We start from the raw sequence: 144,179 nt of genomic DNA, 5'->3' as shown, positions 1-144,179 counted from the left end.
GTGGCATGGACCGTATAATTGTAAGCTTTCATTTGGGAGATGATGGGTTCGAACCCTAACATCGGCAGTCCTCAGGATAGTTTCTCTTTCTATTTTCAGACCAAGTAAATGCTCAAGCTGTACTTTTTACGGCAAGCTCCTTCCGAATCCTAGCCCTCTCCCTCTCGCTGCCGAAATATATCTTAGTGCGAAGGAAAACCGATAGAAAAAAATCGCATAGGCTGTGTATACGAACGACACGGCCGCTTGACAACGTCTGCGTGCCGAGTCTCGTGAAATGAAATGCATCTATCGAATGTAACAACTTTATTCGTAAGTCACAGAATAAATTGAATGAAACAGAATGAATGCTCTGTATCGCCGCATCAGCGCAGCCGCACTGGAACGCGGGGTGTGTCACAAGGTCGTGGCGCTAGTGATATGTCAGCGTCGGGCGTACTATGATCATATTGTTGGGTGCATATCTCTGGAACAGATGTAGATATCTCGATGAGTCTGCCATCATCATTTTTGCTTGATGCGCTATATCTATATTCGACATCTCAGTGAAATATATACAATAGAAACGGAGACAAAGGCCTCGATGATCCCTTTTTGCCTCAACATTCAAGCTTTACGCGGAATTGCAATTGTACCCGTTCTTCGCACGGGAATTTGCAATGGATTACATGTTTCCTTCGTGAATTTATGCGAAGTACATGCCTGTATTCACACGTTTAATGGATGTTAAACTGATATTTTTCTACGAAAGAACTTGGCAGAAACGAAAAGTACGATAAAGATGAACAAAGTAGAGACAGAATGAGGACGATTAGAGAGTTTATTATACGGTACAGTTCCTGGTCGGAAGTTGTGCGAAATTCTCTGATACATATTGTTATTCCTCCGACCACTAAAGTGGCACTGTGGCTGAAGGCTCCTGAAACTGATCCTTCATGACAAACTCCTTATTGTCTGTTCTATCAAAACAAAAACAAAAGTAAAATGGCTCTTGAGTTCTTCCCGTTAACCTCTCTTGAAGTGGCATGCACCGAGTATTCCACGGGACTTGAACTAAACATCCGATTTGTCGTAAATATATCCGTTCTTTACAGTCGTACGATAAATATGTATACGACATATAATAACATGAATAACACATACTTAAACGTTTGTTATATACAGATAGAACTAATTTAACAAATATATATTTAGGTTGGTAATGTATATTTTGTGAGAGTGTAAAACCACTGTTTCGATCATCCTATAAACCCCCAGTTTTATCTGGGATTTAGAAATGAATTTAGCTCTGAAACCTACCCAAGGACAAGTAGAATATAAATATGAAGTTTGGTAGAAATATATCCAGTAGTTTTCGACTTATAAGAATTCAGACAGACAAACCGACAAACAGACACCAAAGCAAAAACATATACATATGGTCATTATTAGACCTAAAATACATAATTCCGAAAATTACACCAAAATATTCAATGTACAGACACACGGTCGTTACGATTTTCTTCTTCTTTCTGTGCCGTTTCACAGTTCTTTTTAAGAGCTGTAATAACAAAGATGGAGTCTCTGCGATCAAAATGTCAAATAAAATGCATTTAACGTCAGTACGGGCCGAAATGTAAGTCTTTTCGTCGGTCGGTTACGGAAATGACCGCGTATAGAAGGCGCAGAAAAAAATGACAAATGGACATTATTTAAAACCATTATTCAAGGAAAAAAATGCTCATCACTTATTATATAATCTGACTTCGATGTGTTAAGAAGACGCAAGACTAGATTTGAAAGGGATTATCCAGCGGAGCTAAATACTATAAATTGGAAACGAAAGATAATTTGCGACTACACGCCAATCTGCTGATATCAAGATTTAAACGCTGCGCGGGAGATTAAATACGCAAAAAGAAGAGATAAATAGACTACAGTAGAACTACGTCACGAAGTGGCGCAGGTCCTGAATAAAATTTTCCCGATACTGTTTAATGTTGAAGGACACCTACTGACCAGTTGTTGAGTGCATTTACGCCAATAAAAAGATAGCGGAAAGAAATTTATTTTCAAATTGAAATATATACAGAACATCTGTCTTAGTCGATTTTGAACTAGTTTATTGGATCAACTGTACCCCAACGAAATCTATGCAATCTGAGCAACGCAAGAGATATATTAATTGGAAGATGTCAGCAATGAATCAAATATTCTATTATTGTTCTGTTTCATACGCACGAGTCTTCACCATGGGTCTGTAAGGGAGCAAGGCGATGCTGCTTGGATCCTGACGAGGCGATACGATGTTGGCTGTCCCGGATGACCTGTGATCAGTGTTGAGAAGCTACGATGTACCCGACCACTTCTGGAGGAACCAGATGACGAGATCCTAATCTCAGATGACCGGAGATGAGGAAACATCGAGACCATCTTGAGCAAAGCTAAGTCCATTACTTAAGTCGTTTTCGTAAGTAAGAGTATATTATTTCTTTTATTGCATGTTGATGTTTGTTTTGTGCTAAGACTGTGCGTGGATAAACGTATTGCTGATGTGATTGGAAGTAGGTATTCATCCATATGGTATGTTAATTCCACTTGTAGGCGTGGTCACCAAGTGATTGTGCGATCGTAATGTTTTCCAGTGATATGTGAGGAGAGACAGCGAGAGTTATTATTATTACCAGTGTTGAGTAGTGCGTGAAGTTGGCATTAATACCTGTGTGTCCTAATTTAAGCAATGTCAATCAGTTCGAGATCGTATATAGGATGTGTTTTATGAAGGAATATGGCAGTAGACTACTCCAAGTTCATGTTAAATTTGGCACTATGACAGTAGTAAGTAAAGTAGGCATTTTATGAATGTCACGGCACGTTGATGTGTAAGTTAAGGTTGTGATTTACATATGATGAAGTGAAAGAGTTGTTATATATGAAATATGTGTATATTAACGCGTCATAGATATGATATATGGATGTTAATGATTTATGATGGTGGTAGTTATTGTTTTCTTCGAGAGAGAAATAGTCATAGTGGTGCGAAGTGAGATCTAGTCATTTCAAATGATGTTTCGGAGGGTGTCACAGAATTCTCGCCAATTCCATGTAATAATTCTGGATCTTACGCATTGTACATAGCTTAGGATATGATCTCGAGACGAGTAGTGCAATGTTTCTTTTCATCCATGTTAGGATTACCTAGAGAATCATATATGTACTCAAGATACGATTTGAGCTTTCACTGATTTACTTAGGATGATCTTGAAAATTCTCACGGTGTATAACTTTATTTCTGGATAAATTTCAACCTATAGGCTGATCACTGGTGACCTAGATTTTCAAAGAGAATTATTTTTTTTAGTCGGAGATAGTGTCATCTGACCATGTAGATTTTCCGTTGATAGTATGTGTTATGATAGCTACATATGATATGTGTGGTGACGTTTTTTTGTTTGTTTTTTTTTGCAACCATGTACGCACGTAGTCTGATAATCAATAAGCTAAGGTCATATTACCTTAAGTTCATAAATTAAATCTTGCGATAATGTTACTTGTAGGGTGATTACGACTTACAATGGACGTAGCTTGGCTCATGATATGTGACACAAGGAAATATGAGCGTCTAAGAGGCAACTAAGTAGGCAGAAGTGAATGTTTAAAATGTAAAACATACAAGAGAGTACTTGTCAAATCAAATCTGAAGAAGAGCTTGGTGATAGCCTCATTGAGAGTCCTAAACCTGCATCTAGACAAACAGTCAGTGAAAATTTAGGAATGTGACAGTTTATAGAGTAAGGATTAGGTGGTAACTAACAGAATCCCAAGAATAATTGATTCAGACAACTTGAACTCCATTTCTTGACTGAACATTAAAAATCGGCAATTCTACTAGCGTTTCTTTATTTTCTCAAGAGAGTGTCACTAGAAATACTGTAAATAGTAGTTAATACAATTTTTATTTTCTTCTTTGAGGATGCATCCTATATTCTTAGTATACTTGATTTTAATGTTTATTTTCTTGCCAGTATGGCACATGTAAATACCATTATCTGTATTCACATTAATTTATTTTGTTATCACCCAGCTTTGTAGGTGAGTTGTATACGAAGGAAAACATAGCTTTTTCAAAAATTTCCCAGATGTTACATGGAATTTATGCTAATAAATTATGATTTTGGAGATTAATGGGCTTATGAAAGGAAATAATATGATCCGAGAAGACATTTATTTAGGATGAATTCGGAAGATGTAATTTTTCTGAAAGTTGTTGACGGATATAGACTATAGGGTTGACAATGAGTCACTCATTTCAAGAACGACTTCATTGGTAAAAATTTGCGATAATTTTCTTGAATATTTGACTTAATATTTAAAATAAATATGGAATAGTGAAACCTAAACACTCTTTCTCTGTGTTCTTAGAATAAGAATTAGTTGTAAGACTGTAGTAGTTTCAAGCGACGACAATTTCTATAAGAGTTAATAAGAATATGGTACCTAACTAGATACGAGTAAGAGACGTCTTTCTGCGTTAGTTAGAAACTACCATTAATCGACCTGGACGTTTTTCTATTACGGAACTCACACCCGTAGAACTTAGTCACCAGATTAATTGAATTTAGAGCTAGTCAGGATCTCTTGAGTCCATGCCTGGACGCGGGAACGGCGCAAGTAGAAAATGGCGCCTCAACGTGATGCGAATGGAGAAAAACGCCACGGGAACTGTTGGTCGCAAACCAAGTAGAATTTTTGGGATACTCATGTATGTGGAAATTCAAGAGAAAGTCGTCGTGGGAATTCCAAGAGAAAGAATACGACACAGAACGGTGAAGAGGTTGATTCCCATATGTAGCGATAAGAATGAGGAAAACATCGGGAAACCTGTTAAGAAGATGACAGAGATGATAGTCGAATGACGGATCTTTGGTGCAATATTAGAGTAAAATGGGAGAATTTACTCAAAAGAAGTGGGTAAGATAAAGAAGATATTTTAGGAATTAATGGATGAGGAATTATTGATTGTAACAGCAAGATGATTGCATGGAGATGGAGATGTCGTACGGTAATTTCTTTACTGGACTGTTATGCATTATTATTTTATGGGATCGAAGTGGACACAGCAAGATATTAGGCTGTGAGAACGAGTAGATGCCCAGTATAGATAATGGAATAGGAGAAAGAAGAAATGGATGATTGCTCTGAAGAGAATAACAGAAAATAGCTGGTAGCAGTCAGAACTCGGAAAGAAGGAAAGATGACCGCTAATATGTTAATTTATTTAGATGTAACTTAGATATAAGAGATAGATTATAAGAGGTTATTTGAGTTAATTTCAGTTAAGAATTGGAGTCATATGTACATGAACAAGTACCTCATATTTCCTAGTGTGATTGGGTCAACATCGTGAGCTGAGTCAGATCCAAGTAGTGAAGCCTGCCTGTTTATTTACTGAATATATATTGTTGGTTGAAGTAGTGGGAGAGACATTGCTGGAGAACTTGAGTTGTGGAGAACTTAGGGAAAATATAGAGTTTATTAGGATTTTTAGAATTTAGAATACTAATTGAATATCGATATGACGACGTTAAGCCATTTGAAAGCTCAATTTGAGGAGTATCAAAGGGAACAACGAGAAGAACAAGAACAGTATCGGAAAGGCCAAGAAGAGAAACAAGAGAAATATCAAAAAGAACAGGAAGAGAAAGAAAGAAGACAGAAAGAAGAGCATCGGGGATTGTTGCAGGCTATAAAAGAAATGATGGAAGAAGCTAGAAAGGAGAGGTTGGAAGAGAACAGAAAGCGCGATGTAGAAGCTAGAAGACGCGACGAGGAAGCTAAGAAAGAGAGGCAGGAAGAAATGAGAAAGCAGGAAGAGACGTTGAAGAAGATGATGGAAGAAATGAATAAGAAACAGGTGGAAGAAATGGCTAAGAAGCAGGAAGAAGAGAAGAATAAAGAGAGACAAGAACGAGAGGAGAAGGAGAAGAGGCAGGAAGAAGAGAGGAAGAGAGAGAAGCAAGAACAAGAGGAACGATATCAGAGATTCATGGAAGATTTGGAGAGAAAAATGGGGGAGATTCAGGAAGCAAAACATAGAGAAATGATGGAGGAAATAAGGAGAGGTCAGCAAGAACAAAGGGAAGAAATGAATAAATATCAGGAGAAGATGGAAGAGGTGACTAGGGAACAAGAAGAAAGACATAAGATAATGATGGAGGAGATGAAAGAAGAGATCAAGAACAATATAGATGAATGGAAAGCTGAAATTAGTGGAAGTATAGAGGAGAAGAACCGAGAGATACGAGAAGAAATAAACGAAGTTAGGAAAGAAATGACAGGGAACAATAACTATCTCCAGTCTTTAAAGGAGAATGTAATAAAGGATTTATCAGACAACATGGAAAGGTTAAGCCTAGATTCCCAAGAAAAGTGGAGATTATGTGAGGAAAGTATAGGAAAACTAGGTGAGGACGTGCAAACCACGAGTACAAGTCTGGAAAAGAAGTACGACCAGGCTGCAAACCAAATTGGGAGCAGAATAACGGAGATAAGGGACGAAATAGAACAACATAAGGATGAATTAAACCAAAGAATATCGAAATCTGAAGAAGGGCTTAGACGAATGCAAGCTCAGTTACGAAAAATTCGGGAGGAAGGACCAGGAAAGACTGTTATGATGTCTGGTAGCGAGCGGAACAGAGGAGTTGAGTTTCAAATAAATGAAAGAGAAGGGACACCCATACCAGTCACACGTTCTAACCACAGTATGGGGGAGACAAATGTGGATAACGGAAACAGTGGTTATCCTACGATTATTAACGTCATAAAAACTTTCGATGATAGACCGAAGCACTTTAATAATTCCACCAGTATTTCGCCCAAACGTTTCCTTAGGGAAATGGAGGATTACTTTAAGGAACATGGCATAGCTGAGGAGAAGAAATTGAAAATAGTGGAAAAGCATTTAGATGCTAATCCAAGCTTATGGTTCCAAGCATTTAAGTATACTTTCCATGAGTATAGCGACTTTAAAACGGCGTTCTTACAAAAATTTTGGAGTCCAGAGGTGCAGCAGAGTTTACGTCTAGAGTTGTATTCTCGCAAGTATGCTACTAATGGTCAAACAGGGTTTAGTGATTACTTCGCTTACCAGTTTCACCGTTTTCAAGATCTTGATTCGCCACCCAGTGAACTTGAAGCGATCAAGACGATACAACGACAATTTCCCTCAGATGTACAACGACTGCTGGCTACTGCTAACCCAACTACGGCAGTGCAAATGGAAACGACACTTAGACAGATCGATATGACTACAGCACCACACCCTCAAAGAATGATTAGGAATACTTACGGTGAAGAAACGGTTAATGTGCTCACACAGGAAAACATCGATAGGAATACCCCTGAAGAAAGAGGAAAAATGAATAGGAAGAGACAATGGGGAAACCAGGAGAGTGGAAGGAGAGATGAAGAAAAATGCTATTGCAGGAAAGGGTCCTACAACCAAGAAGCATATATGGGAAATAGAGCATATAGACCCAACATGCGATACAGGAACCCGTATAGAGAAAACAGAGGAAGAAGTAATTTCAGAGGAAGACATGGTTACGGAAAAAGAAATGTGAGAGACAACCAAGGAAGGGAAACTTATAATCGGAGACCTATACGCGAAGTAAATGAGGACCGAAACGAGAAGGTCAAGTGGGAGAAAGCAATTAGAGAACAAGACGTTAATGCTGATGTAGAGGGAGCGGAGAGTCTTGAGTTACAGAGATATAAAAAGAGGAAACAGGAAGAACAAATCCTCGATCCAAATTCGAGAGAATTCGAATGTAGAAGAGAAAATGAGAAGATAACAAGCAAAAAAAACGCCGATTTTGAATTAGAAGGTGAGGTTGAGAATATAAAGAACGCATTGGATTCCAAAATTCACAGTTATTTCATAACGCAGGTTGATTCATGGGAAATCGATTCGGAAGAACTGATAAAGGATTTGACAGTACGTCACATGAAAAGAAAATATGAATTGCCTATTATCGTAGCAAGAGTTGGAGAGCTGAAGGTACGTTGCCTAGTTGATACTGGGGCTAGCATCAGTGTGCTTTCGAAGGAATTATTCCAAGATATGAGTAGAAGAATGAAATTATTAACCATCCCAGTTTCGAAAATTAAAATAAGAGGTATAATTCCGGATAAAACGGTGGAATGCAATATACAAACATATTTGGAAATCAATATTGGAAACAGACACTTTGAACATCCATTCATCGTCATGAACAAAATTAAATATAATATTATACTAGGAATAGACTTCATGACGGTAACTGGAATGACGATCGATATGGAGAAACAAGAAATAAGATTCCCTATATCTGACGAACACACCAGGGAAAACCAAGAACGGATTAAGATCAATGACGACATTATGATCATAGATAACAAGGAGGTACCGGAAGAAGAAAACTTACCGTCGGAAGAGCATCCAAACTTTCAATCAGAGGAAGGAGAGATATCTCTGGCAGATGAAAACATTGTAGAAAGCATAGAAAAGGTAATGGCTATGGAGGAGGAAGAAGACATGCCGAACATTGCAGAAGCAGTGGCGAATGCTAAGATTTCCTCGGTCGGAAAGTCAAAACTTCATGAAATCTTACAGGAATACTCGGATTTATTTAAGAATAAACCAGGACAGATTCCAAATTTTAAATATAAACTAATAGTGAACGATTGGACACCCTATAAAGGCAAACTCTATGGAATTCCGGAGAAACACTTCCCAGAAGTGAAAAAGATCATAAAGGAAATGGAAGACGATGGCATTATAATGAAGACATCTAGTCCTTATTTGAATCCCTTAGTAATTGTGGTGAAAAGCAACGGGAAACTCCGTCTGTGCCTTGACGCGCGTTTTTTGAACGGTCGGTTGGTTCCAAAGTATAATCAAACTCCAAAGATAAAAGATATTATTCAGAGATTCCGTGACATGAGGTATTTTTCAACCATGGATTTTACGTCCTCATACCATCACATCGTTCTGGAGGAAAAATCCCGATTGTTAACCGGATTTATGTTTGATAATCAGACATATATCTATTGTCGTCTCCCATTCGGTTTGAGGAATAGTTGTGCAGTTTTGGTGAGAGCTTTAGACAGAAATTTAACGCCGGAAGTAAAGGAGTTTTTAACTTACTACGTGGACGATCTAATTCTGGCAACTAAAACATTTACAGAACATTGTGACAAGCTTGAAAGGTTGTTTCGAAACCTAAGAGCCACTGGATTTAAGATCAACCTTACAAAATCAAAATTCTGTCAAGAAGAGGTCCTATTCGTCGGTCACATGATAGACGGTACAGGAGTACGGCCAAACCCAGTTAAGATCCAGGCCATATGCGATTTTCCCCGACCGAAGCGTATAAAGCACGTCAGACAATTTCTTGGTATGGCGCAGTTTTTCTCTAACCATTGTCAAGGATATACCCAGACCGCCGCACCTTTACAGGATTTGTTAAAGATCAACAACAGGTGGAAATGGGATGAAAAGGCAGAGAGAGCATTCCAAGAATTAAAGACCTTGTTAACCAAAAGCATCAAATTAGGCTATCCGAACTATGAAAAAGAATTTATAATACAGTCAGACGCATCTAATGTTGGCATCGGAGCTTGTTTGTACCAAGAAGAAGAAGGAACACCTCCCAAAAGAATATATCTAGCATTCACTAGCCGAAAATTGAGGAGCCACGAGGTTAACTATACCACGACAGAACAGGAGCTGTTAGCAATCATTTACGCCTTACAGCAATGGAGAAAAACTATTTACGGATACCCAATAACGGTCAGATCAGACCATAAGGCATTAACGTTTGGATTGAAAGCTGCAATGACTAATGAGCGGATAACAAGGTGGATGTTGTTCACGCAGCAATTCCAGATAAAAATCGAGTATTGTAAGGGAAAGGAAAACATCCTTGCTGACGCCTTAAGTCGTAACCCTGTGGAGAAAGAGGAAGTAATTCATAAAATAGAATTGGTCCCGGAAGATGAAGAAACATTAGAAAAACTACTGAACCTAGTACACTTGCAGCGTCAAGACGAAAGGTTGAAACAAATTATAGATAAATTGGAAGACGGAAACCGTGAAAGTGAAACAAGGTCGAGGATTGCGAAAATCTACAGCTTAGAGCAAGGAATACTAATGGCTAGAACAGGTAAAGGTCATAAAAGGATACGTATAGTACTACCTTCGATGTTATACAAGGAAGTAATCTGGCACATACATAGGATTACAGGTCACGGTGGCGTAGAAAAGGTAACCCAAGTCATACTCGAGAAATTTACTTGGAAAGGCATTCGAAGGACTGTGAGGAATACAGTAAGAACATGCGACATATGCCAGAAGGTCAAACATGGCAGTGGTACAGTAAGACACGAACCCAGAGCTATACTACCGCATAAAGCTCGAGAATTATATGCTATAGATATCTTTGGCAGACTCCCAACTGCCAGAAAGGGACATAAGTACATAGTTGTAGTGATGGATGTGTTCTCTAAATATGTGTCGTTACAACCAATTCAACGCGCCAACACAAAACAGGTATTACAACGTCTAATCAAAAACACCTTACCTAGTATGGGAAAGCCTGAGAAATTACTGTCAGACAGAGGGACACAATTTACGTCGCTTCAATTCAGAGAAACCATGGAAGAGTTAGGAATTAAACACATTCTTTGCTCGGTGAGACATCCAGCGTCCAATCCTGTTGAAAGATGCATGAAAGAAATAGCGAAGTTCTGTCGAATCTATTGTCCAAACCAACACTGGAGGTGGTTAGAGGTAATTGGAATAATAGAAGACAGCATGAATAACACAATACATGAATCCAGCGGACAAATACCTAAAATTATTCACCATAGTATTAAACCTACGAGACCTTGGGACACAGTTATTCACCTACCTGCTGAACCTAACTTAGATATCAACGAAATTAACAAACTGGTTCGAGAGAGAATGTACAGACAAGCACAGAGAAGGTTAAGGAGAGTACAGCATAAGAAATTCAAACCTGAGTTGAAGAAAGGCGACCTTGTATTAATAAAGAAACCCGCAATTTCCAGTGTAACGAACAAAATCTTCGCGAAATTCTTGCATTTATTCGAAGGACCATTTATGATCAACCGTTCATTCAGAAATAATGCATACGAAATTCACGACTTAAATGGAAACAGTAAAGGAGTACATAACAGTGCAAACATCAAGTTATATTTCAAGGAATAGAGAAGTGGCAGACCATCTCATGTGATGACGAAGCAAAGAAGTATAGATTGAAGCCACTTACATCATGAATGAACAGATTGTTCCGAAGAAAGGAGTAATAATATAAGTGAGAACTTATAAAGAACAGTGAAAAGTCCCATTATAAGAAGGAAGGCGAATATAATAAATATATAGCAAGCCATATATTTCTTTCAACGCAGGGGAAGTTAATGTGCCGTTTCACAGTTCTTTTTAAGAGCTGTAGTAACAAAGATGGAGTCTCTGCGATCAAAATGTCAAATAAAATGCATTTAACGTCAGTACGGGCCGAAATGTAAGTCTTTTCGTCGGTCGGTTACGGAAATGACCGCGTATAGAAGGCGCAGAAAAAAATGACAAATGGACATTATTTAAAACCATTATTCAAGAAAAAAAATGCTCATCACTTATTATATAATCTGACTTCGATGTGTTAAGAAGACGCAAGACTAGATTTGAAAGGGATTATCCAGCGGAGCTAAATACTATAAATTGGAAACGAAAGATAATTTGCGACTACACGCCAATCTGCTGATATCAAGATTTAAACGCTGCGCGGGAGATTAAATACGCAAAAAGAAGAGATAAATAGACTACAGTAGAACTACGTCACGAAGTGGCGCAGGTCCTGAATAAAATTTTCCCGATACTGTTTAATGTTGAAGGACACCTACTGACCAGTTGTTGAGTGCATTTACGCCAATAAAAAGATAGCGGAAAGAAATTTATTTTCAAATTGAAATATATACAGAACATCTGTCTTAGTCGATTTTGAACTAGTTTATTGGATCAACTGTACCCCAACGAAATCTATGCAATCTGAGCAACGCAAGAGATATATTAATTGGAAGATGTCAGCAATGAATCAAATATTCTATTATTGTTCTGTTTCATACGCACGAGTCTTCACCATGGGTCTGTAAGGGAGCAAGGCGATGCTGCTTGGATCCTGACGAGGCGATACGATGTTGGCTGTCCCGGATGACCTGTGATCAGTGTTGAGAAGCTACGATGTACCCGACCACTTCTGGAGGAACCAGATGACGAGATCCTAATCTCAGATGACCGGAGATGAGGAAACATCGAGACCATCTTGAGCAAAGCTAAGTCCATTACTTAAGTCGTTTTCGTAAGTAAGAGTATATTATTTCTTTTATTGCATGTTGATGTTTGTTTTGTGCTAAGACTGTGCGTGGATAAACGTATTGCTGATGTGATTGGAAGTAGGTATTCATCCATATGGTATGTTAATTCCACTTGTAGGCGTGGTCACCAAGTGATTGTGCGATCGTAATGTTTTCCAGTGATATGTGAGGAGAGACAGCGAGAGTTATTATTATTACCAGTGTTGAGTAGTGCGTGAAGTTGGCATTAATACCTGTGTGTCCTAATTTAAGCAATGTCAATCAGTTCGAGATCGTATATAGGATGTGTTTTATGAAGGAATATGGCAGTAGACTACTCCAAGTTCATGTTAAATTTGGCACTATGACAGTAGTAAGTAAAGTAGGCATTTTATGAATGTCACGGCACGTTGATGTGTAAGTTAAGGTTGTGATTTACATATGATGAAGTGAAAGAGTTGTTATATATGAAATATGTGTATATTAACGCGTCATAGATATGATATATGGATGTTAATGATTTATGATGGTGGTAGTTATTGTTTTCTTCGAGAGAGAAATAGTCATAGTGGTGCGAAGTGAGATCTAGTCATTTCAAATGATGTTTCGGAGGGTGTCACAGAATTCTCGCCAATTCCATGTAATAATTCTGGATCTTACGCATTGTACATAGCTTAGGATATGATCTCGAGACGAGTAGTGCAATGTTTCTTTTCATCCATGTTAGGATTACCTAGAGAATCATATATGTACTCAAGATACGATTTGAGCTTTCACTGATTTACTTAGGATGATCTTGAAAATTCTCACGGTGTATAACTTTATTTCTGGATAAATTTCAACCTATAGGCTGATCACTGGTGACCTAGATTTTCAAAGAGAATTAATTTTTTTAGTCGGAGATAGTGTCATCTGACCATGTAGATTTTCCGTTGATAGTATATGTTATGATAGCTACATATGATATGTGTGGTGACGTTTTTTTTTGTTGTTTTTTTTTTGCAACCATGTACGCACGTAGTCTGATAATCAATAAGCTAAGGTCATATTACCTTAAGTTCATAAATTAAATCTTGCGATAATGTTACTTGTAGGGTGATTACGACTTACAATGGACGTAGCTTGGCTCATGATATGTGACACAAGGAAATATGAGCGTCTAAGAGGCAACTAAGTAGGCAGAAGTGAATGTTTAAAATGTAAAACATACAAGAGAGTACTTGTCAAATCAAATCTGAAGAAGAGCTTGGTGATAGCCTCATTGAGAGTCCTAAACCTGCATCTAGACAAACAGTCAGTGAAAATTTAGGAATGTGACAGTTTATAGAGTAAGGATTAGGTGGTAACTAACAGAATCCCAAGAATAATTGATTCAGACAACTTGAACTCCATTTCTTGACTGAACATTAAAAATCGGCAATTCTACTAGCGTTTCTTTATTTTCTCAAGAGAGTGTCACTAGAAATACTGTAAATAGTAGTTAATACAATTTTTATTTTCTTCTTTGAGGATGCATCCTATATTCTTAGTATACTTGATTTTAATGTTTATTTTCTTGCCAGTATGGCACATGTAAATACCATTATCTGTATTCACATTAATTTATTTTGTTATCACCCAGCTTTGTAGGTGAGTTGTATACGAAGGAAAACATAGCTTTTTCAAAAATTTCCCAGATGTTACATGGAATTTATGCTAATAAGTTATGATTTTGGAGATTAATGGGCTTATGAAAGGAAATAATATGATCCGAGAAGACATTTATTTAGGATGAATTCGGAAGATGTAATTTTTCTGAAAGTTGTTGACGAATATAGACTATAGGGTTGACAATGAGTCACTCATTTCAAGAACGACTTCATTGGTAAAAATTTGCGATAATTTTCTTGAATATTTGACTTAATATTTAAAATAAGTATGGAATAGTGAAACCTAAACACTCTTTCTCTGTGTTCTTAGAATAAGAATTAGTTGTAAGACTGTAGTAGTTTCAAGCGACGACAATTTCTATAAGAGTTAATAAGAATATGGTACCTAACTAGATACGAGTAAGAGACGTCTTTCTGCGTTAGTTAGAAACTACCATTAATCGACCTGGACGTTTTTCTATTACGGAACTCACACCCGTAGAACTCAGTCACCAGATTAATTGAATTTAGAGCTAGTCAGGATCTCTTGAGTCCATGCCTGGACGCGGGAACGGCGCATTTCTGATAAGACCTGCTAAGAAGCACGTGTCAATTTCAATTCAGTTCTTCATGCTTTGTTGTTTTCTCTTCCGTTCCTTCCAATATTCTTTCATCCTTTCACTATGCTGTTTCTTTCTGTCCTCGGACCACTTCGCACCAGGTTTCTTGTTCAATCTTCCTTCGAATCCTTCCATACTTACTACCCTCTTTCTAAAATCTCTCTGTCAATAGTTTCTTCTCATATTATTTCTTTCTAAATATTTCTTTACTCCTTTAATTCAGCTAGTTGTTGCCTTTTTGTCTCAAAAGTACTTGAAAATCCTTTTTGTTGATCTGGAATCATCCATTCTGTAAATATGTCCAAAATATTGCAGTCTTCTTTTTCTTATGTTTTCTGTTACGTTTTCTATGTTCCTCTATATTTCACCATTAGATCTTACTTTCCATACTTCTGTTGTTTTCACAGGGCCTAAGATTTTTCTCATGATTCTCCTTTCCAGTACCTCAAGTTTATCTAATCTGTAGTTTAGTACCAGGCATTCACTTGCAAATAGGCATTCCTGTTTCACCACTCTAGTGTAGTGCCTTATTTTAAGATTTTTTTTATTTGCTTGACGTCGCACCGACACAAATAGGTCTTACGGCGACGATGGAACAGGAAAGGCCTAGGAATGGGAAGGAAGCGGCCGTGGCCTTAATTAAGGTACAGCCCCAGCATTTGCCTGGTGTGAAAATGGGAAACCACGGAAAACCAATTTCAGGGCTGCCAACAGTGGGGTTCGAACCCACTGTCTCCCGGATGCGAGCTCACAGCTGTGTGCTCCTAACCGCATGGCCAACTCGCCCGGTTTTAAGATTTTTAGATAGACACTTTTTGTTATAAAAGTTATTTGTGATACAATATGTTCCTTGCATCTTGTGTAGATTTATCTAAACCATTTTTTTGAATTATTTCTCCCAGATAATTGAATTTCGTTACTCTTTCCACTGGACCAATATCTGTCGCCAAAAAGTTTGGAGCATTCTTGATGTTTGTAATAATTTGTTTTTCTACGGAGATTCTCAAACCTGTCTTGGCTGTTGGCTGTTTCTTCCAAGAGATTGAATTGTGCTGTTGTACTTATTAGGTTTTCTGACGATATAGCAAAATCGTCTACAAATGCTAGACAATTTATTTTAATGCCTTTGTTTTTTCTCCCCAAAATTTTCTCGGCAAAATGTTATGTTCTTTAAGCTCTACGTTCCAAATTCTTACGATTTCCTTTAGAAAATAGTTGAATAGAAGTGGTGACAATCCGTTACCTTGCCGTACCCCTGTATTTATCTTAATAGGTTTTGATATCTCACCCATAAATTTCACCTTTGAAATTGTGTCATTTAGTGCTTCACGTATTAGGTTTGCCAATTGTGTTTCCACTCCAAATTCACGAACTATTTTATCTACTGTATAGTTTCTGTATCAACCGAGTCAAAGTCTCTTTACATCTACAAAAGTCACAACAATGGCCCTTGAATTCAACATCCTATGGCGAATTATGGATTTTATGTTAAATATTTGTTCTGAACAAGATCTGCCTTTTCAAAATCCAGCTTTATACTCACTCAGTTGCTTGTCAAGTGATGTTTCTACTCTATTCAGTAATATTTTTGAAAATAACTTGTTTGCAATTTGCAGAAGAGAGATGCCTCTATAGTTATCAACCTTTTGTTTGTCCGCTATTTTATGCATTCGGTGTAATAGATCCACTTTCCATTCTTCTGGAATCCTCTCTGTTCTCCAAATATCTTCAAAGATTAACTGCAGCTCTTGATTGAGACCATTTTAAAAGTTCAGCTTTCACACAGTCTTCTCCACTAACTTTATTAGTTTTCAGATTGTCAATTATTTGTTTAATTTCTTCAGCAGTGGGTAGTATATCTTCTTCCAGATTTTCAGTTGTTTGAGAGAAAACTTATGGTCGGGTTCAGGGCAGTTTAAAAGTTGATCAAAGTGCTTCGCAAGTATTTCGCAATTCTCAGCATTGCTTAGGCCAAGTCTACCATTTTCATCTTTGAAGCATATGCTAGGCGCTTGATACCCCTTTAATTGACTCTTACAAGTCTGTTAGAAGTTTCGAGAGTTTTTATTAACAAAGCTGTATTGCAGGTCAATAAGTTGTGATTTTTCGAAAGATCGTTTACCCTCCCCCCCCCCACACACACCCACCCTTATTATTCGAGCAGTGTCTTTCCTTTGCTGTTTGAATTGGTCATAGTACTCGGTCTTTTAAGAGGATTTCCACTTTTTCCATTGTTTTATTCTCTCTTGTAACGCATCTTCATATACTTGATTCCACCAAGGTTTCTTTTTAGGTTTGCGTAGCCCAAATGTTTTCTGGGCTACATTTTATATATACAGAATAAAAAGGGTGAGCTTCAAGATCTCGAAAAAAAAGGAGAGGAGAATCTTAAGGAAAATTTTAGGACCACAGAAAAATGCTGATGGGGAGTGGAGGAATAGAAAAAATGATGACCTCTATAAATACACCGAAAAAATCACTGTCACCATGCGAAAGCAAAGGCTAAAATTCTATGGGCATCTAGAAATAATGGATGAGAAACGGCTAACTACGAAAATATTCAAGTACATCACTGGACTAAAAGCTTCGACGAAGTGGGTGGAAGAGGTAAAAAGTGATGCAATATAAAGTGGACTTACAGTGGATATGGTTCACAACAGAAGAGAATTTAGAAGCCGAGTGGACAGCATCAAAACATTCCAGGAGAAACCACCAAAATGTAGGCCCAAACTGGTCATATCTGAGAAAGAAAGGAAGATCAGAAGTGAAAGAATGAAGAGGTTCTGGGAGGAGAAGAAGAAGAAGAAGAAGAGAAAGCCTTAAGTTCAATGCGGTCCATAGGCGGCCAAATTCTGAAACAAGAAGAAAGTCTTCCTCTATCTAGAGGTTGCCCGAAGACAAATAATGTACAATACAGTGATTATTGATTTAAAAATAGTTTGTAAAGAACTCAGAAAAATTAGAAACAATTGTGAAGTTAGATCTACAAATCTAAACAAATCTAAGAAACAAATAGTGGAGTTAAAAGCTACAGAAACATTTAATAAGTTACAAGAACAACTTGAGAAATAATTCCTACAAAACTTAAAATGTAACTATCATTCGGACTTGATGCCAGTCAATATTATTCCGATGAGTACATATGATTTCTCAAAATGAGGATTGACCCCCTGAGAGCGTTTGGCCCCCAGTCTCCGAGTTCATCGGTGCTGATCCCGAAGACTCTCATCATTTCCACCTTCTTTTGGGGATCGTCCCCCCTGGCACCAATCCTAAGACCCATCACCTGAATATCCTCTGGAGGGTATTTTTCTGTGTGCTATAACTGTTCAGTGTAGGCAAATATAAAGGGTGAAGCCCAACTCCCCCGACAATCTTTCGGAGGTTGTTTAGGGATACCTTCTGAGTATATTGGTATAAGTGACCCGTGGTCTCCGGCGGTTCGTTACAGACTAATTGCATTTCGTTTGGTTTGTTGTCCCAATTAGTTTTTATGTGTATTGTATTGAAAGTAATAATAATAATAAAATATATAAAAAATATAGAAATTATTATTATTATTATTATTATTATTATTATTATTATTATTATTATTATTATTATTATTATTATTATAACCGTGATTCCGTGGTACAGAGAGGAATAGGAAGCGCTTAAGTTAAATGGCTGGACAGGGGATTACTTAGAGCAACTTTAACAAATTTGGAAATGTTATTACTTTCCTTTGTTGAAATCCACAGAGAGAAATGTAATATACAAGGAACAGTTGAAATGTGACTTGAGGATATTTACATTAACAACAAACTCGTCAACTCTAACAAGGAATTGGACTTAGAAGTCCTTAATCAGATACAAAATTAATTGGGAGAACTACCAGTCGTTAACTTACATATGAAAAGTGCATAGTTGCTCCGGACAGGTACAATAATATAGGAGTCTCAGCTCCCAGATACAATAGAGGCTAGCCTCAATCAATCAATTTAATGCTATTTACAATCTCAATTATGCTCAATAACCCCTAGGGTGATCATAGTGTTCACACACCGATTGCCCCATGGTGGGTTTATCTATTAAAAGGTTTCACAATCAGTTTAAGTACTGTTCCCAAAGGGAACCAAAAAGTAGACACGGTTATCCTAAGAACTATAAAGAATATACAGGGGCATAATTACCCATATTACAAGGCCTTAAGAATAAAAAGAGATTACACACAAAAGGTCATTAACAAAAGACAAGGAGGCGAAACACTACCACTCTTTAATGAAACTTCTGGAACAGACAAGAACGTAAGTGGACTTAAGGCCCGATGGTACAGAGGCTAATCCCATACTAAAAAGGGTGACTAAAGGGGGGATGTAAAAACCGAGACAAGATTTCCAAAATTTAGAGGTTGAAAATTTTAGTCACCCAGCTCAAAAGATGGAGGGGAGAGATCCGAGGGTCACCACTCGTGCACCCTTACATTCAATGTTTTCCCAGTAGGGAATATAAAGAGAGTCCGAAGACTGCGCAGCAGGTCCTACATTTCAGCCCAAAAAGAAAAGATTACATACTAGATATTAAGAAAACTGCTGAAAACTTCCCATTGAATTACGCACTGGTACAATCACATGTTTAGGTAAATTCTGCCATTACCTTATAGCACTGGATATTCAAGTCGACCTCACTCTGCCTCCTAGCCCCCTCTAACCTCCGTCAAGTCGCACTCTTAATAACTGGAGCAAATCGGACAAGACCGCCCAAAAGTGCTCTCCTTAAATAGCTCCATAGGGGAAAGTTCCAGATTAAATTAAAATACAAAGCACTAATAGGTTGAACTTTCCGTGCACACCCCTCGGATTTGATTCGCTAGAGTACAGAGTTACAGGGATGTAATAGGCAGACTACATTAGAGGAGGAACCAGGTGAAGTGTTGACAGCTTCGGTACATTAAAAAGGACAATCATCAGAAAAAGGTTTACCAAGTACAAGAACGAAAATTTCTTCAGCAATTAGTTTGTGTTTATCCATTAGAGGTCGCTAAAATACCGTCGGGGAAGAAAGTTTTAGAAGTTTTTTTTTTAAATTTCGTGTTCACTGACATACTGTAGATGGCCATAGAGAAGGCGCGCAGTTTAAATAGCCGGCGAAGGTGTACCCCTGGTATAATAATAATAATAATAATAATAATAATAATAATAATAATAATAATAATAATAATAATAATAATAATAATAATAATAATGGGAAATGGGAGTGAAGTGCGTTGTTCGTAGTCATCTGCAACATGAAAATATTGTATTCAGCAAAAGAATCGAACTAGTCTCTTTCACTTTCACTCCAACTCCAGCACATAACCTGCAAGAGTTGCCCCTGCTTAGCCGAGCAACCTAGTGGAAGGCTGGGTAACCAATCCCAGCGGGAATTTGGGTCGGTGAACCGATTAGTTCTGGGGGCTTCAAGGCTTACAAACTTGATAGTTAACGATTCGTTACCTCCGGGTGACAAAACCCTACACACTTGTGTGAAAGACTGTGTCCAACATGAAGTGCAAACTTAATAAAGATAGAACCCAGCTGGTAACAAATCCATCCCCGCTCATAACGATCAATATAAACTCCTTTATCAAACTGGAAAACTGAAACACACATTTGAAGTCCTGAACGACAAGAACATCAGTGTAGCAGCCCGACAAGAGACAAGGTTCCAGGATGAAGATGCCATAGAGTCTCAAGGATACAGGATTTATGAAGGAAAACATGGTAAGAGAGTCATGGAGAACATACCCTTCCTGGGGACAGTACACCATGGACTGGTTACAAGCATACTTGACTTCTCCTCACCCAACAAAAAACCTCAATAGTATCCTTCGGATGCAATATTAAAGGATACTCTCTGGTTAACTTCCATGCTCCTAACAATGACTTCAACAGAAAAATCTAGAGACCACAGACCAGTACTGGAACACCCTCTAGGAAATACTAGATAAAGTCCCACATCACCACACGACTATACTGCTAGGAGATTTCAACACCCAGATCGGGAGAGAAAGGAAATACCAAAGGATTGTAGAAAGATACCCTACCCATAAGAGAACCAACAAGAACGGGGAACGCTTAATCAGCCTATGCACTAAGTATGGACTACTCTTGATGTCCACATCCTTCAAACGCCTACCCAGGAAAGCCATAACCTGGCACAGTCCATATAGCATGATGGGCGAGTTCCAGATCGACCATGTAGCAATAGACAGGCAGCACCGCTGCGACATTATGAACGTCAAGGTGCTAAGAGGAGCCAACATCGACTCTGAGCATTACCTGTCCCTGGTGAAAACGAACTTTAAGCCACTAAAGAAAAGGCCAATGGTATGCTAGTGACAAGCAAGAAGATCCCTAGATTTGATATCACCAAACTTGAAAATGACAGCACAAGCTACCAAGAGAGACTGAACCATAATAACAGCAGGATTAACACCACTTTAAAGTGGGGTCCGCTTAGGGATGCCATAATAGCAGCGGATGAGGAGACTATCCCCTATAGACCTAACCGAAATAAGCATCCATGGTGGTCCAGCGAATGCTATGAGGCTATAGGTCCAGACGAATAGCATGGGTCAAATGGAACAACATAAGAACGAAGCCAACTTACAAGTCTTTGTTACACAAAGGAAGACTGCTTTCAGTATCATAAGAGGGCCAGAGATGAAGCACAACAAGGAACTGATCAAGCAAGCAGAGGAAGACTTTAGAAAGAACAGCTACAGAGACCTATACAAGGGCCTCAAACAACAGACGACGCAGTTCGTTCCTCCTACCTTACATCTCCACAGAGCAGATGGATCATTGTGCCTCAACGACAGTGAATGCACTAAGACTCTAGCTGACTACTTCTAAACACTCTTAAATGACGAATAACCTGCCCAACGACTCCCAGTTAGAGATCCCACTAATCCTAATACCGAGCACATCCCACCTCCAGCATACGAGTAAGTAAAAGAAAGTATAACACTCCTCAAGAACAACAAAATCTCTGGGGAAGACGGGATAGTAGCATAAATGTTGAAACAAGCCGGAGAACACACCTTCAGGGACATACAAGAAGTGATCCTTGATATATGGGCTAGTAAGAGCCTTCCAGATGAGTGGACCTCAGTCGTTATCGACCCGGTCCATAAGAAAGGGAACAAAACAGATCCCGGCAACTAAGAGGAATATTACTCCTTGCGGTCACATATAAAATATTTTCCAAGATCCTAGAATGGCATGTAAAGCGGCAGCATCGAGATCCTGTATTGAACAGATACAAAATCACAAGTCCATTCTCCAATACAGCAAAAATCAGACAGTGAGTAGTTAACTTCGTTGACTTCCAGAAATCACACGACTCTGTGGATAGAACAACTCTCTTCGAAACCCTAAGGGAACAAGGACTCAACGAGAAAATAAATAGGTTAGTGCAAGCCACCCTACGAAACACAACTTCCAAAGTAAAGTTTAGAGGACAGTTCCCGGAGAGCTTCCAATTCAAGACAGGGGTGAGGCAAAGAGATGGGATCTCAAGCATAATTTGTAATTGCGTTCTGGAAAAGATCATCCAGGGAATGGACCAGATCCCTACCAGTGAACACCGGATTAAGAATGGGGGTCAAAGCAGACAACCTAAATATTCCATCCCCGGCCTTTGCTGATGACCTGACCTTACTAGCAAAAGACGTGCAAGAGGCTACTATGCAACTCCAAACACTATACTCAATAGCGGCTAAACCAGGTCTCCTGATTAACATGGGTAAGGCCGAGTTCATTACCAATATAACATTTGCCCCTAGAACAATGAGTGTCAGTGACATCAAGCATATCAAGAGAGCAAAAACGGTGAAGGAGAGTGGATTTCAGAAGACCTTAGCGAAAGGGTTGCTCTCGAGCAGGGGAGAATCAAACTAAACAAGGCATACCATATCTGCAGAAAACTGTACGCCTCGGAACACTTACCAACGAACGTCAAACTAAGACACTATAATGTAACAGTCAGACCATCAGTCCTCTACGCAGCAGAATGCCTATCTGTAACTAAGAAGAGCGCTCTAAGAACCCTCGAAGTACAAGAAAGGAAGTTCCTGAGAAAGATAGTAGGACCAAGGATCCTATCATATGGAAGGCGTTGATACATACCAAACCGTGAACTCTACCAACACCAAAAAACCCTCACAGATCCCATCAGAAGAAAATGGCTTGCTTTGTACGGACATCTGTATAGAATGGATTCACACAGGATGTCTTATAAGATCTTCAAAGAAGCCAGCAAGGGTAAAGCCACTGGATCGATGTGGATCCAGCAGGTAGAGAAGGATGTGGAAGAACTTAATAATGCAATAATAATTCACAGAAGCAACTACCGTTCAGCTATCAAAACCAGACCCTTCCTAACATCCCTTGCAGAAGCTAAGCATAGTGAGACCAGGAAATGGTCCTAGGACCGCAAATTAGAGTTCAGCCAGAGAATGAAGGATTACTGGGCCAACAGAAAAGGTCAAGGTACCAAAAAGAAAGTAGCAGCCAGACCTACCATTAAGAACACCACAAGCAACAATCATCAAAAACAGCTAAAGCATAAGCACCATGGTCCTTAGGTGCCCCAAAATAACTTAATATATGTTTATATATTTCTTTCACGTCTGTACTAAATGCTACAACTTGAATTACAAACGAATATCAAACGCATGTGAAAATGAGTTGCAGATGCAGAAAAGGATACTCTAAGGCAGCCATTCCAAAACTGTGGCCCGCAGACCCCTGGGGGGGGGGCAGCGACGATAATCCAAGGGGACTCAGTAGCGGCGATTGGGAATTAAAAGTGTGGGGGCAAATAATATAGACAACAAACAGTACCCGGGTTTGTGGGACATAGCAGATGGGGGGGGGGGGGGTAGGGATACACATCAAAACTCAAAAAGAAAAGCTACGAAAGAGTAAGGTTTCTTATGCTCTCTGAGCGAATTTCGACAGAGGTAGGCTAAAGGTTTTTTTTTTTTTATTTTTTTTTTCCATACTACACAATAACACTTTCATCAAAGGAACACTATTACAGGTTGATTACAATTAAAAAGTATGGTGTGATTATGCAGTTAAAATCATTTAGTATTTGACTACAAACTGAGAAATTAACAGACACTAAAAAGACTACCAGACTGAAGAATGCGCGCGGCAAGCGGTTGAACCACAGTGCAAAAATATATACCCCTGCTACCCTTCCTCACAGCACATGCAATGTCTCCACTACTTGCTGTGACGCTATACAAATCGGTTAGCCGGGACAAACGATATTTTGTGCGTATTTCCACTAATAATTGTGTTAATTAAAGGAAATAAAGTAAAGAATTAGCTTGTACAAATTGCTGTTTTTAATAATTCCTATAATTTCCAGTTTCAGACGGTCAAAATGAAACAAAAATATAATATTTTCTCCAGAAAGTGGGTGGGGGCGACTTTCCCACCTATGCCCCCTTAATCGCCGCTACTTAAAGGGGTCCGCAACAATAAGTAATTAGTAAGAATTTAAAGAGCGAATTTTTTGTAGGCCTACACAAAAAATTAATAAAACTTTATTCTAAATTTAGCAACTACTAGCTGATGTACCCGTGCTTCGGTAGGCTACGGAATTCTACATTGTATACAGAATTCCAGGTTAGTGGACACGTTGTAAGAAAGACGACGGAGAAGTCACCAAATTCACCAAACGTTTTGTCTTATGTGAAGACTGGTTTAGGGAATTTTCATTGTAATGGTAGGCCCTCTTGCCTACCATCAGTCACAATCAAGCTGGGGAGTTTTCATTGTAATGGCAGACACCCACTCTTCACCGGTCATTGTACGTCCCCACAAAGACTGTCTTAGTGGTTTCCCCAACTGAAATCAACATAGGTCATTACAATGATGCCAGTAGGAATGTTTCGAATATAAGCAATGCTGCCATATGAAATACTCGATCAAATGAAAAAAACACACATTTTCTCACTTTTAACGAACAATACTACACTGCTGATCTAACAGTCCGAAGTTCCAGAACTGGAATGGCCAGACCGCAGACAGCCGTGAGCACTGAACACTCTTTAACGTCGGGGGCAGGGGGGGGGGGCAAATAGTGTAGAGTCCCAGGGCAAAAACTATGCCCTTTTACTCATGTGTTTAATAGGACTACCCGATGAATCGGAAAATCTCAATTCACTTTTTTGGGGGGGGGACTATCTGACTTGGAGGCAAATTTTTCCTTCAAGTCAGAGGAGAAACCCCCTCTTCGCTGCTAATTTGGAGTAAAATGAATGTAGAATGTAATGAAAGTGAAGTGGAAGAAGATTTTCTTAAGAAACGGCTCTTTTCAGGGTTGAATTTTGAGTTATTTAGTGAATTGTGGTGCTATAATTTGGACTAGGCCGAATTTGTAATTCTATTCCAGGTCATAAGTGAGCCTCTGCCATTATTTCGTTAAGTGTGAACACTGATCATTCCAAACAGCACGTCAGAGTAGGGATTGAATAGCTGGAATACTATGATGGACCAGTGTGTTTTGTACCAGCAGTAACAGAAAATGTATGAACCAGAGGAATGGCATGCTAAAGAAGAAAGTTATCTAACTCCCCACCTATTTCCCGCCAATATCCAGGCAGGCTGTTATTCTCGGTACGCAGCAGTAATCGCATCTATCGGAGATGAGTGGCAGCATAAGAGACAAAGAATAGCACAACAAACAATGATCAGTGTAATGTTATTGTTGATCAATTTTATTAGCTTTCCATATTGTTGGCCTTCACATTTAGTTTTCTTCCTACTCTGAAATACCACTCTAATCATAGGCGGTACGGTAAAACTGAATAAAACATAAATGATCGGAAATTGTATTCTCTATAACTTTTGTAATGTAGTACTTTTCGATAGGACCAGTAACATATTCCAGACTTCGTGGAGTTTCATAAAATCCAACAATGCAGCACACACAGCCAATGGGTGGAATACCAACCCTTATTGCTTTTACGAAATTATTTAACAAGTCTAGCCTGATATGTCATAAGGGGCATATCTATTATGTTCATCTTTTCAACTGTGGGAATTTCCCTTCGTGACCACTGTTTCTTAATATAGCGGTTCTTCCTGAGGGCAACTGTCGTATATTCGAAATATTTATGGTTGTCACAAAGGCATAAGAATTATGTTATGATAAATAGTCACTAATTAATCACATTAATTCAGTACGACCCTCTGTGATTAGACATGTTTCTGCGGCGTATTAATAATAAAAATAGCGTGTGGCCTCAGTTGCGGCCTGGTGCAGGTTTTTCTAGTTGATGCCGTCTTTAAGATGGGACCCTACCTAAGATGAATTTTAATGCTGGAGACGGAACAAATATCCATCCCCCAAGCCAGATGAATTAACTTATGAAGGTTAAAATCCACGACCCGGCCAAGAATCGAACCCGGAAATCCTTAGACCATGAAGCCAGAAAGATTGGTGTTCTCGTCTCGATGTGGTGCAGCTCTCTTCAGGCACACCCCTAATAGAGGTGAGCTGCATGTGTGTGTTTGTCTACGAACTAGCCCTCCTGCCAGTCATATTTCTGGTAGTACTGGGAATAGAACCTCGGCCCACGAGAACGGCAGCTAATAGCACTAACCGTTACGTAGGCGGACATGGCGTTTAAAGGCGAGCACAAACACCTAGTCTTCGAATCATCTGAATTAACCAGATGCGGACAGGAATCGAACCAGTAGCGTAGCCAGGATTGGCCGGTAGGGGGGGAAGGTTATAGTTACAAAATTATGATAGAACATAATGAAGGTACTTGTGCATATGTGGTGAGAGCATGCTCGACTGTCATTATAAGGACGTTGATACAAGTGAATTATGTTGACATTGCAGTATTGCTACAGTACAAAGTCATACATTAAAATACACAACAAGAATAATACGGCCGTGCGGTTAGGAGCGCGCAGCTGTGAGCTCGCGTCCGGGAGATAGTGGGTTCGAATCCCACCGTCGGCAGCCCTGAAGATGGTTTTCCGTGATCACCAGGCAAATGCTGGGGCTGTACCTTAATTAAGGCCACGGCCGCTTCCTTCCCATTCCTAGGCCTTTCCAATCCCATCGTCGCCATAAGACCTATCTGTGTCGGTGCGACGTAAAGCAACTAGCAAAAAAAAAAAAAAAGAACAATACGATCAAGGTCAACAGTTTTACAGCGAATTGTATGTTCACTTTACAATATAAACTCCAATTTTCACGGCTTCGGAGAAAATAGAGTCAACAGATCTGTTGATTTTCCAATTATGTCTCTGTGAATGTTTATTGAGTTAGTTGTTTGTTGTCAGTTTCTGGGTTTTTTTTTTAAGTTCCATGGGCAGGGGGAGTTCTAACCCCCAATAACTCCCCCCCCCCCCCACTGGCTATGGCTCTCTGAACAGAAGTCTGGTGTGCTGGTCACTCATGTATCAGATGCATAGCCTACATACCCTAAGGATTTAAAAAATCATATTATTATTTCTTCAGTAATGCTGATTTTCCTTCCGTATTAAAATTTAATGTCTTTCAAAGCCCATAAGAAATCGAAATACAATAGGACTTGGTTACCACGACATTCAAGAGTCCTTATAAACGAGTTTCGTTGTAACGGAGGTTTACGTTATCAATTAAGTGAGGTGGAAAATGATATAGAATTCATTTAGGCTGATTTTAGATTGTACATATTTTCTTTTGAGTCTGACATCAAAGTATAAAATGGAAGTACGTGCGACATAGAATACAGCATTACATTTTATAAAAGAATTTTAGCTCGTACAGCTACAGTGCAATTTGTACGGTACTCACAAAACTTCTTCATTTAGGGATAATAATTAGTCATGTTTGCTAGCCTCCGTAACTCAGGTGGCAGCGCGCCGGCCTCTCACCACTGGGTTCCGTGGTTCAAATCCCGGTCATTCCATGTGAGATTTGTGCTGGACAAAGCGGAGGCGAGATAGGTTTCCGTGCGGGTACTCCGGTTTTCCCTGTCATCTTTCATTCCAGCAACAGTCTCCACTATCATGTCATGTCATTTGTCAGTCATTAACAGTGTTGCCAACTTAGCGGATTTTCCGCTAAATTTGGCGGAATTAGAAGGCTGTCGGTGGGGAAATATATCAGTTAGCAGACAGCGGAATTTTGGGCGGAATTCTATATTTATTATAGCGGAATTTAGTGTTTTATCCATTTTACGTTCTTTTTAAATTTGTACTCCACTCTGTCTCGGAGCTATTGCGTATTTCTTGTCAGGAGCTAGCAGTCACATGAGGAAAACATGTTATTTGGATTTGATGTTTTGAGATCATGGTATCATAAATTTCTAATGCGTGGGGAAAGAGTACTTATCTCATATTTAACGAATGACGACCGATAACGAAACTATGAGAGAGTAGCATTTATATTTATGCTATGAAGGAGGACCGTTTAATGAACTGGCCTGTTCTGTGTGTGGCCCTTGAGGTAGAGGATTCACCTAGTTTGCACCCGGCACTAAAACGCCTGCAAGTTTTAGCTCGCTGGCTCGCAGGCAGGGGTTAATTCCACTGAAACTCACAGATCAGGTGAGTGCAGACATTTACTTTTATTATTATTATTATTATTATTATTATTATTATTATTATTATTATTATTATTATTATTATTATTATTATTATTATTATTGCTTATGTTTAATGCTCATTATTTGATATAGGATTTCTTGGCGGAATTTTAGCGGATTTTTAGTAGTATTTAGCGAATCTTGAAAATATAAGTTGGCAACACTGGTCATTAATCATTGCCCTAGAGGAGTGCGACAGGCCTCGGCAGCCGGCACAATTCCTATCCTCGCCGCAAGATGGGGGCTTCATTCATTCCATCCCTGACCCGGTCAATGACTGGAAAACAGGTTGTAGGTTTTCATTCAATCAGTCATGTTTGCCAGTTTTCTCCCATATAAAAATGTACAGAACATTTGTAACTCATATCTTATCAAGCTCGCCCAAATTACATAATTTCAATTTTTTACATTGTTTTCCTTCCTCAAAACATTTGTATTCGTAAAGACGACTCATATGTACATCCAGCAGGTTCTCTGTTTGCAAAAATGGTAAATAATTTCCATCAGTTCTAAATGGTAAAAGGATGATCTTACGACGGTGGGGCTTCCCTATTTTACAGGTCGCTCAAACGGTAAACAGAATCCAGGCGTAAATATGCAGACAATTTCCACACACTCAGCACGTCTGGTAAATCCGTCTGTAGTTGAATTATTTCCTTGTTTCCATAACAGATGGTTTCATGGCCACAAATTGTGTGGTTTCTTCAACTGAAATGCGTGAATCAACTTATGAACTTGCTAGGAAAAATCTGTTTCGCCGGAGGATGATGTAGTACAGAGGTGAACGCTCAGTGGGAGCCGAGTGCCAGTGGTTGGTCATCTGTCTTGTTGACGTCACTCGTACGTTCTAAGTGGCCGTGATCGCCCTTCGGCTTCCAGTCTTCGCAAGTCTACCTGTTTGGTCGTATCTAACCTAACTGCACGCAAGACTGCTTCGCAAGACAACAGGACTTCCACACCATGTGAGTTTCAGCATTCTATTCTACGTAACAGTTCCTGCTGGTTCCAACCAATGATTACAGTATACTGCATTTATACTCTTACCATTTTGTTGGAAGTTTGTAAATAGTGTTATTCATCCAGTTATTGTACGCTTGAATGATCGCAATCCACAAGCTGCCCGCGCTAAAGCATTGATAAATGCTATGAAAGAGTTCTGGATAGTGACATATATTTTTAATTTGTTTACAAAGACGTCTGAAATGAGTTTTATCGGTACGTATAATGTTCATTTTATTATTATTATTATTATTATTATTATTATTATTATTATTATTATTATTATTATTATTATTATTATTAATCGTTTTGCCTCATGGCTCAGGCGCCGTGAAAACTAGAATTCAGCCAGCTGTCATTTTTCTATATCCAAAGTCTTCAGTATGGCTACTCGGAGAGAAACCTGTAAGGGACTATTCACTATGTCGATCCATTATGTTGGTACCCCTCCTCCTTGTCTGGTTTCTTGGATCTTGCCCTCAACAGTCCACTTTTGAAGGCAAGCTACTCGATGCATTGTGTCTAAATTAACGTGTGATCCGCTGAGAGACCCTGCACTGCAGACTTTTCTGTTTGTGAAGTAGTTCCAAAATCGACGTGTTCATACGATGAGCTGTCCAAGTAATTCTAAACAACTCCTCCAGCACCATATTTCAAAGCCTTCTATTCCTGCCCAATCGCCTTGTAAGGTGATCCACGCCTCTGCACCGTACAAACAGACTGGGAAGACGACATATTAATTTGTTCTTGCATATATCTAATTCATGAGCCTCTGTCGTCTACAGTATAATTCAATTATGTCCCAAGTACTATTCGCTAAAGAAAACGACAACATCCGTGATACTGGCGAGACAGAATCCTTGCTTCTTCGACTCTAAAACAAGTAGGCGAACCCCACTGTCGGCAGCCCTGAAGATGGTTTTCCGTGGTTTCCCATTTTCACACCAGGCAAATGCTGGGGCTGTACCTTAACTAAGGCCGCGGCCACTTCCTTCCCACTCCTAGCCCTTTCCTGTCCCATCGTCGCCATAAGACCTGTCTGTGTCGGTGCGACGTAAAGCAACTAGCAAAAAAAAAAAAAACCAAGTAGGTGGATAGGCCTAGATAAATATTAGCATATTTAGAAATTATTTTCGTAGAGAATTTTGCAAATAAAGTTCCAAAATATTGCAACTCCTTTATACTGGCCATCTTAAACTTCTTAATTACAGACTGAAGTAGGGTTGTCTCTACTAACTACAACACACTGTAGAGTAGAAGATATATGGGCGGCCGAGTAACCAGATATAAAAAGTAACTCGGGGAAGGTTGGTACCGTTTTGTTGGATGCTTTTACCACCACTGGGTTTTTTTATTGAACATTAATTTAATATCAACTACATTTTTGACTAACAGTTCAGTTTAAACAGGAAGGATTTTGTGGGCATTTTAAATAGATTTATTGGTGATTAAGAGTTCAAGATTAAAGTATATCATTTGTGATTCAATGGAACCGAGCACTTAAGGCGAGTCGCGACTGATGTGTTGCGATTTTTTACCGACAATTCGAATTTTCAATTTTAACCTTTAAAAATCCCCTATTCCTCCTCTTTTAAATACCGTTATAAATTTTTTCCCTAACGCCATTTTAAAACTCTAAATGACGGACTAAAAAGTGGCTAAATGGTTAGGGTAGGGGTCGCGGGTTCGATTCCCGGCAGGGTCGGGAATTTTTAACCATCATTGGTTAATTTCGCTGGCACGGGGGCTGAGTGCATGTGTCGTCTTCATCATTTCATCCTCATCACGACGCGCAGGTCGCCTACGGGAGTCAAATCAGAAGACTTGCATCTGGTGAGCCTAACTTGTCATCGGACACTCCTGGCACTAAAAGCCGTACGCCATTCCATTTCATTCCACGGATTGAAAAGGTAGCGGTTTGGTGTGTATAAAGCAAGCCCACGCCCCTTTCTCTCATGCTGTTAGACGAAATTATTTTCAAAGTTCTTTCGGACTACCATTTCAATAATACCGCTGGAATATAGGCTATTTACCTTGCAGTAGCTCTACGGTGTGCGTAAGAGGAAAAAGACATCTGAAGGAGTGATTTACAGTCCAGGACAGTGTTAAAGCAAGAATGTTTCTTAAAACTTTCAATTGCTTTTATCTACCTTAAAAAGTTTTCAGCTCTTTGCTATGCACAAAATGTTCCTTGCGGCAGAATTGATGATGATGATGATGATGATGATGATGATGATGATGATGCTTGTTGTTTAAAGGGGCCTAACAACGAGGTCATCGGCCCCTATGCGGCAGAATTCTTATCGAATTCACCTGAAATTTTCTGAGAATGTTTAAATATGTATAGGAATTAGTACTTCTGCATTTTATTATCAGTTGAATATTACTTTCATATCCTTCTTCTTTATCCGTCTACCCTCCAGGTCCCCCTGTGGGTGGGGGCAGAAGAATAACACCCACGGTATCCCCTGCCTGTCGTAGGAGGCGACTAAAAGGGGTCCCAAGGGCTCTGAACTTTGGAGCGTGGGTTGGCGACCACGGGGCCCTTAGCTGAGTCCTGGCATTGCTTCCACTTACTTGTGACAGGCTCCTCACTTTGTTCTATCCTGTCCGACCTCTCTTGGTCAACTCTTGTTCTTTTCCGACCCCGACGCTACTAGGTTTGCGAGGGCTAGGGAGTCTTTCATTTTCACGCCCTTTGTGGCCCTTGCTTTCCTTTGGCCGATATCTTTATTTTCGGATCCCTTCCATTTTTTCCCTCTGATTAGTTTAGTGTGAGCCCCCTGTGGGTGGGGGCGGTAGAATAACACCCACGGTATCCCCTGCCTGTCGTAAGAGGCGACTAAAAGGGGCCTCAGAGGCTCTGAACTTTGGAGCGTGGGCTGGCGACCACGGGGCCCTTAGCTGAGTCCTGGCATTGCTTCCACTTACTTGTACCAGGCTCCTCACTTTTATCTATCCTGTCCGACCTCCCTTGGTCAACTCTTGTTCTTTTCCGACCCCGACGCTATTAGGTTTGCGAGGGCTAGGGAGTCTTTCATTTTCACGCCCTTCGTGGCCCTTGTCTTCCTTTGCCTAGTTGTACTTCCTCTTAAAACAATAATCACCACCACCACCTTACCCTCCAGGGTCGGTTTTTCCCTCGGACTCAGCGAGGGATTCTACCTCTACCGCCTCAAGGGCAGTGTCCTGGAGCTTCAGACTCTGGGTCGGGGGATACAACTGGGGAGGACGACCATTACCTCGCCCAGGCACCCTCACCTGCTATGCTGAACAGGGGCCTTGCGGGGGAATGGAAAGATTAGATGATGATGATGATGATGATGGTGATGATGCTTGTTTAAAGGGGCCTAACATCTAGGTCATCGGCCCCTGGGAAGATTAGAAGGGATAGACAAGGAAGAGGGAAGGAAGCGGCCGTGGCCTTAAGTTAGGTACCATCCCGGCATTTGCCTGGAGGAGAAGTGGGAGACCATGGAAAACCACTCCCAGGATGGCTGAGTTGTCTTCCCGAGGCTGAGTAGACCCCTTTCCAGCCCTCATACCACGTTTCAAGTTTCGTGGCAGAGCCGGGAATCGAACCCGGGCTTCCGGGGGTGGCAGCTAATCACACTAACCACTACATCGCAGAGGCGGACATCATCACATTTTTGCTCCTGAAATAGCACAATAGTAGAATTTTACCTATTGAATGAATAACGAAAAATTGAAAAAGATATCTCCAGTAGTTTATACCTGACTGAAAAAATCGGAGTTATTCTTTGGGTATTCTTGACAAGTTTGTGAAATTATAGCCTAAGAATTGAAAACTGTGTCGCAAAGAGCATTTTCCACGGAAAATATAAAAATAAAAATTAGTTGTCAATAACTTTACAACCAACTTATCAGCTCCAAATTTTGTGTGGAGCCTCATCGTATTAATATGAGCGTGTGTTTTAAATTTAGTTGGATAGGCGGTAAATTATAGGTGTTCAAATTTTTCTGTCATGACTCCTCTTAACAGTTCATAATACTTTGATTCTTAACTGTTAACTCCGGTCTTCCTGGAAAACACTGTATGTTGAAGTCCACACCCATCTTCCGTCAAACCACTTAGGCCTATGCAGAATTAATGGTACGCAGAGACAGAGGATAGGGTGAGGAAGAGGGTGAAACTCTATTAATCTATCGACATCCCTCTTAGTTATTTCTCTTACAAGGAAGACACCCTAAGGGTATCACACGGTATGAACGTTTTATTTTGTTGTAATTTATTTTATTGGCCTTAGCGCATTGCCACATTTGGCCCCCATAATTTGCTTATACAAAATAAATCACAGAGTGAGTTGGCTGTGCAGTTAAGGGTGCGCAGATATGAGCTTGCATATGGCTTCGAACCCCACTGTCAGCATCCCTGAAGATGGTTTTCCGTGGTTTCCTATTTTCACACCAGACAAATGCTTGAGCTGTACCTTAAAGACACGGCCGCTTCGTTTACAATCCTAGTCCTTTCCTATCCCATTGTCGCCATAAGACCTATCTGTGTCGTGCGACGTAAGGCAACTTGTAAAAAAGTGTCTGTCCCTTTCATTGCAATTACTTAGCATCTAGTCTAAGCAAGAATTGTTTGTTTAATACATGTCCTTCAGATGCATATCCATTCCTTGAATAGTATGGGTCGGTGTTACTACGAAATGTTGTTGAACTTCTTGTTGTATAATCTAATTTGATCTTCGATAATACAAACTTAATATTACTAATGGCAACCGCAATTCAGTGTAAAATGTTTTCACTTAATTAAACTAGTTTTTGTGAGGTAAGTTTCTGACCTTGGTATTACTCAACACTACAGGATACTGCTTCCAGATATCAAGGCCTCTGTTCCCAGAACGGTCAACCTGCAACTGGCTGAGTAGCCTATAGGCAGCCTGTAGTACCACAACTACTCGATCCATTAGTACGTGCCTGACAAACAATGATTAGTGGGGTGGAGGAGAGGTTAGGGATTTCGGACTTTCCTTTCTCGCATTCTTCTATTCATCAAAGTGAAATACTCAGGCCAAAAGTTACTGCTCTTCATTCCTCCTCTTTGAACATATGAACTTCTCTTTTTAGTTGAAGAAACAATACATTAGTTTCTTAGTTTCTTAATAGTCTTTTTTTTTACAAATGCTTCAAGATAACTTAGTCCATAACGCACGAAATAGCCCTAAGTATATAAGGGATTCTGTGTACATTGTCCGCTATCTGTACGGTATCATTGTAAAATAAAAGAAAGCCCGTCATCCGTGAAGAAACTACCTTTGGATTTCTCATTTACAACCAACCAATCTATGAGTGTTTTATCTTTGCATTATTGAGTTGTAAGTCGTGGTTGACTGCCTCTGTGGTGTAGTGGTTAGTGTGATTATCTGCCACCCCCCGGATGCCCGGGTTCAATTCCCGGCTCTGCCTCGCAGTTTGAAAAGTGGTACGAGGGCTGAAACGGGATCCACTCAACGTCGGGAGGTCAACTGAGTTGTGGAGGTTGGGGTGGGGTGATGTTCTTGCTTGATGATGCTTGTTGTTTAAAGGGGCCTAACATCGAAGGTAATCGCTGATGTTAGATTCCCACTTCAGCCATCCTCCCGCCCCGCTTCTTTCTCTCTTTCTTGTCTGTCCCTTCCGAGCTTCCCATCCCCACACAAGGCCCCTGTTAAGCATAGCAGGTGAGGCCGCCTGGGCAAGGTACTGGTCGTCTTCCCCTGTTGTATCCCCCCGACCCAAAGTCGCACGCTCCAGGAGACTGTCCATGAGGCGGATCCCTCTGAGCCCGATGAAAAACCAACCCTGAACGGTAAACGGATTAAGAAAGAATCTTTTGGGAAAGTGCAGCTATCGCTAGAGGATTCTCTCTCTAGTAGTAGTAGTAGTATGTATAAATATAATCGTAACAATAGTGTGTCTGTACATTGAACATTTTGGAGAAATTTTCGTAGTTATCCCTTTCAGTTCTAATAATGACTATCTACCTATTTTTTAGCTTTGGTGACTGTCTCTTTGAGTTCTTACAACTAGAAAACTACTGGATATAATTCTACCAAACTTCACATTTAGAATCTACCTGTCCTTGGGAACGTTGTAGAGCCAAAATTATTTATAAATCCCTGAATAGACTGGTGATTAATTGGAGGATATAAACCTTATTGGAAGTCAATTTCTAAAACATTTTTCTCATGTGCACAATTTCGATAGGAGGATTAATAAAGGACGGACGGTTTTACAGGCTGTCATACTACTTCAAGTTAGTAGGTTAACGGGAGTAACTAAAGAGCCATTTTACTATTTTCGGTAGAACGGATAATAAGAGAGGTTATCTTCAACGGTTGGTTTCATAAGTCTTTTGCCGTAACGCCACTCAAGGTTTCAATCAAACAACAATATGTAACCGAGAACGAGGGTGAATTTAGCACACCTTCGGACCAACTATTGTATCGTTCCATAAACTCTGCGATCTTCCTCATTCTGTCTCCACTTTGTTCATCTTTATCGTACCTCACCTTAATGCCACGTGCTTTCATATAAAAATATCAGGTTAACATGCCTCATTAAACTGTGGATGCAGGCATGTAACTTCGCATAAATTCATGAAAGAATCGTGTAATCCCTTACCAATTTTCGTGTCCAGAACGGGTACAATGGCTAGTAAATAATAATAATAATAATAATAATAATAATAATAATAATAATAATAATAATAATAATAATAAACAAACTTCAGCGTTCTAAACACACGTGTCTTTAACTTCTGAAAAGATAAACCTGAAATCAATGAGCATGTGTCTGGTTTACAGATATTGAATAATAAACATGTATTCTTGCTTAGACTAGCTATTAAATAACTTCAATCAAAGGAAGCAAAGACCCTTGATGGTGGTAGTAGTAGTAGTAGTAGTAGTAGTAGTAAACATAATTAAAACATCGGTACAATTACATTTGAATAAATGAACTCAAAAATGATCCCCTCCCCCTTAATAAAACTCTTGACGGAGTAAATTCTGGCACCTCGACGCTTCCATAATCTGTTGAAATAGCAGGACGTAAAACAAGTATTGAAAACCTACAACCTGTTTTCCAGTCATTAACCGGGCCAGGGATGTAATGAATGAAGCATATATAGGCTACCTATTCGAGACACCACGAAATATAATACAATAGCATTTGTACCCGTTTTTTGCACGGAAATTTGCAGTGGATTACATGTTTCCTTCAGGAACTTTTTGCGAAGTAACAGGGCTCAAGTCACACTTTTAATGCGACATGTTAAAATAGTATTTTCCTACGACAGCCCGGGGCAGTAACGAAAATATGATGAAGCTGAGCAAATCCGAGAGAGAATGAGGACGGTTTCCCAATTTCTTATAACGTACAGTTCCTGGTACGAAGTTGTGCGAAATTTTCCGTGGTTCTCAGGTTACATGTTGTATCTCTGACGTTGATGATACCTCTTTTAATATCTGCCCTACATAAAGAGTAAAATGGCTGTTTAGTTTTTCCCGTTACATGCATGACATGACCCACGGGCCTTGGACTAAAAGTACAATTATTTTCTCCGTCATTTGAAGAGTAAGCGAAATTATGTTTCACATTTAGTCCACAGATTTTACATATAATCAATAGCGTAAGAGGAAATTAAAAAGAAACCTCGTCTTGTCTTGCAATACATCCCTAGTCTATTCAGTAATTTTTAAATGATATGCATATCAAAACGTGCTCCTGGACCATTAGACTCTAAACAGGAAGTTTGGTCAAGATATAATCAATAGTAGAAACAAATTGAAAAACTCTTGTTTTATTCTTACAAACCTCCAGTCTGTTCCGTGATTTTTAAATGATATGCATATCTAAACCTGCTCCTGAATGAGTATGCTCTAAACATGTTGGTTGAGGTATAATCAATACTGTAAGAGAAAATTGAAAAAAAACCTCTTCTGGTCCTCCTATAAACCCCCAATGTGTTTTGTGATTTTTAAAAGATATGCATATCGGAACGTGCTCCTGAGTGAGTAGACTGTAAATATGGAGTTTGGTTGAGATCTATTGAGTCGTTTACCCGTAATGGTGGAACAAACGGACAAACAAACAGGCACGAAAGCTAAGAACTACTGGTTTGATATCTGGTTGGCCTTAAACGGTTAATTATATACAAATTTGGCGAAATAAGTAACATTACAGACAGCGGACCCCTAGAATTGTATTTATAAGATTACCTTAATATTTAAATTCTCTAATACAGATACAATCTTAATCTGAAATGATATAGTCTAAATAGGCTAATCTAACTGAAACAAACCATGGACTACTGGAAAAATGACCGAGCTCCATAGCTGCAGTCGCTTAAGTGCGGCCAGTATCAAGTATTCGGGTGATAGCGGGTTCGAACCCTACTGTCGGCAACCCTGAAGGTGGTTTTCCGTGGTTTCCCATTTTCACACCAGGCAAATGCTGGGGCTGTACTTCAGTTAAGGCCACTTCCTCCCTACTCCCAGCACTTTTCTGTCCCATCGTTGCCATAACACGTGCGACGTAAAGTAACTAATAAAAAAAAACTGGAAAAAAGGCCCAGTTAAATCAGTACGAGGCAGAAAATTTTGGTAGCTGCGAAACAATGGCTACAGAAAACAGAGCTGAGTGGCTCAAATGGCAGACCGTTCTTGGTCGTAGATGGCGGATTCATTATTCTAGCTCACTCCAGATGTATTTGAAGGTACCTCTTGTTGGTAGACTTACTGGCACGTAAAACAACTCTTGACGGAGTAAATTCTGGCACCTCGACGCTTCCATAATCTGTTGAAATGGCAAAACGTAAAACAAGTATTGAAAAATTACAACTGTTTTCCAGTTATTGACCGGGTCAGGGATGTAGTGAATGAAGCATATATAGGCTATTAGTACGATGGAATCGCCACTCCCAAAGTGATATATATTAATGACTGATAGATGCTATGAAATGATATTGGAGAGTGTTGCTGGAATGAAAGATCCCAGGGAAAACCGGAGTACCCGGAGAAAAACCTGTCCCGCCTCCGCTTTGTCCAGCACAAATCTCACATGGAGTGACCGGGATTTGAACCACGGTATCCAGCAGTGAGAGGCCGACGCGCTGCCGTCCGAGTCACGGAGGCTTTAAAACATTATTATTATTATTATTATTATTATTATTATTATTATTATTATTATTATTATTATTATTATTACTATTATTATTATTATTATTATTATTATTATTATTATTATTATTATTATTATTATTATTATTATTATTATTATTATTATTCGCTCCATTGTTGAAGATGTTCTAACATTCCAGTCCCGTCACCCTGAACAGACTTATCAAATTTAAAGTAAGTCGTATTAAGTGAAACTTCCTGTCTACGACCCACCGCATAAAGGTGCATAAACATGACCGATTGATATTTCATGCGCAGCACACTTTATTGTACCGAGTGGCCACGTTGTCAGCTTGCTTTCGGGAGATAGTGCGTTCCAACCCCACTATCGGCAGCCCTGAAGGTGTTTTTGCGTGGTATCCAGGAAAATGCTGGGATTGTATCTTAAGGCCACGGTTGTTTCCTTCCTGATCCTAGCCCTTTTCTATCCTATCGTCGCCATGAGATCTATCTGTGTCGGTGCGACGTAAAACAAATTGTAAAAATAAAATTCCACTTCATTGTATTTTCCACATTCTCTTTTGAATTCGAAAGCATCTTCAGACCCCCTTAGCTTCGAAAATATTTTTCAGTAAATAGACTCCACAACTGTCTAGGCCTAAATACAAATGCAAAGAAAAAGAATACATTTAAATTAACCTCCAGTGTGTGGGAGATGCGGAGGAAGAATACACCCACGGTATCCCCTGCCTGTCATAAGAGGCGACTAAAAAAAGGGGCGACGAAGGGATGTTAGACTTGGAAGCACCGGGCGAGTTGGCCGTGCGCGGAGAGGCGTGCGGCTGTGAGCTTGCATCCCGGAGATCGTGGGTTCGAGCCCCACTGTCGGCAGCCCTGAAGATGGTTTTCCGTGGTTTCCCATTTTCACTCCAGCCAAATGCTGGGGCTGTACCTTAATTAAGGCCACGGCCGCTTCTTTCCAACTCCTAGGCCTTTCCCATCCCATCGTCGCCATAAGACCTATCTGTGTCGGTGCGACGTAAAGCCCATAGCAAAAAAAAAACTTCTTGGACCTACACAGCCAGTAAGGAGGTGGCTTTGCTTTTACATTGATAATTCAGCGTGTTTAAGTGCTATTCAGCTTCTTCAAATACTGAAATAATTGGGGAGGGCTCGCCCTTAACATACATGCAAAATCTCATATAAAGATCTACAGGCTCTTCTCGTCTTTTATATTCATTTAAGCCTTTTGGACACATAAGCTCGGAGTGATAGCATCTGAGAATTCACAAATAGCGGGAGAAACGCCTAGTTCAGATTCCTGTCACCATGTTTTATGCGAATTTTGGGGGTTTCCTTTTTGTAAAAGAAATCAAAACTTTGTTGATTTTTACTCACTTTGAGCTAAAACCTGTGGCTGACTGAGCTCTCACCTTGTCAGTAAGCATTATTATATGGTAGAAGTATCAGAACAGGGCGAGTTGGCCGTGCGGTTAGGGGCGCGTGGCTGTGAGCTTGCATCGGCGAGATAGTGGGTTCGAATCCCACTGTCGGCAGCCCTGAAGATGGTTTTCCGTGGTTTCCCATTTTCACTCCAGGCAAATGCTGGGGCTGTACCTTAATTAAGGCCACGGTCGCTTCCTTCCAACTCCTAGACCTTTCCCATCCCACCGTCTTCATAAGACCAATCTGAGTCGGTGCGACCTAAAGCCATTAGCAAAAAAAAAAAAAAAAAGATGTATCAGCTAGGTCGAGCTGAGTACAATATATCCTTTTATGAGTGGCTAGAAATTGATTCGTTTGATTTGGAATTCCGAATCTGATTAACAATACTCGTTTTACAGTTGATAGCAAAGTGCCGTAATACATTCACGGAATCGGACGTAGGACCAAAATATACTATTTTATACGCCACCTCTGATATAGACTTAATTTCAATAAGTACAGTGTCAGATTAAGACAGCATAGCCACAGAGGTTGTAAATAGACACTTCAGTGAGATCATTGGTGGTGGAATCACGAAAGATTATTTCACTGTTGTAATCGTAACACTTTAAATATGATTAAAATTTGAAAATATTTCTATAAAACTGAAGAGGGCTTAAACCGCGTTAGCCACCCCCGCCCCCCCCCCCCCTCCCACTCTGCCCACGGCACTAGCTGAAAAGTTACTTGACAAGGATGTGGATTTTTCGTTCTGAAGGTTAGCGGGTTCTATCGCGGATCGTTCCATTGGTATTTGAAGACTCTAAAATACGCCTACATCGTGTCGGCAGACACATTGGTACGTAAACGAATAACTGAGGGGTAAATTTGTGATACTTTGACCTTTCCAAAAACTGTAGGAGGACGTAAAACCAATAACATTATTATTGCTTGTCATTCTTTGTTTAATAGCAGGTTTTTTACAGGTATGCTATAGTATAATATTTACATTCAGCTTGTGTTTTCGAGAGACTGAAAAGCTTATATTTAAGCTACATTACTGGCTACTTCCCAATTACTTCTTTTTTTAATGCATGAGGTTGGTTGTGTACCCAGGATCCATTCCGAATTCGCCAGGGTTTTAAGGTAGCCGGTAGGCCACTGTATACCTGTATAATTCCTTCCTAATTTTAACCCAGACCAGTGTAGACGCAATAGAAAGATAATTTGTCAAAATGTACACATATATGAAGTACATGGAGCTGCTAACCTCGATGATCCAAGTGCTAAATAAACCAAAATGCAAATATTTAATATTAGTTGTCTAAGTGATGGGTTCCCTTTGATACCGGTGAGAAACGACAGTGTTATCACTTCAATCTGGGCAGTGTATTTACGGCTAATTGGCTGAATGGTCAGTGTAGAGGTCTTAGGTTCAGATTCGAGGTTCGATTAACAAACTGAACGGAGATGTTAGTCTCAATTGATTCATTCATCTTGGTCGGGGATTGAGTGTTCGTGTCTACTGTAATATACACAACACTACCAACCACCACAGACAAAGAGTAGTGAAAAGATCCCTCCACACAAGATTGACGCCAGCAAGGTCATCCGACCGTAAAACTGGACCAAACCTATATACAGAGCAGAACCCGAAGAAATGGAAAGAGGCCAGAAAGGAAAAAAGTGCATTCTCAATACACTTGAAACCCCGAGCTATTTGTGTCTTGTGTTGCTCGGGCAGCGTAGCTGTTAGCTTCCTTTTGGGAGAAGGTGGGTTCGAATCTCAACTATTGGCAGCTCTGAAGGAGGTCTTCAATGGTTTGACATTTTCACACCAGGAATATACTGAGGCTGTACCTTAATTAAGTACACAGTTGTTCCCTTCCCAGTTGTAGGCATTTCCTGTCCTGTCGTCGACAAAAAGCTTGTCTGAGTTGGTGCGACCCACCAGCAAAACATATTTGACAAACATCACTCGTCAAAAGAATCAAAAACTAACTTCACCGTACCGTAAATAAGTCATAGTCTGCCGTGCAACTTGGAAAGCAATGACCTGCTCCTGCTAGTAGAATGGTGGCGTTAATAAGTATTACAAATACTGTTCATCAACATGACTCAGTTTAACAACCTGAAGGGAACTGAACAGACATTTCTGAAGGCTATTCTCCATTATCCCTATTCTCTGTTCACAGAGAGAGTCTATAGTGTGCCAGACACTAATTCTGTCGAGCTTTCGTGAGGTTTTTTAAAAATTATATTTGTTCGGGGGTCGACCCATGTGGATCTTAGGCCTCTACGGCACCATATTGTATGAACCTGCGTGTAATTGGAATGGCGGTAGTGTGGAATGTTGTGTGTGAGGAAAGGCAAATTAAGGACGTCACAAACCCCCAGTCGCCAGGCCAGGGATATTAATAATTACAATTAGAGACCCCTGACCCGGCCGGGAATCAAACCCGCAGCTGCCGGGTGACAGGCGGACGCGTTGCCCCTACACCATGGGGCCGGACTTTCGTGAGGTTGGTGAGTACGAAATCAATACGTATTACGAAAGTCTCTTCAGAAGGTTCCAGTATACAAGATTTTAGTGATTCAATTTTCAAACACCAGGCATAAGCCGGCATATAACCCAGAACACTGATAAGGGTTCTCGTCGTTGGCCATACGGTTACAGGTGTGCATCTGTGAGCTTGCATGTGGGAGATAGTGGGTTCAAACCCCACTGTCGGCAGCCCTGAAGATGTTTTCCGTGGTTTTCCGTTTTTAAACCAAGCAAATTCTGGGGCTGAAACTTAGTTCAGGCCATGGCCGCTTCCTTCCCAGTCCTAGCCCTTTCCTATCCCATCGTCGTTATAAGATCTATCTGTGTCGGTGCGACGTAAAGCAATTTGTAAAAAAATAAATAAAAATAAAATAAGGTTCTCGCAGCATAGTGGACAAGGCCCTAACTGCGTAATGTAAAGTGCACGAGTTCAAATCTCCATCATGTCATTTTTATCTTATGATACCTTCTCCTTCTCCTGTTGCTGTCTTCTGACAGAGTTGCAATATCATGGATGTCGAGCCACTGTCGGAGGTTATGCCTCAAGGATAATCTTCACCCCACTTCTACGTTTCTTTTCTACCTTGCCCTCCGTGATATATAATTGGAAAGAATAAATTATGTACATTATAAATAAAAACCTAAAAATCACACTTTCAAAAAGTGATTTCAAGATGTCCGGTAAACGTTAAAAGAAATTAGGACTATGAATGAAGACATTTTAAGAAAACACAGAGAAGCGAAAGAAATAACGAAATAAAAATGTTCGATGACGACTCTAACCCACGCACCTTACATTACGGAGCCAGCGCCTTTACCATTATAGCACGAAAACTCTTCTTTAAATGCTGGCTTGTCGACTTATAACTAGTGTTACAAAACTGAAACGTGGTGAATACGGTAGAGGAATTATTTGCCCATAGCTGGGAGTCAGAAGAGATGAAATGGCGTGTGGCTTTCAGTGCCGGGAGTGTCTGAGGACATGTTCGGCTCGCCAGGTGCAGATCTTTTGATTTGACTCCTGTAGGCGACCTGCGCGTCGTGATGAGGATGAAATGATGATGAAGACGACACATACACCCAGCCCTCGAGCCAGCGAAATTAACCAATGATGGTTAAAATTCCCGACCCTACCGGGAATCGAACCCGGGACCCCTGTGGCCAAAGGCCAGCACGCTAACCATTTAGGCATGGAGCCGGACGGAGGCAGAAGAAATCTCAAGTGATTGGAAGAATGCACACATCCACCCTTTCCACAAAAAGAAAAAAGGAGACAGAGCCAACGTCAGCAACTACAGAGGTATCTCCCTTCCTCCTGTAGCATACTAAATTTTCTAAAAAGCCTTGCAACGCAGACTTGAAACTCGTTTAGACAGGTTAAAATTAGGCAGGTTTCAGGAAAGGGCGTTCGTATGAAGAGCAAGCATATATCCTAAAATAATTAATCAAAGCACGATTAATGAGATACCAGAAGAGAACAATCTTAAACTTTGTAGATTTCAAGAAGGTCTATAATTCTGTAGATCGTGGAGTGTTCATGAACGTTCTCCGGGAGTTACGAGCTGATGAAAAATCCTTACCTATAATTAGGCAAACCCTCAGACACCTTTCCCCAAGTTAAATGTATGGGTGAACTCCCTAAACCATTTGAGATTAAAACTGGCTTAAGGCAAGGAGATAGCCTTTCTCCACTCCACTTTAATTGCATCCTAGTGTTACTAAACTGTCTGCAGACTAACTCGTGTCACGGGATACAGTTCTGCTATATAGGCCTAACATATATTAATTAAGTACCGGACCACAAACAACATTCCACTAGCATGTCCGGGTACAATGAGTGACTGATGGAAAACCATTGTTCCAGTGACATTTGGTATTGACAGGTGTCAGCCTTGACTACAGAACTGTTAACTGATCCGGAAACAGAAACAAATAAACTTCGAGCTCGATTCTCCAGTATGTTGATTAGCAAAGCCAATAGAGTTAAGTCAGCAAATCATAAAGTAATACCACTACAAAATATATGGAAGCATGATTAATTCACTGGCTTCCCACCCGAAAAGCGAAGGTTCGAATCCAGGTCGAACCTGGGTTGAGATTTTACCTCAAAAATCACGTGGCGCCAGAAAGGGCGCCCAGCTTTAAACCTGTGATCGAAACCAAAATGTGTCTACGATCAAAATCCCTCGACATGACCGTTAAATGAAACCGGGGCTCGAGAACTGAAGACCAAAACGCTAACCACTTAGCTATTGAACGGGACAGCAATAAATAGATGAAGGGGAGACCCACTTTTTATAGTCGTCTGCATCATTTCTCCCCTTTTGTGTCAGATACAGGCCAGAAGTTACATATTTTCTCTACACCTCGATGGGTATTGCAATCAATCAATCAGTCAATCAATCAATCAATCCCTGTCAGTTACTTATCCAATATGTTCTTAAATTTTATCAAAGAAGTTGAAAAACTATCGAACATCTCCCTTGGTTAATTATTCCACCCCAACTTCCCCTTCCTACAAACAGGTATTTGCCCGAATTTGTCCTCTTTAATTCCAAATTTATCTTTATATTATGAGTTTTACTACTTCTAAAAACTCCCTACAAGATCATTTGTCTACTAAAGTCATTCCACGCCATCTCTCCACTGACAGCTCGGCACATACCGATTAATCGAACAGTTCATCTCCTTACTCCCAGGTTTTCCAGCCCGAAGTTTACAGCAGTATCGTAACGCTACGTTTTTATTGGAAATCACCCGGAACAAATCGTTCGTTTTTCTTTAAATCCCCTCCAGTTCTCGAATCGAGTAATCCTGGTGAGGGTCCAATACAGCGGAACGATAGTCTAATTGGGGTCTTAACAGCGACTCATACGCCCCCTCCTTTACAACGGTACTGCGCTGAAGGTGAAAGATGGCCCTGGAGATTAATGGCGCAGGGCAATTTTAGAAGTCCTAACCCCCCCCCCACCACCTTCCTTGGATAGCTCATGGAATACATCAGCCAGTAATCATTCTCTTCCTCACGAATTCAAGTAAAATATACACATGAATCCAGCAGTATCTCCTATAGACAGTTTGTGGATTTCTAAAGGTTAGTTTTGTATCTTCGGCCACGGTACGGTACCGGTATCGTAATTAGGATACGTCTGAAAGTAGTTTAAAAATTACTGTAGTGTACTGTACAGTAGTATACGAGTAATATCCTATTAGAATTTAGTGTGTTTATTTTATTATTGTAAAATATTTGTGTAGTACTGGTGTAGTAGAGGTATCCGTAGAAACTCTTACTAAAATATTGTTGAAATTAGGATAGGCTTAATTGCAGTTTGGAATTGTGTAGTTCGTGTGTATTACTTTCGATATTCAGTAATTAACAGCAGCTTTTATCCTGTTAGGGGTTGTAGGATAAAAAAAAATAGAGCACGACTAAGTAGTATTGTAGTGTAGTCGTATATTAATTACCTTATTGTTGTGTACTATCCCAGACAATATATCCCTCCGTTCATTTATTTTTTTTGCAAATAAGTTATTTTATTTTTTAATTTAAAAATTTTCCCCCGTAAAGAGTGGCTAAGGAGCGCGAGTATACTTATCGTGGGTGTGGTGAGGCATTGAGGGGTATGAGGGAGGAGTTGGAAAGTTTGAGGGAGATAATTAGGATTCTCACAGAAGACAGGAAGGAAGATAGGACTCCCTCAAACAATGTACAGGTTACAGTAGGTGTACAAGAGGGAGGGGAAGGAAAGGGAGGAGTTGTAGAAGACAGGTGGTCTAATGTTCTAAGGGGAAGGAGATTGCAGGCCAAGGGCTCTATTCAGGATCAGAATTCAGGACAGGTGTCTGTGCAAAATCGGTACGAGTCACTCCAGGTAGAACAACAGAGGGAAGATGAGGGACAGGGAACTGTTGCTGAGATGCATGGAAGTAGGAGGAAGGGAAACGGTAGGAAAGGGAAAGGTAGAGTAGAGGATAGGGAAAGACAGGTGGAACAGGGTCATGGGAAGGAGAAAAGGGAGGAGGAAGTAGCTTCTGCAGCTATCAGGAAAGATAGGGCTGACCAGGAGGGGAGGGGATCAAATGAGGTGGGTAGGGTTGAGGCTCTGGTCATGGGGGATTCCATCGTTAGACACGTGGGGAAAGTGTGTGGAGGAAAGGGAACCAGGGTAGAATGTTATCCAGGAATTAGGTTGAGGCAGATGTTGAGGAAAGTAGAAGAGAGGGAGGAGGGGAAGGAGAAGGTGGTAGTGTTTCACGTTGGTACCAACAACGTAAGGCAAGCTGATATAAGTACCAACATAGTTGGAGATGTGTAGGATCTGGTAAATGCAGCACGGGTGAAGTTTAAGAAAGCGGAGATTGTTATTAGTGGAATACTGTGTAGGAGGGATACTGACTGGAGGGTGATTGGGTATTTAAATGAGACTATGGAGTGGGTATGTGGGAAACTGGGAGTGAAATTTCTAGATCCTAATGGGTGGGTAGGAGATAGGGATCTGCGCTCGGATGGCCCTCATTTAAACCGCAGTGGTACGTATAAGTTAGGAAATTTGTTTGGAAGGGTAATAGGGAGGTACATTCAGGGAAACGGGATGGCCTAGGGAGCGGTGATAAGGGAACAGGGAACTGGAAATCAAGTAGGGATGACATAAAATTGTTAGTGTTGAACTGTAGAAGTATTGTAAAGAAAGGAATAGAATTAAGTAATTTAATAGATATATATTTACCAGATATTGTAATAGGAGTTGAATCATGGCTGAGAAATGATATAATGGATGCAGAAATTTTCTCACGGCACTGGAGTGTGTATCGTAGAGATAGGATAGGAAAGGTGGGAGGGGGAGTTTTCATTCTGGTGAAAGAAGAATTTGTAAGCTACGAAAAAGTTAAAGATGAGACACATGAAATTCTAGGTGTAAGGCTCATTTCTAAAGATAATAGGCAACTTGATATATTTGGAGTGTACAGATCGGGAAAGGGTAGCACTGATGCGGATTCGGAATTATTTGATAGGATAGTCAGCTATGTGGGAAACGACATGGAAAGAAATGTGATTGTAGCAGGAGATCTGAATTTGCCAGATGTCAATTGGGAAGGAAATGCGAACGACAGGAAGCATGACCAACAAATGGCAAATAAGTTAATATGGGAAGGACAGCTGATTCAGAAAGTGATGGAACCAACCAGAGGGAAAAATATTTTGGATGTGGTACTGATAAAACCAGATGAGCTCTATAGGGAAACTGAAGTAATAGATGGTATTAGTGATCATGAAGCTGTTTTTGTGGTAGTTAAAAATAAATGTGATAGAAAGGAAGGTCTTAAAAGTAGGACTGTTAGGCAGTACCATATGGCTGATAAAGCAGGTATGAGGCAGTTTCTAAAAAGTAACTATGATCGGTGGAAAACGGTAAATAAAAATGTAAACAGACTCTGGGATGGGTTTAAAGAAATTGTTGAGGAATGCGAAAACAGGTTTGTACCTTTAAGGGTGGTAAGGAATGGTAAAGACCCACCTTATTATAATAGAGAAATAAAGAGACTAAGAAGGAGGTGCAGACTGGAAAGAAATAGAGTTAGAAATGGCTGTGGAAGTAAGGAGAAATTGAAGGAACTTACTAGAAAATTGAATCTAGCAAAGAAGGCAGCTAAGGATAACATGATGGCAAGCATAATTGGCAGTCATACAAATTTTAGTGAAAAATGGAAGGGTATGTATAGGTATTTTAAGGCAGAAACAGGTTCCAAGAAGGACATTCCAGGAATAATTAATGAACAAGGGGAGTGTGTATGTGAGGATCTTCAAAAGGCAGAAGTATTCAGTCAGCAGTATGTAAAGATTGTTGGTTACAAGGATAATGTTGAGATAGAGGAAGAGACTAAGGCCAAAGAAGTAATAAAATTTACTTATGATAACAATGACATTTACAATAAGATACAAAAGTTGAAAACTAGAAAAGCGGCTGGAATTGATCAGATTTCTGGGGATATACTAAAGACAATGGGTTGGGATATAGTACCATATCTGAAGTACCATATCTGAAGTACTTATTTGATTATTGTTTGGCCGAAGGAGCTATACCAGATGAATGGAGAGTTGCTATAGTAGCCCCTGTGTATAAAGGAAAGGGTGATAGACATAAAGCTGAAAATTACAGGCCAGTAAGTTTGACATGCATTGTATGTAAGCTTTGGGAAGGCATTCTTTCTGATTATATTAGACATGTTTGTGAAATTAATAACTGGTTCGATAGAAGGCAATTCGGTTTTAGGAAAGGTTATTCCACTGAAGCTCAACTTGTAGGATTCCAGCAAGATATAGCAGATATCTTGGATTCTGGAGGTCAAATGGACTGTATCGCGATTGACATGTCTAAAGCATTTGATAGGGTGAATCATGGGAGACTACTGGCAAAAATGAGTGCAATTGGACTAGACAAAAGAGTGACTGAATGGGTTGCTATATTTCTAGAAAATAGATCTCAGAGAGTTAGAGTAGGTGAAGCTTTGTCTGACCCTGTAATAGTTGAGAGGGGAGTTCCTCAGGGCAGTGTTATCGGACCTTTATGTTTTCTTATATATATAAATGATATGAGTAAAGGAGTGGAATCGGAGGTAAGGCTTTTTGCGGATGATGTTATTCTCTATAGAGTGATAAATACGTTACAAGATTGTGAGCAATTGCAACGTGACCTCGAAAATATTGTGAGATGGACAGCAGACAATGGTATGTTGATAAACGGGGCTAAAAGTCAGGTTGTGAGTTTCACAAATAGGAAAAGTCCTCTCAGTTTTAATTACTGCGTTGATGGGGTGAAAGTTCCTTTCGGGGATCATTGTAAGTATCTAGGTGTTAATATAAGGAAAGATCTTCACTGGGGTAATCACATAAATGGGATTGTAAATAAAGGGTACCGATCTCTGCACATGGTTATGAGGGTGTTTAGGGGTTGTAGTAAGGATGTAAAGGAGAGTGCATATAAGTCTCTGGTAAGACCCCAACTAGAGTATGGTTCCAGTGTATGGGACCCTCACCAGGATTACCTGATTCAAGAACTGGAAAAAATCCAAAGAAAAGCAGCTCGATTTGTTCTGGGTGATTTCCGACAAAAGAGTAGCGTTACAAAAATGTTGCAATGTTTGGGTTGGGAAGAATTGAGAGAAAGAAGACGAGCTGCTCGACTAAGTGGTATGTTCCGAGCTGTCAGCGGAGAGATGGCGTGGAATGACATTAGTAGACGAATAGGTTTGAATGGCGTCTATAAAAGTAGGAAAGATCACAATATGAAGATAAAGTTGGAATTCAAGAGGACAAACTGGGGCAAATATTCATTTATAGGAAGGGGAGTTAGGGATTGGAATAACTTACCAAGGGAGATGTTCAATAAATTTCCAATTTCTTTGAAATCATTTCGGAAAAGGCTAGGAAAGCAACAGATAGGGAATCTGCCACCTGGGCGACTGCCCTAAATGCAGATCAGTATTGATTGATTGACCGCTTCCTTCCCAGTCCTAGCCCTTTCCTGTCCCATCGTCGCCATAAGGCATATCTGTGTCGGTGCGACGTAAAGCCAATAGCAAAAAAAAAAAGTTTTGTATCTTCGGCCAATAGCAAAAAAAATGTTTTGTATCTTCGGTCTGGTTACTCCAGGTTCGATTTTCTGACGCTGGGTTCAGTGGCTCTGATGGTAGAAGCGCCGGCCTTCTGATCACAAGTTGGCGGCTTCCATCCCAGATCAGTTTGGATGTGTTTGAAGGTACTATAATACGTCAGTCTCGTATCGGTAGATTTACTGGCACGTAAAAGAACTCCTGCAGGACAAAATTCCGGCAGCTCGGAGTCTCCAAAAATGGTAAAAATATAGTTACTGAGACGTAAAATTATTATTATTATTAGTAGTAGTAGTAGTAGTAGTAGTAGTAGTAGTAGTATTGATTCGTTATGCCTAACTAAGGAGCGCGGTCAAACTTATTAGCATTATTTCGGTTTTTTCTTTACTTCCCAGTATCTCTTCACCCTCCCGCTGTGTTCCTTTTTACGTTGTTCAGTCCATTCTGTATTTAGTTGGGTGGGCTTTACAGAAAATTTGTGTTTGTGAATTAAGATTCTGAATTTTATTCTCTCTTGAATGGTTTCGTTATTAATGCCAATTTCATTTAGGTCTTCATTAGGTTTTCATTGATAAGGCTGTTTAAAATTTTCTTTATGAGCCTGTTATTATCCATTCTATATGCATGTTATTCCGTCAGCGATGTCGCTGGTGGGATCCTCAACAGCTCTGCTATCAGCTGTCATAGATGGCCTAGGCATCACTGAAGAGGCGTACTAGGGAAATGAGGAGTGAGCTAGTTTCCCGTTGCTTTCCTCACAGAGCTAGAAGTTGCTATTACATATCAGTCTGCCAAGATCACTGAAATGCATGCACCAACCGACCCTGTGAGCAACATTTTCACACCATTCATAGCAGGGACTGGCTGCATAAGGATTGACATTACTAGCATCGCCATTCTATATAAGTGACCATAAAATTGTAATCGCTGTTTTCTGGTTGTATCTGTGATTTTTTATGTAACTTGATAGATTTCATGTGATTTCTTTTTCATCCAAATTTTATTTTCGCACTTGGTCCTACAATTTTCCTGAGGTTTTTATTCCGTGTTTTTCCATCCTCTTTATTCGAGATCTGCCACCAATTATAATAGTTCAAGATGCATAAAGTGCTTCTGTTTTGACTACTGTGTTATACTGTCGTAATTTTGCCATTTTCATATAATTCTTTTATTCTATCTGTTCCAAGTAATTTTGTATGCTAGCCTATTTGAAGTTTTATAATTATTTCTTTGTAAGCTTGCTGATGGTTCAATAATTTCACAGATACTTAAATTTGTCCACTTGAGTGATATTCACATACTTGGTTATTAATGGTTAAACCTGATCTACTCCCTTCCATATACTTTGTGTTTTCATAAAAAATTTGGAGTCCTGTTTTGGCTGCTATTTTATGGTGTTTTTTCTACGGACTGGATTGCTTCCTGTCTTTTGTTAGATAGGATAGCAATGTCATTAGAAAGCGCTAGGCAAGTAAGGTGAATATTTATACATTTAGTTTCATTTTGTCATACCCTAATCACTTTTTACAGAACTAAATTAAATAGAAAGGGAGATAATCCATCCCCTTGTCTGACTCCTGCTTTGATTTTAAATGGTTCAAAAATTTCCCCTGAAGATTTTACTTTCGGTGTTGTGTCGATCAGTGTTTGCTTGATCAGTTCTCTTGTTTTCTTGTCAACTAGGTTTAGTAATTACTCTAGCACGTTAAACACTGTATGTCGGTCTACGGAGTCTGGTTTTTCGAATCTGAAAAATGGATTTAAGGTTGAAAATTTGCCCTACACACGATCACCCTTTTCGAAAATCTGCCTGATATTCACCAACTCAGTGCTCAGGGAAACTTCCAATGCCTTGTTTCCCGATTTAATCGAAAGTGAAATCCTTTCGGAAAGTGATGTGAAATTTAGCATGGAATCGGTGATAATTTTTCTGGTCATCGGGACTTTCACAGTTCAGCAACTTCTGAAAATAGTTTGCAAGGAGTTTGCAGTTTTCCTTGTTATTTGTTTCTATTGTTCCACATTGACGTTTAGAGCATAAGCTGGGGGCACTATAGTTGCGAAGTAGTTCTTTAAATTTCTTATAGTAGTTTTTGGTATTATTTTTCTTGGAAGTTTTGAGCAATTTCTACCAGTCTGGCATCGTATTTATGCTTTTCTGTTCTAATGGTTTTGGACGTTTGTTTCTGAATTTTAAGGAAATCCTGCCAATTGATTTCTGATTTGTGAGACTTCCATTGTTGCCATGTCTTCAGTCTTTGATCAGTTGCTTTGTCACAGGTGTCATTCCACCATCTATGTTTTCTTCTTCTTTGTGGCATGCGAATCTTTTGCGATGCCTGGTGTATTTAATATTTGAAGTCATTCCATTTAGCTGGTATGAAAGGGTAAATTTTCAATAAAGATATCTGAATTTAATTTAGGGATTTCAGGATCAGTTCTTGGTGTTCTAAAAGTTCTCATTTTGGCTTTATTTGGTTGAAACCTTATTTTTACTAGTGACAAGTGATGGTCTGAATCTATAATTCTTTTTGACTTTAACGTTCATTATTTCTCTCTGATTCTGCCTGGCGACTGCTGCATGATAAATTTGAAATTGGCCTTGCTGATGATTGGGGGATATCAAAGTTTTCTTTTCGCTGGACAGTGGCCGAAAATGCGTTGACATTATTTTTAAATCGAACGTTTGCCAAAAGCCAATTTATCTTTCTCCATTTTGGTTTGTTCCTTTATGTCCTGGATACAATACTACTGTTCTCTTAAATTTCTTTTCTGTATGAACTTGTTCATTGAAGTCTCACAAATACACTTTGACGTGGTCCTGGAATTTTGTTTATTACTTCCGCCAGTAGTTCCCATAATGCATATACCTTTTGCGGATCTTTTCTATTATAGTTGTTTGTGGGGGCATGTGCATTGATTAATTTATATTCCCTGCTTCCCTATTTAATCGAAAGAAGTGAAATTCTTTCGAAAGATGACGTGAAATTCAGCACGGAATCGGTGAATTCTTTTCTGACTGCGAATGCTGTGCCAAATTGTAGAGGTTTATTGAATGTGGATATTGCTGGCAGTCCTTTGCAGAATCTATAATTTCCTGATTAAAAGTGATCTTGATCTCTATATCGAGTTCCTTGTAATTCTAGAATTTGAATTCCAATTTTGTCCATTACATCGGTTAAATGCTCCAGTTTTCCAATTTTGAGTAATGTTCTGATATTTTAAGTTCCTATGAAGTGCTTGCATTTCGGTTTGAGAGATTTGGGAAGCTCCGACACATTCCCGCATGGTGTTCTCGGTCCCCCAAAATCCTATGACCGAGTATATCCACTAGGGCCTGGGATAGAAGCCTTGTTAGCTGTTTGTTCCATCATACTAATCAGTTGAAGGTCATGGGGAGATAAAACGTAGTCGATCTCCAAATTACAACTAAGGTTTTGAGCCCTAGAGGTTGCCTCAAGATGTATTCTGGCTGTTGTTTGGTTTTTGGCAGTAATTTTTACGACCGGATACCATTCCTGACGTCAACCTTCCTCCTTTATCCGGGATTGGGACCGGAAACAGTTAATGAGCTACTGAATCCACACATTAACTGCTGCAGGCGAAGTTATTATTATTATTATTATTATTAGTGATGCCCGAGTAAGGAGCACGATTGTACTTATTTTTACCTGATATCGTTGTTTTTATTCTCTCCCAAATCTCTTGTGGCTTTTCTTGCCACCTTCTGACCAGGTTTTGTTGGTGGTAGTGCTTGAATGGTTTAAGAGAATTAATAATTATAGTGGGCCGGGCTGAGTGGCTCAAACAGTTGAGGCGCTGGCCTTCTAAATCCAACTTGGCAGGTTCGATCCTGGCTCAGACCGGTGGTATTTGAAGGTGCTCAAATACGTCAGCCTCGTGTCGATAGATTTACTGGCACGCAAAAGATCTCCTGGGGGACTAAATTCCGGCACCCCGTCGTCTCCAAACACCGTAAAAGAGTAGTTGGTGGGGCGTAAATCCAATAACATTATTATTATTTAATAATTATTTCAGTATGCAAAATTGAATACAGATTATAAGAACGCGCTGATATCAAACTATGATTCTTCACACGTTTATTGTACTCTTAACATGAGACAAAATTACACAACACATGCTTCCATTTCACCAGTCCTTTCTCAGAGTTTATATACATCATTTACTGCCCATCACAGTCAGGCCTTCCTAGATTTCTAATCCATAAAAACACAGTCTGTACACATCCTCCCACCTTGCAATTTTAAAAGTAACACAAAATTGCAACCTTTTCTAGTTTCCTCACAAGTTCAGTCGATCAGGTATTTTCACACAACACCCCCATCTTGTAGTTTTAAGTACCTTCCTTCCAACCTCGGGACACCTTGGAGTCTTTTGGCTGGACGTTCAATGGAGAATCTGGTTTCACAAGTAGCTGCTTCATTGTTGCCCACACACCTCAAAAAGATAGACGTTGAAGTGGCCTAATCCTTTCACCACGAGCAGTCCTTAATCTTGCCAATCTCACGTTGCCATCTGCTCCTGGGTAGTTTCTAACGCCAGACCGAGGGGCCAGTCGAATTTCTTCACCCCATCTAACTCGATCAGCAAAATCTCTCCCACCTGTAGTGTTCCCTGCTTCTGCACCCTCTGATGGACCAGCATGGCCATGCGGAAACGCTGACGGAAGTCATCCCGGAGCTTCTGAAGATATCTCAGCCTTCTGTTCAGGCTGCGGGCATCCACTTCATCCAAGTCTACGAAATCATTTCTTGGCAGACCTTGCACAAGCATAGCCGGTGTCAATGGTCTCAGTCTCTCTGCCGTGTCTTCTATAAAAATATATGGTCTAGAGTTTAATGTGGCTTCACAGTCATACAGTATGGTATTCCACTCTTCAAAACTTCTTTTTTGTCTAGGATTATTCGCAGGATTTCTTTTACCATGCGGATCAATCTCTTCCACCGTCCCCCCCACCCCGCCACAACCACCATGGTGCGGCCAGAGGGTGGAAGATTCACTTGATATTCTGTACGCTGGACATAGCAATTATTTCCTGCCAGTTCAATTGTTTAGACTGTCGCTCGCACCTACAATGTTGGTGCCGTTATCAGTGTATTTGACCTGTACTCCCCCCGTCTGGCAATAAATCTCCTCAAGGCCATCATGAAGCATTCTGTGGATAGGGACCTGGTAAGCTCAAGGTGCACTGCTCGGTAGACAGCGCATGTGAATAGTATTACCCATACCTTATCTCCTAAGTGCAGGTATCAGGAGCCTGCCATATCAATGCCAGTCACTTCAAATGTCGCTGCACAGTTTAACACGGTGTTTTGGTAATGGTGAAGAAGGGGGTTCAGCCGGTTTGCTTTGATATCGTCTAAAAATCGCACATTTTCTCACTATGCTTCGTACAAATCTCTTGATACCGATAATCCACAACTTCTCTGTGATGTTGGCGATCATTATCTGGCAGCCAGCATTCTGCATTAGACAGTGCTTCTCAAATACCATTCGATGTATTATGATGTCATGAGTTACAAGTACTGCATGCTTGAATTCGTCTGGTTCATCGCTAAACCCCGCGACTGAATCTTGAGGTGCTGCTGGAAACAGTGCACAACGTGGCCTTATTTCTTTCCTTGTTTACATCCTGTTCTGGAGCACGTATCTCTAATTGCGGCCACTGCCCATTATTTTCCTGAAGCCAGTCAGGGTCTTCCCATCATCGATTGAGAAACAAAACCTTGGCATCCCACCCTCTTCAAGGCAAGTCGGCTGGATTCAGAGTACCTGAAATGTAGTACCATTTATCTGGAGAAGTGTTTTATCTGATCTCTCTGGATCCGTTACTGACAAAAGACATTCCAGTCATCTTCTCTCCTTATCTATGTGAGAACGACCGACGAATCACTCCAACAATATGTCTTACATCATTCTAGCCCTAAGCTCTTCTTCGCTTCACGGCCCAATCTTGACGCAGTAAGGGGCTGCTATCAGTTCAAGTCGACGTATAGACCAATGCTTTAAAGGTGCTACTCTAGCTTTGGCCTGTGTGATACGCATGGTTGTTTTCCCATCATGCTCAGTACGCAAGGAAGCACAAGCAGCGTATGCTTTCTTACTGGCATCACTGAAAACATGTGGGCTAGCTGCTTCTGGTTTAATCGTAGTGTCTGGTTAAAAGAAGACTAGCAGAGATCTACCAATCCAATGCACACTTCTCAGCCATGCCAGATATTTGGGCAAAATCTCTTTCGGTATCTCTCCATCCCAAGTAGTATTTAATCTCCAAGTTTCCTGTAGAAGCAATTTCGGCACTAACATCGTTGGACTAGGAAAACCGAGAGGATCGAATATTTTCTTAGCAATTGACAGCAGCATACGTTTTGTAATGTGGTTACTGGTGAGTCCTGTAGCATAGACATCACAGAAAATCTCATCCACGTTAGTTTCCCATAGTAGTCCCAGCAGTGGTACTGTACTGCTTCCAGATGTTTCTGTATCCTTATGAAGTTGTGTACTAGTCTATCCCCGGAGCTTAAATTTTGCAGTAGACATCAGTTTCTTTGCTTCTTTGATGAATTTTCTCAACTCCTGCTCAGAATCTACACCTGTAACGCAATTATGAACGTAGAACGACTTCCTCAGGTGCCTGTTCCAAATGATGGCGCAGAGTAGTGCTTAGCAAGAAAGGACTTGGCGGAACCCCGAATACCACCCTACAATGTCTTAATGTTATCACTTCTCAGAACTCACAGCTTTTCCACCAGATAAATTTTAAAATCTGTCGATCGTCGCTTGCTAACATGATCTGTAGAAAAGCTTTGGTTATGTCCGCAGTAAACTCCAATTGCATCCTTTCTAAATTGAAGTAGTGGATTCGGAATAAATTCTATTTAATTTGGTCCTGTTTCCAAGCAAGAATTCAGCGAGTTGCGTCGAGTATCTCGAGAAGTGGCATCGAATATGGGGCGTATCCTTGTCGTCTCAATAGATTCCTTTATCACTGGATGACGTGGGAGAAAATATACCGACCTGCTGTCTTCTGGATCTGGAACCATTTCAATGATGCCATCCTTCAACTAATTTTCAAAAACTTAATGATATTCTTTAAGACTATCAATTCTGTAAAGACGTTTTGTCACCGACAGTAGACTTTTCTCAGCCGTTGTCCGATTACCTGTTAGCTCAGGATGTCCTTCCTTCCATAGCAAGCAGACTTCATATATGTTGTCTTCATCTGTTGATAGCTGCAACAATTCTGAAGTCATTTCTTCTTTTCGTGACTTCCATTTCAGCTCTGCTTGGTCTTGAATTCCTATTACGTCTAGTTCCCACAGATCCCGTAAACTGAAATTCAGATGAGTGAGCCCAATCACTTGTCCATCTTTTAAATTCTTCCTGCATCCCTTGATGGTCCAACCTAACAGTGTCTCAATTGCCATAATATCATCGGTTTTCATGGTCTTGCCAGTCTACAGTTTACCGAGGAAATCTGCTCCTAATAGGATTTCAATGTCTGGTGAAATTTGACCTTGATCTGTGAATGTGATGTTCGTTTCGTTCAACTGTGGAAATATTTTCTTTTTTTCAGTCGAGGAACAAAATTACATATTTTACTTTGATCCAACACCGTCACTGAACCTTCAAATTTTCGGTCTAATCTTCGTAATTTGATCTTGTAGACCTTATGTTCCTGCTCCCTCGACTCGCCTCCACCAAAGAGGTTATGACTTAATGTATTTTCCAATAAATATTTTAGGTTGAGTTCTCTAGGTATGTGAACTACATTGCATGATCACTGTGAGACGAATGTAGAACAACATTTGTCAATTTCTACCGTTAACCTCTTGGCATTAAACACTCTACAGAAGTATGTGATCATTTATCACACCAATAACATGCATCCTTAGTAGAACACTTACCCTCACTTGCTAAAATACACTACCTGACAAACAAATCTGCACCCAGAAGAAGTGGTTGAAAGTGAAAAAACTACGTATGCTGAAAGACCATGTGCCTTTATTGAACTGATTACAATATGGAATGAACGAGACAAGGCCGTTGGCAGTTACAGGTGTAATTTGACGCCAGGTCAGTAGGGTGTGACACCCACCACCGCCGGCCACAATGCATGCCCTTATGCGGTTCGGAATGGTGTCAAACAGCCTTTGGATCCTCTCCTGAGGCAAGTTCGTCCACAGTTGTTGCAGCGGTCCCTCCATATCCCTCAGGTTGGTGCTGGGGCGGAGTCCCATTCCAATGTCAACCCACACGTGTTCAAAGATAGAGAGGTCCGGGGATCTTTGCTGGCCACGGGAGGATCTCAACATGCTCTAGGCAGTCCATAGACACACGTGCTGTGTGTGGACGTGTATTATCATATTGGAACACTGTCCCAGGGTGCAGTGCCATAAGGGGCAGGACGTGCGGAATCAGAATATCTGTGACGTACCGCTGTGCCGTCAAAGTCTGCTGAAACACTATTAGAGGTGACCTGAACGCATATCCTATGGCTCCCACACTGTAATGCCAGGGATTACGTCTGTGTGTTTTTCCACAACATGGGCAGGATCTGCCCTCTGCACTCGACGCCGCCAAACCCGCACACAATAGTCATCGGAAGTTGTGGAGAAGCGGGACTCATCACCGAACATGATGCGATGCCAGTCGTCCTCTGGCCATGCCTCACAGGCAAGTCACCACTCCAAACGCAGGCGCTGGTGTTCTGGTGTCAATGGCAACCGACGCATGGGGCGGTAGGACCCCAATCCGGCGGATGCGAGTCATCGAGACACTGTGCGGGAACTCATAGGATGTTGTAGAGTTTCCAGTACATGTTCGCGGATGGCGGGTGCCGAAGTTATGGGATCCGCAATGCTTGGCGTACCATACGACGGTCCTCCCTCGGGGTGGCGCTTCTTGGTCGACCCGAACCTGCACGGCGTGACTGGGTGCCCTCATGTACCCATTGAGTCCAACATCGGGCCACGGTGACATCTGAATGACCCACATGCCTGGCAATTGCACGATACGACCAAGCAGCCTCATGCAGTCCCACATCGCGGCCTCAGTCAAATGCTGTCAGTTGGTGGTTAGGCTGTCTAACGCGTCTGCGAGGCATCGCGCTGCTTCGTACTGTACGTAGTCCTCTCTGCACTGTCTGACTCCCAGCAGTTGACTGGTAACAACTTATCGACAACAGGACGCTGCCATCATGAATGCACTCTGGTGGGGGTCCTACACATTACAGATCCTTGTAAATATAGTCATTTACTCAGACGTCAATGGTATGCATGTATACCGAAATAGGATATTAGACCACTCCTTCTGGACGCTTAACTTTTTGTCAGGCAGTGTACATGCAGCAGTGGGTACTGTATCTACCTTTGACGCAGAACTCTTAGCATCAAAACTTAAGCTGAAACCAGATCTAGCGAATGCAAGGCGTTCTTCACTTTCAACTTCTAACCTAAAAATTGCCAGTAGGCTATCTAGAATATCGTGCTCATCTGCTTCACTCCTGTTGTTTCGTGCTCTTCCCCAGGCTAACATTACATTTTCTGGCAATGAAGATTCCACTGAATGGTATAACATGGCAGCATATTTCTCCCAGGTAACTTCTAAGGTTTCCAAAGCTCGCAGCTGAGTGCCCAGTTCATCATGCAAAGTAATAGTACCTTGATTTAGAACAAGGGAGAAAAGCTCACGTACATACATTTCAACAAGGAGTTCATCCTTTGCAAAGCGGGATATTAACTGTTCAATAGCATGAGAATAATTGACGCTTGATGGAGGTAAACATTCCACCAGCTCCCTAGCTTTCGAACCTGGTACCAGCGATTGCAAAAGATACTGAAATTTATCATCTTCGTCTAAAGACTCGTCGTCATCAATTTTATTAAACTGATCCCGAAATCCAAGCCACTTCTTTGCATTTCCGTCGAATTTCGTAAACTCCAGTTTGAGGAGACTGATATTTCTGTTAGGTGACTGACACTATTTATCTCGTAGACCTGGTCTGCAGATACAGAATGAACTTGAATAACATTTTCATAGCTTGTTTTGATGATAATATACTCATCTCTGTAAGTTTCTGCGTCGTCGTAGTCTTTCTGGTAGGCTTCCGCTTCTTTCAATATGTTAAACGACGATTCTTATTCCACTTTATCTACGGTATTTTCCTGTAGGTTTTGTTTCACTTGGCTGATAGCCCGCGTAAACATGCGTCTCACTTGCGATCTTTCTTTCTTCAATTTTTCCCGTCCTGTCGCGGTCGCCATTATGTAAGAGAGTCAATAATTATTGCAGTACGGAAAATTAACTACACGTTACAAGAACGCACTGATATTAAACTATGATTTTGCACATGTTTATTTTAGTTAATTACAGATTCGAGTTTCGTAACATGAGAAACAATTACATAACACATGCTTTTACCAGTCCTTTCTCGGAGTTTATATACATCATTTACTGTCCATAACAGTCAGGGCTTCCTAGATTTCTAACTTGTAAAAACACGATTTCTACACAGAAATCATAGTAGACAAACTTTTGGGATTTAGATCTGTCTAATACAATGCCATCTGGAATGCCTATTTCCTGAAGAACTTTCCCAACTTCGAGCAGCCAAATATTCTTTTTACTTTCATTATTATTATTATTATTATTATTATTATTATTATTATTATTATTATTATTATTATTATTATTTATTCGCTGGGGACATCGAGGACCACGTTAAGTCTTGTTACATTTGGCAGTGAACTTTGCTTTCTTTGGATCCCAGAATTCCCTGATTCCTTGAGTGGGCCTACTTGCGTTCCTCTGTCGAAGGGACACCGCGTATTCTTTTCGGTTGTTCGTCTCGGTTTAGCCCCTTCGTCACTATCTTTTCTCGGAAACGACCTCTGGCAAAGGCGTCTTCCGGTTCAATCTGTATTACTTGAATGTCTTCTTTGGTGTTTCTAAAACAAGGCATCGTGGCTTTAGGTTTTGAATCAAACAAATGTTTATTATTAATTCGAATTTAGTACTCAACACGAATAGCGGTCTTTTATATTCAAAATATATCGTAAGACTCGTTAGATTAACGAGCGAATATCCTCATTTCGGAATATTTGGCTTAGCAACGAACAGGGACTGATAAGGGGGCCGATGACCTCGATGTTAGGCCCCTTTAAACAACAAGCATCATCGAGGACTGATAAATTTGATTGGCCTCATAAGACGATGGCAGCAACCATTACCACCGCTAACCTGATGATAGCATTAGCAGTTGAGTTAGGGGAAAGGTAATTATACTCGTTGACTTACGAAAGGTCGCCATACAGGTGTGTGTCCACAGGAAGGAGAAAAGGAAGAAAAGGTGCCACTCAAGTACTAAGAGATTCTTATCTCGAGAAGTGGCATTGGTACTGCAATCTACGCATGCAAGTATAAAATGGCGTCACTTACAGGACGTTCTCTTGTTGGAATATCCCAGCTACTTAATTATTAGAGGATAAGTGCAACGTCATCCATGTACATTCGTGTAGTACCTCGGAGAAAGTACGACACATCTCAACACGAAGTAGTTTTGAGATACTTGAGCAGTTCACGTTGAGTGTAATTAACTATTGTCCATGTACATGAAAAAAATATGTTAGAATGACAATAAGATAACAAATATCATACTTACAGACCAGTGATATGAAGAGTACAACGAAATAGTAATTGGACTGAATTTCAGGTGCCTGGAAAATGAAATGAAATGTCGTATGGCTTTTAGTGCCGGGATATCCCAGGACGGGTTCGGCTCGCCAGGTGCAGATCTTTCTATTTGACTCCCATAGGCGACCTGCGAGTCGTGATAAGGATAAAATGATGATGAAGACAACACATACACCCAGCCCCCGTGCCATTGGAATTAACCAATTAAGGTTAAAATCCCCCACCCGGCCGGGAATCGAACCCGGGACCCTCTGAACCGAAGGCCAGTACGCTGACCGTTCAGCCAACGAGTCGGACACCTGGGAAATGATTTTTTATTTACTAACTAACAGTTTCCCGCTGGATCCGCCCGCATTGCTCGAAGTATGGCGTTGTTCGTTACTATCCTCACGGATGTATTTGCAAAGTTTCGAGTTAATGAAATAAAGCACATGATCTGCTGCGGTCATAGAATGTAATATTATGTCAACAAACAACTTGAAAATACATCACACAAAGAACTTGAATTAAACGTTCCTTGGAACAACACTACGCGCCGAAGTGTTACGAAGTCCTTCAAAGATCTTTGTCATGGAGACAAATGTACTCATAACTTTTCTCATAATCTACCAATTTAAATAGTTATTACATCAAAAGAAAGCGCTTGATCCAATGAGTGTTTTTAGACCAAAACGAACTGCGTACTTCAATTAGAAGGAAAGATATGATTGCTTCAATGAGAAGAAATGAGATGTCAAATTGAATGTGTACTCATAACCTTCCTCAGAATCAACCAATTCGAATAGTTACGAGTTCAAATGAAAGATCTTGATCCACTGAGTGTTCTTAGGCCAAAAGGAACCCAGTACCTCAATTAGAACCAAAGATATAATTGCTTTAAAGAGACAAAAAATTGAAAAATCAAATAATTTGAGGAAGGCGGAAGTTAAGTGATTTATAGTGCCTGATGACAAATCTGTGCATGAATACCTTTCAGTTAAAAAATGAAGGAAATCGACCGGAGAGAATGGCCGGACTGACTGACTTTAGTTTTCATAATTTTTTTAATATATAGATTTAAGCCGTTTACGCTACAGAGTTGGTTTCCCCATCGTACTTAGTGAGGGGATCTTATTACCGCCTCAAGGACAGTGTCCTGGAGCATGAGACTTTGGGTCGGGGGATACAACTGGGAAGGAGGACCATTACCTCGCTCAGGCGGCCTCACCAGCTGTGCTGAACAGGGGCCTTATGGTGAATGGGAAGATTGGAAGGGATAGACAAGGAAGAAGGTAGGAAGCCGCTGTGGCGTTAAGTTAGGTACCATCCCGGCATTTGCCTGGAGAAGAAGTGGGAAACCACGGAAAACCTCTCTTCGTGGATGGCTGAGGTGGGAACCGATCCACCCACCTCCCCCTACTCGGTTGACCTCTCGAGGCAGAGTGGACCCCGTTCCAGTCCTCGTATGACGGTTCAAATTTCGTTGCACAGCCGGTAATCGAACTCAGACGTCCGGAGGTGGCAGCTAATAACACTAAAAGAGTACACCACGGAGGCGGATGAGGCATATTTTACTTAATTATAATTACAAATTACTTTTTCAGCAGGTAATCAGTATAATTCAATTACTTTACAGAACGCTAGCCTTAAGGGGAAATTGTACCTTGTAATCTGAAAATATTAAATTTGTCTCATTTAAGTACATTTATATCAAGAACTACGCATGTTAAGAAAGTCAAGTTTTAGTGACTCGTAGAGCATGACTGTATCTTCCAAACGCCATTTTTGTAGCTAGATAGTTTGCATAAAATGTTGTTTAGAAATCATTTCGTAAGTTATTTAAAAAATCCATATTTTTCAACTTAATTGATAATTACCAAACTATTTTAATCGAGTTCTTAAAAAATGCATAAATGATTTTACGCTTATCCTTTGTAATATGTATAATTTTCATTGTCCTAAGATGGTTAGTTTCCGAAAAGATCAGTTAATTAAATTGAAAAATATGGATATTTTTAATAACATTCGAATTGATTTATAAAAACCAAGTTATGAAAATGATCTAGCTACAAAAATGGCCTTTGGAAGAGACAATTATCCTCTATTAGCCACTAAAATTTTACCATGCATAGTTCTTGAGATAAATGTACCTAAATGAGACAGATTTAACATTGTCAGTGTACAAGGTATAATCTCCCCTTATGGAAATTGCCGACGTCTTTTTCTGGTTAAATCGCGCATTCCTATCTACAAAATGTCATTGTAAAATTTGTCACAAATGAAACATAATAATTGCTTTTACTTAAATGAAGTGAAAAATCTGCGATAAATTAAAAAATACCGTCGTTATTAAAGAAATATGAATACATACTTAAGCCCTGTAGACAGGACTCCTTTATGTCGTATTCCGCTGCTGGTGCCGTCTTTTGTTATTTCTTGAGGGCCAGGGCTAGCACCGAGGAATGGGAGTGCTTTGTCTGTGGATTCTCATTATCTTTGTCCATATGACTAGAGCGGCCATTTCAAACAGCAAAATGGAGATCAACAGCATTCACGATGTTATTTCGTTCTTCAATGAGGCAAATGACCATGTTATAGTGATGTGGCTTGAACCCCACGGAAAAACAACTAAAGGACGCATTCAACAACTTGGTGCTGCACATTACAAAGAAAAATCGTAAGTGCCACAAAAATGATTTTTGTTGAAAGAAAAATAGCATGATCCCTGGACCAATAAATATTTTTTATTTTTGTTCAAACGAAAATCACTAGTCCACAGAATTCTTATGTACATTGTCCATAGCTTTTTGTCGCCCATTAAATCTTGCATATCGCGATAAAATTCAGGAAATGATGTCATTGACGACTGAAGCAATGAAACGAAAGCAAAGAACTTCAGTGAACACAGACATGACACACGAAATTGTCGAAAGTGTAAGACAAACAAAAGACATACATGTGTTATTGTGAGCGTAGCACCAAAAGTACTTGTAAAGTAGTAAAGTAGGTATACATAATATTCTCCAAAAATAAAATATTTCTTAATTTACCGCAGATTTTAGACTTCAACTGTGTAAAAGCAATTATTATGTTCCATTTGTGACAAATTTTATAGTGACATTTCGTAGATACGAATGCGCGATAACCCTTTTTCTTTTCGAATGGGACTGGAATAATACAATGATTGCAAGGAAACGATGTTACTTCGTTTTGCGTACTTTTGTTTTATTTTTAAATATGTTTTTAGCATAAAGACATTAAATGGCTATCATTACCTACTAAGTGAGACCAAACGCGATACATCGAAACTTTCGAAATTATATTTTCTATCATTTTTATGTTATTACTTTCAGCGTTTCAAATAATTTGCCACTTACTTTGAAAATAAATAAATTGGTCCTTAAGATTCGCATCGCTTAGCCTCGACGTCTTTGGGGGAAAAGTACGTCTTTGCATTTACTGGAAAGACGCCCTGCAGGGGGCACTTGGAGGAATACCTGTGTTTAATTTTAAGAACATCATTGAGATGAGTGTGATCTATTTGGAACTACTGGAGAAGTAAGAATGTTTCTCATCCAGAACTGAATTTAGTGGTTCTGCTTTTGTAGAAGTGAAAATGTTATGTTCGTCTTTATTTTTCCCGTTTCTGCTTCCGTGCGATGTGTCCGGCTCCATGGCTAAATGGTTAGCGTGCAGGCCTTTAGTTCAAGGGGCCCGGGGTTCCATTCGCGGCTGGGTCGGGGATTTTAACCGTAATTGGTTATTTCCAATGTCTCGGGGGCTGGTGTGTGTGTGTGTGTGTGTGTGTGTGTGTGTGTGTGTGTGTGTGTGTGTGTGTGTGTGTGTGTGTGTGTGTGTGTGTGTGTGTGTGTGTCGTCCTTAAACAGAAAATACAAGAAAAACAAAGAATTAGAATATATCAGTAAAAAGTCTAAAATATGTAAAACATTTTTAAAATGTACATCAGTTACTAGAATGTAACGATTACAGTTTTACGCTGAAAAAGAATGCGGCAGGTGAGATAAGTTGATCGAAACACGAATGAAGAGATACTGAATCGAACTGTTGAGACGAGAACGATTGGGAGAAATTTAACCAGAAGAAGAGATAGAATGATAGGACACACCTTAAGACACCCAGGACTTGTACAGTTAGTATTTGAGGGAAGTATAGACGATAAAACGGCAGGAATAGACAAAGGTATGAATATAACAAACATATAATGGCAGATGTAGGTTGTAATAATTGCGTAGAAATGAAAAGGTTAGCACATGATAGGGTAGAATGGAGAGCTGCATCAAACCAGTAAATGGACTGATGACCCAAACAATAGATTTTTTTGTCTGGCTGAAATGCCAAGAACTTCTTTTTTTCATTTTACTGTTTGCTTTACGTCGCAGCGCCGACACAGACAGCTCTTATGGCGACGATGGGACATGAAAGGCCTAGGAGCAGGAAGGAAGTGTCCGTGGTCTTAATTAAGATACAGCCCTAGCATTTGCCTGGTGTGAAAATGAGAAACCACGGAAAACCATCTTCAGGGCTGCCGACGATGGGGCTCGAACCCACTATCACCCGAATACTAAATACTAGCCGCACTAAGCTACTGCAACTGTCGAACTCGGTACTTTTTCTTTTCAAACTGCAGCCGTTATAAATAGCGTAGCCACTCTTTAAGTTGCAGCTAAATATGAAGGCAATCCATTATAAGCTATTTCTCAGACACATCGTAACATGGCAGGGGCATGCGATTCCACTGTCGATGCTGAAACAGTTTTTGAGTTTGCTGCCAACAGAACACCTTCAGCGGAAAATTCAATTGATATAAAACGACTTTGAGCTTGCTTTCATGAAAACAGTTACTAAGAGTGGGTGTCGTACACATTCATAATAACGGAAATTCTTCATTTATAAACCCAATCTCATGGCGCAACAGCCCTGAAGGACCTTGGCGTATCAAGCGACCGCTGGTCAGCCCGAAGGCCTGTAGATTACGGAGTATCATGTGGTTAGCACGACGAATCCTCTTTCTTCATTTATATTATTATTATTATTATTATTATTATTATTATTATTATTATTATTATTATTATTATTATTATTATTATTACAATTATTATTATTATTATTATTATTATTATTATTATTATTATTATTATTATTATTATTATTATTATTATTATTATTATTACGGAGTTATCCGTGGTAGTTACATGTGAAAGAAGGTGCTGGGATGAATAGGTCTCAATCTACGAAATTAAAGTTAATTTAAAATTTAACAAGGTTATATTTTCTTTTCAAGATCAATAAATAACAAATATAACAGGTACACAGTAGCCTAGCAACCAATCAAGAAAGTACAATTACGGTAGTTACAGGATTTGGGCTCTGAGACCCAGACACACAATTCTTGAGCAATTAGCCCAACTTTACTCGAATATACGATTCAACAAAAGGGGGAGAAAACCCCTATCATGCCCGGGGGCACTTACTCCCAATTACACAGTAAAGCCTCCTCGAGGCACACAGAAACCTTTTTTGAAAGAGCAACCCGCTCTCAAAGTTCCAGCCTATCAAAGGCCACACCAAACTCAACTTTCAAGCTGACCTCCAAACACATGAAAACAGGGGTAAAAATACCCAACCTACTGAGGCCGATTAAGTAAAGAAACAGGACAATTACATGGCCTCCAAAATACCAACTTGAGAGGAGGCGAAACTGCACTCCTAATACACTTTATTAAAACCTACTGGGCACTAGGCCGCATATGCAAGGGCTAATCCCATACTAAAGAGGTGACACGATAGGAAAACTATTACATTACGAAACGAAGAAAAATGGTTGAGAAAACGTAGTCACCTCAAAAACAATATGAAAGGGAGCTCGAGAGGGTTAGTCACTCTCTATCCCAATTTGTAGTTTAAGGAGATAGAATTTATACCAAGAGCCTATTACATTTTAGAGGAACGTTACATGATAAAAGGTATCGAACCTGCCCCGAGAGTTAAACTGCTGAGCTGGCAAGAAAAGAAGTTATTAAAAGGCCATTACCTTATGGATGAACTGCTGCCCGAAGAAAGAGGCGCTTCCCGCCCCCTGCTACATAATTTACACAATGATAGGTGTTACTGAAGTGGCGCAGAGACCCGAAAATCAGCAGTTTATATACCCTCGCGGTACATTCGAGACCTTTCATGAATGAGAACACCCTCCCACAAGCCTTTTATTGGACGACCAAAAGATTACATGTCAGAAGTGAAGAAGAAAACCAGGATTGGTGGAAAATTAATCACAGAAATGTATGATTGGCCAATTTCATAACTGGCAGAAAGAAAGGATTAACGTTGCCAACTTAAACACAAGTAGAAAGAAATTTAATAAGGAACAAACTTATGAACACAAAATTTCTCCAAAAACACAGTTCTTTCACTTCGCACTAGGGTGCATAATTGTAGTCCTTCAGTAGTGCCATCTAGAAGAGAATGTTCACACTTCTTACTACAGGCAAAACAAAAATACATCGAAAACGACACCGTTCAGAACACTTCAAAATTTACAAGTAGGCACATCTTCTGAGAAACTAGAGAATTAACACTGTAGTTAAAGTTCAGGCTTCCTCCAGTAGAGGAGTTTCAAGTGGCGCAAAGTTTGAATAAGCGGCTTGGAGGTGTACCACCCGGTACAATTATTATTATTATTATTATTATTATTATTATTATTATTATTATTATTATTATTATTATTATTATTATTATTATTATTATTATTATTGTTGTTGTTGTTGTTGTAAATTGTTAAGATCGCGTGGTTTTGTGACACCCCCCTAATCCCCCTGTATCTACGATTCGGACGATCTAAATCACATTTAAAATTAGTTTGAGTGAAATCTAAAACCTGTACGAATAATCCCAGGAACAAAATTGTACAGTATATCGCAGTTGCGCATCACTCTTAAACCGTGGCCGGTAGTAGCTATAGAATACAGTCGAGATTGTATAGCATATTAGTGGAAGCTGTAAGAAGTCTGGAGTTGCAAGAAAATCTTTGCTATTAAGTGTAATCTTGTTCACCGTTGAGAAAATGCAATATTATTCATACAAAATTCTCACGAACAAAACCAGTTCTGGTATAATTAATGGACAGTTGCTTGCAGTAAATTTTATTTTATACTTATAAATAAATCTTACCTGTTCGACTGGTTATCGTATATATAAAGTTCAAGGTACGGTAGTTGATGTAATTCATTGTTACTGTAGAAGTAAAAATAACCATTAACACTGTAACTGTTCGCTCTCCTAAGCTTCTCATTAGAGGATACGAAATTAATACCTAGGGACACATGAATATAAATATAAACTATATGTGGCTTGCCCGCAAATTGCCACGCAAATAGAATCAATTATCATTCCACGGTTTCCCATTTCTCTATGTAAAGTTTGGGCGCCAGCAAAATTTATATTTACTAGCATAGAGACTTATAGTTAAATCACAGGGGTAGGATTTTAAATAATTAACCATCAAGTATCGCTTGAGAAAGAAAATTAACGCAATATAAAATAAAATGAATTTATTATACAAAAATGAGATGAATCGGAAAAGTTCCTTATAGCTTGGAGGGATTTTAGAATTTACGTTACGCCGGGCTGAGTGGCTCAGACGGTTAACCTTCTGACCCCAACTTGGCAGGTTCGATCCTAGCTCAGTCCGGTGGTATTTGAAGGTGCTCAAATACGTCAGCCTCGTGTCGGTAGATTTATTGCCACGTAAAGGAACTCCTGCGGGACTAAATTCCGGCACTTCGGCGTCTCCGAAAACCGTAAGAGTAGTTAGTGGGACGTAAAACAAATAACATTAAAAACATTATTAATTAATTTACGTTACTGAAATTAACTGTTGCTGGCTTTATCTAATTGAGGTTCACCAATTACAGCTTCCGTTGAGGTCATCTATCTTCCGTGGTTACTCGTTCCCCTCTTCTCGTTGTAGAATTGGCTACATGGGCATCCTTCCTTCCTTCCTTCCGTCCTTCTGTGACGTGGTTTGGGCTATCTGGACTAGCACTCCCTAATTGCCTAGTCTTTAAATTAGACATTGGCCCTATGCTTCTGAAAATTGATCAGCGTTGATTGTAGGAGGAGAAAATTCAGAGATATGAATTTTTCCATGTTATCAGAAATCTTAATCCAACTTAGCTATTCTACTGATACAATACAGACTTGTACCAAATTCCGTGGACTTGAACTAAACGAAGTTCTTCGTCCAGAATAATTACTGAATATATCACAAGCCGTAAGCTTGTTTCGTCTCACCCTGAACCGACAGCATCACAGCAGCTAAGTACTGTGTCGAAGCGACAACACACTGTACGAAAATAACCATGTCTCGAAGCGACCACTCACTGTCTCAAAAATAATAAAGTAGTTGTGGTTCTGGTAGTGTGAGTCGAGGGTTGTTTTTTCTCGCGGTGGGGAGGGGGGCGAAGCTCGCTCCCCCCGCGTGACCATGGACTCAATCTACATGGCCTTCAACATGCTATTATTTCTAAGAAGAAGAAAGAGATAGCAGGGAGGAGTGGGAGGTGATACAAGGAGTATCTGCCAGTCTCCGAGTCAGACTCGCTACCACGGCAAGAGTTTGTGTTAGGTAAGGTGGTGTTGATGTATGGTATTGAGGGTTCAGGGAAAAACCACATAGGGAGAAAGAAGAAATAGCCTACATGTAAAACCTGACATCTTGTGATAGCACATGCAAGGATGTGGGCTGCAAAAGTCCAGAGGTAGTGTTAGTTAGAAATACGTAACATGCACAAGTCATAAAGCCATTCCTCGCCATTCCGTCTGCCAGGGGATCAGTCCGTCTGGGCACTGCTGTGACTAGCGCGGGCCTTGCCGGCTGCGGAACCATGCGTCGAGTGCCACTAGGGCCCGCCGCACGGCACCACCTCCTTGGGGTCCCTCGTACCCAGTCTCCGATCCCAGAGAATGAGGCCAAGCCTGCCGAGGCGGGGGCCTCCTGGAAGGGGGTGGGTCATGGCGCCGGGCCTCCTTCCTCTCTGCCCGTGCCATGGCCCGGTAGACTGGGCAACTGCGATGGGAGACCGGGTGGCCCCCCGAGCAGTTGGCGCACACCGGCGCCTCCTTAAATGTTGCGCAGGCCGTGTAGTGGTGATCACCACCACAGCGGTTGCACCACACTTGACCTGGCGGTGGCCCCACCTCAGACAGCGGAAACACTGCAAGAGCTGCTGAGGGGGACATTTCATTCTCACCTGACTGCCGCTACACGCTGAGGTCCTCTCCTGATTGGCTCCTCGGTAGACTGCTGTCCTGGGGGCAGTCCTGGGTTGCGGCGGGGCGGCCCTCTACTGATGGGCCTAATTGCCGCCACCCGCTGAGGTCCTCTCCTGATTGACTCCTCGGTAGACTGCTGTCCTGGGAGCAGTCCTGGGTTGCAGCTGGGCGGCCCTCTCCTGATGGGCCGGCGTCGCCTTCTGCTTCCTGGTCCGGCGTCTTCTTCTTCTTCCCAGGGGTTGCTTCTCGGCAGGGGAAGAGGCCTCGTCCTGGTGGCCCTCCTCCCGGCCTGGTGACCCCGGAGTAGCTGGTGGCTCCGCTGTGTCGCCGTCTTCTTCCTTCTCATGGCTGGCGGCGGCGGCGTCGGTCGGTGCTAGCACTCGACTGCGTTCCCTGTCCTGTGCGGCGCACATCGAGGTCTGCAGCTCGACAGACATGCAGGCAGGCTGGGCCTGGGCAGCAGCCTCAGAACGCCAGGGGGCGTCCTTCTCTACTGCTGTGCTGCTCTCCACCATCACGGGCGCTTTCCTGATTTGCGCCCGGGTAACAGGTCCTTCCTGGTAGGCCTGCGTCTGCGTCCACTTCATCTTGGTAGATGGTCGACGATCCTGGTTGGCGGCCTTGTTGGTCTGCGTGTACTTCGTAAAGTACAGCGGTCCAACTGGGGGTGCGCCGTCGCGGCGCTCGGGAGCGCCGCCGTCGTCCTTGGTCCTTGGCTCCGTCTGGGTGGCTGCCTCCTGGTGCCTGAGCCTCTGCCATCCAGCGGCGCCTTGAGTCCTGGTAGCCGGACGACCTGGTGTCGCTGGGACGCCAGCTTCTCGTAGACCCGGAAGCGGTCTGCGTCCTTGGGGTGGATGATCACCGCCCATCCAGTGATCACCTCGCCGATGGTGTCGATGATCGAATCCCCGATGGACTCCGCGATCGCCGTGAGGAGATCGATTATGCGGATTGTCTCGTTGTAGTCGTCCATCCCCCAACAGTCGTACACCAACAGCGTCGGGAGTCAGTAGTCGGGGGGCGTCCACCGTCATAAGCGCCGCTTGTAGTTTCACTATGGCTCCCCTGTAGTCATAGTCGGCCGGTCTCACTGGAACGGATAGCTTCTCCATCCTTTTCCTCCTGAAAAGAAATCCTGAAAGAAAGAGAAAGCGAGCACTGAAAAGTGCTCAGCTCTGACAAAAGCTCTTTCGAAGTCGTACTAACAAGTACAGAAGCCTGGTTAGCACTTACGAAGTACCGAGCGCCTGGCAAGGAGAGAGAAAGCAGAGCGAGAGGCACGTACGTCCTTCCGCTACGACAGTCTACTCGTCCTTGTGAGTCGAGGGTTGCTCCGCGCTAGATAATATATCCCCGGGCTCTCCCCACTCTTGGTAGCAGCTCAATACCAAATTTCAATACAACGAAGCATCTGATTCGTAGATCGCATTATCATCTCCCTTTCTTCATTCTTCACAAGCAACCAGTAGGCGTGGCGATGATGTAGATGCCTGGCTTGTTAGCCTCGCGCGCGGGTTGCTGTATACTACCTTTGCTCATGACTCATGAGTTAAACCCGTGAGTCATCCAACTTCCCCCCTTCAAGAATATTTTTCCGTGTACACAACTATGAGATGAAATGACACCAACTCTGTGTCAACATTGACCATATATACAGTACATAATTAATTCCTATCCTACATAATATAATAATTTAAATAATAAATGATGTTCTCATATATACAATATGATTCCCAAAGCCTTATTTACACATGATTGAAGTTAAATTAATATCTCATTATGAATAATTTCCGATGGTGGATAATAATGATATCGAGTGATATTGCGTAAAAGGACTGTACACTAATTTAATATGACTGGAGAAGCCTGAACGGTTACAACACGTTGCATAAATTCTGGAACAAACTCGTCCTCTGCAACTCTAAAACCCTTGTTTATTACACAAGCTAAAATCATCACCAAATGGTTTAATACATCCGTTAACAAGTTGTATTTATGGAAGACAAATATTCCAACATTTGCAGAAAAAGAAATAACTATCTGTCTCAAAAGTAAAGGCATCTTCGCTAATGAAAAGTACGATCACGTCTTTAAAGATGAAACCTTTTCTTTCTTTCTTTCTTTCTTTCTTTCCTTCCCTGCTGATTTTCATCCACACTGATGAGATCGTATGTGTGTGCGTTTTTTATTGCACACGTGAACTTGGCCCAGTTTAACGCCAACTCTATGTGGCGGGATTTTGAAATGTTGTATTTATATATTTCTGTGATAGTGCTGTCTGGTGTGTTGTAAGTTTAAAAAATGTGGATTGAGGCAACCACAAATACACAATCCCCGAGCCAGAGGAAAACCCCGGACGCGGCTAAAATCGAACTTGAGGGTTTCAGAATCGAAGGCCGCTACGGCATATGACAGGGCTAGGACTACAAAGGAAGCGATCGTTTCCTTTAAGATAGAGCCTCGATATTTGCTTGGTGTGAAAATGGGGAACAACGGAAAACCATCTTCTGGACTGCCGAGAGAGTGGTTCAAACCAGCTATCTCCCACCTGCAAGCTCACAGCTACACGTCGAGAAAGATGGTGCTGGCTTTCAGACCGTGCCAGGAAGCTTTAAGTTACCTTATCAGGATAAATTCAGGCACAGCAGAAGGGAGGTCAAACCGAAATGGTGTCTAGAAAGGGAATACCGTAAGTTTCTAAGGAAGATACTGGGATATTATTATTATTATTATTATTATTATTATTATTATTATTATTATTATTATTATTATTATTATTATTAGTATTAGTATTCTTTTCGTTTCAGCCATCTATGGGCTACGATTACGCAACTTCATTGCTTTCTCAAGTTCTTTCTCCTTCCTCATTCACCAGTATTCCTTCATCCGTTGGCTTGCTCGTGCTCGTTCTGCCGAGAATACTCTATTCTTCCTCGTTTTCTCATCAGCTAGGTCCTTCACCTCCGCAACTCTCTGCCTGAAGATTTTTCTGTTTGTTATATCTTCTGTTTGTTATATCTTCTGCCGTGATCCCAGATTTTTCTAAATCTCGGTGGACTTCTTTTACCCATGGGACTTGTCTTCCTGCTCTCCTGGAAGGTAAGGATCCTGTTGGCGAGTCTCTCCGATCCCATCCTTTCAATATGACCGTAGAACGTCAATCTCCTCTTTGTCATTGTGGTGGTGATGTTTTCAAATTGTTGGTATAGTTCTCGGTTTGGTCTCATCATCATTATTATTATTATTATTATTATTATTATTATTATTATTATTATTATTATTACTACGGAGTATAGTGGATGTGCAGAGGTGAAAGAAGGTGCGGGGGTGAACAGGTCTCAAAATACGAAATTAAAGTTAAGATAAAATTTAACAAGGTTATATTTTCTTTTCAAGATTAAGAAATAACAAATAGAACAGGTACTCAGAAGCCGAAACACAATTCGAAAATGTACAATTACAGTGATTACAGAATTTGGGCTCCGAGAGCCAGACACACAATTCTTGAGCTATAAGCTCAACCTTACGATATATAGAATTGAACAAAGGGGCAGAAGACCCCTATCATGCCCAGGAGCACTTGCTCCCAATTACACAGTAAAGCCTCCTCGAGGCGCGCAGAAAACAAAATTTTAGAAAAAGCAACCTGCTCTTAAGTTCGAGCCTATCAAAGGCCACACCAAACTCCACTTTCAAGTTGTCCTCCAAGGACATGAAAACAGGGGTAAAAATACCCAACCTACTGAGGCCTATTAAGTAAAGAAACAGGACAATTACATGGCCTCTAAAATACCAACTTGAGAGGAGGCGTACTTGTACTCCTAATACACTTTATATAAAACCTACTTGGCACTAGGCCGTTACTGCAAGGGCTAATCCCATACTAGAGAGGTGACTTATAGAAGAAGACAATTTACATTACATTAAGGAAGAAACGGTTGAGAAAATTTCACTTCAACGCAATATGAGTGGGAGCTCGAGAGGGTTAAGCACTCTCTATCCCAATATGTAGTTTAAAAGATAGAATTGATACTAAGTGTCTTTACATTTTAGGGGAAACGTTACATGGTAGAAATGCTTCGGACCTACCCCGAGAGTTAAACTGCTGAGCTAGCAAGAAAAGAAGTTATTAAACGGCCATTACCTGGTGGCTGAACTGCTGCCCGAAGAAAGAGGCGCTTCCCGCCCCCTGCTACGTACTTTACACACTGATAGATGTTACTGAAGTGGCGCGGAGACATGAAAATCAGCAGTTTATATACCCTCGTGGAAGGTTCGAGGCGTTTCAGGAATGAGAACACCCTCCCACAAGAATTTTATTGGCTAACCACGAAAACCCCTACACAAGATGGAGAAGAAACACATAATTGGTGGAAAATTAATTACAGAAATTTCTGATTGGCCAGTTTCAAAACTGGCAGAAAGAAAGGGTTAATATTGCCAACTTAAACAATAACTGAAAGAAATTTAACAAAGAACAAACTTATGAATTCAAAATTTCTCCAAAAAAAAACAGTTCTTTCACTTCGCACTAGGGTGCATAATTGTAGTCCTTCAGTAGTGCCATCTGGAAGAGAATGTCCACACTTCTTACTACAGGCAAAACAAAAATACATCGAAAACGACCCAGTTCAGAAACTTCAAAATTTACAAGTAGGGACATCTTCTGAGAAACTTGAGAATTAACACAGTAGATAAAGTTCAGACTTCCTCCAGTAGAGGAGTTTCAACTGGCGCAAAGTTTGAATTAGCGGCGTGGAGGTGTACCACCCGGTACAATTATTATTATTATTATTATTATTATTATTATTATTATTATTATTATTATTATTATTATTATTATTATTATTATTATTATTATTATTGAAAATGAAAACCTACAACCTGTTTTCCAGTCATTGACAGGGTCAGGGATGTAGTGAATGAAGCAGATATAGGCTGTTAGTACGATGGGGTCGCCACTCCCAAAGTGATTTATTAATGACTGATAGCTATGAAATGAGAATGGAGAGTGTTGCTGGAATGGAAGATGACATGGAAAACCGGAGTACCCGGAGAAAAACCTGTCCCGCCTCCGCTTTGTCCACCACAAATCTCACATGGAGTGACCGGGATTTGAACCACGGTATCCAGCGGTGAGAGGCCGACGCGTTGCCGCCTGAGCCACGGAGGCTCGTTATTATTATTATTATTATTATTATTATTATTATTATTATTATTATTATTATTATTATTATTATTATTATTAACAGATTAGTTCACAATGCACTTGAGAACAAACGAAGAGCTGTACGAAAATTTAGAGTTGATCTCAACTATGTTGAAGGAATGCAGAATCTGCTTCGGCCATACCAATCGCCAGGCTCTACCGTGGCTCTACGGCTCGGCATTCCGGAGAGGGGCTGGTCCGCATCGTCAGCTGTCCTGAGATTGGTTTTCCGTGGTTTTCCTTTCTCCAGCACTAAGGCGAACGCCGGGACAATTCACAGTATAGGCCACGGCCGCCAACGCCATCACCTTCTCAAAACATTACTTTTTTAAATTACTTCTTTTTAAAATTACTGATGTTTTCTTATTTTCTCATTCTTTCCTTTTTCCTTTTATTTTCTATTTAATAACGGCACACTCACACAAACCAAGTCCCCATGCCAATGAAAATAACTAATTAAGGTTAAAATCCCCGACCCGGCCGGGAATCGAACCCCGGGCCATGGGGCCAGACACCTTCGCCGATCCAAATTGCCTTGGCCTGAGAGAAGGTGTCTCGTCTAAAAGGCCCGCCGTGCCCTTTTAGGGTACGGAATGAAAACATTTTGTATTTTTTTTTAATATGCTATTTGTTCGGGGCGTCGACCTATAGAGATCTTTTGCCCCTACTTCCAACATATGATATGAACCTGCGTGTAATTGGAATTGCGAACGTATAGAGTGTTGAATGTGAGGAAAGGAACCTTAAGGACGACACAAGCATCCAGTCCCCAGGCCAGGGATATTAATCACTTACAACTAAAAGACCCTGACCCGGCCGGGAATCGAACCTGGGGCCGCCGGGTGACAGGTGGACGCGTTTCCCCCTACACCGCGGGGCCGGACCACATTCTGTAGTAGTGTTAAGAGTATTAAAGGAAAGAAGACTGACTCTCTATGGACACTTCGTTAAGTATAGACTCAGAAAGATTAGCGGAGAACAAGACAACCCAAGACTTGTGACTGGAAAAGTTCTCACAACTTACAAATGTGGTGACCGGGCGAGTTGGCCGTGCGCGTTGAGGCGCGCGGCTGTGAGCTTGCATCCGGGAGATAGTAGGTTCGAATCCCACTATCGGCAGCCCTGAAGATGGTTTTCCGTGGTTTCCCATTTTCACACCAGGCAAATGCTGGGGCTGTACCTTAATTAAGGCCACGGCCGCTTCCTTCCAATTCCTAGGCCTTTCCTATCCCATCGTCGCCATAAGACCTATCTGTGTCGGTGCGACGTAAAGCCCCTAGCAAAAAAAAACAAAACAAATGTGGTGAGGAGACGTCAAAAACAGAAAAGTGGTCAGAAGGAACATTGTAGAAGCAAAGGATCTGGCAGCAGGCCAGCAACTAACAACTGCGACAATGAGGTCACCCAGTTCCACTTTATACAACACCAGGATGAGGACAGTGCCACAGGTGAATGCTGTCTAGTAATTTGAGACCTATTGGTGATCACAGGAAACTGACCTTCACACTTAAAACATGATCATCCTGCTTCTATTGACTTGACGTTTCCGATGGAGCTCTCACTTGTTTAGAATAAATGTTAACACAGTCGGGATTTCCACTCATGAAGGAGTGTTGGCCATTACATTTACATAACTGCTGTTCAACACAGGTACTTACTTTACAGCTGTTAGCCAATACTATTTGACGTCTTTAACGCCTGCTGCATGTCCATAGCTGAGGTGCTTCATATGGTGTTTAACTTGGTGAGTGACCGAATTGGGACTGATGACCTGTTGTCTCTGGCACCCCTAGTGAGGTGAGTATTTGTGATTAGTTCACTAGGACTTGAAAAGGATCTGTATGTCAGGAAGAGGTTTTCCTTCTTGACGAGGCAAAGGTGTGATCGGTTCGCTCGGAAGGACATGGGTTCGATTTCTCGCCATGACGTCGAAAAATGTAGAGACGACAATACTTCCATGTTTAGAGAGACATATTGCCGTGGTTTTCACTCGCCTTAAGGGCTAAGTACTCTGTCTCACTTAGTGCCGTAGTTAAAATCAATCAGTCACCACTGATCTGCATTTAGGGAAGTCGCCCAGGTGGCAGATTCCCTATCAGTTGTTTACCTACTCTCTTCTTAAATAATTACAAAGAATTTGGAAATTTATTGAACATCTCCCTTGGTAAATAATTCCAATCCCTAACTCCTATTCTTATAAACGAATATTTACCCCAATTTTTCCTCTTGAATTCCAACTTTATCTTCATGTTGTGATCTTTCCTATTTTAAAAACACCTCTCAGACTTATTCGTGTCATTCCAACCCATCTCTCCACTCACAGCTCGGAACATACCTCTTAGTCGAGAAGCTCGTCTCCTTTCTCCCGAGTAGAAGTCTCCAAGGACCTTCATAGCCTTCCATCTCCCACTCTTCATGGCCTGTACAGAGATGACCATGCATTGTACATTACGCACGCTACTGATATGCGTCTTGAGTTGACGGAGAGGGGGAACTGTATGACACTTGCTTTAGTCTGATCGTTTTCTGAAGCTGAGTGGAATCTAGATCGTGGAAGAGCCAGAAACATAACCCAGATTAACCTAGGGGAAAATACTAAGCTAACTAAGCAGACCCTAAACCAACAAGAGAGCGCCTAATTTTTAACAAGAAGGCCTTCTGTACCTTCTGCTGTGTTTTATGTTCTTGATGTTCGGGTTCCTAAGGCGGACAATCCGGGCTGGGTGGCTCAGGCGGAGGAGTGCCGGCTTTGAGCCCAAGTTGGAAGGTTCGATCCTGGCTTATTCCAACGGTTTTCGAAGGTGTTCATATATGGCTGTCTCGTGTCGATAGATTTAACGTCACGTAAAAGAACTCACGTGGGACAAAATTCCGGCGTCTTGGCGTATCCACAAACCATAAAAGTAGTCCGTGGGACGTAAAACCAATAATATTATTGTTATTACATTGGACACGAGATCCGACCCGACAATACTTTGAAGCCGAGGACCGCGACAGTCTGTCCAGCCTGCATCGGGCGAGGTTCTGATACTGGTTGTGGTCATTCAACGCCAGACCAGACCCAGTGAGCCGTAACTTTCCTCTCAACAGTTACTTAATCAGTTCTGATGTTACAGAGCGACTGGCTGCGCGGTTTGAGTCACGCAGCTATCAGCTTGGATTCGGGAGACAGTGGATACGAACCCCATTGTCGGTAGCCCTGAAGATGGTTTTCCGTGGTTGCACATTTTCACACCAGAAAAATGCTGGGGTTATACCTTAATTAAGGGCACGGCCGCTTCCTTCCCTATCTCATCGTCGTCATAAGACGTATCTGCGTTGGTGCGACGTAAAGGAAATTCTAAATAAAGTTGTAATGTAGAATGTTTCAGGAATGTAAAAGCAATTTTATGTTAAAATTTCCACAATAGATATCACACTAAAATATACAAAATTTGGCATTAATGACAAGAAACATGAAGTTACAGATTCAAGAAATTGTTTTGCAACGGAACTAAACCGTCCATGTTGATGTGGTAACTTTTGAGAGGAAAATTACGACTGAGCGAATTTGGTCCAGGGTGCAAAATTGCGGCGGGGAGGGAGGGGCTCCCCCACCCAACCGACAATTTTATTCCAAAGGCCCCCCGCCTCCAACCGACAATTTTATTCCAAAGGCTCCTCCCCATTAAAACTGCCTTGGGAGGAGGTGGAATTCTTTCATTACAAAATGAGGAAAATTTAGAAAACATATATCATTGAAATTGTTGCTTTTTACAGTGCACATTTTCATAAAAACATCAGCAATAATACACATAATATAGAAATAATAGACCTTGAGCAATAGAGCAACGTAGCGGTGTCAACTCTGCATCTGCAGCCTATCGTTCGTGTTTCACCCTGGCAAATCCATCTGAAACCCGGGCAAAAGAGGGAGAGTCGTCAAATTTGGCAGGAATTTTAAAAATTGGGCTAGTTTTACAACTACAAAGTATATTTACGTAATCTTATAAATTAGGTGCGTACATCCGGACATTTTCTCAAACGAAAACAAAATAAACAACACACTCGTTCAAAGTGGCAAGTTACTAGGATAATTTGACAATAGTACTTGTTAAATTTGGCAATAGAATTATTTTAAATTGATCCCTTTTAACCTAACAATCTTCAGATATTCTGTAATACTTATGTTTAGTCGTTTCTCATTGCTTTTAAAATTCCGTCAGTATCGATCCACTCCTTGGCAAATCTCATGATACCAATCCAGACACATGTACAATGAATACAGCATCCACCATCGCGGTCCTCTTCCAATGATTGACCACATGTTTTGCAGACATCTGTACTTGGCAACGTGCTTCGTGTTGTGTCAACGTTGCATCTGCCACCTAGGCTTGTCTTCTTCTGATTCTGTCATTTCATCATCACTTAGGTCAACACTTGTAGAGGTTGAAGCAAAATTGTCAAACACCCGAGCTCTCGACGCTCACTTGGAAACCGCTGTCGAAATCGCATACTGCCTCCTGACTGATGCACTTTGTTGATGCTATGCACTGCTCCAGGATGGTACACGTCCTCGGAAAGGCATTCCTGTTGAAAGGATTAATCCCTCTGGTTCGGAAGCCGCTGCAGATATTCCCCATGGACAGAGTTTCCTGGTAGCACACCTTAAATATTCGGAAGAAATCTTTCCTTGTTGGTTTCCTTTTAGAATTCTTTTTACCTTGGTTGTGGTTACAGCAGCCAATGTAAAAATGCTTATAGTACGCGTTGAGGCCCATTGATGTCAGAAAATAATAGAATTCGTAATCATTGGGAATGAACACACCGGCAGGAAGTGCGTCGTGCCATAAGAAATCACATTTACGTTAAGCTCTTATTCCTTTTAAACACAATGTATGTAGAAACGTTTGATCTTACTTTGTATACAGATAATTAATCTTCAGAATGATGCATAAATAACTTCCAATAGGCTGCTATTAAAACTACAATATTAAAATCAACCCCGGTATTACAATCACCACTTGCTTCCAATGAACATCCAACTGCGAGCAACTAATGCTTCCCCTTAGAGCCGCTAATAGCCCACGGAACTCTCCCTAAAAAATCCGCAACATTTGAGAGATACTGCGCTTTGTTGGTGCACGCTTGAACTTGACAAAAATGACTCGGAGAAGTTGGAAATAATCTATCTATATATATAAAATAAGAGTTTTGTCTGTACATTGCTCAAAATTTGAAAATAATGATATTTCTGTATCAGTCATGTCCATAGTAACAAGGTAATGCATTTTTTAATTTTCCGTAATGTCTGTCTGTCTGTCTGTCTGTCTGTCTGTCTGTCTGTCTGTCTGTCTGTCTGTCTGTCTGTCTGTCTGTCTGTCTGTCTGTCTGTCTGTCTGTCCACGCATCACGAGAAAACGGTTGAAGAGAATTTAATGAAAATCGGTAGAATAAGTCGCTACAATCTGGGCTATAAATAATCTTTTTCACACTGAGAGAAATGGTAGTTTAGGGGAAGGCCTAAAATGTAATTCTCAAATATTTATATTATTAGTGGTCCTATCTTAATGAGAACTGGTGTGTAAAGTTCTACAATAATTTGCTACAATATAAACTATAAATAATTTTACTCATTCTGAAAGAAATGGTAGTTTAGGGGAAGGCCTAAAATGTAATTCTCAAATATTTATTACTTGTCCCATCGTAAATAAAACCGGTACGCAAAGTCGGGGAACAAGTCGCTACAACCTAGGCCGTAAATAACTTTATTCACGCTGAGCGAAATGGTAGTTTCGGGGAAGGCCCTAAAATTTAATTCTTGAATATTTGTGTCATTAGTGGTCTTATGGACAATTACTGTATAAATACAAATGTCTTATACATTTTGACCGTATCGGCTATGATAACGGAGATATTCATGAATATGGGTTTTTGTTGCTAAGATCATATCAGCGCCGTCACGAGAAAATGGGTAAACAGAATTTAATGATAATCGGTATGTAAAGTCGGGGATTAAGGAACTGCAGTCTACGCTATAATTAATTTTATAAGACGGCCTTATATTACAGAGTCGAAAGAAAACTGAATGTGAAGGCCTACAATACAGAAAGCTCATAACATTGATCAACAATAACATTACATTGACCATTGTTTGTTGTGATTTGCTTTGTGTCTCTGTTGCCCATTCATCTCCGATAGATGGGATTACTGCTGTATACCGAGTTTTTTAAAAATGCTCTACGTCGCGCCGACATAGATACGAATCATGGCGACGATGGGCTACGAAAGGGCTAGAAGTGGGAAGGAAGCAGCCCCTACGTTAATTACGTTACAGCCTCAGCATTTTTCTGGTGTGAAAATTGGAGACCACGGAAAACTACCTTCAGGGCTATCGACAGTGGAGTTCGAACCCACTACCTCCCGGATCCAAGCTCACAGCTATGCGCCCCTAACTGCACAGCCAACTCACCCGGTCGTACCGAGTATAACAGCCTGCCTGAAAATTGGTGGGAAGTAGCTGGGGGGTTAGATGAACTTCTGATACTACTGATACGTAACAAACTGGTTCATCATAGCATTCGAGCTATTCAATTCCTACTCTGAGGCACTGATTGGAATGAGCAGTGTGCACATTTAACGGAATAATGGCAGAGAAGTGTTCACGGCTGTCTGCGGGCTGGTCATTGCAGCACTGGAACTTTGGATTGTTAGATCGGTACCGTAGTACTGTTCGTTAAAAGTGAGAAAATGTGTGGCTTATTAATTTGATAGAGTATTTTATATAACATGGCTTTTAATCACTACATTCCTTCTGACGACTTCAGGTAGGAAAACCACAAAGACAGTCTTTCTGAGAATTCCGTAGCGAAGCACGGGTATATCAGCTAGTTACAACATAAAATAGTGCCAAATTAAACGCACTGCCAAACTTGTCGAGTCTCTCCACTAACTTGAAGGAATGTACAAACAGACAAATTTCTGTGGGAGGGGGTAATTTACTTAAAGGGGAATTATATTCCCTTCCCCCGCCGGGAACTGCCCGAAATTAACACGATTCAAGTTAGCCTTATGATCATTCTCCCGCCACCATTTCTTTCCGATTTTGCACCCAGGTCTGGTCTGGTGTTGAATAACCGCGCCCAGTGTCAGAACCTCGCCCAACTCAGGCTAGACAGACTCTTACGGTCCTCGGCTTCAAAGTATGGTGGGGCTGAATCCCGTGTCCGATGTAAATGCAGCCTGAGACTCGCGTAAACTACGTACGGAATGGCATTAGTCATGTTGCTACCATCTCCGCTGTCGACAGCCTTCAAGATAAATATTTCTCGAATTTTCCATTCTCATGCGAGAGCTATATACGAGGGCGAATCAGAAAGTAAGTTACACTAGCTCGCCGCGAGAGCACGCTGTGTGTCGTGACCATGCCCAATATGGAGCAAGCTACAGTTACTCCTGACACACAAGGTTGGTGTGGTATCCCGTCGCGTTGTATATTGCAGAGCGAGCTAGGCTCACTGGCGCGTCAACTGGGAGTTGAGGTGCGTGCAACAATCAGATTTCTGTGGGCTAAACGGCTCAATTGCACGGACATTCATCATTAAATCACTGCTGTGGTTAAATGGTGAGCGTGCAATTTCTCGCCCAGGTACTGTAAAGTGGTGTAAGCAATTTGACGCCGGACGCACGGATCTCACGGATGAATATCGCGAAGGCAGGCCCGCAACTTCCAGTACCGTTGCAAATGTTGGCCGTGTGGATGGAATCATTAGTGAGAATCTGCGCATAACACTGCAGAAAATTGCCAATATTCTGAACTTTTCGTATGGCGGTGTGTTCTCGATTGTTCACGAGCATCTTGGATTTCGTAAACTGTTTCAAAGAAGGGTCACACATCTGCTGTCTGATGTTCACAAGGGATGTTTTCAATCGTCACTGTCTTTTTTTCTTCAACGGTATACTGTGGAGGGCAACGAGTTTCTGCGACGAATCAACACAGGGGATGAAACATGGGGCCACTACTTCACCCCCGAAAAAAAAACCGAGAACATAGATGGAATGGGTGCACACCACATCACTATTACGAGAAAAGACTAAGGTCCAAGCTTCAGCAAGAAAGGTAATGGCGACTGTGTTCTTTGACATGGAGGGTGTGGTGCACGTTGAATTTGTACGGAAAAGCACGACAATCAACTCGGCTTCATATTGCCAAACGTTGAACCAGTTGCGTAAGGCAATTAAGGAAAAACGTTGGGAAAAATTGAGCGAAAGTGTGATTTTGTTGCACGATAATGCAACATCTCAGACGGCCCGCCAAACGTCCGAATTACTGCAGCGATTCAAGTGGGAGGAAAGGCAGCATCCCCCATATAGTCCACACTTAGAGCCATGTGATTATCATCTGTTCGGTAAGCAGAAAAAAATCCTAAACGATGAGGAGGTGAAGGCAGCGGTCTCCAGGTGGTTACATAGCCCTGAAGGTAATTTCTACGCATCCGGAATCGAAAAGTTGATTAACCGTTCCGAGAAATGTTTACAGTCTGATGTGGACTGTGTGGAAAAGTGAACTTACACTGTATGTTGTCATAGCCGTGTTGCCTATGTGTAGGTGGTTTCATAAATAGTTATAACTCAGAAGTGAAACCGACTTTTTAATTCGCCCTAGGCCATGGTCGATACCTTTCCCGTCCTATCCTACTACTACTACTACTACTACTACTACTACTACTACTACTACTACTACTACTCAATATTTTCATTCCTCTCCTGAAGGGGGAAGTGGGTCTCCTAGATGGTGACACCGTCTCTCAGGCCAGGAGACTTTTATCGGAGGATTAGATGTGGGGAGGTGAGAGGGTTGGCGGCCGTGGCATATACTAGAAGCTGTCCCGGCGTTCCCCTTATTGCAGGAGAATGGAAAACCACGGAAAACCATTCTCATTACAGCCGACGGTGGGGACCATCCCCTCTCCCTCTCCCTAACACAGAGGCGTAGAGCCACGGTAGAGCCGTGGCCAGCCCCCGGTTGGTCGGTCGGAGTGCAGAGCTGTCGGACCATGAATCAGCCGTGGCCACTTGGGGGCCGAGACCCACTTTACATCCACTAACCCCGTTCTATTCCACGTCTGTGAAAACATATTGCGAACCTACTGTTAAAATTTTATATTTGCATTCCAGTGAATTTTGCGGGAGAGGATGATGATTGATACGCAGTGACGGAAATAACATTTCTCTGATTTGATAAGTTTTAATCTACCTCCACACAGAATCTCTCTTCGAATACTCTCTAGACAATTCAGATCATTATATTACACTTAAGAGGTTTTGAAACTATAAAATACATTATTATCTCATGTTGCTAAATGGATTTTAGAATGTCCAGAAGGCGTTAGAGGAGTTGGTTTTCCCTATTTGTCAACAGGTGGCAGTGGGCTCGAACTTCATTGTCAAAATCGAATTTCATTTTCAAAAGAAAATGATGAAAAGTGGTTTAAGAATTAGGGTCGCAGTATGCGATGGTCAATCATTAAACCGCTAGCTCAAAGAAGAAGAAGAAGAACATATTTTGAAATTTCATTTTGAACAGTAATATAGCCACGAATTTTAAATCTGAAAACAATAATTAACATTTCACAAATGTTCATGTCCTGCAGACTCTCTCTAGCACTGTTTACTATTATAGTTTTGTTTATCTATTATTTCATAATGTATTAGCTTGTTGAATGTCAGTTTGTTACATAACCTTTTGTTCATGCAGTAAGCAATGACTCACTGCCTTGTCACTTATCAAGGAAAATAGATCCGACAGTGATGCAAGTTAAAGTAAGAAATCGTTATGGCCTATTACCTTTAGTTTCTTGGAATTTGATGGCCGGAGTGGGAGCCAAGAACTATATTAAATGTCTCATGCAATATGTATAAAAGAATGAAATGCATTCAAATATCATGCTATCGCCTAGGTTTGTTAAATTCATCACGAAGACAAGAAACCAGAGTATTCTCGCATTGATAATCCAAGTCTTGTTCTGGTAAAATATTAATTTACAACTTTTTTTCCCCGTAGTTTGTGTGTTGTCAGTTAAGGTGTTGGTAAATATGTTATGGGCCTATTTGAAAGGGTAATAATTATTATTTAATCTATCGCAGTCATCTAAGCTTAGCATCTCGTTGATTATAAATAATGTAGTTGCCTGACAATATCTTCAAACGTTCCAACTCCAATGTCACTAGATCATCATAAGAAGTTATGCAAATACACTTGGTATAGGTTCAGAACGTGCATATATCCCTTCCAAATGGATGACAAACATGTTTACATGAGTTAATGGTCATAAGAAAAAATAATCATTGCCTGCGAAATCCTCATCTCCTTTCACTTTGTTATCCCTCACGTCATTCTTGTTCCTTCAAATAAACAAACAAAAATCAAGCCCCATGGCACTTTAGCCCTGATGGGTCATGGCCTACCAAGTGATCGCTGCCCATCCCGAAGGCCTGCAGATTACGAGGTAGCACGTGGTCAGCCGACGAATCCTCTCGGCCGTTATTCTTGGCTTTCTAGACCGGGGCAGCTATCTCATCGTCGGATAGCACCTCACTTATAATCACATAGGCTGAGTGGACCTTGTTGCAACGACACTGAGTTGCCATGTTTAAGTATGATAAAAATAATACCTACCAATCTCAGCTGGGATCAAACCGACTGTTCTGAGAGCAGAGACCCGACCGTCTGTGACTCTTGAGAGGTCACCATATGGATTTATATCCGTAAGCACGCGTAATCGTTACATAGTCCGACTCGTTGGCTGAACGGTCAGCGTACTGTCCTTCGGTTCAGAGGGTCCCGGGTTCGATTCCAGGCCGGGACGGGGATTTTAACATTAATTGGTTAATTCCAATGGCACGGGGGCTGGATGTATGTGTTGTCTTCGTCATTTCATCCTCATCACGACGCGCAGGTCGCCTACGGGAGTCAAATGGAAAGATCTGCACCTGGCGAGCCGAACCCGTCCGGGGTTATCCCGGCACTAAAAGCCATACGACATTTCATTTCATCGTTACATAGGTTCGTTTTTCAAACATGAGCAATTGTATGTGTGCGCATTTGTTTGTGTTAAGGGAGAGGGTGCAACCTGGTGTCGGCATACAGCCTACTCCTGACGAATAACACCAAAAGGGTCTGGTAAAGGTTTAACGGCCCCGTCAGACGGACGAATCACCATAAAGAATGTCACATGTCCTCACTCCCTATGAATACTGTGGAGAGGTTGGGAATTGAACTCAGACTTTTGGCACGCAATTTAGCGATTAGACATTGTATATCACCACCTCCTCCACCCTGCCGGCCAGCATTCTGCTGATGGTGAAAAGTTTCTCTACTAACGAGACTCGAAAAGAATGTAAAGACTCGGAGCCTTACAATTATGGCCACCAATACATGTTTTATATATTTATAAAATATTATTTTACTTTCTACAGCAGAGGGGCATGGAGATTTTGGGAGCTGGGGGCTGGGGGGGGGGGGGGAGTGGCACGATATCAGAAGTACGAAAACCCATGTTCAAGATGAAGGCAAGGCAAAGAAAAACGTTAAGCAAGTTTTAAGTCATTGGTTGTTTCAAGGTAGATATTAATTAATACAGACACATGCAATAGTAGCGCCAAGAGGCAGTTACTTCATTAGCAACAGCGAGCAGAGGAAACGCCTCCCCATCCAGGTTTTACCTCTTTTGTTAGCGTAATTAGCGCTGAGCAGTTGTAGAACACGATGAGTGGTGCAGGGGAGCAGTACTTCTAACTTAGCTGACAGTTATTGATTTTATTAGTTTCGGAATACGCTAAGAAATATTTTTTATTATTATTATTATTATTATTATTATTATTATTATTATTACTAGCAAATGTATCCGTGCTTCGCTACGGTATTCTACATTGCATTCTAATATCGAAGTAAATACTGTACATGAAGTAAATAAGATTGTTTTAAAATTGCATGTGTCTTAGCGTTATCCGAGAAACAGCATGGAGAGGTCCCCATACATTGTTTCCAATGTAAAGTGTTTGTTACGTACTTGTGATGGTAACGGCAGGCTCACTTGCCTACTGCCATTCACAATCGAGATGGGAAGTTTACATTATAATTGCAGGCCCCATTGCCTACTGCGCGGTCACAATCGATTTCGGAAGTTTTCGTTACAATGACAGCCCCCCTTTCCTACTTCCAGACAGATAACAGTTGAGGAGTTTCTATTATAATGACAGGCAACTACCGTACTATCAGTTGAAATTGAGTTGTACAGTTATCATTATAATGTCAGGCCCCTTTTCCTACTGCCAGCCAGCTTACTGCCAGTCACACCAAGTTGGTGAGTTTCCATCAAAATAGAAGGCCACCATACCTAATGCCAGTCACATTTTAGATGGATACATTTGTTTATAATGGCGAAAACCCTGGCCTACACCCAAACACAATCGGGTAGGGGAGTTTTAAACAGCACTGCATGCTCCCTTGCCTTCTGCAAGTCAAATCGAGAAGTGAACTATTCATTACAATGGTAGGCCTTCCTTACTAATGCCAATTACACAGGAGTTGGAGAAGGACCCCATTCCTACTGCTAGTCAAAGACGGTGTGGGGAGTACTGATTACAATAGCAGACACACACTTTCTCGATCGCTACAAATCGACATCAGTGAATATATATATAGATCGACATACGAAATTATATGCGTGTTTATATATTGCAGACCTTCATTTACAGATTAACTGTTGCTAAACGTACGTCATATCGACAAAGGATTGTACCATAAAACGCCGGATTTAGTGGCCTAAATGACTGGTCCTATGATATCTCATCTATTCTTGGGTCAGACTGAGTTAGAAACGTTGAACAGGGTAAAGTTTTTGTAAGATTATCTCACATTGCATTACTTTTCGGATAATTATGTGACAGCTACATGGCTCACATATGGGTACTGGGTGGGCCAATTTTCGTGAAGAGTTTGATGATTCTATATTTCCTAAAAGTGATTTAAAGTATGGATTATGCATGTCAAAAGTACAAATTCACTTAATATCGATTAATAGAGAAAATCAAACGTAAAAGGGATACAGATACGACAAAAAGTCATAAGACCAAATTGAACGGAGATCGTGCAATGCGTTATGTGATAGGACTTACCAAAGGCCTGCTCCATCGTTAAAATTTCCTCCATATTTCGATATACTTCGGGATAAAAAGTGAAAAATTTAAAGATCTTGTAAGTTTCCCGTCCGTTACAGGCTAAAACGTATAATTTTGTCAAATTTTAATTTTCTTTTTCGTCTGGCAGATTATGCCGCAATCTGGATTTTGGTCGAGGAGGGTAAAAATTAGGACTTTCAGGAAAGTAAACTGAGCCATGTATTTGATATCCTCTCCCCTCTTATACTATTTGTTGTGCCTGTTTTAATGTTTTTCTATTTTGGTGCATTATTGTGTTTTTCGCCTGTTGCTGTCCCTTTGGGCAAATAATAATAATAATAATAAATTATTCCTAAAAGATGGTCCCAGGGTAAAGGAACGCTTTCCGCCCTGGGAACGGCCCGGCCTGTGCTGCCTCCCCTCTGCCTTCCCTCCCGTACCCCTGCTGATGCGCCGAGCTCTTTTACGCAGACTCCCCGTGTCGCCTTGCATCACGTGGTCTCGCGTCACGGCTACTCTTGGCCAGGCAGTGCGGCCTGGCTGGGACTTGTGTCTCGGGAACGCAGGATGAGGAGCCATTCGGAACACTTCGGCTCTCTTCGGTTCCACGAACTATAGCTGGGAGCGGCTCTTTTAGGTTTATGAACTAGGCTGGACTGGCTACTTGTGTCTCGGGAACGCAGGATGAGGAGCCACAATCCTCTTCGTGAGGAGCCATTCGGAACATCTCGGCTCTGTTCGGTTTCACTCGAGATGTGGCGCTTGCAGGCTGCTTAGCGCGGCACGTATTTAAGTATGAGATTCTAATCGCGTATAATTATTTCTTCTGGCTCAGATATTGGCTGTTTGTATTTGTTCCACCATTTTCAATATTCAGACAAGGCACTGCACTTCCAACCACCGCAGAAACATGCAATTGTGATTGCTAGGCCTCTGATCTTTTGGTGTTAAAAGGTTATTTTAGCTGCCTAAAAGACCCAAGTAGGTTCTACAATACTTTTAGGCAGCTTCAATTGTACGTATTTTAATATGTATCAATTAAAATACCATACTTATTTTGCTAATTGATAATAACTCGTTAAGGGGAAATAAACAACTTTACTCACCTCTTTGCTGCAAACGTCACAGGAACAACTCCTGTAACCACTTTTAATTAAAGACGAGTTGGAACCTGACACTTTCGGCATAATTCACGCACTGAACAAACGGGGATACCGAAATGTTTTCACAGAATGAAATGCAGTTCTTTTCTCCAGCAGATCAATGGCTACTGCCTCCTGCCTCTTGGCAAACTATGGGAGTGTTGGAGGTTGTAAGGCATTTCGGGGTGTGTGATTTACAGCTTCCCGATTGTAATTTTGTTTAAGATACCGAAAACGAGTCAGCAAATATTTTATTTTCTCGGAAGATACTGAAATGCATTTTTAACCGATTTAGGGATAAAAATACGACTTATAGATATAGCAAGTATGAAGAATGAGATTTCCACCTAATCAATACTTTATTAAACATTTTGTAATAAAGTAGGCTATTAATTAGGTGGAAATCTCATTCTTCATACTTGTATTCTTAAGTCATCAATACGGACAATGAAGCTGATAGATTATAGTTATAGATATAGGTTTTAACGCCAGTTTGGACATTTTTAGGCACTATAGGACCACAGTTTCTAACCTTACAAATACATGAAATGTGTAAATACAACTTCATTTTAACTCATTCCTTCAAGAACAAAATAGGTCTTTCCCTAAAATCCGAGGGCTGGTGATTACATCCCTCCATATAGAGTTGGCGTCAAGAAGGGCACTCAGTCGTAAATTAGGGCCAAATCCATGTGCGAGCCAGGTCGCACCCCCTACTCCACATATATGAGAAAAGCAGTAGGATGAGAAGAAAAAGAATTTGGTTTGTTTTATGTATTTTATTTTAATTTTTTCATCAAATAATATATTAACACAAATTTCTTAATATTCACAAACAATAGGACAATAAAAATATGTAATCAGTAGCTAACACACAATTTGACCACCTAAAACAAAAAATCAAGGACAACTTACATAAAGGCAATACTACTGTACAGCACTCAAAAATTCTCAGTTTTTGTTACATGAACAGCAGACATTGAAATTAACATGAGCCCCAAACTACTAACTGCAAGAGCACTCCCTAAAATACACAAAATAAACATACTGGTACGTACGAGGCCCATTATCAGTTTTAGGAACAGTCCCACCTACAGAACTGCAATTTATTCAAAAATTTCTAATCATTTTGCAGTTACCTCATTTTTCCATTTATTACCACGATATCACCAACATGCATTTCAACATACTGATAGCTGAATCTCAATAATAATAGCAAACTGATTAAAATCGAAAGAATTCTTATGACTCCTTAAATTTCCTATTGACAACTACTACTTTTCTTTTACGAATACCATTTATGAACAGGATGGTCTTCGCATGGGATCCCTTTTCCAGCATATTAGCTGGTATTTATCTTCATAAATCGTTTTTCTTACAAGTTGCTTTACATTGCGTCAACACAGATAGGTCTAATAGTGACAATGGGGTAGGAAAGCGCTTTGAGTGGGAAGGAAGCGGAAGAGTCCCAGCATTTGCCTGGTGTGAAAATGGGAAACCATGGTAAAACATCTTCAGGGCTGCCGGCAGTGGGGATCGAACCCACTATCTTCCGAATGCAAGCTCACAGCTGAGCGCCCCTAACCACAGGCAAGTCACCCTTGGAAGTATTATTTTAAAAAGTAGTACAAGTAGAAGTGGGCAATCACCCCTTCTTAACACTAATCAGAAGGAAAAGGAAGTAGTGGTTTGATTCTTCAAAAAATGAGCAAAAGAATTAGGATTGATCAAGGGGGTGAGGGTAAAAATATACTCTGCGTATTGCAAGCGTGATAACATTATAAGGAAGTAGAAATTATGCAAATGTTATGTGGAATTCCTTTCAGAGAACAGATGTGATAATTGCGATGTCCAGAAACACATCAATACGCCCCCAGAAGTACATTTACTTTTTATTACATAATAAAGAGCAGCACTCACCATTCTCCATTGCTTTAGAAGCTACTAGCATTGCTACCGGCCAGCGTAAGATGGAGTGTGAAATAATTCCCAGCAATGATAAGAATTACATACCGTCATCAACCAGCGCATAATAAAAGCACAAGTAAATACACCCTGTAAAGGAGTATACTGTCCGCACGCCAAGAAAGAAACGTCATTTAGTAACTGTAACATAGTTTTGCACATCCAGGCCAATCTCTGTATGAGAACAGTGACCCTTTTGGGGCCACACTCCCTTTGAGAGGATTTTTTCCATGGCCGCGGTGGATAATCTCTGTACAGCAAGAAAAAACAAAAACATAATTCTGTGCTTGTCTTAGTTCCCAAGTAGACAAGTTGGCAGTCTTGTGCACCACCCGATCACGCCGTCCATGAGAGGTCCGCCAACCTACACGGATCAGTAAATATGTACTCACTACAACACGAATACTTACCTTGTGGACTCTACAGGAACAGGCTGAAAACTGCCTGGATCTGAACTCGTGCCTCTTAAATTACAGGGAGGAAATGGTAGAGGCAAAACCCCCAATAAAAGAAAAGTGGTCCAATAAAAGGTTTTATTAACATAAAAATGAAATTAAACGAGTCAATGAACAAAAGCTGGGGATACAAATAACAAATAATTTAAATATTCTGTCCAAGGAATAACATGTGCATAGTCAATTTCCTTTCAATTCTGAAAAAGTTATCTTTTACAAACACTAACAGAGTTGTCATGGAAGCGTTGCAATGAGTGAGACTTACATCAATAAAATAAACCTTTTCGCGAAACATGAAGTCAAAATAGGAAGCACCCCCTTTCTCTCTGTGAAAAGTAGAACAGGTGCAAAAGAACACATAACTCAGAAAATTGCATAATGGAGCATACAGCAATGATAGGCCTCAACAGCCACGTCCATTCAAAAGACACAGGCCACTATAACAATAGCTCCATTGAGACTCACATCCCCAGCTATCAGAAAGGCATCGAGAAGCAAAACTCCGGCCGAAAAAAAAAAAAGGAAAAAAAGTAGGAAGATGATAGGTAGCCATAGTTACCGAGATCAATCAATATCTCAAACAATGAAACATGTTAACTGAAAGAAAATATTTTAAAAACAAGCCGAAAAGAAATGCAATAAAGAAAATAAGGAAGGCACAAAAAATATATTCGCGAGATGCGGAAACCAACACAAATCTCATCCATCAATGCACAGTCACACGCACACACAACCTAGAGACCAATATGAGCAAATCCAAATAAGTATAGGGGTCAAGATAGGATACGAGAATGGTCGCACTGCTTGACAAATAAAACCAGAGGCTTGTGAGCTTGAACAAGATACACATATCACAATGTCGGATGGCCGCGCAGCAACCCAGGCTCACCCCAAATACAATAATGATCCACACACATATAACGCATGATACATTCCATACTCATATCACTTCTCTTTTGGTGAACATGAGATGTGTATCATTAGTGTCAAAACATATCAAAATTTATAATGTCCAATAATGGACCATTTATATTGGTATTACAAGCTCAGCCAGTCGTAGACTCGAAGAGAATTAAACAGGGTCTCAAATCAAGGTCACAGGTACACACATAATTTACACAGATCGGTGTCAATCTCCGCTCTCGCACATAGTAAAGATACACACGGAACAAGCAATATGTAAATTAAAACACGAGGTCTGCAGCGACCAAAAAGATAGAGATCTGCAGAATAGAATCTCAGAACGCAAGATCACAATAACTATGACAAACCCAAAAGAAAAATGTAAATAAAAACCTTAAAAGTTTTGTAGAATGAAATCTGCAGATTATGTAATAATCAACATCACCCCAGTGACAGTCATTCTGCGCACAGATGTTTGCGATACAAGTGGTGACCCGGAGCACTAATGTTCAGGTGCGCAAGATATAGTTTCAATGAATTTGGATAGGGAAGGAAACCAGTCGCAAATATCTTTTTCATTTACTTGTTATCTATGGCGATATTAAATGTTACATTATTTTAAAAAAGAAACACCTTTGTACCAATATCTTTGAACATACAGCCACCACGAAAATGTACAGTAAGTGTGATTACTGAAAGTACTTTTAAAGAACTCTGCAAAGTGTGATGTGTTAGTCTCACACATATGTACATTCAGCTGAATAACTCTATATATAAAACAACGTCCTGAATGATTCATTTTCGTCGAGCCAAATATTTTTTATGCAATTATTTACATATGCATGATCTTCTTTGCTTTAATGTTTCTATCTCAATTCCCATTCCTTCTTTCATTTTCTTCATTCAGATAATATTTAATTAAAACATTTAATTCTTTATAAATGAACACATCTCTACAATTTACACATACAAGAGGGAGTGACACTTTTGCCTCGAGAACACGGCGTGTGGAGCCGCTCGGAACGTTTCAGCTCTCTTCGGTACATCACGCAGTGCGTGGAGCCACTTGGATTGTTTCAGCTCTCTTCGGTACAGCACGAACCAGGATAGACTTGGCTAGCATAAGGCGCCACTGCGAAGTAATGCGCAGGAGAAGGTTCACGCACAGTTGTGATGTGTCTGTGTTCATGTTTTCTAGGCTTTATTAAAGTTTTCCTGTGATTAAGAGTGCCGGGGGCCTATGACCTCGATGTTAGGCTCCTTTAAACAACAAGCATCGTCATCATCTAAGAGTGCCGTAGTGAGTTGAAGGTATTAATACTGAAGGGGTGGATAGGCGTAATTATCTTGTGTTTGTCTTCAGGTCCTCTAGGCATTTTAAAGTTTTCCTGTAATTTATAAGAGTGTCGTAGTCAGTTGAAGATATTATTACTGAACGGGTGGATAGTCGTAATCAAAATGGATAGGTATAATTGTAATTTCTGCAGTGAGTCATTTAGTGTACATAAAAACTTACTGAGGCACATCAGTACCAAACACCGTGGCAACCAAAATGAGAGTTTCAAGTGCAACTTGTGTGATTTCTCCACTGCAAGACGTGACAATCTTAACTGGCATACATTCAGCATGCATGAAAAGGTTTCCGCAAAATTTGAGTCAAAAATACTTTCCCCATTATGTAAATATGACTGTGCATCACGAAGCGAGATGCTTCGGCATTACTCGTCGCAACATGATATAGATGTAGTTAATGAAACTGTGGAATTTTCTTGTGAGAGTGATTTCTATAACTGGAAATCTGAGGTCGAAAAAGATCTATGCGAGTTTGTATGAAGCAGGGGACATTGGGTTAGAACTGCAGATAATTGTTCAAAATTGTCATTCCACTGTCATCGTAATGGTGTTCATAAATCAAGAGGGCAAAACGAGCGCTACCAGAAAATATTGGGAAGTATCAAAATTGATGGATACTGCCCAGCCAGCATGGATGTCACATGTCATCCTTCTGGCAAAGTTGAGGTTTCATTCTGCAAAACGCATGTAGGTCATCAGGCTGAGCTAGGCCGGTTAAGACTTTCAAAATCAGAACGGGACGAAATTGCAAGGAAAATATCACTGCAGATTCCCTTTGACTCCATTTTAGACTCTGTTAGGTCTTCAATTAAAAGCAGCGAATTAGAGCGCAGCGATTTAATATCAAATAATGATCTTCACAACATAGCGAGAGATTATAACTTTAAAGCCGAGGCAGTTAGACATGCGAATGACAGCACGAGTGTGTGGACTCTTGGGTGAAAGAAATGCAAGAAATAGATTCTGTAGTTCGGTTCTACAAACCTCAGGGAGTTAGTTTGGAGGCCCATCCTCAGCTGCGCGAAGAAGACTTTGTCTTAATTGTAATGAATGAGGTGCAGATTGAAATGTTACGTGATTATGGAAATAATTGTATTTTCATGGACAGCACACATGGGCTTAATTCTTACGGATTTGAATTGACAACTCTTCTTTTGTTGGACGAGTTATTTCAAGGATTTCCTCGCTCGTTCATGTTTTCGAACAGAGGAGATCTTCCGATTATGGACATCTTCTTAACAGTTGTTCTGGATACTCTCCGTGCTCCACTTCAACCAAATGTACTAATGTCTGATATGGCAGAAGTATTTCATAATGCCTGGTTGAAAGTTATGAAACCACCTCAACATCGACTGTTCTACTCATGGCATGTAGATCGAGCGTGGAGGAAAAATCTTTGCAAGATTAAAGGACGTGAAAAACAAGCCGAAATCTATAAAATCATTAGAACGCTAATGCAGGAGAGAGATGAAGAGGCCTTTCGAAAGATGTTTGACGAGGCTCTACGGCTTCTGAAATAAGACCCAGACACCTTAGAATTTGGTATATATTTTGAAAATAATTATCGGGCATCTGCTCCAAGCTGGGCGTATTGTTATCGTCAACACTCAGGTCTCAATACAGACATGCACTTGGAGAGAATGCATGGAGTGATCAAACATATATATCTAAAGGGAAACAAGCCCAAACGGTTAGGTATTGCCATCCATGCTCTAATGAGGTATCTAAGGGACAAACTCTATGATAGACTTATTCATCTCAATAAAGGTAAAGTGACCTCAAAGCTTTCGGCAATAAGGCAACGCCACAAATCGTCATTTCAGCTAGACCCTGAAGATGCAATATATGACAATAATGTGTGGATAGTGCAGTCAAAACATTCCAACAAACTCTACGAAATAAGGCGAATGAGTGAAAGCTTGTGCAAGTGCGAATTGCTTTGTACCGAGTGCGAGACATGCCTCCACGCATTCACTTGCAGCTGTCCAGATTCATCAATCAAGTTCAACATGTGTAAACACATTCATATGATATGCTGAATAGCAAGAAGAGAGCCTTCGAGTGCAGCTGAATCTACAGACAATAATTTAATCATCCACGAGGCATCCACTACAGATCGAAAACAACGTGCAATAATCCAAGAACTACAATGCCCTGGAGCAGCAAAGGCATGTGACAGTAAAGCGAAGAGGCGAGAAATGTTACTGGATAAATTCAGGCACATCCTAGACGAGGCTGAACCCGATGAAGAGTTCAACATTAGTGATAAATGTCTGCAAAATTTATTGCCAAACATTCGGGCCCACAAATCTGCACCTTCGCTACCTCCAGTTTCACCAGCAAAAAAATCTAAATTTGAACCTCAGAAAGATTTAAGCCAACCAAGAAACCTCATAAAAAGATGCCGTTATCCATTGCAAAGCCCACAGCCACAGAAGAGCAAGACATTGCAATAAAATTAGTTACCTAAATCTGAACGGCAGTGATTAATCATGGGTCTTCTAAAGACAGTAGAAGGTGATAAATAGCAATATTTATATTATAATTATTGGCAGGATTGTACTCCAAAAATAGTTCTCAATTAGCTACTAATAGACCGGTAATTAAGTTAGTGAAGTGTGTGATTTGTGAATTTAAAAACTCAAATTCATACATAGAGTATAAACTTGAAGTATGTCATCTGGAATCATTTTTCTTCAGTGGGGTTTTTCGAACTGACAACTGGAACTCAAGTCCATGATAAATATGTGCAGTTTCTGGGGTGGGGGACAGATTTTATTTGTGCTATTCCTTAAGAATGAAGGAAATTCATACTTAAACGTGGCGTGCTAAGCAGCCCTCAAGTGCCACACCCACCGCAACAACTGACGTACGCAGTGTATACTTCGTGGAATCAAAGAGAGCAGAAACGTTCCGGGTGGTTATACACGATGCGCTCCCGAGACAAGGGTGAACTGGTATGCTTTAGAAGAACAATATATATTGCAACAGCAACAGTTTTATCGCTGTCAATGAATCGCCTTCCTTTGCTCTTACGAACAAAGTTTTTCACCTGACCCTTAAAAAAATCCTTTCAGTATGAGCTGCAATTAAGGCTTTACTTTTCTCTAACCTGCACACCTCACCCTTCAATTTGTATAACATCATTATTAACACTTTTAGGACACCTTGCAGAAGTCTGTCTGTTGGCTGCACCTGAGCAGTACTGGTGGATGGAGATGTTTCATTTATTCTTCTTCTCCTCCTCTCTTCCTCTTGCGTGAACTCCCTCCTTTTCTTGATCTCAAAATGCCCTTCACGCTGCTGCCGGCAAGATTTTGTGTTGGCACACAGTTGGGTTTTAGCCTTTAAAAAAAAGTTCATTGAAACAAAGTTCATATTCATATTAATTATACACATTGCTTTTTGAATAATTCCATGTTCTAGTACTAGGAAATGCAAAACGGGCAGGCTATAATAAAACAGCATATAAATTACAAGAACATAATGAACTGTTGTGAAATACCATTCAATTTCATACTAGATGTGAAACAGCCCCAGATGTATAATTATATTATTAATTTTTGTGGTTCATGGTGTGGGTTACTGCTGTCACCTCATACTTCAAGAACCACAGGTAACGGCTGAGTGGCCTATAACCTGGTCCTCAGACTCAAGATACCCTAACATTTTCAGTGTCATGGTCTGCTTTGCGCTCAGGTGGCTATGACCCATTAAGGGAGAGGTCCTCACTAGGACTAGAAGCAAGGTAGCATCCTGCTTCACAGAGTGGTAGTAAATAGAAATGGCATATGGCTTTTAGTGCCGGCAGTGCCCAGGGACATCTTTGGCTCGCCAGGCACAGGTCTTTTAATTTGACACCCATAGACGGCCCATGCGTCGTGATGAGGATGAAATGATGATGAAGACGACGCATACACCCAGCCCCAGTGCAAACTGAATTAACCAATGATGGTTTAAATTCCTGACCCTGCTGGAAATTGAACCCAGGACCCCTGTAACCAGAGGCCATCACGCTAACCATTTAGCCATGGAGCCGGACACAGTGGTGGTGGTGGTAGTGATTATTGTTTTAAGAGGAAGTACAAGTGGGTAACCATCCTCTATTTAAGACTAATCAGAGAGAAAAAATGGAAGGGGTCCAACACTTCAAAAAATGAAGGTATCAGCCAAATGAAGACAAGGGCCATGAAGAACATAAACGTGAAAAATGTCCTAAGCCTCCATACATAGAGCCTATTGCCGCTGGGGTCGGAAAAGAACAAGAGTTGATCAAGGGAGGTCAGATAGGATAGATGAAAGTGAGGAGCCTGGCACAAGTAAGTGGAAGCAATTCCAGGACTCAGCTAAGGGCCCCTTGGTCACGAACCCACGCTCCAAAGTTCAGAGCCCCTGGGGCCCCTTTTAGTCACCTCTTATGACAGGCAGGGGATACCGGGTTTGCTATTCTACCACCCTCAACCACAGGGGAAGTAGACCAAGCTCGGAACACTTCAAGCAAGCCTCGGACCTATGGAAGTAATGCAGTCCAGGAAACAGGCGTACGATATAGAAAGAGAATGGGTGGCACACAGTGATGCGGTAGTAAAAGCAACAAGGGAATGCCTAGGAACAACCCTCTGTAAAGATAGTAAAAAGCAAAATCTTGTCGGAATGACAAAGTGAGGACAGGTTTCAGCATTCAGTTACCACGGGCCAAGTACGCAGTGTATCTGCGCTCCACGCGGTAGAGCTTGTGATAGGTATAGCACTCTTACCTGTCTTAAGAGAAAATAATCGCTGACATGTTTCTGCTGCAAGTAATATTTACTCCTCATTATGAGTAGTGAATTTTTAAGTTTGGTGCATTCATTATATAATATTATTAATAATAATAATTAATTGAAAGAAACCATACTTTAATGTGCAAAATATTCACGTTCAAATTATGTGTATGTTATTCTAGTGTAACTTAAAAGAATTATGAACTGTAATTTAATCTTATGACCATTGACTGCAATGAAATACTAAATTATTTATTATTATTAATAATATTATTATTATTGCTTGACTCACAGAGGCTTGCAGACTGAATGCTGAAGGGCATAACCATCTGTAGCTATGTATGTATGTATGGGTATGTAATATTCATTTTGTCTTCAAGCAGTAATGGGAAGTTAAAAGTTTTATACACAAGAACTATTTATCATCATAAAACATGAATGAAAATCCACAGCCTGTTTCCAGTCGTCCAACTGGGTCAGGAATGGAATGAAGCCCCCATCTAGCGATGAGGATAGGAATTGTGCTGGCTGCCTAAGCCTGTCGCACTCATCTGGGGCAATAATTAATGAATGACAGATGAAATGAAATGATATTGGAGAGTGTTGCTGAAATGAAAGATGACGGGGGAAACTGGAATACCCGGAGAAAAACCTGTCCCGCCTCTGCTTTGAGAGCGTTGAGAGGCCGGCACGCTGCCGCCTGAGCCACGTAGGCTCTCATAAAACTGAAAATTACAGGCCAGTCAGTTTGATATGCACTGAATGTAAGGTTTGGGAAAGCATTATTTCTGATTATATTAGACATGTTTGCAAAATTAATAACTGGTTTGATAGAAGGCAGTTTGGGTTTAGGAAAGGTTATTCCACTGATGCTCAACTTCTAGGATTCCAACAAGATATAGCAGATATCCTGGATTCAGGAGGTCAAATGGACTGTATCGCGATTAATCTATGTAAGGCAGTTGATAGGGTAGATCATGGAAGACTACTGGCAAAAATGAGTGCAACTGGACTACAAAAAAAAAAGGGACTGAATGGGTGGCTATATTTCTAGAACAGAGTATTAGAGTAGGCAAAGCTTTATCTGACCCTGTAATAATTAACAGAGGAATTCCTCAAGGCAGTATTATTGGACCTTTATGTTTTTATGTGTAAAGTCCGACTCGTTGGCTGAACGGTCAGCGTACTGGCCTTCGGTTCAGAGGGTCCCGGGTTCGATTCCCGGCTGGGTTGGGGATTTTAACCTTAATTGGTTAATTCCAATGGCACGGGGGCTGGGTGTATGGGTTGTCTTCATCATCATTTCATCCTCATTACGACACGCAGGTCGCCTACGGGAGTCAAATAGAAAGACCTGCACCTGGCGAGCCAAACCCGTCCTGGGATATCCCGGCACTAAAAGCCATACGACATTTCATTTCATATGTGTAAAAAAGTGGAGTCAGGGGTACGGCTTTCTGCAGACGATGTTATTCTGTACAGACTAATAAACAGTGGCGTATGCTGAGATTAAGACATGGGCTACCACTAGACTTAGGTTACCTCTTTTCGATGGTTGGTTTAGTGAACGTCAAGCCTTCAGCGTTTTGAGCTGCAGCCAGTAGCCAACGAAGAAGCCTGCTGTGTTGTGAAGGCTGCTTTACAGGCTATTGCACCGGACTCTGCTACTGCCAATGCTCAACCCCTGATCAGTGGAGATGGTAGCCTAAGGTTTAGCAAATGAAAGTCCGGCTTTGTGGCTAGGATACAACGTTTGCCTTTGGTCTGCTGGCCCCAGTTCAGTTTCCAGAATCAACCCCCTTATACTGTTAATTCCCCTGGCTTGGGGACTGGGTATGTATGATGTCTTTGCCATTCATTTTATCCCCATTAGGTCAACACCAAGCCTGTATAGTTGCCATGCCCCATTTTTTTTTCTATTTTGCTTTACGTCGCACCGACACAGATAGGTCTTATGGCGACGATGGGATGGGAAAGGCCTAGGAAAGAGAAGGAAGCAGCCCCAGCATTTGCCTGGTGTGAAAATGGGAAACGACGGAAAGCCATCTTCAGGGCTACCAACAGTGGGGTTCGAACCCACTATCTCCCGGATGCAAGCTCACAGCTGCACGCTCCTAACCACACGGCCAACTCTCCCGGTCCCATTATTATTTTTATTATTATTTTACAGCAGCAGTACCCATCGTTCACTGGTTAATTAGTTTCCTCGGGAGATCAGTGGTGGTGTCCGACCCATGAGCATGGGTTGGATTCCAACCAACAAAAGAAAACGCTAAACCTGAAAGGTGGCATTTCATTTTAACAGATCTACCAATGAAAATAAAACGATATTGCTCATCTAACAGCAGCCCTGCAGTCTCTTCCTACAAGGAGTAAACGGGAGTGAGGAATTCCCACACTCTCTTACCTATATCATTCAGAAGTATGAGGTGAGGAAGTATATACGATGAATAACGCATGGTTGATAGTTAGCAGTGGCGAACTGACGGACCGAAGCCTAGCACACCTATCCTCCACCGGTCCTAGCTCCTATCCGATATCCAGCAGCAAGCTGCGTGTGGCGAGTTGAGGGGAAAGGGGCAAGAGCCTGGGCTGCAATATCAGTCTCCGATGCCTTACTCTCAGAAATATATGCGATGTTTTTTCTCACTGCTTTCAAGTTTTGTAAATGGAACAATGTTTCAGATGCATACACTACAATGTGCTTTAGACTTCCATCATTCTCAATGGAGATTTGGGCTTCACTGATAGCCTTGGTAGCCCTCTGTATATGCCAATGGTAATAAATAAGTTACAAGCTTGTGAGCAACTGCAAAATAACCTATATAATGTTGTGAGATGGACCGTAGGCAACGGTATGATGATAAACATGGTTAAAAGTCAGGTTGTGAGTTTCACAAATAGGAAAAGTCCTCTCTGTTTTAATTATTGCATTGATGGGGTCAAAGTTCCTTTGGGGGATCATTGTAAGTACCTAAGTGTTAATATAAGGAAAGATCTTCATTTGGGTAATCACATAAATATATTGTAAATAAAGGGTACAGATCTCTGCACATGGTTATGAGGGGTTTTAGGGGTTGTAGTAAGGATGTAAAGGATAGGGCATAGGTCTCTGGTAAGACACCTACTACAGTATGGATGCAGCGTATGGGACCCTTAACAGGATTACTTGATTCAAGAGCTGGAAAAAATCCAAAGAAAAGCAGCTCGATTTCTTCTGGGTGATTTCCGACAAAAGAGTAGCTTGATAAAAATGTTGCAAAGTTTGAGCTGGGAAAACATGAGAGAAAGGAGACGAGCTGCTCGACTAAGTGGTACGTTCTGAGCTGTCAGCAGAGAGATGGCGTGGAATGACATTAGTAGACAAATAAGTTTGAGTGGTGTCTAACAGTAGGGAAGATCACAAAATGAAGATAAAGCTGGAATGCAAGAGTAAAAATGGGGGCAAATATTTGTTTATGAGAAGAGGAGGTAGGAATTGGAATATCTTACGAAGGGAGATGTTCAATAAATTTCCAATGTTTTTGCAATCATTTAAGAAAAGGCTAGGAAAACAACAAATAGGGAATATGCCACTTGGGCAACTGCCCTAAATGCAGTTCAGTAGTGATTGATTGATTCATAACTTACCCCTGACTATAGAGCCGAGGATTCCTAAAATCTGTGGATTGAAGTGATCTCAACATATCATGTATGTGGTATTGAAGTAGATAGATCCTTCTTTCTTGTAAATGTTATCAAAATCACCCACTGATCACACCTACAACAAACAAAAAACAACAAAATAGAATCTAACGTATGCCTGCAAGTATTACGCCATTGTCAACTTACAAATTATGTAATTCATCCAAGATAAGAAGATTAAGAATACTTGTTGACAACTGAATGTTAAACCTAACGTGATATTTTACAGTATTGGAATTTACTTACACTGTTTTGTCTCGAGCAAAGCAGAAGAATTATGAGTCCAGGTGACATACTTTAAGTTTATACTGTGCGTCACGACTTGCAGTGGAGTAATCACATAAGTAGCACTTAAAACTCTCACTCTGATTGCCACGATGTTTGGTACTGATGTGCCTCAGTAAGTTTTATGTACACTAAATGACTCACTGCAGAAATTGCAATTATACCTATCCATTATTGCACGATAAATTACGACTATCCACCCGTTCAGTAATAATATCTTCAACTGACTACGACACTCTTATAATATAAATCACAGGAAAACTTTAAAATGCCTAGAGAACCCGAACACAAACCAAGATAATTACGCCTATCCACCCCTTCAGTAATAATACCTTCAACTCACTACGGCACTCTTCATCACACGAAAACGTAAGAATGCACCCACTAATCTACAACACACAGGAGTAACAGAAGAACACAAGGTACAAAGCTTCACGCCAGAGCAACCTGTAGACCTGTCAAAGTGGACCTGTAGTTGGCGACTTTCTACCACACGCACGTGAATCAAGTGTTGGTGTCCGAAATGGCGCCTTATGCTAGCTAAGTCCAGTCTAGTTCGTGAACTGAAGACAGCAGTTCACTCAGTTATAGTTCGTGGAACCGAAGAGAGCCGAAGTGTTCCGAGATGTTCCGAATGGCTCCTCATCCTGCGTTCCCGAGACACAAGTCCTGGCTGGGAGCAAGTGTCATCCTTGCCTCGCTCTCTGACTTGAGCATCTCACGCACCGCCTTCGAACCCCGGACCGCTAGGGGGTATGGGAGGTAAGCACCCTGAACTTGCTTAACGATCACAAACGATGGGAGGACATTATTTGATTGTAAACCACTGAATAGGCGCTAGAGTTGTTTCGAGTTGTTATAAAAGCAGAGTTGCCTCTAAATCGTAAGGTATGTGTGAACCTCTTGGGATCGTTTATTGCAGTCTTACTGCAACTTAACTTATTGGGCGCTTGTGCCCTTAGTGGTTGAAAGTATATATATGTATATGGTATCATGGTATGTCATGTTAAGGGAAAATTGCGCTCCTCCTTTGAGCCACCTGAGGTGGCGCTTTATCAATAAGTCTTATCCAGAATTGCCCTTTACACTGTTTTTTGGTGATGAACTGTGAACAGGGGCTGGATCCCTGTAAATTACAATAGGGCACGTGTCGGAGGAACCTGAGTGATGTTGGTGTTTAAATACTTTAATCAATTTTTACTTTTCTTGGTGTTTACCTGTTTGTTTAATAAACTTTGTTAACCTGATTTCCTCGGCTATCTGTGTTCTTGCCCTCTGGGTGGTACTATATTCTCGTAAGGTCCAGATCCTAGGGAGGCCGCACCTTCTGTAGGTTTCGCCGGTGATAATTCACGGTACATAAACCATCAAAATTATGCGGATGGTCATTATTACCCCTTAAACGGGTAGCTGTGCGAAAATTTTGCCAAAATAATCAATGTAGAGGCACACAGTCCTTACGATTTTATTTATATAGATAGAAAAGGAATCTGTTCCACGTACAACGTCTTTTGGACTATGTCCGCTGGACTTAACCCGCAAAACTGGCCATTCGTGATATATCGCTTATTAATCCTCCTGACGAAAAAATGCACATGAAAAAAAGTTTTAGAAATGGAATTCCATCACGTTTGGTGGATTTCCAGTCAGGTTGGTCTTGTACTGTATATATTGTAGAAGATTAAAATCACCATTTCGGTTCCCTATAAACCACCAGTCCATTCGGAGAACATGAAATGTTATTGACCTTTAAAACCTACCTCTGGACAAGTGGATGCTAAATATAAAGTTTGGTTCGAATATCTTCAGTAGTTTTCAAGTTGTAAGAAATACGCTTTACACGCACCTGCTCTTGAGTTAAGTCCGATGGGACTTGAACCAAAAAACGGTCCGTTAATGAAATCTCCCTTATTAACCCTCGTATCGAAATGATGCACATGAGAAAAAAGGGTTAGAAATTAATTTCCATTAAGGCAGGTAGATATCCATTTTGGTTGTGATATTTTGTGGGAGTGCAAAATCACGGCTTCGGTTTCGTATAAACCCCCAGTCAGTTCAGCGATTTAGAAACAATATTTGCCCTAAAACCTACCCAAGGACAGCTGGATTCTAAATTTGAAGTTTGGTGGAAATATATCCAGTAGATTCTAGCACTCGAGTACATACGGAGTAATTAACGAAGAAAATAATACAGTTAAGAAAGTTGAAATTAATTGAAAATGGATTATAACTCAGGACAGCCGGATAACGACAAATATGTAAATGCCAAGTGAATGTATTTGAAAATCAAATGCCCCTCCATAAATTATGCTGGTGTGAGTTATGGATATAAGAAAGCGGTAACAGAAGAGAAATTTAGGCGCAGTGATTCTTAGTTAAACAGATGAGAAGATGACTAATGGTGTTATTACTTAATCTATTCGAGGGCGCAGATAGGCGGATTGACGCCTCTCTTGCCTTCTACCCAAGGAACAACCACGAATTTCAAAGCTTGATGAGGAAAAAGGCAATACGTTACTTCCCTGCTGGCATGCAGTCAGAGACGTTGCCATGGTAACCTATAGGTTCGTTGTCGGTCTGTCGGTCACTCAATGCAGAGCATGATACCAGCAGAAAATAGTAAATTTCTCCGTCATGTGAAGAGTAAGGTAAATTTTTAACATAACGAAAGTTGTTTATAATGAAAATACATTTCACGTACGCTCCACGGAGTTTACAGAAAATCAATAGTATAGGAGATTTGGAGGAAAACCGTTCTGGTTTTCCTATAAACCCCCCATCTGTTCAAAGATTTTAAAACTATATGCATATCGAAACCTTCCCCGGGATGAGTATACTCTAAATATGAAGTTTGGTTGAGATCTATCCAGCCGTTTCGAAGTGATGGTGGAACAGACAAACAGACACGAAAAGTAAAAAACCACCGATTCGGTCTTGGGTTGACCTAAACCGGATAAATATCTGAAAAATTGGCAAAAACAAAAGAAATTACAGACAGCGGACCCGCTACAACTTTATTTATATAGATTATTACTGTTATTATTATTATTATTATTATTATTATTATTATTATTATTATTATTATTATTATTATTATTATTATTATTATTTCGTTTCGGCCAACTAAGGACCACGTCATTTCAACTGTTTCCCTTGAGCTTTAATGTTGGTCCAGTATTCCTTCATTCGTATACGGTGTTGTTCCTTTCGTTCTTCCGTCCATGCCTTTCCAGTTTTCATTTTCATTTATTATTATTATTATTATTATTATTATTATTAATAATAATATTATTATTGTACCGGGAGGTACACCTCTACGCCCCACATTTAAATCTTGTGCCAATTAAAACATCCTCTACAGGAGAAACACTGAACTTGGAACAAGACCTACTTAAACTTTTACTCAGAAGATGTCACTACCTTAATTTTGTGATGGTGAAGTTTCCAGTACTGTGTGTATTTCAACTTGTTTTTGTTTTCCGTTCACCAAGAAATGTGGACATTCTCTCATAGAGGTCACTACAAAAAAGCTATGATCATGCACCCTGGTGCGAAGTGAAGGACCTTTATTTGAAGAAATTTTGTATTCATAAGTTTGTTCCTTACTAAATTTCGTTCATTCATTTGTGGGTTGGCAATATTTATCTTTTCTTTCCGCCAGTTTTGAATTTAGCCAATCCAGAATTTCTGTAATTAATTTCCAACCAATCACCGGCTTCTTCGATTTGATGTGTAACTTTAAGGTAGCCAATAAAAGTGAGAGGGTGTGGCTTGATTATTCATGAAAGGTCTCGAACTTTCCCCGAGGGTTTATAAACTGCGGATTTTCACGTCTCTTGGCCATTTGATCAACATCTGAGTGTGTGTATGTGAAGCAGCAGGTGGGTTGTGCCTCTTTAATCAAGCAGCAATTCTTCAGCAAGGTAATGGCCGTTTAACATCTTTATTTCTGCTAGCTCAGCAGTTTAACCCGCGGGAATGTTCCGAAACTTTTACCATGTAACCTACTTTTCTAAAAATGTAATTTTCTGCCGGCTTATGTAAAAACTTCATAAAATCTGCAACTGTAATTCAGGGATAGAGAGTGATTTACCCTCTCGCGCTCCCCTTCATTTTGGTTTGAAGTGACTACGTTTTGTAACTGGTTTTCTTCCTTTCTGTAATGTCTTAAATTATTCTTATACGAGTCACCTCCGTAGTTTGGGAATAGCCCCTGTTTTATCGGCCTAGTGCCTTTTAGGTTTTAAGAATGCATATTTAGGAGTGCAAGTACACGCCTCCATTTAACTTGGTGTTCCGGGCCATTTACTTAACCTGTTCTTTTCCTGCTAAGGCCCAGTAAGTTGGGTACGAGATACCCCGTTTCATTTGTGTAAGTTGTGCCTTGATGGCAAGTAATTGTAAAGTCTGATATTGCCTTGAATGGGATTGAAAAACTGAGAGTGTGTCAGCTCTTTTCTAGTGTTGTGAGAATGCCTCTGGGAGGCTTGACATTGTAAAGTGGGAGCAAGTGCTCCATGTTATTAGGGAATTTCTGCCCTTGAACAAATTTGTGCGTTGAGCTAGGAGCTCGAAATTGTAAAACTAGGGGATTTTAGCCCAAGAGAGATAAAATTCTTAGATCCTTCTAAGTTTTGTTTTAAGATTGCTACGTCTTTGTAATTTCCCTAAAGTGAAAAGCTATCAAATTTCTATTGTTTTCTGGAAAATATAACCTTTGTTAAAATTTTAAATTAACTTTGTAGTTAGACCCATTCATTCCGGCACCTTCTTTCACCTCAGTTGTTCCGCAGATATCCCGGAACAATTAGTGTTATTATGCATGAATGGTCCGATTCGGAACACACGAAGCTTTATATATGATTTCGTTTGCGGAGGATCCAGGATGATTTCATCTCTTCACTAAAGAGCCTCTTCCTTTCTTCCGTCCACTTGGTACCTGCTCTTTTTGGTACTTCATTCTCTGGAGTAACTTCCCACTTGTCAATTTTCTTTCTATATGTAATTCGATTCAAAATTTCTTCAGGTTGAATTTGTGCTTTCTACATGTCCGCTTTTGTTTGTTGTATCCAAGGGAAATTCTTCAGTTTATCAACTTCACAAAAATTTGGTGGGATAGTCTAGTTTGTTGAAGCCTCTTAACGTGTCCATAAAACTTTAGCCTTCGTTTCCTGAGGTCTGCCGCAATATTAGATAAGTTTCTGTGAATTTTTGGGACTTGAGGCGGTACACTTCTTCGGTGTATCTTAGTCCTAACATTTTCCTCGTGAGTTTTCACTCTTCTTTTAGGATATTTTCGAGCTCGCCCTTGTTATGAAGTGTTAGTTTCCCCTGCATATAAAGCCTCAGATATGATTACAGTATTGTAATGTTTAATCAACGTTGAGAGACATACATTTTTGTTGTATATTTCTCTTGTTCTCCCATATGCTCTTCTGATTTTTGGACACGGATGTTTTGGGCTACTTTTCTTGTCCGGTTGGTTCGAGGATTTCGCCCAGGTATTTGAAGTGAGGGTCTCTGTTGATTTGTTCGTACCGAGCTCGATAGGTGCAGTCGCTTAAGTGCGGCCAGTATCCAGTAATCGGGAGATAATGGGTTCGAATCCCACTGTCGGCAGCGCTGAAGATGGTTTTCCGTTGTTTCCCATTTTCACACCAGGCAAATGCTGGGGCTGTACCTTAAGGCCACGGCCGCTTCCTTCCCATTCCGAGGCCTTCCCTATCCCATCGTCGCCATAAGACCTATCTGTGTCGGTGCGACGTAAAGCAAATAGCAAAAAAAATAGATTTGTCCGTATTTTGTATAGAGACTATGGATGTCTAGTTTTGTACAGAACAGTTTTCTGGAAGGAGATGTGAAGTTCGACCTTTCTGGCACATTCTTGGAGAATTTCAACTTGCTTTATCGCTGTGACTTCATCGCTGGACAAAAGGGCCGGGTCATCCGCGAAGGCTAAGCATGGAATTTGAAGCTTATTTTTCTTTGTCTCAATGTTTACTGGACTCCAGCTATTTTTTTTTCTTTTCCCCATTCCCTTATCGTCTTATCTAGGACTAAGTTGAAGAGGAGGAGTGATTATCTATCTCCTTGCCGGACACCAGTTTTATCAGGAATTCGTCTGAGATTTGTCTCATTAATTTCACTCTTGACTTCGTGTCATTGAGGGTCTGTTTGGTCAAGTGTAACGTTTTAGAGTCTAGTCCCTGTTCTTTCAGGATGCTGAACAGAGATTGAAGATCAATTGAATCATAAGCCTTCTTGAAATCTGCGAAGGTACAGATGATTGGGAGGTTTCTGAGGGCCCAGAATTTTAGAGCGGTTCTGTGGTTGAAGATCTGTTCAGTGCACGATCTGTGAGGGTGGAACCCAGCTTGATATTAACCAAACTTATGCTCGAGTAGTTCTTGTATTCTTTTTAACAGGCATGCAGAGAAAATTGTGTAGCCGACTTCAAGGAGGGATATTACCCTATAGCCTATAGCTGTTGGCATCAGTTTTTTCCCCTTTATTTTGAAGTGGGTGAATCAAGGCACATTTCCAGTATTCGGGGAGGTTTTGGTTTTTCCAGATTTTCTGAATGATTTCTGTATGTTCTTTGAGTGAATTTGGACCAAGATTCTTACGGAATTCTGCAACACTCCCGTCTCTTCCTGAGGTTCTGTTGTTCTTGAGTCGTACAATGTGGCTCTGAATTTCTTCTTGGTTTGGTGGGGGGTGATTCTGGGTGAGTGAAACTGGATGCTTCTTCAAGAAGTCTTTCAATGGGTTCGGGGCAATTAAGAAGTACTGAGAAGTATAATGCAAGTTTTGAGCAGTTTTCAGTATTAGTAAGCGCCAATTTTCCGCCTTGTTTCCTGAAATATAAGTTCTGTGGAATGAATCCTCGGATTTTTCTGTGAATATTCTGTAGAAACCGCTTGTGTCGTGGTTTTTCAAGTTTCCTTCAATTGAGTCCAGGTGTTTTCTTTTTTCTTGCCTGATCGTTATGGATACTTGTTTTCTGGTCTCATAAAATTCTTGTTGAGTTTTCTGGGTTTATCTGCTGTTGTATTTCTGAAATGCAAATTTTCTTATCTCTAGGGCTTGGTCGCATGTTGAGTTCCACCAGGGGTGTTTTGTATTCCTTTTTAAGGGTACCATTTCTCGTGCCTTCTGTATAATTTTGGTGTGGGATTCATCCCATGTTTTCGCTGGTTGATTTTCCCATGCTTCTTTTAGATCGGTCACATTTCTGTTGTTGGATTTTTTCGGGGTGGTATTTTCTTGGAGTAAATTTTAACTCTTGGCAGATAGTGATCAAAGTCGATGGTTGCTCCTCTTCTCACTTGCACAGCGTGTATCTCTTTCTGTAGTGGATATGAGATAGCTACATGATCACTCAGACATTCGCCAATGGATTCAATGAGGGACCTCCAGTTTTTTTGTTTCTCGGGATGTTTCCTGTGGGATGTGGACATGATTTTAAAGTTGCACTGTTTACATACTTCAATGTGTCTTGAACCATTATTGTTGATAAATTTGTGCGCCGGGTAGAGTCCGACAGTTTTCCTATGTTCCTTTTCTCGACCGATTTGTGCATTGAAATCGCCTAAAAGGATTTTGACGTCATCCTTCGGGCTCTATGAATCTGCATCCCAGAGAAACGACCAAGCAAAGCTCACAGAAGGAGGAAGTGAAGGAAACTGCCTACTTGCCTTACATTCACAACACCACAGATCGAATTGCCAAGGTCCTCCGCAAACACAATATAAAAACCGTGTTTGGCACCGCCACTAAAATTGCTCACAGTCTGAGTAAAACCAAGGACAAATTGTCCCCCTTTTACATCCTGTGGTATACGAAATTCCCTGTACGTGTGGTAAGGTATACATCGGCCAAACATGCCGGTCCATTGGTACCCGTATCAAGGAACATGAACGTAATATTCGTCTCAACCAGCCAGACAAATCGGCAATAGCTGAGCACGCTCTACCATCGGGTCATGATGTCATGTTCCAAGATACTCGAGCTCTTACCCACACTAGACACTGGGTCCAGGATTATACGGGAAGCTGTGGAAATACGTAGAAATCCTAACAATTTCAACAGGAACACCAGCTATCAATTAATACCTGGTTGCCAGCCATTAAAAATTTACGTAGGTAGTTCCCTTCCCTGCCTCCTTCACTATTGTTATTTCGTCTCGGGGTTTTTTCAAATTCGTACCTTCCTCGTCGCCAGATGTTTTATTCCAGGCTTATGTCTATATATTACACCTGACTATGTCATATGTTACGCAAAACACGTTATGCGAACCGCTTCGTCTGGTTGTGGGTTCGGTCAGCTTCCGCTTCGAACGCTGGCGTTGTGCCAACGTCCTGGGGGCCATCTGGTGGTGAATGAACGTACCATTTCCACTTCTAGTATATCGTTCAAAATTTCAAAGGGTCGTTGTTTAAGAAGCCTTTCTCGTGGTCAGTCGAGATTTCTTCTGAGGACGCAGAGCACAGTTTCCTGCGAAACGTTAAGAATTTCACCTTATTTTCTTGACACGGCATAAGCCCAAAAGTCTATACAGCATCATGTCTATAAGTACGGGCCTTGAAAGCATTAATGGCGAAATTTATAATGTCCGTTATCTATGAAGGACCCGAACATTACCGCCACAGACCTGGAGGGCCAATTCATGGTCATAACTTCACTGGAGTGCTGCTCCAACCACCTGCATGACACCACAGACTGGTGACATGGCGCATTGTCCTGTTGAAATATGACATCTCCATCAGGGTACTCTGGGGCCAGAAAGGGATGCAGATGTTCTGAAAGAATGTCCACATAACGTGCACCTGTCAGCGCTCCCTGCAGGCGGATAATGGGGCTTAAATGCAACCATGATAACGTCTCCCAGATTAGAAATGAGCCACCTCCCACCTGGACACAACCTTGTTGACACGCAGTATCCATAGCCTCATGGGGCATAGGCCACACTGTCACGCGCCCATCAGCTCTATACAACTGGAACTGGGATTCATCGGACCATACCACACGCCACCACTGTTCCATGGTCCATTGCCGATGTTCGCGGGCCAATGCACGTCGTCGAGCTCTGTGTCGAGGTGTCAGCAAAGGGACACGAGTTGATCATCGGCTGGTGAAATCTATGTTGTGCAGTTGCCTCCATAGAGTCCTGGTAGAAATGGTTTCCTGACTCCCAACATTTAACTGGACGGTTGAACGCCCAGTTCGGTTCAGCGGAGGCGACGTGATGTCCGTTCGTTAAACACTGTGGTCTTCCCGTACGGCGGTTTACGAGGTTGGTAACATTCTCTCTGCGATATTGAAGATCGACCCTCGACACTGTTGACTTCGGAAACTCGAATTCGCGTGTAATCTCCGCAATGCTATGACCGCGCGCCGTGCGCCGATGATCATCCCACCTTCAGAGTCAGTTAACTCGTGGAGTGTTGCCATCTTCGAGATAGTGGTCTCTCTGAAAGACTGCTCAGCTACGCCGCAGCTAGCCGCAGCACTCAGGGATCATAAAAGGCACATGTTCTAACGGGACACCCCTTGCCGGGACTTTTGGCCACTAGGTGTATTTGTCATTATCCTACAGTCCTAATCTAGAGAGCGGAAGATCTGGGTTCCGGTCCTATGGATGATCACGTTTCCAGGTCTTTCGTCTTATAAAACGGGACCTAATGGATTTAATGAAAATCTTGTACTTTGTCTAAATTTAGGAAATGTAACGTTGCGTTGGTTTCTGGTGAATAATAAATGACATTCCTGTACTTTCCAGTCACCATGTGGGGAGTAATACTGCTGGTGGTCATTGGGATTGCCAGCGCTCAAGATGAAGACTGCACCTGTACACCTTACTATCTGTGTAAGAAACCGGAGGAGAATGCGAGTGGAGAAGGTGTTATAGATATCAGGTGAGTTTCGATCCTCAAATACTTGCAAATGCTAGAGAGCTCTCGTCCGATGTTTAGATACCTATCAAATGTCCCCTCTGATCCTGGTCATATGACAGGTGTTGGGACAGCGACTTTCTTATATATGTATTTGTACAATTTTTCTTATTGTATTTCTTGTGGTTTTTGAATGACTGAAGTGGTTTTCGTGTGTCCTCCTCGGCTGTTCTGTTGGACGCCCTTAATGGTAGGCTGGGGAGACTGTTGGACTTATCTTGGCAACAATGGTCGATTGTAAATTTGAACTTGAACGACCATGTTTCGCTTATCGCGCCGTTAGCAATGATCACCGCGCTCTGTTGTGTTTCTGAATTTCTGAGGTATATGATGTAAACAGAGATAGTAAATTAGTATTGTCTTCCGTATATATTTTACATAATGAGCTACCATCGAGATGTTGTTTCACCAGTAAACAAACAAGTTTACTTTAAATACTGAGTTTGTATCAATTAGCATTCGGTAACAAAACGCTGTCCGACTCGTTGGCTGAATGGTCAGCGTACTGGGCTTCGGTTCAGAGGGTCTCGGGTTCGATTCCCGGCCGGGACGGAGATTTTAACCTTCATTGGTTAATTCCAACGGTTGGGGGTGGGTGTTTGTGCCGTCCCCAACATCCCTGAAACTCACACACCACACAACACTATCCTCCACCACAATAACACCCAGTTACCTACACATGGCAGATGCCGCCCACCCTCATCGGAGGGTCTGCCGTACAAGGGCTGCACTCGGCTAGAAATAACCACACGAAATTATTATTTAAAAAACGCTGTCATTTCTCCTCACATCAACAATTGATTTCAAACATAGTTATTTTGTTTGATAGTATTTAAAAATTATTAGAACTCGCATGTTAAAATCAAAACAAGTTTCCTCAATTCTCGCCCTCAATTGTCATTACTTATTTTTTAGTCCAAAAATAATAACACATGTAATATAAGGCTCAAATAGTTGTTTATTAGATAAGTAATATTACAAATATTTCAATTATTTTTCAATTTGTTGTTATGAGGTGTTCATTGAGCGGTTGGGAAAAATTCTTGAAAGAAATATTGACAAGAAATCAAAATAAGAATACAACATGTATTCCATCTAATAATTACACTGTTAGCCTAATTACATTAGTTAGCTGTTTTACGTTTTAGAAACCTATTTCAGGGTTGTTTAAATGAAAAATACTGTCTCCAACTTATGAACACAGCAGTAATGTAGTTACTGACACTTTATTTAATTTTTCAGTTTCGGATAAGGTTTTATAATTTTCATTTTTGTAAAATAATAATATATAAAGGACCCGTACTGTTGCGCTGTATTCGTTATAAATAGATCAGATAACTCGTCTTCATATGGTCCGACTCATTGGCTGAATGGTCAGCGTTGAGGCCTTCGGTTCAGAGGGATCCGGTTCGATTCCCGGTCGGGTCGGGGATTTTAATCACCTCTGATTAATTCTTCTGGCCCGGGGACTGGGTGTTTGTGTTTGTCCCAACACTTTCCTCTTCATAGTCACACAACACACTACCAACCCCCACAGAAACACGCAAAAGTGATTACATCCCTCCATATAGGGTTGGCGCCAGTAAGGGCATCCTGCCGCAAAACAGGGCCAAATCTACATGTACGACAGAGTTCGCACCCGCTACCCCACAGATGTGAGGGGAAAATCTGTAGAAAAAGAACAACTCGTCTTGATATGCCTGTTGTAGTCATATTGTTTTGCCTACCCTTTTCAGTAGCTTTATGAACATGTAATACCGACACGTAATTGATTCATTCGTGAATGTAGTTTATAACACTTCTTTCCATACAATATTCACTATGCTCGACCATTCTGGATCTGAACATTTTCAAATGATATTGCCCGAGATAGTGCAACATACAATTAAGTGGCCGTGGCTGAATAGGCTACTAGAGTAGAACGCAGCCCGAAAGGCGGTTTCGTTGCGCAGAGAGCGACAGACGTATGAGGTATGGTGATGCCAATTTGGCTACCCATAACAGCATGTATGTGTAAACATTTTTTCATCCAGTTATATCTTGAATTCCAAAGCGATGACCTATATTTTTCGTGGGTTTAAACGTTTCCTGAAAGTCCAAATTAATTTTTAACATCAAACCCCTCGAATGTGTTGAGGAAAATTTTCGAGATAATAAGGAAGGTAAATGGACGGTCCAGTTTTAATGCCGTAGGATATTCGCCGTTTCTATACATATCAAATATTGTTGTACGCAGAACATTTTTATTGAAATCATCGAGGTCACTGGCTTCTTCCTCTAACGGTTCTTCTCTGACTACCTGAATACCGCATTATTTTTATTTCCGAAGCTTGTTTTATCCTCTGTACTGTTTGCAGGCCGACACCACACGCGAGTGCTGTCTTCTTTTGAAGCGTGGCAACATAGCGTTTCTCACCTTCTCCGCCTATGAACGCCTGCTGCTGCATGCTTACAAAATACAAATACACCTTAAATATTATTTCCCTCGCTTGTCGACAGAATACTTGTCTTTTTGCTCTTCCTGGATCTACCGTGCACACGCAAATAGTTCCCTAAATTCGTTGATTATGATATTTACAAATAAAACTCGAAACATTCACTCGTGACCCGCACAAACAGGCACCTCTTACTGAAAGGATTCTATTGGCTCAGCGGAAAACACGTCATACTACAAAGCGCGCGAATGTTACTGCGCAACCCCCTTCAAACCGCCTTCCGGGCTGCGTTCTACTCTAGTGCGGGTAGGTAGGCACCCACTTTTTCAAGAATTTTCCCCTGTGTTTTAGTAATGGCCATACATAAGGGTAGTAGACTTGATATCTTCCCGTCTGAGCGTAGTCGATGTTTTCTCCTAGGAGCAAGTACGTTATTACGAACATTCTGCCATATGTTGAGTACAATTATTTAGAAACTGGGGAAGATCAGAGAATCAAAGAGTATCTAGCAGAGAATAGTATTCTTCCATCAAGATCGGCGGAAGTGTATACTCTCTGGTTTGAGAGGTAGTGATCAACCGTGCCTGCATGTAATCACATTAATAAGGATAAAAATCACGCAGACACGCACACAATATACATATACAGTATATCTCAGAATATTAATGAAAGTGTCCATCTTTTAGCAGTCCGGTAAGTACAGAATGTATTGCGGGATAGGGCAATCCTTCTTCTGCAATTACTAGAGTGGTCATTTAGTGACTGGATTTTAGGATTACTCAAAGTTGAATGATGTTTCGCCGGCAGGTGATTCCGGAGAGAATAAAAAAATAACGAAGCAAATCGGTCCAGTAGAACGGCCAGAAAGATTGGACAAAGCTGTTTTAACAATAATTTTTAATATATATAAAATATATAATATGAGGATGAAGTGTGGTGACATCAAAAGAGCTACAAAATTCAAGTACCTAGGAGAGACTTTGACTCCAAACATGAATGAGAAAGCAGCAATTCAAGAACGTGCAAGAAAGATGGAAACTGCATTTAGATTATGTCAGAACACCTACAAATCTAAGTCACTCTCCTAACAGGCCAAATTCAAGCACTGCAGCACGATAGTCAAACCTGAATTTTTATACGCAGCTGAGACATTTGCCACGGAAGGGACTCGCAGATTTGGAAAACAAAGAAAGGAGGTTCCTTAGAAAGATTCTTGGACCAAGAAAGTCATCAGACAAGTTTACGTTTCGCATGAGACCAAACCAAGAACTATACCAACAATTTGAAAATATCACCACCACAATGAAAAAGAGGAGATTGACGTTCTACGGACATATTAAAAGGATGGGATCAGAGAGACTCGCCAACAGGATCCTCACCTTCCAGGAGAACAGGAAGACACAAGTCCCATGGGTAAAAGTAGTCCTAGAAAAAATGTGTTAGCACGGCAGAAGATATAACAAACAGAAAAATCTTCGGGCAAAGAGTTGCTGAGGTGAAGGACCTAGCTTATGAGAAAACGAGAAAGAATAGAGTATTCTCGGCAGAAGAACGAGCAAGAGCAAGCCAACGGATGAAGGAATACTGGCGAAAGAGGAAGGAGAAAGAACTTGAAAAAGCAATGGAAGACGCGTAATCGCAGCCCATAGATGGCTGAAACGAAAATAATAATAATAATAATAATAATAATAATAATAATAATAATAATAATAATAATAATAATAATAAATATTTATTTAATTTAATGTATTTATTATTATTATTATTATTATTATTATTATTATTATTATTATTATCATCATCATTATTTAGAGCTGTCCACCACGGTGAACAAATTCCTGAAACTCAAATTATGCTAATATAAATTTACAGCATTTTAGCGCATATTAAAGCATAAAATTACAAAACAAAGTATGTCAGAGTTTTACAATTTTTTTTTTACCGTACTGAAAAAGATTTTCCATAACGCAAAATACACAATATGAAGTATTTTATTTCTCAATAGTACACCCTCTACGCACAAACATTTCTGAAGGACTATTTCAGCCAGATATCCTTCCTTTGTTTGAAATGTGATTTTACTAAAAGGCACCTTTCATTAAAGAAAATGAGTGATGTTAGTCATAAAATAATGGCAACATTAACCAAGGCTGTACGGAACGACTTTTATAAGCCTTTTATCCCTTTTAAGTATTGTGTGTCAAATTGTTGTCCTTCGAGTTGTATTCTTCACCAACAAAAAAATATTGTGACTGAATTTTATTTCTGCATGTTCTGTGTGAAAAATCATGAGCACAAAGTGGTATAGTGAATGTTCCTACCAACTGCCCAATCTCTAGAGTGCAAGGCCCGTGCGAGAGCTACCTAGACACCTGCTGCCCGAGGTCGATCATTGGTACGCCTACGACGCCAAGGCCCGCATTTAAATCCTCTGGTTGCGGCCACAGAAATACTAATGGGTTTGAGTTCCGCATCACTGGCGCCCTGGACAACGAGGCTCAGTTTGCAGAATTCCCGTGGATGGTGGCATTGCTGAAGGAAGAAACTCTGGAGGGGAGCACGAAGATCACGTACCAGTGCGGAGGTGCTCTTATCCATCCTCGGATGGTGCTGACTGCAGCACACTGTGTCAACAAGTAAGTCCTATCAAAACATATATATATAATCAGGAATGCCATTTGATAAACAGTAGCTTAGATCTGTAGACTAAATATGTTGTTATTGTTGTTATATTCTTTCTCCGATGGGGTTTTCTAGGGACCAAGTGACAATTTCAGTGCTTCGTCCTTTGTTGCTCCTTCTTCTTCCTCCTATATTCCTTCATTGCTCAGTAAGTCTCGTTTTCCCCTCCTCGGATCATTTTGATCTTGTTTTCTTCCCGTCCCGACCTTGCAATCCTTCCATTTTTAACACTTTATTTTTAAAAATTTCTCTTGCTAGTTCTCTCTCTCTCTCTCTCTCTCTCTCTCTCTCTCTCTCTCTCTCTCTCTCTCTCTCTCATATTTTCGACAGAACCTTATCCTGGTCTGAACATACGTCAAATGTAATCCGAAAACTTGTGTCATCCATGTATATTTTGAAACGTAACGTGTCATGTACACCATCTTTCATGTGAAAACTACTTGTTCAAAGTCTCATATTCCCAATAATTGACTATGATTCAGTCGTATACAACGACTTATCTGAAACATTGAACATAAAATTACAGAGGGTACAAAACGCATGTGTTCGTTACGTGACAAATGCCAGGCGTGATGAACACATAACACCCTATTATATACAGCTGCAATGGTTGAAACTCCATGAACGACGGGAAATCTCAGGAGCTGTTCCTACGCACAAAATTCTCGAACTGAAGACACCATCCTACCTTTATAATCCATTTAAACCTATGGAGTCGGTACATAACAGGGATAATAGGTTTACAAAAACTACCCTTCAAGTTCCCTTTCATCGTACCACTAAATTTAACAACTCCTTTGTTTGCACTGCATCACGTATCTTTAACGTCTTTAATCTTCACCGTTTCGCAAATAACCCTAACTGTACACTACTAAAGCAGTTCTTAACATCTATCTCTCTGGAGGAGTACGCAAGAGGCTGAGATCAGTCATTCTTGTGTATAATAATCAGAAATATCTATATTTCGAAGAAAATTGTTTCTCTGATTTAACTTTATATTCTTTAGATCCATGTAGTCTAAAATAAGAAATGGGCTTAATGACTTACTCTCTTAATTATTATACAATGTATGTTTTAATTTTACTGGATTTGGTATCTGTATTTTCTTTTTAAGTTTGTTTAGTTTAATATTTTAATATTATAAAAATGTAGTTAGTGTGCTCATAAACCTGTATTGTATTATACGAAGACGCTAAATAAAGGGGCTTTTTCAGCGTCAGTGGCCAGTAAATCATCAATAAATTCAAATTCAATTCAATTCTCTCCCCTCTCCCCTCTCTCTCTCTCTCTCTCTCTCTCTCTCTCTCTCTCTCTCTCTCTCTGCTTCTCTTACATTGCTTCTTTCAAAATATTTCTTGACTTCAAGAATCTAGGTTGTTGTTGACTTCTTGTTCCAAAAGTATTTGAAGATCTGTTTGATTAACCTCTTGTCATCCATTCTCTATAAATATCCAGAAAATATCAATCACCTCTTCCGCATTGTATCTGTTCCGTTTTCTATCTTCTAATGTATTTCTTCATTACTTCTTCATTTCCAGAGCTCTGTAGTTCTTATCGGACAGAGTAATTTCCGTATAACTTTTCTTTCCAGTACTTCTAATTTATTCAGCCATTAATTCAGTACATACCGAGCTCGATAGCTGCAGTCGCTTAATTGCGGCCAGTATCCAGTATTCGGGAGATAGTAGGTTCGAACCCCACTGTCGGCAGCCCTGAAGATGGTTTTCCGTGGTTTCCCATTTTCACACCAGGCAAATGCTGGGGTTGTACCTTAATTAAGGCCACGGCCGCTTCCTTCCCAGTCCTAGCCCTTTCCTGTCCCATCGTCGCCATAAGACCTATCTATGTCGGTGCGACGTAAAGCCAATAGCAAAAAAAAAAAATTCAGTACAAGACATTCACTCGCGTATAGGCATTGCGGTTCGACTACTGTGTTGTGGTGTTATATTTTGAGGATTTTAGATAAACACTTTTTGTTGTAGATATTATTATTATTATTATTATTATTATTATTATTATTATTATTATTATTATTATTATTATTATTATTATCGAGCTCGATGGCTGCAGACGCTTTAGAGCGGCCAGTATCCAATATTTGGAAGACAGTGGAGATAGTGAGTTCGAACACCACTGTCGGCAGACCTGAAGGAGGTTTTCCGCGGTTTCCCATTTGCGCACCAGCTAAATGCTAGGTCTGTACCTTAATTAAGGCCACAGCCGATTCTTTCCCAATCCTAGCTCTTTCCTGATCCATCGTCGCGATAAGACCTATCTGTGTTGGTGCGACGTAAAGCAATTTCTAAAAAAAATATTATCATATGCTATTGTTTGATACATCAAACCATTGACTGATTTGATATGTTCTCCATACCTCTCTACGCTGTGCTAACATGTCCATTTCTGCATAGCTACTACTGTACATCCCACAATCACTATAATCTGTTTGTCATATCCTTGCCTTGGGCTTCCCTTTTCACTCCTACTTGCTAAAGTTTCTTTTTAAAACCAGCTACACTAACTTAATGGTTGCGAAAATTGTACCTTCTCCCTCCCCCTTCTCCTTTAGTCTATATCTCTTGGCTTCTTCTTCCTCTGCTTCTTATTCTGTGAATCTGTTTTTGAGACAGGCATCAACTGGACAGCCTCCATGATTCTCTGTCCTGAGCATCTTGCTACAGTTGTTCATACCTTCTCCCTTGTTTGACATCTGTTAGCATTCCAAACCTTCTTCTTCCTATTCCTTTTCCATCTATTTTTCCCTCCATGACCCTCTGTTGAAGACAATTTCTACGTAGTATGTGACCCAACCGGGATATTTTCCTCTTCCTTATCGTTTTCATCAGGTGTCTCTTCTCTCATACTTTTCTTAGCACTTCATCATTTCTCACTTTATCTGTCCACTTCACTTTTTCCATTTTTCTCCACAACCACATTTCAAAACTTTCCAAATACTTTGTTTCTTTCCTTCTTAATGTCCATGTTTCGGCTCTATACGACACTACACTCCACACAAAACACTTTGCGAACCTCTTTCTTAAATCAATAGGGATTGCCTTAGATGTCAAAAGCCCTCTCAACTTTCCTAAGGCTTATCTTGGCTTATCTTCCCTGTATTGTGTGGTGTTTCCCTCACATGGTTCTCCTAAGGTTAGGGGTACTAATATTTTCAGTAGCGTAGCCAGGATCCACCAATGGGGGGAGGGAAGGGGGTGCTTGTAGTTACAACAGATAGAAAAACATAATGAAGGTGCATGAATGACTTGTCTTTATAAAGACTCTGATAGAAGTGAATTACAGGTCTGTTGATTCTATAATTATGTCTATGAATGTTTATTTAGTTTATTGTTTACTGTCAGTTACTGTTTATTTTATTTTTGTTAAAACTCCATGGGGGAGGGAGTTTCACACCAGGGGTACGCCCCTGAATATTTTATTTAAAGTTCTCCGATTAGGCTTAATCATTAAGGGCAGGTAGGCATGAAATTAGATCACGTAAAATTACAACGATATGGTAATGTTGCAGCTTGTCACCGACTGTCCTGTGGGCCCAGGCTGGCGAGTGGGACACGCAAACCAAGAGTGAGCCACTCCCAACTCAGGAAAAGAGAGTTGGTAAGGTCATCGTACATAGAGACTTCGCGCCAGACTCTCTCTACAACGACGTCGCCCTCTTGTTACTGGAGAGCCCTTTCACACTGGATGGCAACGTCGACGTGGTGTGTCTCCCACCAAAAGAACAGGTGTTTGATGGATCGCGTTGCTTCGCCACTGGCTGGGGCAAGGATGTCTTTGGTTCGTAGTCGCATGACAGTCATATAAAGTGTGTCACAGAAGGTATGGTCAATATTTCGGGATATAACAGGAATGATCATTTGAAGCAAAAGGCTTCATATGGACATATGCCCTATTCCGAATTGTTTCCGAGATAGAACATTTAATGTACATTTGTTTTGAGGCTAGTGACGCGCACGTAATGGGTCTCTCCCACCCAACCTCTTAGACATTTCATTCTGCCCCTACCTACCTCGTTGCTTTCAATCTGTTTGCTGGGGATGTCTTTCTGCCATTACACTAGCCCGTTGAATGCGCGGTTGTGCATGGTGTGTTGTGAGTGAAGTAGTGCGAGGGATTGAGAGAGTATCAGAAGCATCGTTTAACTGTGTTAGTACACGCGCTGGCTAAAATGCCACACATCTACACTAATGAAGAATATGCAGACATGGTGTGTGTTTACGGCTTCTGCGATGATAGTGCTCCTGCTGCTGTCGAGAAATACCGTCGGCGCTTTCCGACACGTCGAATTCCTGATCGTAGAGTGTTTACCAGAGTTTTCAGCACATTGCGTGAAACAGGTGTTCTTCCTAGTTCCCATTTTTCTTCTGAACGTGTAGTTGAACAACCTGTGCAGGAAAAGCAACACATTGTTCTAATATTGTGCAGCGTAGTCCTACTACCAGCACACGGCGACTTTCTGCACGTATCAATGTCCCACGAACACGTGTATGGGGAACATTTACATGAGAACTTGTACCCATTTCAAAACGTCACAGAGGTTGGGTGGGTAAGACACATACCAGCGCGCCGCTAGCCTAAAAACAAATGTACATAAACTGTGTTATATTTCAGAAACCATTCGGCATAGGGCATATGACCATGCGAAGGTTTTTGCTTCAAATGATTCTTCCTGTCATATCCCAGAAACCGGGCGAGTTTGCCATGCGGTTAGGGGAACGCAGCTGTGAGCTTGCATCCGGGAGATAGTGGATTTGAATCCCACTGTCAGCAGCCCTGAAGATGGTTTTCCGTGGTTTCCCATTTTCACACCAGGCAAATGTTGGGGCTGTACCTTAATTAAGGCCACGGCCGCTTCCTTCCCACTCCTAGGCCTTTCTTATCCCATCGTCGCCATAAGACCTATCTGTGTCGGTGTGACGTACAGCAAAATTGCATATCCCAGAATATTGACCATTCCTCCTGGGACACCCTGTAGATACTTCTACCAACAGTATTCATAAGAAAGAAAGTGTCGGGTCTTCCTTCTCCTTGTAACGACCCAAGTGAGAGGTACACTCTCATGATCTCTGAACTGTCTATATAATTTCTGTACTTTCTTGTGTCCTTCAGTCTCCAGCTGCCACATTGTCTCAGCATCATCATCATCATCATCATCATCATCATCATCATCATTGACCGAGTGAGTTGGCCGCGCTGTTAGAGCCGCGTATCTGAGAGTTTGAATTCCTGAGATTGTTGGTTCCAATCCCATCGTCGGCCACCCTAAATATGTTTTTTCACGGCTTCCGCGTATCACTCCATACAAATGCTGGTTCCATGCCTCAATTAAAGCCATGGCTGCTATCTTCCCAAACCCAACCGTTTGGTCACCGACATTAAACCAAACAAAAACAATTCGTTGACGTCTCGTTAGCATGGGTCTCGATAAGGTGGTGTCGGTTTTCGGACTATGTGCAGTCTTATAACGTCCTGTTGAGTTTGTCGCAAGAAACAGCATTCATAGTGTCGAGCCACCTTAATTTATGTCATCCTTTTTGCCTCTAACATTCTGAGCTGCTTTCAGAACCAGGCGATGTTCGTAAGACGTGCCCTTACCAACCAAGAGTCAATTTCAGTTTTGAGTACGGTAATCAATTTGGAACAACAATACCCAGAAGTAGTGTAAATATGAGTATTAGAGGGTATTTCTCGGAAAGCCATTAAGTATTTGCTTGTTCTCATTTCAGTAATCAAAGTGTCGTTCAGTTGTACAAATAGACTTTACATACGATTTATTGCATCAAAGCTCTCAAGAATTTAGGGAAACATTTTATTACGTCAGTGTATTCAACGGCCGCCAACTTGAAACAGACGGATCATAAATAAGAAGGTAAAGAGGAGGAAGAAGAAGAAGAAGAAGAAGAAGAAGAAGAAGAAAGTAGAATAAGAAGAATAATAAGAAGGAAAAAGTCTATTTAAATAAACTAGACTCTTGTCTTCCCTTGCAGGTTTGCGATTCATGTCTCTCCAACCGCAACTCACTCGTTACTCGCCTATTCCACCGAACTACCTAACTGTGAGATAGCGGCCCCGGTCTAGAAAGCCAAGAATAACGGCAGAAACGATTCGTCGTGCTGACCACATGATACCTTCTAATCTGCAGGCCTTCTAACTGTACAGCGCTCGCTTGTTAGGCCATAGCACGTCGGAGCTGTTGTGCCACGCGGTTTGCTTTTTAATTACCTCTGACCCATACATTTCAGGTTTAGAACCATCCATCACCAAAACAAGGTAACGTGCATCTGGAGGTACTCGGTGTATTGATAGACCTAAAGATGTGTAGCCTATGTAGAGAAATATGTGCTGTGACTAATCGCAACCAGTGGCAGAAAAAATACCAAAACCAAACCAAACCCCATAGCTCAACAGCCCCGAAGGGCTTTCGTTACCAAGCGACCGCTTTTCAGCCCGAAGGCCTGCACATTATGAGGTGTCGTGTGGACAGCATGACGAATCCTCTCGGCCGCTTTTCTTGGCTTCCTAGACCGGCATCATCATCTCGCCATCATACAGCTCTTTAATATCGTAATCACGTGGGCTGAGTGGACATCGAACCGGCCCTCAGGTCCTGGAAAAGATCCCTCACCTGGCCGGGAGTCGAACCCGGGGCCTCCGGGTAAGGGGCAGGCACGCTGCCCCTATATAAGGGACTGGTCGCCAAAAAAAACTATTTAATTTAATTCGTACGAGTTTAGTTACCTTCTAATTCTTTCGGGATGTAATTTTAACGTATTAATGTACCTAAACAAATTATATTCAGGAAAATGAAAACCTACGACCTGTTTTCCAGTCTTTGACCGGGTCAGGGATGAAATGAATGAAGCACATATAGGCTATTATTACGATGGGGTCGCCACTCCCAAAGTGATTTATGAATGACTGATAGATGTTATGAAATGATAAGGGAGAGTGTTGCTGGAATCAATGATGACAGGGAAAACCGGAGTACCCGGAGAAAAACCTGTCCCGCCTCCGCTTTGTCCAGCAAAAATCTCGCATGGAGTGACCAGGATTTGAACCACGGTATCCAGCAGTGAGAGGCCTACGCGCTGCCTTCTGAGCCACGGAGGCTACTATTATATTCAGAAAACAGCAGTAAAATCATGGCCATATTTGCCCCATTTTCAATTATACCACACCACTTTCTTTAGCGTAAGGTACTGTATATGGGCAAACAGATCACTTTTATTGACATTTGTTTACAAAATGTAGATCGAGTAGTATTTATGTAACAAGGCGGGCCCTGTATGATGGCATGAACTTCAAGGGAGAAATCACTCGTATTATTTTAATTTTATTAGGTTCCTGAAAATTATTAAGGCTGCCACAAGCACAAAGCACAACAAAGACACAAAATATAGTTATACAATTGCTGACAAAAGATTGGCAAATGGTGGCATATAGGTGATTCCGTAAAATCGTGACAGATCCCTTATCTGCCGAGATTACAATATAGTTTACGGGATTATTAGGGATGCCTAGTATTTTGCAGTTCTTTACAAAAAGGCTCGAAATCGTTCCACGAGCACTCACCATCAGTCTAATCACCTCAATACGTTCAAAGTTGTACTTTTTTATAGTAGGGCACGGTAGGTTCGTCGATACCCTTCTTCTCGTGTCAACCTTCTGTGGTTGGTTTGAATTCAGTTCGAGCCTCACGGTTGGATCCAGTGTGTAGCCAGTTCTTGAGTAGGCTTTAAAGGTTATGATGTCTTTTAGCCACGTGCTCCTTTGTATAGCTATTCCAGAAACTTCCTCACGAGTGGTATATCCTCATATTTCTTGAGAAACGTTCCAATGTCAGAAGAATCGAACTTCTGTCCTACGAAGGAAATGCCACGAACCTACTACGCTGGCGTAGCAGGGGGAGAGGTATACTCACATGTGGCGCGTCCGAGGTGCCAGATAGGGGGTCCCAACTGGCTTGCCGGCGGACTTGGGCGAAATAAAATAGCTCTCGCGGACGAAAGACACATCCCCCTGTGGGTGAGGGACGTGGGCGAAGAACGCATCCACGGTATCCCCTGCCTGTCGTAAGAGGCGACAAGAGGGGCGACCAAGGGTGATTGAATTAGAACCATGAGACTACTTGTAATTAGTACTACCACGCCGGAAACACCATGGGTCGCTTTTACTTGCGCGTAGCACTGTTACGTACATAATAGGTTTGTGATTAGTAGCGACAGTGTGTAAATCAGGGTGAGTTTTACTATCTATGATTATCACTCTGTGAGCTACACCATGGGTCTGCCCTGCGTATGATTAGCACCCACTATGTGAGGAACACCGCGGGATAGTAGGATTCTTTATGATTAGTACACCTATGTGAGGAACACCATAGGTTTGCGTTGCCTGTAAATGGCGCCGCAATGTGAGAAACACCATAGGTCTGTGTCATGTGCGTATTAAGTTACCTGTGAGTAGTACCATACTGGATGGAATACCGCGAGTCTACGCTACTTTTGATTAGTACCGCAGCATGACAAATACCATGGTTCGACTTTCCTGCCGATAAGTACTATTATGAGGGGCCTTTGACCTAGATGTTGGACCCCTTTAGACGAAAAGCATCATCGATTCAGGATTGTGCTTTAGAAGAAATACCTTGGTCAGCAATACTATTGTGTTATGCTAGTTTCTGGGAATGTGGGGCATTATGGGTCGGATCCACCGATTGTTTTTAATTCATATCCATCCATCATGTTTTGAATTCTAATCAGTGGATGATTTTGGACTTTTAAATTATCATTACATTTCGTCTCATTTAGTACTATTAGGGGCCGATGACCTGGATGTTAGGCCCTTTAAACAACAAGCATCATCATCATCGACGCGAAGGAAATGATCGCACTTGGTGCTGTCTTCATTTTCAAACAGAAATGGGCGGTTTTAATCGAATGGCGGAACGATTCCTTCAAAACAAAACGAAGTGGCGGGCTACTTCTATAGGTTTCCCACACTGTTTGGCTGCCAGTTGTATGAAAGTGGCTTTCCTAAGAACGATATATTTGGAAAACGTTGGTGGAAGGTGTAAACATCATAAAACTGTATTTCTGAGACGCCAATGCTCTTCTAGAGAGCTATCATTTGCTGCCCAAATGAATCTGTGTTCAGACGATCATGTAGTAGTTTCAAAAGGTATTAAAAGTCGGAACAGCGTTTTCACCAAAGCGAGCGTCCTGTTACAGAACTCCATTCAAACTAACATGCTCTAGACAAAGAACTTACAGCACACGAAGCTTTATGTTTGTTTATTGAAGCGAACATTACAAGAGACAAGTACAACGAAATTAGGGGAAATGATCAATCGAGATTTCCGTCGCACAAGAAACATCAGTTGACCAAGAAAGTGTTACCCCGAAGAGGAACCAGTTATCATCACTTAACTGTCAGAGTATAACTACGACCTCTGCTGGAGTGCTCGCACAAAAGTATATTTTATTGAATGAAGTACTGGAAAATAAGAGGAAATTGTACTTGACTGGTAAATGGCGATTCGACGGATCTTCTCAGTGTGAACATTAGCAGAGTTTTACGAGCCCTGAAGCAATGCAAATATATTCATTGTGTCCTTAAGGTCTTTGCGATCAACTGTATAACAAGATAGAACGAATGAAGAAATTGTAGTCTGGTAAAATACAAGATGCTCATCGACGATATTTTACAGACCTGTTGGATTCCAATATGCCTATGAGACTGTCGATCCTACCAAACACTTATGATGGCAACTACAACAAGTTTCTTTCAGGATCCAGAAACGACCGCAGCCATGACTAGAGTTCGCGTTGAAATAACCAGAAAAAAAAATGTTCTCACTAAACAATCGCCAGTAAACACACAATAGACTGCAACATTTACGACATGTACTGTATATTGGATACCGCAGAATTTTCCTGATCCATAGATATATGGTTAACGTGCTGGCCTTTGGTCACAGGGGCCTGGGTTTGATTCCCGTCAGCGTCGGGAATTTTAACCATAACTGGATAATTCCGCTGGCACGGGGCTGGGTGTATGTGTCGTCTTCATTATTTCATGCTCATCACGAGTTGCAGGTCACCTGCGGGTGTCAATTCAAAAGATTTGCACTTGGCAAGCCGAACTTATCCTCTGATACTCCCTGCACTAAAAGCCAGACGCCATTTCATTACCACAGAATTATTTGTCGCAGAGTATCTGTGGTATCCTATTTATTCCCTACTGGACAAGAAGTTGGTAACAGTTTTTGGAAGATACAGAGGAAGTGTATCCAGGAAAACGACCCGCGAGAACACTAACAACGATGTTCTACAGAAGTGTATTGTCTTTGACCCACACATGTCGTGTTTAGAACCATCCATCACCTAAAAAGCATTTGATACGCAGGTGATTTATATGCTGTTGCCTCCAAAGGCTAGTGGGTATTCGGAATGTGAGTTAAATAAGGAGAGATGAGATTTCAGCTACAACAATCAACTACGTTAAATGAATGTGTTCCTTGAAATAATTCCGTATTCTAGAATACATAAGCATTATTTTATTTTCTTCCTAGGGCAGCTAAAATACTTATTGCCAACTCCGCTCTCTCTTGAACCCACTGTGTGTCTTACTAAGTATTGATCTTCTCTGTCCCACTGACTTTACTGAATAGCTTGTCTGATGATGCCGTCAGGTCGTCGCTGCCCTGTGTATAGTATGTTAATGGCTTGTCATTTCCGTCTCTTGATGTGCTAGTCGATCGGTAATTGGTGTGATTTTTTTCCGAAGTTCCTCATAGGACAACACGTCTGGTCAGTGTATGCGTAATACACTTCTAAGACATTTGTTGATGATTCTCTGGATTTTTCCTGTCAGCTGTGTCGTTGATCAAAGGTTTACAGCTATAAACAGATTGCCAATGATCCCAAGTGTGGTAGTAATACCGTGTTCATTTTCCCTCCGTATGGTACCAGTACTCTAACAAACTATGCTTCACCACGTAAATCAGGCGCAAGGCGACCCTCCACTGCGGTTATCATCATGGCAGTCCTCAGCCAGTTTCCAATCATTCGACCGGGTCAGGAATGTAATGAATGAAGCCCCATCTAGCGGCGAGGTTAGGAATTGTGCCGGCTGCCGAAACCTGTCGCACTCCTCTGGGGTAATAATTTATGACTGACAGATGAAATGAAATCGAGTGTGTTGCTGGAATGAAAGATGACAGAGAAAACCGGAGTGCCGGAGGAAAGCCTGCCGCGCCTCCACCTTTGAACCCATAAATCTACGATGAGAAAATTATTTTTTATTTTTCCAATATTTATTTCAGATACACACTACTTTTCTTGAGAGCAGCCATGTTTGCATTTCAAGAGCCTCTCTGTTTCGTGGGAGCGAGATCCCCGCGTCAGGCGAGCTGCGAACTCGTGAAACGCCGGGACACTTCGGTGGACTTCGAATATTCAACAATTTTTCAAATTCAAGGAATTCTTCGTAACGAGAGATTTTGGCAACACAGTAAATCCAGAAATAAAGAATCTAAATTATTCTTAAACCCTATGGAAAGACAGAACCCCCAGGGTAAAAATAAATGCAGTTAAGCCTAGAGAAGAATTTGCGCCCGGCTCCCGAACTAGCGACACGTGCCAAGGTCGATGGATGAAGAAAACCCGCGAAACGCCCGGGCAGAAATAATTTATTTCGCCTGTTGCGAGTATGGTAAAAATATGAAATTAACACCGTAGTATATCATAAGTCTGTCCGAAGTTATGGAACAAATTTCAGGAAAATTGGTCTATTGGATGCGGAATTAGCATATTACACAATCAAGCTTCATGGTGTGAGTAGCGTCACCCCATAGGGTATAAAAGAAATCTTTCTCTGTAGATTTGACAGTCTCTGTCTGGTTGTTGGAGCAGCGTATCCCACGTCACTCGTCAGCAGAAAGGTGTGGAGATTTGTTCTCCCAGTAACTTATTACATGTCCGTATCTATGATTCAAATATACTGTTAAAGTGGAAGATGATAGAAATTTTCTGAGCTGCCGTTAAAGGGAACTTTGAAGGTTTAGATATGTGGGTGAAAAGTAATTGAATTTCTTTCGGTATTCAGTGTGTGTTTGTTAAAGAGGAGTCTTGAAGTAGCTGCGGCGTCTGGTTTCTTATCTGTTGGAACACCTGGCCCGTAGTAGGACGAGAAGGGGACAGTCTTGCGAACGCAATGGACGTGGTCATTTGAGAATGCTCGTCGCATAGTAAACGTTTTGAAAGTGCGTTGTAAAGTGTTGTGTAATTTAAGTTATATGTGTAAATATAAGAAGAAATGCCAGATAGCCATGGAAGGCTAAATAAACGAGGTCTACTGCCTAGATGCAGCCAGAATCCAGGACGATGGCTACGATCACAGGCCTGTGAATATTTTGTATCAATATTGTAGTTAGATTATTGTTTGACCCTACCAATTTTCATTGCGTGCGTCGGGTTGATATTTTGTAATGATCAGGCGAAGGTATTATATTTCTGGTCAGCGTGTGAAACTCTTCAGTGTTGTAAAATTCATATCAAAAAACTATAAAATGCGAAGTTTAAATATTGTGTTAATATTCTTTGAGATATTGTCCGAATTGAGGAAAAATTAGGAAGGTGATAACGATAACGTAGTCGTGGCGAATGTCTTAATTTCGAATATCGTTGAAGTCAGAAATTTTTTGTCGAAATAATAATAATAATAATAATAATAATAATGTTTACCGCGGGATAAAATTTTCTATGTGAAAAGTGGATTTAACAGGTATGTTCTACAAGGTTTGTGGGTGTCTAGAAAATTCCAGTGAAATCCGATGAAGTTATGTTATTCGTGGGAAGTAAAATTTTGTGACATCGTGTATATCGGTGATATGGAAAATCACGGTGTGTTGTTGTATTCTTGGGGTCCAAAAGTTGTAGTAACAATAAAATAAAAAGGTATATTTTTATAAAAGTGGTTTGTCACGAGAGGATTGAGGTTTGAAAAGTCTTGAAATATAAGAAAATGGATTGAGTGCGAAGAATTTATATATGTGGTGATAAGAGTTGTAGAAATGTTGAAGGCAGAGGAAGCCTGTATATTTCATATAATACCGCCATGAGAAGGCGATGAGAATGAATTTTTGAGACAGGCTATATTTGCCGAGAGCGAAGAATTTTTGAGACAGTCTGTATATTAAATGTGAGATTTTTGTGACAGGTTGTAGTATATTCCGCTAATAATCCGAAAGCTGGGACCTGGAGAAGGTTGGTTCGAGATGATTATTGTGTGAGGCATAGTAAATTTCAAGTAAGATCCCAAGTGAAAAACGATTTATGGTGGAGATTGTAAATCATGGTAGTAAAAGAAAAAAAATCAAGTGACTAGTTGCGTAAAGTCAGTATAATGAATATTAGAATAATATGACCTCAAGGATAGAAAAAGCATTTTGAATACACGGTTGGTGTTATTTGACTGTAATGACAAGTTTCCAATAAGTAAAGTTCATAAATTACAAGGCGGTAATTTATCATTAAATCGGAAACATTGTGGGATGAGATATTGGACGTTTTAAAGCGATATGTTTGGCTGTGTAGATTCCTTGGGTTTCGTTTCACTGGATAGTCATGGATATGAATATTTGGAAAAATGACGGTAGGCGGTTTGAGGGCTTCACCCTAAAACTGCAGTGTGGATGTTTGCGGTGGTGATGATTATTCTTGGGCGATAGTCAAGTAGTGTCAGACGTGTGTTGGAAGTCATTATTCTTTTTCTAAACTTCATTGTGCATGCTGAGATCGTGTTTGAGTTGTGGATTGTTCGCCACGCGTTATTTATTTTCAAGTTCACGTTTTAGTAACAGGTTAGAGACTTTATTGCATTTCCCGACTTGCGTTCATTCTGTGGCAAGATTCGTTTTATTGTGTGCTATTATTTTCGACCAGGTTTACAGCCGAAATATACTCAAGAGTTTGTTTGAAGTTACGGTTTCGCCTGATATGCTAGAGGAAGCGAATACGACCCAATTTCCGCTCGACAGTAGATTCAGGACGTCACATGTTATGCTAGGAATATACTGATGACGAGACGTCCTAGTTTACGCTCAACGATAGAATTAGGAAGATATGTGTGCATAGAGGTTAGTGTTAGGGTGTACAGACGTTAAGTAGACCCGACGATAGGTCTGGGATGTCAGTTGTACATACTCAAGTCTCAGATTAGATGTTTTTGCGAAGTGACTTGATCGACGGTTGTGTCTGCAGTAGTATACGCAATGCGAAGAGTGTTAGCTCGGTAATAACGAGGCCAGTCTGCGCGCATCCCTTTACCAGCCGGAAGGTGTTTACCTAAGATTATGGAAGCACTATCGGCATATGAGGGCTGTCCAATATTGGGTACTGAGCTAGCGGTGATTGAATATTTACTGGAGTTTGCCATGCGTGTTTGAGTTCAATGAACTTCAGTTTTTATTTTATTTTACGGACCTAATTGTTTTGTCGTTCTTACGTCCGGTTTTGCTTTGGCAGTTTGCGTGCTGACACTCAGCGTATGTGTGTCAGACTTGAGTTACGAATGCGGATTCGATTCGTCAGCCGGTAATATATTTTATTTTCAATCTTTGTCGGGTTTTTTTTTCATTTTTATACGTAGTTGAGTTTGGTCAATTGATAACTTTGTAGGTGAAATGAAATGAAATGGCGTATGGCTTTTAGTGCCGGGAGTTTCCTAGGACATGTTCGGCTCGCCAGATGCAGGTCTTTCGATTTGACACCTGTAGGTGACCTGCGCGTCGTGATGAAGATGAAATGATGATGAAGACAACACATACACCCAGCCCCGTGCCAGAGAAATTAACCAACGATGGTTAAAATTCCCGACCCTGCCGGGAATCGAACCCGGGACCCTTGTGGCCAAAGGCCAGCACGCTAACCATTTAGCCATGAAGCGGGACACTTTGTAGGTAGTGTGTTGGGACAAACAATAAGTAGATGGATCTGTGATGGTAGTCATTGTTAAATAGGAAATAATTCTATAATGTTGTTTTATTTTACTATGTGGACTTGTAATTTTATTAAACGTAACGTAACCATTCATAACCTGAAAGTCGGTTTTATAATAATATTTTTCAAGTGATTTACCACTCTTTAATTAACTTCAGTGTTTGGCATTTCTTCTAAATGCGTGATGAATAAGTTTTTCCTGCATTTCGCAGTTTTGTTCCTTCAGAACGACGTAACGTAAGGTCCTCTCGGATCGTGTTGTTGTTGGTTCCTTCTGAACAGCTGTTTGGGTGATGCACGTTCAGCATCGGGATTATTTTATCACTTAAGGGTGTCATGAAATGACAAATACATGGTGGAATTTTGTTTCAATTGTGAATGCTGCTATGAACTTGTAGTGAACACTATGCTTTCCAATAATATTTCGCTATCTATCCAAAGCAACTGATAGTCAATTTGGTTCGATTAAGGGTCTATTCGGCGGGTGTTCCGTATCCGAAAGGGTATTCGACTGGTGGATAACCTTAATTAAGTAAATCAGTCGTTCTACTTGTTGAAGATCAGATTTTCCACGGATCGTGTGGATTAATTCTCAGTTATCGTTTTGATTAATAGCTGCCCGATTTTTCAGGTTTTCTTTTCACTTTTTCAGTTTCGCTGTCCACTAATTTGAGATTCCTACTTTCTCCTAAGAAAATTCTTCGATATTGTAATAAATGAATTAACGCTGTGCAATCTGACTGCGTTTGAAACATTTAATAATTAATTAATTTTTGGTCAAGGATTTTTTTTTAAATTTTGTGCAATTAAGAATTCAATAAAAGTTAGTAAGCACATATTTGCTCCTCATTTCAAGTAGTTAGGCTCTCTTCTGAACCCCATCGTTTGGTTAAGATCGTGACCGAAACATTCCCGCAACGACCCCAAGATTTAAGAGTTCAATATTGCTCTACTATAGCAGCTGTGGCCGACCAACGATGGACTGGTAAGTCAAGGTTTCACCTTGTCCAGCACAATTCTCAAGTGGAGTGACCTGGATATGAACCACGTAACACAGCGATGTGAGAGGTCGGCGCGCTACCGCCTGAGCCATGGAGGCTCTTGCGGATATCATCATCTCGACCTGAATATAACAAAGTGTCTCCACATCCGGTCTTAATTTTTCAAAAGCTAGTTCATATTTTCTCACTGAGACCCGAAACTGTCACGCGATGTGCAGTTTTCCCGTTATTTTTTCAAGTGTCCCACTCTGCGATCTGCATTATCAGAATGTTCCTGAAACCAATTCTAGAGTCTTTTTCCAGAGCAAATGTCGTATCTTTAGAATCCATCTGGCTATTTCTTGCTTCACTTTATTTGATATCTGAAATTCAGGTTAACTTGGTTCATTGGTCTCAGACGCCTATTTTGATGGATACTGCCCTGTACAGTTTCTAGGCTTGCAGGAGTTCTCTGTAATAATTCACTCCCTTAGACTTTAGAAATCCCTCTATTCCTTTCCTATGCATGTGGATAGGCCCTTTATTTTGAGATATCCTTGAGAGAATTCTTACAAGGGAAGTCTTCTTGGTGTTACACTCTTATTTCGTCCAAATGTTGCACGTGGATAGCTAAGCTACTGCAGTGTACATTCCAAAAGTGAAAACCACACAGGCTCAGATTAATATTTAATGCTGTTCATTTAAAGTTGTAAAAATACTTGTGCAGATTTCGCCGTTCAGTAGCTCGTGGATGAGGTAGAGTTAAGAGGGGTGAATCGCAGTCACGATATCTTGTAATAAATATTGAGAAATGTTCTTGGCGTGTAGGTCGTGGAGCAGTTCGTTTCGTACAAAAATGCAAATAATCTGTAAACGCTCAGCATAAGAAAATGCTAAGTGTGGTACAGACCTGGCATTTTCCGGATGTTAAAACCACAGAAAGCTATTTTAAAAGATACTGACAATGAGAATAGAATCTATCATCTCGGTTATATGACCCATACCATGTAACCAAAGCAATCAGAAATTCACTAAGGGTATATTACAACACAATGTTGCGTAGGAAAATCGTTATGGATCTCTCCGGAATTCAAATTCCTCAGCAGGTTTCGAAAGTTTAATGACATGCTGCACTGTGTGTTCCACATCAGACATTAGGTATACTGTAAATTTCACTACAGAGATATAGTTCATTGCCTGAGGTCCTAACTCTACTTAGACATCATATGATGACAAGATCACGACCATAATTTTTGTTTTATACGTATTTTAAAGTTATAATTATTCCTGCAACATTGTCTTTGTCTAGTATACATATGTTTCAGTTATCACATAATCTGTTGTTGTTGTTTTTGGCTAAATATGGCCACTAATTGGCTGAAACTTGTCCCAAGACTGATGTAATATTATTTACTTGTCATTTTATTTCTTACAATCCCAACTGTATACAAATAATTTAAAAAATTGTTTACGGGCCTATTACATTCCTGGGCTCGCTGGCGTTACTGACTTATTTATGATTTTAAATAAATAATTCCAACATGCTGACATGTTGAAATCTCATAAAATCTATAGTGGTCGAAAGGAAGCTGACAAATGTTTATTATTATTATTATTATTATTATTATTATTATTATTATTATTATTATTATTATTATTATTATTATTATTATTGTTGTTGTTGTTGTTGTACCGGGAGGTACGCCCCAAGGCCGCGCATTTATATTTTGCGCCTAAAAGAACTCCTCTGCTGGAGAAACCGTGAACTTTAAACAAGACCTACTTGAAACTTTACTCACTACATGTCACCACTAACATCTGATGGAATTATGTTATTTTGAAGTTTCCTGGACTTTGTGAATTTCTACTTGTTTTGTTAACCATTCATCAAGAAGTTTGGACATTCTTCCATATATGTCACTGCTGAAAAACTATGATCATGCACCCTGGTGCGAAGTGAAAGAACTTTTGATTTAAAGAAGTTTTGTATCCCTAAGTTTTTTTTACTAGTTGATGTTCATTTATTTTTGGGTTGGCAATATGTATCTTTTCTTTCCGCCAGTTTTGAATCTAGCCAATCCCAAATTTCTGTCATTAATTTTCAACCTATCACAGCCTTCTTCTTCGATTTTGAGTGTAACTTTTAAATACACCAATAAAATTGATAGGGTGTGGCTGGTTTATTCGTGAAAGGTCTCGAACTTTTCCCGAGGGTTTATAAACTGCGGATTTTCACGTCTCTTGGCCAATTGATCGTCATCTAACCTAGTGTGTGTGTCAAGCAGGAGGCGGGAGGTGCCTCTTTCATCAGGCAGCAGTACACCGACAAGGTAATGGCCACTTAACATCTTTATTCCTTGCTAGCTCAGCAGTTTAACCCGAGGGAAAGGTCGGAAACTTTAACTATGTAACCTTCTTTTCTAAAAATGTAATTTTCTGCCGGCTTATGTAATAACTTCATAAAATCTTTTCTGTAAATCGGGGATAGAGATTGATGTGCTCTCTCGAGCTCCCATTCATATTGGTCTGAGGTGACTACGTTTTGTAACTGGTTTTCTTCCCTTTGTTCTAATTTATTCTTACACGAGTCACCTCCATAGTTTGGGAATAGCCCATGATTCATCGGCCTAGTGCCCTTTAGGTTTTAATTGTTCATATCTAGGAGTGCAAGCATCCGCCTCCTTTCATTTTGCGTTCGGGCCATTTATTTCACCGTTTTTCTTTTTACATGAAGGCCCAGTAGGTTGGGTATTAAATACCCATGTATAATCATTTTCCTATTGTCAGTTGTGCCTTCAGAGGCCAGATTTTGTAAATTGGTGTTGCCTTGAATAGGCTTGGAAAACTGAGAGCCTGTTAGCTCTTTTTCAAAGTAAGATTACTGTATGCCTCTTGGAGGCTAGATGTTGAATTTTGGGAGCAAGTGCTCCATGAATTTAGGGGATTTCTGCCCTTTGAACAAATTTGTGCTCGTTTGTAAATTTGAGCTAGGAGCTTAAAAATTGTAAAACTAGGGGCTTGAAGCCCATGAGTGTTAAAGTTCTGAAATCTTGGATTTTTTTTCTATTTTATACCTGAAACGGCATTGCTATCTCACTAAGTGAAAAGTTGTTCAGTTTGTTGCTTTTTTTTCAAAAATATAACCTTCAGTTTAAGTTTTAAATTCTTTTCTTGACATTGTAGTTAGACCCATTCATCCCGGCACCTTCTTTAACCTCTGTTGGTCCATGAAAACCCCGGAAAAATTATTATTATTATTATTATTATTATTATTATTATTATTATTACAGCGGAGAGCTGAGGGTGAGAAAGGAAACGGTAGGGCTGTAGGACTGGACAAATAAATAACCGCATTAAATAAAAATTTTAATGTATTTTCTAACTTTCCTTTTTTCCTCTCTTTTGTTTCTTTTCAATTCAATAACTTAACAACGAACAAATGTGATCGATCACATTAAATAACAATTAGTAAAGATTTTAAATCAGCGACAACAACAAGTAATCAGAAAGTTTATCATAAATAACAGCTCTCGGAGCTTCATCATCGACCAGGGAGAATGAGCTCACAATTTCATACTCTCTTTTGGCATTCGCCGCCTTTACTCCACAGGGAAGCCCACAAAATGCATATTAGAATCGGAAGGATCTAAAGTAATTAAGGAGCTAAAGCTCGCGCTACAAAATGGGTCATTAGGAAGGTAAATGCTAATATAATAAGAAAATAGGTCACGCACAAGTAGAGAGGGATACATAACACACACTAGCGATCCCATGGCATAGTCATAATAAAACCTAATGGGGCAGAAGAACCAGTTACACGGAGAATAAGCCATACTGCGCTGTGACTGAGGAGGAAAAATTAACGATAGAAAAGAGATACAAAACATTAAATTTAGAAAGACTTTGTCACAAGATGCAAAGTGATAAAGGGAAACGAGAATCCACACTCGTGCTTCCTTTTAGTGCATCACGCAATTACGGTGGTTACATTCGCAGCTTTAAAACTAAGAAAACCTACGTTGTTCAATATTTAATATAAGAACCTCCCTGCATTAAAATAAAAGTAGGTACGGCATGACCCTAAACTGTATATGCTAAGGGGAACGCTGTTATCTGCCAGTCTCACTAGATTGTTCTACAATTCACATGGTTAGGATGAAAAAGCCGCCTACCTTGTATATTTGTAAACTGTAAACACAATATTTATAACGTGTCGGTTTTCTTTGAATGTATAAATATAGGAAAGTAAGACTGACTGTTTATATGGAGCGCTGTGCAAATCAAACCGGAATATCTTGAAAAGGTCGGTTTTCTTGCGATTATAGCGCCTTTTTAAATACTGTACCTCAATCAACATTGCGCCAACTAGTGAAGGAGAGCTTTGTAACAACAATCGAACGTCACTGTTTCCTCCCCTGCAAAGTGTGTTTGCTCTCTCGCTTCACTGTGACGTGTGCTTACCACGTACGCTGCCCGCATTTACGTCAAGGCAGCCCGGACGCACGTCATCTGGTGACTTACCATCAGTTTCGTCTGTCATTTTGAAATGAAGCCATCTAGAAGACCACAGATTGCTGTTACTAGTACCGAGGGAGTTAGCTTCACGGTTTCGGTCACGAAGTTGTCAGCTTACATTTAGGGAATAATTAGTCGGTTCGAACTCCTACTACCGAGCTCGATAGCTGCAGTCGCTTAAGTGCGGCCAGTATCCAGTATTCGGGAGATAGTAGGTTCGAACCCCACTGTCGGCAGCCCTGAAAATGGTTTTCCGTGGTTTCCCATTTTCACACCAGGCAAATGCTGGGACTGTACCTTAATTAAGGCCACGGCCGCTTTCTTCTCACTCCTAGCCCTTTTCTGTCTCATCATCGCCATAAGACCTATCTGCGTCGGTGCGACGTAAAGCAACTAGCAAAAATAAAATAGCGAACTCGTACTGTATTTAGCCCTGAAGATGGTTTTCAGTGCTTTTACATCTTCACATCAGGCTAATGCTGGGGCTGTACCTAAATGAAGGTCATGGTGGCTTCCTTCCTAGTTTCTTTCCTTTTCTATTCCATCGACCTATAAGACCTGTCTGTGACGCTGCGACGTAAAACAATTAGCAAATCAAGCTACTTTATAGCAATAATAATAATAATAATAATAATAATAATAATAATAATATAATTATTATTTCTTTCTTCATCCGTTTACCCTCCAGGGGTTGTTTTTCCCTCTGACTCAGCGAAGGATCCCACCTCTTCCGCCTCAAGGGCAGTGTCCAGGAGCAGGAGACTTTTGGTCAAGAGCATACAACTGGAATGAGGACCAGTACCTTGCCCAGGAGGCCTCATCTGCTATGCTGAACAGAGGCCTTGTGGCGGGGATGGAAAGATCGAAAGGGATACACAAGGAAGGGGTAAGGAAGCGTCCGTGGCCTTAAGTTAGGTACCATCCCGGCATTTGCCTGGAGGAGAAGCGGGAAACCTCGGAAATCTCCTTCGAGGATGGCTGAGGTTGGAATCGAACCCCCTCTACTCAGTTGACCTCCAGAGGCTGAGTGGACCCCATTCCAAACCTCGTACCACTTTTCAAATTTCGTGGCAGAGCCGGGAAATCGAATCCGGGCCTCCAGGGCTGGCAGTTAATTACGCTAACCACTACACCAAAGAGGTGAATATTATTATTATTATTATTATTATTATTATTATTATTATTATTATTATTATTATTATTATTATTATTATTATTATTATTATTATTATTATTATTATTATTATTATCTGTTGTGGTGATAATATTTCAAGGCTCTCCTCAAGTAATGAATGTACTAAGCTCGTAATTAAGTAAATTTATTTATAGTTATTTCTTCTTTATTTTAACTTATGCCTAAGACCTCCTACATTACTTTTTTATGTGTCCCTGTATAGAAATAATATGCAGTTTCCTCTTTATGTGAGGGTAAAGAGCCCCCTTGTATTGTGTTCCAGGTAAACAAGGGAAGTACCAGGTTATTCTGAAGAAAGTGGAACTGCCAGCAGTTCCCCGAGCGGAGTGTATGGAGCGACTGCGCCGTACCAGGCTCGGGAAACACTTCATACTGCACGAGAGTTTCATTTGTGCTGGAGGTGAACGGGGACGAGATACTTGCCAGGTACACCATCTTCAAAAAGTAATTTAGTTATTTCAGAGGCCAGTTCCTCTTAGAGCGGTAGATAATTAATAACCAAGGTGGAGATAATTAAATATAACGGTGCCCGAACATTTGCAGTCACCACAAAATCACGGACATTCCGGTCACTGAGATATGCTTGTGGCCACTCAGAGAAATTCCCCAGCAGTCACAGGAGATTTACGTTCAATGCAGCAGGGGGTGGGCCTCGTTAGCTCAATATCAGGGTATCCCCACTAATCTGCCTGGGCTCCTGCTCGCTCGTTCTGGATCAGCATTCTTCTCTCACGCAAATTATTTACAGTCTGATACCTTCGGCCATGATTGTGCACATTATAATGGTTATATGCACAGAAAGTATAGGGAAAATGAACATGGCATCGTCACCTGGGTGTGTCTGAGGAAGAAGAACAAGTCATGTTTCTGGAAACATAAAATTTTGCAGTTTTTAAACAAAGTATAGAACATCCCAATTGTATATTGTGTTGGAAGTTGCGATTAGATCAGATGACGGGTTTATTAGTGACAATGTTTACGTACGGTTGAAACACGTTTAAAAACGGGCACTTTTTACGTTCCATCTGCGAAAAGAAATATTAAAATAATTTCAAATTTAAAACCTAACGTAAAATGAAACTAGGATAATGATGACGTCATTTGTCTGTAGGCGTATTGGTTATTTAATGAACACCCTCCAAACTCGAGTACATAAATTTAGTCGACAGTAAATTATATGTTTTAAAATTATGATTCCCATCACACTTTATCCTGAATATTGAAATAGAACGAGTGAGCAGGAACCCAGGCAGGTTAGTATCCCGGGATTCATTTAAAGACGCCCATCTGCTGCATTGACCACAAATCTCCTACTTCATTTTGTCTTACTAAAGTTTCTTCAGCGGCCATACTGATTTCATTTGTCAGGATTGTCCACTCTTCATCTGCTATGTTTATTTTATTATTTTTATTTACTCCTTGTGTAATATGTTCCTTGAAACATTCCTCTCTCATTTCCTTCAAGTTATCCATATCTCGTGTCCTTACCTTTCTTCAATGTCTTCAACTTCAAGCGGCATTTCATGACCACCAAGTTGTCCCTGAGTCCACGTCTGCTCCTGGAAAGTCTTGCAATCTTACATCTGGCTTCTGAATCTTTTATTACCTATTTGATGTTTTCCAGTGTCTCCAGGCCTCGCCCACGTAGATAGTCGTCGTTCATAGTTTTTAACTAAATATGAACGTGTCGAATTCTGTAGAATTCCTCTTCATTTAATTTGTCCCAGTTCATATTCTTGTATTAGATTACCTTCTCTTCCTGAATTGCAATCCCCTATTTTCGTCTCCTTTTGCATATTCTATTAAATCTTCTCTCCCATCGTATATTATTTAGATTTCATCATCTGCTAAACTAGCAGGCATGTAAACTTGCGCTGTAGTGGTGGACATTGTCTCGGTATCACTCTTGACCACAACAATTTGTTCACTATACTGGTCATGGTAACTCATTCATTGCCCTGTTTCCGATTCATTATTAAACAAATTCCTGCATTTCCCCTACTTGATTTTGTGTTGATAAATAGGAAAATTAGTAACCGGTAATCTTTATATTCAAACATCGCGTATAATTATTTCATTTCAAATATTCAAAATGATCCGTAATTGTGTAAATATTTGCTGTATTGTGTTTCTGCATTCAGTTTCCACTCTCGAAAAAGTAACCTGGCTATACAGATACGTCTAACCTTCCTTTTCTTGTTTCAGGGTGACGGAGGTGGTCCCCTTGTGTGCCCACTAGCTCACGATTCCTCCCGTTACGTTCAGGCTGGGATCGTCGCCTGGGGTATAGGCTGCGGGGATGATACGCCCGGCGTGTACGCCAACGTAGCACTCTTCAAGGACTGGATCGATGAACAGATGTTATACAATAACCTGGAGTCGGCAACTTACTCGCCATAACAGGGCAAACAGGCTGTCTCTGTGAAGTGCGGATTCATACCAAAAACATACTACCCGAAAACCGTACCTTCTGTCAAACTTGGTGCCAAAAGAATGTGCTACTGGAGTGCGATTGTGATGATTTTTGTACTAGGAATCGTAAAACTATCTTAATGATAAATCTATATTTAAGGATTATGCTGCATTTTACATGTCATATCACTTATATCCTGTATTTCACTCCCAACTACAACCGAACGAATTGCCGCGCGTTAGCGTTCTACAGATATGAAGCCAAACTCTGCATTCGGAAGACGTGTGGCGTTGAACTTCACAGTCAGCTGTCCTGAGAAAGGTTTTCTGTGGTTTCCCATTTTCACTTCAAGGTAAATGCCGGAATAGTTCGTGTTCACAGGCCACATCCGATTCATTCCACTTCCTTAAGCAGTTTCACTCATAATTTCATTTCATTTTCATTAACTCTTCAACTGAGTTTGGTGACAGGAAGGGCATTCGGCCGTAAAGCATAGTCATACTGTTTCGTCCCATTTCACTCCCAACTACTGATAGATCCGGCGTTATCTGTCCAAGTAGGAGACATTTCTGGTGATTTTTATTTTGTTTTTCATTGCATTTTATATCTGAATGCAAAATAGATTTACAGCATGCTATTTTAATTAATAAGATTTTATTTCTGGGATTATATATATATACATACATACATACATACATACATACATACATAGTCATTATTACGGACTGCTAGCTTGGGTGGCTCCGATGTCAGAGCATTGGTATTCTGAGCCTGACGTATCGGGTTCGATTCCGGCTTAGTTCCGTGGTATTTGAAGATATTCGAATACGTCAGCCTCTTACAGAATGATTTATTGGCACATAAATGAACTTCAGAAGATCAAAATTTCTGTAAAATTCCCTGGCGTGGCCAGGAATCGAACCCGGGGCGTCCAGGTAAGAGGCAGGAACGCTACCCCTACACCGCGGGGCTGGCAAAGCAAATACAGTAATAGTATTTTGTGTTTGTGTATGAAATAGAGGCCCTTCGCGATGTTCTGGTGAAACAAAATACAGAAGATTTGTTCTGCATATGTGCCGCGCGCGTTTACTGACGAACAGAAGGC

General features: G+C 40.7%; 1 protein-coding gene across 1 annotated transcript; it reads left to right on the top strand.

Moving 5' to 3' along the window:
* The first annotated feature begins 29,071 nt into the window (after positions 1 to 29,071).
* On the top strand, positions 29,072 to 143,233 carry LOC136869821 (phenoloxidase-activating factor 2). Its single transcript, XM_067144878.2, has 6 exons — positions 29,072 to 29,233; positions 113,666 to 113,801; positions 118,612 to 118,908; positions 122,481 to 122,749; positions 140,924 to 141,087; positions 142,867 to 143,233. The coding sequence occupies exons 2-6, from the start codon at positions 113,671 to 113,673 to the stop codon at positions 143,059 to 143,061; spliced, it is 1,056 nt and encodes a 351-aa protein (XP_067000979.2). The 5' UTR covers positions 29,072 to 29,233; positions 113,666 to 113,670; the 3' UTR covers positions 143,062 to 143,233.
* The last annotated feature ends 946 nt before the right edge of the window (positions 143,234 to 144,179 follow it).

Source organism: Anabrus simplex, chromosome 1, assembly GCF_040414725.1.
Source record: "Anabrus simplex isolate iqAnaSimp1 chromosome 1, ASM4041472v1, whole genome shotgun sequence".
Taxonomy (NCBI): domain Eukaryota; kingdom Metazoa; phylum Arthropoda; class Insecta; order Orthoptera; family Tettigoniidae; genus Anabrus; species Anabrus simplex.
The sequence above is the reverse complement of the archived record's forward strand: the minus strand, read 5'-3'. Positions and strand labels throughout refer to the sequence as shown.

Excerpts from the sequence above, each read along its gene's own strand:
- LOC136869821 (XM_067144878.2), top strand. The coding sequence starts at position 113,671 with ATGTGGGGAGTAATACTGCTGGTGGTCATTGGGATTGCCAGCGCTCAA. Across the intron at positions 113,802-118,611 it reads GAAGGTGTTATAGATATCAG|AGTGCAAGGCCCGTGCGAGA; the intron begins GTGAGTTTCGAT and ends CCCAATCTCTAG. Across the intron at positions 141,088-142,866 it reads GGGGACGAGATACTTGCCAG|GGTGACGGAGGTGGTCCCCT; the intron begins GTACACCATCTT and ends TTCTTGTTTCAG.